The sequence below is a fragment of the Fundulus heteroclitus genome, chromosome 16 (assembly GCF_011125445.2).
Source record: "Fundulus heteroclitus isolate FHET01 chromosome 16, MU-UCD_Fhet_4.1, whole genome shotgun sequence".
In the NCBI taxonomy this organism is placed as follows: Eukaryota; Metazoa; Chordata; class Actinopteri; order Cyprinodontiformes; family Fundulidae; genus Fundulus; species Fundulus heteroclitus.
In genome coordinates, this window is record NC_046376.1 from 6,351,839 (window position 1) to 6,496,017 (window position 144,179).

Below are 144,179 nucleotides of genomic sequence, written 5' to 3' on the forward strand. Positions count from 1 at the left end.
TACATTCCCACCTCCTCAACAGCTTAATTTTGTAGTACAATAATCCAAACGAGCCGTTATATACAGTTTATCCTCAGTTACAATTAATTATTTCTAACTAACCTGAAATATTTTCCGTTCAAGCCATATTAATCTTTCCGTGTATCAAATTATTTTGGGCAAGTAATTTAAAGTTAAATGCCAACTCTATGTTATCATATATCTTTTATTATATATATATTTTCGTCTTTCAAACTTTTAGTTAAACCTTTTCTCTTTATTGGAGGTCTCCAAAATGCATTTATTTTAAGTGCGGCTGTCACCCAAAACAAAATAAATATTTTTGAAACCGTGGTATCTATGATGTTGGAATTAATATGGGGCTGCTCATGCTTATTTCTGAAGGCCCGTCTTACCCCGGTTTAAGATTTGGCAGCAAAGGAGAAACAATTATCAGAGGCAAACATTTAAAATATGCATATTTAATTCATTTGGAATAAGAGACAAAGACTTACAAGCTAGTTTGTTACCCACATCCTTCTCCTAGGCATTGCAGTTTTTATCTAATCAAAGGTTCGCAGAGACATCCTTTTATAACACTAACTAACCCCTCCCGATTAGGTTGGGTGTGTGTGGGCCCAGACACCGTGGCTCCAGGCTCTATCTGCTCGCAAAACAAGGAAGCTCCTCTTCTGAAGGCCTTACATGCAGTACGGCTGATTTAGTACCTAAAAATGTCCTATCAGGGGTCAAGACAAATGACCTCGACAACCATAAAAAAGCTCTCAAACATCCTGTGAGCTGTGTGCTTTCTGCCTCAAGGGGGAGACACAGTTTAGAGGCCAGGAGTACCTTTTATTATTCTCCATACAAATACCTGATTAATATAACAATTAACGATATTTTCCACAACAATTACTTAAACTGAATTACTCCACACAGATGAACAGAGATTTCACACACCAATATCACATACAATAGTCACATACAACGATACAGTTAGACAAACAAAAACACACGCAGGCCTCTTTTTTCCCATTATTTTTACACAGATCTGTGGTCATTCATTTTTTAAACATTCCGACTAAGAACACATAGCTTTGTAATAGCCTATTCGAGAAGGGAGGGTGGTGGTGGTGGTGGTGGGTCTTCATTATTAATGTTTTAGCTCTGGCTCCATAAGGATTCATCTATTTAACTCGCAGACACCCGGACCCTTATTCACTTAACACTTTTACGTTGATTTACACTGTAAAGGTTTTGAACACGAGATTACCGGGCTTTCTCTAAAATGCGTTCTCCATGCAGCTCTGTCTATAATTTCCACTTCCACCTTTTTTTTCCTACGTTTTCATCCTACTGCTTTACACTGGCCAGTTTCTTACACCACCATTTACCTGTACTTTCATCAAGCATCCGTGGATAAGTCTATTTTAAAGCGTCTTTAAGAGACCCTTAAGGAACCATTTAAACCCAATATCCCCCCATTACTTGGGGCCTCCCCATCAAGATCAAACTCTTCCTTTTATCTTTACAGAAAAACTTGGTTTCAATTAAGAATGTTCAAACTTTAACACCAAGTCGACCGCGTGCCTGTTCGTCAGAATGGCAGCTTTAATATTAAACACAGAGGAAGACACATTTTCCTCTGTGCCTAACAAGGGAACTCTAAACCCACATTCTCAAGGCTACAGTATTTCTCGGGAACCTGGCCAGGGTCCCTCGGACTCATCACGGTTGTAACCGCACACAAATTACATTTCTGACGACAGGTTTGCGTGCCTGTTCGTCAGAATGTTTCTTGAAACATTCCTCTTGAAACATTCCTCTGCCCTTAAAAGTTACAAAAATTCTGCTCACTTAGGATCTGACATCACAGCTCCAAGAGATTAAATAAAAAAAGAGGAAATCTCACCTTATTTTCTTTATGTGCAGCTGCTGCTGTGATGCCATCTCTTCTAGAGACTCCAAAATTCAAAACAAACACCACGCAGACCGGGTTTCGGGACCATTTGTTAAACTATAGAGCTGTTCACGGTCTCCCCTGGTTCTTTTATCTGGTAATGTGGTGTTTCTAATGTAGACTTCCTAGTAATAAAAAGACTCTTCAAACCGTAAGTATATTTTACCATATTTAATGTAAAAGACAGAGGGATGTTTACAGTCAGTACTGGGTTCTCAAAACACAATGCAACCGGTACCTCAGAACCCCGTTTTTTTCTTTTATTCCAGACATTAAATACCCAGCATGTGTCCACCCATTCAGGGTCGGGCACAATATGATATCAGCATTCCGTTCACTACATTGGTGGAGAAGCTCATGATCATTCTGTCCAGTTTGTCTAACACATTTTCCCCATAACAGTCATTCTGTGCAGTCTGAGTATGTCAGACACTTTCCTCCAGAGTCCGTTTATCTGTAATTTACAAAATCTCTAATAATAGTGGGGTTTTTTTTTGCATATTCGTTTGTCTTGTTCATTTTTGTTGCTCTGTCAAATCACCGTAACACAGTTGTCAGGAGTTCTTTATTTCAATCAGCTCAGCTTTCATTTTTGTTTCCCAAAAAACACAATCATACACACTCAGTCATGTGGTGAACTACAGCATGCATTGTCATCAGTCCCATTTGGAAGTCTTCCTCTTCATGTATCTCTCTCCTTGGCTGTCTATAGCTTCATAAAGCTGCTGGTCATTTTCTTTCATAGCGTGCAGATAGCCCAGGTAAGCCACACTCAAAGTGATGGCCACCATCCCAAATACCATCACTGGTTTATTCTGCAAAACAACACAGCTCTATATTAAAAGCTTGAAGGGATATCATCACATTGTAACATATCAAAATTTAATCCCAGTGAGCCTGGTACTAATGCACATTTCCTGCTCTGAAGAAAAGATTCTTACATTCAACTGTATTAAGGATTTTAGGGAGTTGGTCATAATTATTCAGAAATTCAATTAAATTGTATTTATACAGTGCTAATTAACACCACATGTTATCTCAAGGCACTTTATAAAGTCAAATTTAATTGTCAAACACAATTTGACAATTAATTAGTCAAATACAAAGTTTCCTAAGAGCCAAGAGTATTTTTATTGTCACCATGTGTTACCATGACGAAATTTCTTTTTGGCTACTCCGGTTCACATTACACACATTACACATAATCAAGGCAAACTGACACAAAGCAGGCAATGAACAATGGATACGTTTTTTGTAGCATTCAGGAGAGTCACAAGATGACAGATAATGAGGTAGTAAGGTGCTTATTGTACAGTGATATTTGAGGCTTCGTGTACAGCAACGTGCATTTACATATTCTGAGATGATAGTGTGCAAGTAGGCAATAACATCATGGCGATTGTAACGTATGAAGGTGTTAGTAACAGTGGGGTGATTTTAAAGCGGTGGACTGCAGTCTCCCATCAGGGGGGTGATTGCCCTCACAGCTCTTAGGAAGAAGCTGTTTCTAAGTTTATTTTGGCCTTGAAGTTTCTGGAGCGTTTACCTGTTGGGAAAGGGGCAAACAGTGGATTGCCTGGGTGGGTGGGATCAGTGGAGATGCGTCTGGCCCTTCTTTGGACTCATTCTGCATAAATTGAGTCTAGATCCTGCACACAGCATCCTACAATCCCCTGGGCTGTTCTCACCACCCGTGCTAAGTCCTCCCTCTCCTGAACAGTGCAGCTCCCATACTGTACAGTTATGCTGAGACATAACACACTCTCTATGGTAGCCCTATAGAAATACTTTAGCAGTTTAGTGGAAAGTTCAGACCTTTTCAGTTTCCTGAGGAAGAAGAGCCATTGTTGGGCCTTCTTCACCAGGTGGGAGGTGCTGGCAGTCCAGGAAAGGTCGGAAGAAATGCGAATGCTCAGGAACCTAATGCTGTCCACGCACTCCACCACCTCCGCCTGTATGTAGAGAGGAGTCTATTATTACTGGTATTCAGGATGAGGTTGTTCCTGGAGCACCACTGTGTGAGATTGCTGACCTCATCCCTGTAGTGGGACTCATCATTGTAGGAGATGAAACCCACTACAGTGGTGTCGTCTGTAAACTTTACCACTGTGTTTGTGGGGTGGACAGCAGAACAATTGTGGGTGAAAGGGGTGAATAGAGCAGGGCTGAGGACACAACCCTGCGGCGTTCCTGTGTTAAGGATAAGTGGAGCAGATATGCGTTTCCCTAATCCTCACCCCCTGGGGTCTGTTGAGAAAGTTACTGATCCAGGAGCAAAGAGGTGTGGATAATCCCATGTTGTGGAGCTTCAGAGCCAGCATGTCTGGGAGCACGGTGTTGAATGCTGAGCTGAAGTCCATAAAGAGCATCCTAACATACGTGTTGGGCTGCTGTAGATGAGTCAGAGCTGAGTGCAGTGCTAACGAGACAGCATCCTCTGTGGAGCGACTGTCCCTGTAGCCAAACTGCAGGCTGTCCAGGCCAGCAGGGATGGTGTCCTTGATGTACTTTAGGAGGATCTTCTAGAAGCACTTCATGATGACAGCAGTCAGAGCAATGGGACAATAATCATTGAGGCAGATGATGATTGGTTTCTTGGGGTCAGGCATGATAATGGATAATTTCAGACAGGCAGGGACTGTGGAGAGCTACGTGGAGATGTTGAAGATGTCCAGAAAGACCCCTGCTAGCTGGTCCACACACGGTTTAAGCGTCCAGGCTGACACCATGTCTGGACCTGCGGCCTTGTTGGTGTTTACCTTTTCCAGGGAAGAGGTCACTCGGTGGAGCTGCAGGACGGTAGGCTGATGGTGCTCCTCTGGCTGGGGAAGATGTTCAGGCTCCCTGCTACTTGGAGAGTCAATGCGAGTGAAGAAGCCGTTTAAGGTGTCAGGGAGAGCCGGGTCATTGCTCAGCTGCTGGTCGTTGCGCTTTTGGTCTGTGACGTTTCTGATACCTCTCCACATGTCGCCCGGATTGTTGCTGCTGAAGTGGTCCTCAATTCCTTGTACGTTTGCTTGGCCTTCTGGATGCTTTTTTAAGTTCGCTTCTAGCCCTGCTTTAGGCCAGTCTATCTCCACATCTGAAACCCATGACCCATTCTATTAACCTAGAACGGGTCATGTGACCTAGAGCAGCGCTGTAGTTCACAAGACCTATTTAGCGACGGGTCCGACCCTCTCATAGCAGAGACGGTTTGTTCATCAGGGCGATTGGGCGACGCACTACCAAAGAGAGAAAGAGAGAGGAGGGAATTTATAAGTTAAACCAATCAATCTGCGTTAAATGTTACGTTGAGTACGTCGCCTCCTTTGTCCCGCCTCTTTTTGGGCGATTTCAACATGGTTGAATATCGCCCTGATCTCTCTCATAGACGTTCAAGTTAAGAACGTTTTTTTCAATACGCAGGCTCTGCAATTCATTCTCTATGGCTTCTGGGAGTGCTTGCACTAACGTATTTACGTTAGTGCAAGCAAGTGCAAGTAATCTGCTGGATTACTGTCAGGTGTGAGAAGAAGAATGTCTGAGTATGAATAAAGTTTGATAGAAAAAAAAGTGTGACAAGAAAACAGTGGAGCACGTTATATTATTTTGCAGTAAATATGATATTGAGAGGAATGAATAGATAGATTACAAATCAATAAATTAAAGTTAAACATAAAATATCTTTTAGACATGGACACCAAATCAGAGGGTTATTCTATATTATTGAGATTTCTTAAAAAGACCAATTTGATAAAAATTATTTCATTTTTTTTTATTTATCAAATTTTGATTTTATTTTTTATTATTATTTTTATTTATAGTAGTAGGATATTAGATTAGGTCATCCCGATCCACACTCCATTTCAGTTGCTGGCGGCACCAAAAGTTGTTTGCCAACCGCCAATAAACAAAAGAAGAAGAAGTGTGAGAAGAAGAGAGAACATTTTCAAAATGTCTATCGGCACTGGTAACGTTACTCAACTAAACTCAATCGTCTCGTTAAGAGATAATCCGTTTAGTTGTCGCACTGTTTAACAAAAAAATGCAACCAAAGAATTAGGACCACCCAGACCAAATTTAAATATCAAATAAATATCTAAAAAGGGAGGGAAATTATACAACCGGGGATTTTCGCGGAGCTGGTACGAGCGGAAAACATGGCTAGCTAGATGCGAAGTAGCTAACGCGCTGTTTTGCTACCCTTGCATTTTTTTCCATCCTGATGGAAGCACTGGAGCAGACAAGGCTTGGACAACGACAGGTGTCACCGATATGCATCATCTTACAGAGAAGGTGAGAAAGCATGAAGCATCCAAGGTTCATATGGACAGTTGTCTTAAATATGCAGCTTTTGGGCGGACAAACATTGCAACACAGTTGGATGAGAGCTATAGGATAGCCATGCGTAGACACAATGACGAGGTCAACAAGAATCTGCATATTCTGGGCCGCCTTATCGATTGTGTGAAGTTTTGTGGAGTGTTTGAGTTAGCTTTGAGAGGCCGAGATGAGAGTGACGGCTCCAGCAACCCTGGTATTTTTCGCGGGCTTGTCGATTTTGTCGCTTCACTTGACGAGGTGTTTGAGGAGCACTTGAAAACTGCCACGGTCTTTAAGGGCACGTCAAAAACTGTGCAAAATGAACTGCTGGATTGCATGCTGTCAGTCATCAGGGAACGTATCATGGACGAGGTGAAGTCATCAAAATTCGTAGCAATACAAGCAGATGAAAGCACGGATGTTGCACCACAAACTCAGCTGGTACTTGTGTTTAGATACATCAACAGGAACCATGACGTGCATGAACGCTTCTTTGAATTCATCCCTATTTCTGATGCAACAGCCGACACGATTGCCACTGCAATTTTGAAGAGACTGGATATTATCTTCACTGATAACAAAGGCACGCTCATCGCGCAAGCATATGACGGGGCCAGTGTTATGAGGGGAGAGAGGGCTGGTGTGCAGCAAAAAGTGCGTGAAGATTACGAAAATGCCCATTATGTGCATTGTTATGTGCATCAGTTGAATCTGATTATGCAACAAGCCACTTCAAGCATCCCAGCAGTGACAGTTTTCTTTGCAGATTTGAGCGGCATTGCCAGTTTTTTTACAAGATCGGCAAAACGCACAAGCATTCTCGACCAAATTGTAAGAAGAAGGCTGCCAAGAGCATCCCCTACCAGATGGAACTTCAACAGCAGAATCATGGACACTGTTTATGAGACCCTTGATGATCTAATGGAGTGTTTTGAATCCATCAGCAAGACCAACTCATTTGATATCACCACAGTGAGAGAGGCAAATGGCTACCTGAAGATGTTGCAGGATGATGAATTTAGATTTTTCCTGAACCTTTTTCATCAAATCATGCCTCATGTTGACATGATGTACCAGCAGCGGCAGAAGAAGGACATTGACCCAGTCTTCATCCAACGTGCCCTCCAGAGATTCACAGGCAGTGTGCAGGCCATAAGGTATGGGTAATATATCATATTTTCTTATTAGGATTATGTTCATACCCTCTTGATTTGTGTAGTTATCATTTGTCTAACAAAGTTAAAAATAAAATATCTAGCCATCCCCAGAAAATCAGAGAAAAAAAAGCCACAAAGAATTAGGAGAGCACTGCAGGATTTTATTCCTACTTTATTTTTTTATTTCTACTTTTAAATAAATTTTGTATTTATGTAATATGTTTTACATTTACAGTATATTTATACTATTATATTTTTAATATGCAGTGGCCTTTTAATTTTTTTTATCTGTGGCTGTATATAATAACTGTTTATCGTTTATGTCTTTCTAAGATGGAAATTGTATGCATGATCAATTACATACTGTTTGTATAATATAACAACCACTGTTGGTATGTCCTTCCTTCAGGGACCAAAGCTCTCAATTGCAACAGTCAGAAGCAACAGGAGCCACAAGATCAAGGAGAGCCTTAGGAGAAGAAGAGAAGCAGAGGCTGTCTAAAGAGGTATCTTCATTTACTGACCAATAGGCCAACTCTGCTTGGGTAGCCTACAATATGTAATTAGTGGTGTGGAGCAGAACCCGGAATTCAGCCAAAACAATGTTTTTCCTTTTGCTGGATTTTATTGAAGGGCAAATGAACAAAAACCGGATCCAAAAAAGGGGGTAAGGTAGACATCCAATACACTTGACAGGAACAGAACTGGGCAGAATAAACAGAAGCAGGTTAACCAAAACAGGATGAAGGTGCTGGGGCTCTTACCGAAAAAGACGAAGAGGAACAGACGCGTGAGCATGAAGTGTGATGAACCGATGGCGAGCAGAGAACTAAGGCAGGTTTAAATAGGCGGATAGACAGGTGAGCGGAGGGAAACTAATCAAGGACAGGTGGGAGTGATTATGGGAGCAGACAGGACACTAGAAAATAAACCTAAGACAAAACCGAACAAACCAAGCACAGAACTAAAAACAGAGCAAAAACAGGGAGCAGATAACTAACACAATAAAGGGGCTAAACTAGAATCCAAAAACGGATATAAACCCAAAGGCGGAAAGAGCTACTTAACCACATAATAAACATAAGCCAGAAACAGAACGTGACACATTAAAGGCATACTATGCAACATTTTTCAGTTAATTAATGTGCTCCATACCGTTTTGGATGATTAAATGAGTCATTTCAGGTTGAACAAAGGTTTTCTCGGCCGCCCTGGTGGTCTGTGGGGGAAATACCACACTTGCAATTGCAGGAGCCCTCGGCCCGCACCCACAGGCTCAGAATCTCGTGCAAGATCGCGAGAGTCGGTCTTGCTTCACGGCGAGAACTGCTACACGCCCCCAGTGAAAGGCATGTTTGTTGCTAGCGCAGTGGCAATATTTGTGCAGTTATCATGGCGGAACCAGCGAGAAAACAGCGAAAGCCCATGTCGGAGCAGGCAAGAAAGAGGAAAAGGGCTCTGGACAGAGAGAGGAGTCGTAGACGGGTGAACATCGGGCAAGCTTTTTCCGAATGGCGAGAGCTAAAAGAAAAAGAAGGCTGCAAGGCTGACGCGGACCTCGCGTTTCTGCTGATGCATTGTAAGTAACATTGTAGGGTTTCCCTCACACTACAGCCTCGCCACATTCCAAAAAACTAATAATAGTTTAAAAAAAACTAACTCGATATGCGCGCAAAGCATGTCTCCCCCCGCTCCGCCGGTCGCGCAAAGCTTGTCTCCCCCCGCTCCGTCGCGCAAACCTCGTCTCCCCCTCGCTTCGCCGGTCGCGCAAAGCTTGTTTCCCCCCCCGCTCCGCCGGTCACGCAAAGCTTGTCTCACCCCTCCGCCAGTCGCGCAAAGCTTGTCTCCCCGTGTTCTGCCGGTCGCGCAAAACTTGTCCCCCCCCCCGCTCCGGCAGTCGCGCAAAGCTTGTTTCCCCCCATTCCGCCGGTCGCGCAAAGCTTGTCCCCCCCCCCGCTCCGCTCCGCCGGTCATCGCCGCAAAGCTTGTCTCTCTCTCCCCCGCTCCGCCGGTCGTCCGGTAAGCAAATACCTAGGGAAAACACTGCATTGGAATGGTTTCTCTCTTTCTCTGTGCATGTTCATACTTTCACTGTGTTAGTCATTGTTTGTACTGCCGTTTTTTCGACTTTTGTATTTGTTGTGTTCGCCTGTCTGCTAAGCTCAAAACAACCATGCCTGGCTTGACGGAGAAACCAGGAGAACAGCTGAGCATATTTACGACAGTGCACTTTTACTTTCGCCCTCTGGGGGGAGCCTCGCAGGAAAATCAACCCCGGTTGCATAGTATACCTTTAAGGGATAGATTCTATTTTTTATTCAGTGTTGTACTATATCCCAATACCAGTGCTTCCATATCTCTGAACATTTTCACAGATCTGTGACACAATCCTGGCCCATGCCAAAGAGAGGTTCTCTTTTACTGACCACCTTGTGAGTGCGACGTTACTACAAGGAGAGCTGTTTAAACAGCATTGCCATACATTCCCAGTAGAGGCTCTGAACACCACTGTCCGGGCATACCCCATGCTTAACCAGGCAAAGCTTAAGACTGAACTGTCTCTTATTTACGAGAGTCCTGATTTCAAGAACTGCTGTGGTGCACTGGCACTGTACCAGGCTCTACAGAGGTACAACCTGCAGGATACCTTTTCTGAAACTGTGGTTTTGCTTAACGTCCTTATAATCTCTCCAATGACAACAGCTGAAGCTGAGAGGTGTTTCTCAACACTGAAAAGAATAAAGACCTTCCTGAGAAATGCAATGGGGCAGGAACGTCTGAATGCACTAGCCATGCTTTCCATGGAGAGGGAGCTAGTCAGGAGCATGTCTACTTTCAATGAAAGGGTGATTGGCAGATTTGCTGCATTGAAAGAAAGGAGAGCAAAATTTCAATATAAATGAGTACCAGTTGTATACTGTTTCAAACAGTACAAAGTGAATTAAATGTTCAAATGTACATTTGTTTACCTGTAATTGCACATAAATGACTAATTATCTCTAATGTTTACTGATTAGCTGCACTTGAAATAAAATGACAACTGAATAAGATGATTTTGAGTATTTTTATTTTATTAATGCTAAAAGAGATGACTTTACATCAAAATGGTTGAAATGTTAATTGTAAGTCCAAACTCACAAAGCACTGACGGTAAACAGGGTTTAAAGGTTCAAAGGATCAACGAACCCCACGCCTAGACAAAGAAAACTGGCCGAGACTACAGAGAGATGTCCCAGGACAAGTGAAACAACAGTGGGCTGTTCCCACAACAAATGATAGGAGTAAACCTGCTGGAAATGCTGGAATTCCTTTACGAAACAGATTCGCTCCGCTCCAAAATGTGACCCAGGAAAATCATGACAACACTCAGAGGTACGTCAACGACTTTCGCTCTAATACATCAGAGAAATGACATGCCACGGGGCCAAGGACCCTGATTTTATGCAGTGTGTCTGTATGTGGGATTAAACATTTCTGTAACAAGAAAAACACAGAGGTGTTAATTTATAACGACTCGAACTATGGCCCGGTGTCTGATTTATTAGACATCCTTCAGACAGACCTTCCAAGGATCTTGAAAGAACGCCCGACCTTGGAAAAACTCATAATACAAGCTGAAGCCCTGGGTGACGTCTCCTGGATAAGAAAATCAGAAGTATTGAAAGAGGATTACATTCGTCTGTTGAACTTAGTTCATGGCAAAAATGTCAAGGTGCTTCTCAGCGGCCCTCTCCCGCCCGTGACCTGTGGAGACGAGATTTTTTCCAGAATTCTGATGCTAAACAAATGGCTGGAAAAAACATGCAAACAAACAACTGTAACCTTCATAGACAACTTTAACATCTTTTGGGAAAGAAGACATCTGTTCAACAGAGATGGTTTCTCTCTAAATAGGTCAGGTGCAAAACGACTGATTTCAAACATCTTCTATTCTGTGAACCATGCTCCATCAGCTTTGTTCCAAAACAAAGTACATCCAGTGCCTAAACAAAAGATAAGCCCAGTGCAGCCCGAACAAGCCAAGATAAAGACGGCCAGAAAGATGACACAGAATGAGGCGTTGTCAGAGCTACAGGACGATTCATCCCAGATCTCAGCAGGACAAAGACAGGACCAAGAACCGCCATCGTCACGAACACCGATCCGGACTACACCCGCCTCGCCTTCCTCTCCACAAAGCCCAGAGGTTCCTTTCCTGGATTTCTCTCATAACATGAACAAAGTCCTTAAGATTGGTCTACAGTTGACATCCTCTCCACATATTAATTCTGAATACCGCAGTTCTGTGACTAAATCAGCATCTTCCAAAGGACGCAGAGGTCCAGATCCTCCTCCTCCTCTACATATTCAATTCAATTCAATTTTATTTATATAGCGCCAAATCATGAAACATGTCATCTCAAGGCACTTTACAAAGTCAAGTTCAATCATATTATACAGATTGGGTCAGATTATACAGATTGGTCAAAAATGTCCTATATAAGGAAACCAGTTGATTGCATCAAAGTCCCGACAAGCAGCATTCACTCCTGGGGAACCATAGAGCCACAGGAAGAGTCATCTGCATTGTACATGGCTTTGCTGCAATCCCTCATACTGAGCAAGCATGAAGCGACAGTGGGAAGAAAAACCACCCATTAACGGGAAGGAAAAACCTCCGGCAGAACCGGGCTCAGTATGAACGGTCATCTGCCTCGACCGACTGGGGTTACAGAAGACAGAGCAGAGACACAACAAGAGAGACAAACAAGCACAGAAGCACACATTGATCCAGTAATCTGTTCTACATTAGATGGTAGTAGCGGGTGAGCCGTCTTCTCTGGATGATGTCACAGTTAACAGAACGCCAGACCAGGTGTACCTACTATGAAGAGAAAAGAGAGAGAACAGAAAGTTAAAGCAGAAATGACAACACATAATGCATAATTGAAGAACAGTAGAACTCAATAGAGTGAGAAAATTAGATCCTGATATACTCCAGTAGCCTAAGCCTATAGCAGTAAAACTATAAAGGTAGCTGAGAGTAACATGAGCCACTAGTTATAATTTTTGTCAAAAAGAAAAGTTTTAAGCCTAGTCTTAAAAGTAGACAGGGTGTCTGCCTCACGGACCAAAACTGGGAGTTGGTTCCACAGGAGAGGAGCCTGATAGCTAAAGGATCTGCCTCCCATTCTACTTTTAGAGACTCTAGGAACCACCAGCAGACCTGCAGTCTGAGAGCGAAGTGCTCTGTTAGGAACATACGGGGTAATCAGAGCTCTGATATATGATGGAGTTTGATTATTAAGGGCTTTATACGTTAGAAGAAGAATTTTAAATTCTATTCTTGATTTAACAGGAAGCCAATGAAGGGAAGCTAAAATTGGATAAATATGATCCCTCTTGTTGATTTTCATCAGAACTCTTGCTGCAGCATTTTGGATCAGCTGAAGGCTTTGAACTGCATTTTGTGGACTTCCTGATAGTAAAGAATTACAATAGTCCAGCCTTGAAGTAACAAATGCATGGACCAGTTTTTCAGCATCACTCCTGGACAGAATGTTTCTAATTTTGGCGATATTCCAGAGGTGAAAAAAGGAAACTCTGGAAACCTGTTTAATATGGGATTTAAATGACATGTCTTGGTCAAAAATAACACCAAGATTTTTTACTTTATTACCAGGGGCCAGGTTAATGCCACCCAGATTAAGTGATTGGTTAAGAAGTTTATTTTTTGAGGACTCTGGCCCAAAGATTACAACTTCGGTCTTGTCAGAATTTAGATGCAGGAAATTTTAAGTCATCCAGCTTTTGATGTCATCAAGACATGACTGCAGTCGAAGTAATTGATTGGATTCATCAGGATTTATGGATAAATATAGCTGAGTATCATCAGCATAACAGTGGAAATTAATCCCATGCTGTCTGATAATTTTGCCTATCGGAAGCATATATATAGTAAAGAGAATTGGTCCAAGGACTGAACCCTGTGGTACTCCACAGGTGACCCTAGAGTTTGAGGAAGATTTATTATTAACATGAACAAATTGGAATCTGTCTGACAGATAAGATTTAAACCAGCCTAATGCTTTCCCCTTAATCCCTACAGTATGTTCAAGTCTTTGTAGGAGAATATTGTGATCAACTGTATCAAACGCAGCACTGAGATCTAACAGGACAAGTATAGACACAAGTCCATTATCTGAGGCCATGAGAATATCATTAGTGACCTTCACCAGAGCTGTTTCAGTGCTATGATGAGCTCTGAAGCCTGACTGAAACTCCTCAAGTAGGTCATTACTTTGTAAATGTTCACAAAGTTGATTAGCAACTACTTTCTCAAGAATTTTAGATAAGAAAAGAAGATTAGATATAGGTCTGTAATTTACTAACTCATCTTGATCAAGAGAAGGTTTCTTAAGTAAAGGTTTAATAACAGCTACTTTCAAAACCTGTGGTACATATCCAATAGTGCCACCGATCAAAGGGAATATGTCCTTAAACAACTTGGTTGGGATTGGGTCTAACATACAGGTAGAAGGTTTAGATGAAGCTAAAATTTTAGATAGCTCAGAAAGCTCTACTGCTTCTAAACAGTTCAAACACTGCGCAGATTCTAAAGATTCCTCCAATGCTGCCTCACTTACTGAGGACGAGGTAATCATGTTTGGGAGGATGCCAATTATTTTATTTTTAATGGCATCAATTTTATTTATGAAGAATCCCATAAAATCATTACTACTAAGAGCTAACGGAATGGATGGATCAACAGAGCTGTGGCTCTGGGTAAGTTTGGCAACTGTACTAAAGAGAAATCTAGGATTATTTTTATTCTCTTCAATTAATGATGAAAAATATGCTGCTCTAACTCTGCGGAGGGTCTTGTTATACAACAATAGTCTGTCCCTCCAGATTAAGTAGGATTCTTCTTGGTGTGTAGAGCGCCATTTTCTTTCCAATTTCCTAACATTGTGCTTCAAGGAACGCAGCTCTGAATTAAACCAAGGAGCCAGCTTCCTGTGAATAATCACCTTCTTTTTCAAGGGAGCTACATTGTCTAATGCAGAACGCAATGAGGAAGTCAGATTGTTAGCAAAGGTATCGATTTGTGAATGGGAAGAAACAGCAATGCTGCCATCTACAGGGCATTTCTGCAATACTGAGGATATTAAAAAGGGGACAGACTCTTTAAGTTTTGATACAGCATTATCCGATAAAAATCTACTATAATGGAACCCTCTTTTGGGGGTGGAGAACTCAGTTAGATTAAACTCAAATGTTATTAAAAAATGATCAGACAGGACAGGGTTGTGAGAGAATACTGTTAATTCTTCACAATCAATGCCATATGTCAGAACAAGGTCTAAAGTATGGAGCCGAGAGTGCGTCGGTTTATGCACATTTTGAGCAAAACCAATTGAATCTAGGATAGTTTTAAAGGCTACACTAAGGTTATCACATTCAGTGTCAACATGGATGTTAAAATCACCCACTATAATAACCTTATCAGTATTTAACACCAAATCAGATAAGAAATCTGACAACTCATCCAAAAACTGAGTGTAAGGGCCTGGTGGACGATACAAAACAACAAACAGAAGAGGTTTTATTGCTTTGCAGTTTGGATGAGGGAAACTGAGAGTTAAATGTTCAAAAGAACTGTAATTATTAGTTGGCCTGGGACTAATTAATAAATCAGACTGAAAGATAGTTGCCACTCCTCCTCCTCTTCCCACAGATCTGGGAATGTGGAAATTTGAATAACTGGAGGGGGTTGACTCATTTATACTAACGTAGTCCTCTTGTAGCCAGGTTTCTGTGAGACAAAACAAATCAATCTGATTATCAGAAATCAATTCATTAACTAACAAAGTCTTTGGAGGGAGAGACCTTATATTTAATAGACCACATTTTATTGTTTTATTTTTAGGTTCAAGGTGAACCGTATTGATTTTTATTAGGTTTTTATGATTTGTTCCTTTTAGATCAGTTTTTGATCTGTTAAGTTTTGGCCGTGGGAAAGACACCGTCTCAATAGGATAATGGGTGGGTAACAGTACAGAAGCTGCAGAGAGGTGTGTTAAACTACGGCTCTGCTTCCTGGTCTGGACCCTGGGTTGTCAGCATTTAGGAGAACTAATAAATCCGGCCAGGTTCCTAGAAAGAAGAGCTGCACCCTCCAAAGTAGGATGGATGCCGTCTCTCCGGATCAGACCAGGTTTTCCCCAGAAAGTTCTCCAGTTATCAATGTAGCCCACGTCGTTTTCTGGACACCACCTAGACAACCAGCGGTTGAATGATGACATGCGGCTAAACATGTCATCACTGGTCAGATCAGGCAGGGGACCAGAGAAAATTACAGAGTCCGACATAGTTTTAGCAAACTCACAAACCGAAGCAACACCAACTTTGGTGACCTCTGATCGGCGTGACCGGGTGTCATTACCGCCAGCGTGAATAACAATTTTGCAGTATTTACGCTTATCCTTAGCCAGTAGTTTTAGGTAGGATTCTATGTCGCCTGTTCTGGCCCCTGGTAGGCATTTAACTATGGTCCCTGGTTTCTTTAGTGCCACATTTCTCATTATGGAGCTGCCAATAATTAAGGTCGGCTCCTCGGCGAGATTGTCGCTCAGAGGGGAAAATTTATTAGAAACGCAGATGGGTTGGTGGTGATCTGGGGTCTGTAATCTAGAGCTATGCTTCCTACGAACTGTCACCCAGCCAGCCTGGTTACCAGGCTGCTCGGGTGCTACTGCTTTAGGTTCGCTACGTGAAGTTACTCTATGCGGCTCCGCGCTAGCAGAAGAGCGGCTATCAGCTGGTTTTTCAACAGCACGGAGCCGGGTCTCCAATTCTGACACCCTCGCCTCCAGAGCTACAAAAACACTACATTTATTACATGTACCATCATCACTAAAGGAGGCAGAGGAATAACTGAACATCTGACACAGAGAGCAGCAGATAGGAGACTTAGTCAGGGACGGAGAAGCCATTATGAGGCTAAGGCTTGGCTAGCGCTAGGCTAACGCTAGGCTAAAGCTAGGCTAACGCCCTATTATCACGCCAAAGAACAAACCGTGTGAAACACGAGGAGTTCCCAAACGTGATGAGCAGCCACAGACAATGTTTTAAAAGTGCTTATGTTTGGAAACAGATGTTACAGCAAAGAGATTTAAAGATAAAAAGCGAGAGAGCCTGGAGCAAAGCTCCGTCGTTCACACAGCAACTACAGGAAGTGACACAATACGCCTTACCGCAAACAGGAAGTCCGCGAGCCAATCAGAGTAAAGATCTACAAGCACAAACTCCAATGAAATTTACTCTTGTGTGATTTTCTCTCATACGCAGCCTCCAAGACATATCACAGAACATGCCTGTCCTGAAGACCTTCGGATAACTTCCTTGTGATATTCAGCGGGCCCTGGCAGTACGTTTATCAGTCAAGACCGCTTCAAGCATAAGCCTGGGCCTCCTGACGGAGAACATGGAATATCTGTTATGGTACGTGGCAGAAATAAGAAAAGCAAAAGGAAAACAGACAGGAATAATCAGTCGTACTTAAAAGTCATAAACTGTCAGATGCAACCTGCCACAGAGACATCATCAACCACCAAATCATATAAACTGGGTTTACTAAATATTAGATCTCTGTCAGGAAAATCCCTTTTAATTAATGACTTCATTATTGACAATAATCTTGATGTTATGTTTTTAACAGAAACATGGTTACATGAATTTAATGAAGCAGCCATTCTGCTGGAGTCGACACCTCCAAACTACAATTTTCTTTGTGAAAGCAGACAGCAAAGGAAAGGTGGAGGAGTAGCAACATTGTTTAATGATTCGCTAAAGTGTAAAAAGGTGTTTTTGGGAAAATTTGACTCTTTTGAACATTTGGCTTACCAGGTAAAGGGCCCGATACGAACTATGTTTCTGAATGTTTACAGGCCTCCTAAGTCCACACCAAACTTTTTTAATGATTTTAGTGACCTGCTGTCTGTGATATGTGTTGATTATGACTTTTTAATTATTGTGGGAGACTTCAACTTTCACGTTGACAACCCTAAAGACAGAAGTGCAAAAGAACTGTGTGACACACTTAGAAACTTTGGTTTAACCCAACATGTTAAACAGCCAACACACAAACAGGGACATATTTTAGACTTGATCACCACTAAAGTTCTAAACATTTCACAGGTCAATGTAACTGATGTTGCCTTATCCGATCACTTCTCCGTTACCTTTGAATGTATCATTTCCAGTGACTCATTTAGCCAAAGGGACATCGTAAGAAAACGCACCTTTAAGGACAATGCCACAAAAAATTTTATTCAAGCTTACTCTGCTACTTCAACCTTGGGCTGCAACTCAGTAGATGAGCTAGTAGATAACTTTCATTCTAAAGTCTCAGACATCATTGAGTGCATTGCTCCAGTTAAAGTGAAAGTTGTTTCCGGGAAGAAAAAATCTCCTTGGAGAAATGCTCCAGCAGCTAGAAGTGAAAAAAGGGAATGCCGGAAAGCTGAACGCAGGTGGAGAAAGAACAGACTCCAGGTTCACTATGACATCTATAAAGAGAGACTTTACAGATATAACTTACAATTGAAAAATGCAAGAGAATCTTTCTTCTCAGAGACCATCAAGAAAAACATTAATAATGCTCGTGTCTTATTTTCCACAGTCGACAGGTTAACAAATCCTCCTGTGTCCGTGGCTTCAGAACTCCACTCCACCAGGGCCTGCAATGAATTTGCTAACTTCTTTACTGAAAAAATCCTAAAAATTAGAGGATCAGTTTGTACATCCACACCAACTCTAGAACCAAAGCCGTATTCAGCTGAAACTTATCCTGACAAAATGTCCCAATTCAGCCAAATAAACCACCAAAGCTTAGAGCAGATCATTCAGCAGCTAAGTTCCTCTTCATGCTGTCTTGATGTTCTACCCATAGTTTTCCTTAAGAAAGTTTTACCTGTCATAGCGTCTGAGTTGATTCAGATAATAAACACATCCCTTCTGTCAGGTGTTTTCCCCCAGTCCCTAAAATCAGCAATTATCAAACCACTGCTGAAAAAGAACAATTTAGACAAACTTGTACTCCAAAACTACAGGCCCATCTCAAACCTCCCCTTTATCAGTAAGATTATTGAAAAAGCTGTATTTCAACAATTAAACACCTTCTTAACAACGACCAGCCGCTTTGACGTTTTCCAGTCTGGCTTCCGTGCTCACCACAGTACAGAGACCGCCCTTATTAAGGTGTTTGATGACATCCATATAAATACAGACTGTGGAAGAACCACCGTGCTGGTTCTATTGGACCTCAGTGCAGCATTTGATACTGTTGATCACTCCATTCTGTTAAAACGCCTGGAGAACTGGGTCAGTCTCTCTGGTACAGCTCTCAACTGGTTTAAATCCTACTTAAAGGACAGGGAATTTTTTGTATCACTAGGTAACGTTACATCAGAGATGACAAAAATCACATGTGGGGTTCCCCAAGGGTCCATCCTGGGTCCCCTACTCTTCAATATCTACATGCTCCCTCTTGCTCAGATAATAAAAAACAACAACATCAGCTACCATAACTATGCAGACAACACACAGCTCTACATCACCATGTCACCAGGTGACTATGAACCAGTTCAGGCACTGAATAAATGCCTAGAAGAAATCAATACGTGGATGTGCCAAAATTTTCTTTATTTGAATAAAAACAAAACAGAAGTAATAACATTTGGACCAATAGAGGAGAGATCAAAAGTTAGCACACAGCTCCAGCTGCTTCAGCTAAAAACCACCAATCAGGCCCGAAATCTGGGAGTAGTGATGGACTCAGACCTGAACCTCCAAAAGCACCTAAAGACAGTTACAAGGTCGGCTTTCTATCACCTGAAGAACATTTCTAGGATTAAAGGACTGATGTCTCAGCAGGATCTGGAAAAACTAATCCATGCGTTTATTTTTAGTCGAATAGATTACTGCAACGGTGTTTTCACAGGTCTGCCTAAAATGTGGGTCAGACAGCTGCAGCTGATCCAGAACGCTGCTGCACGCGTCCTCACCAAGACTAAGAAAGTAGAGCACATAACCCCAGTTCTAAAGTCCTTACACTGGCTCCCTGTATCTCAGAGAATAGACTTTAAAATACTTCTGTTAGTCTATAAATCCCTGAATGGCTTAGCACCTAAATACATCACAGACTTGTTATCGGTGTATCAACCATCCAGACCACTCAGGTCTTCTGGCTCCAGCCTACTCTGCATACCTAGAACCAGAACTAAACAAGGAGAAGCAGCATTTAGTTCCTATGCTCCACTTATCTGGAACAAACTTCCAGAAAATTGTAAAGGTGCGGAAAGCCTGAGTTCCTTTAAATCAAGATTAAAAACACATTTGTTTAGGATTGCCTTCAACTGTTCTAGTTAACTGAATCACCACTTCTTTGTTCTAATTTCTATCTACATTTTATTCCTACTTGCTTTTATTCTGTTTTAATTTGCTATATTTTAATCATGTAAAGCACTTTGCATTGTCCCTGTACTGAATTGTGCTATATAAATAAATTTGCCTTGCCTTGCCTTGCTCCAGTGCCAAAGAAAGCTCACCCATCAGTCCTTTATGACTATAGACCTGTTGCCCTGACATCCCACATCATGGTGGTTCTAGTGAGACTCCTGTTGGCCCACCTGAGTAAGCAAATACGCAACTATCAGGACAGCCTGCACTGTGCTGATCGCTGTGGAGTTTGCGTTGAAGATACAGTCATTCACCTGCTTAAACAAACCCACTGTAATTTAGACAAGTCAGAAAGCACTTTGAGGATGACGTTCTTTGATCTCTTCTGTCAATTTAGCACAATTCAGCTTGATTTTGTTTGTCAGAAACTCCAGAGGTCTCAGGTGGATCAGAGAGTACCTGACAAACATAATAATAATAATCTTTATTATCTTTCCAATGACATTTGTTCTCTGCATTTTAACCCATCCCCTTGGGAAACAGTGGGCTGCCACTGTGCGGCACGGGGGAGCCATCGGCGGTTAAGGGTCTTGCTCAGCGCTTCTAGTGCTGATACCACCGCAGCTGTCTCTTGTTCCGCCCACCAGCCTGTCAACCACGGCTGCCATCTCCACTGCTGCAGCTCCTCCCACTCCTGATTCTGCCGCTACCGTGGCGCCTGTCGCTGATGCGGCTCTCACCGCTGCTGCTACCGTCTCCTCTTCGTCTGCTGTGCCTGCTGATGCAGTCACTCTTCGTCGGCAACAGCAGCCACTCCCTTGCCGCCCGGCTCCTCCCGGCGCAGACGGCGAGCTCGCCAGCATAGGATTTCCGCCACAGCGCTCCCTGAGATCCTGCCTGAGGCAGCTGCCGCAGTCACTCTGACCGGGACCGAAGACACCTCAGTTCCCTTGGTGGTTCGAACGGGTGTGGTTGCGGGGATTGTCGATCAGGAGAGTCCAGCCAAAGCTCCTCGGGTCCACGAGTCTCAGGTGTGGGACTTTTTCTATGGGGACAGGGATGACCTGTTCCTCGGTCTACCCACCGCAGCTGAAGACTGCTCAGCCTGCAGTCAAAGTCTCAGCTCCTGCTCAGTCTGCAGTCAAAGTCTCAGCTCCTGCTCAGTCTGCAATCAAAGTCTCAGCTCCTGCTCAGCCTGCAGTCAAAGTCTCAGCTCCTGTTCAGTCTGCAGTCAAAGTCTCAGCTCCTGTTCAGTCTGCAGTCAAAGTCTCAGCTCCTGCTCAGCCTGCAGTCAAAGTCTCAGCTCCTGCTCAGCCTGCAGCCAAAGTCTCAGTTTCCACTCCGGCGTCCGATGTGGGTGCAGAGTATGCCAGCCAGGCATCCGACGTGGGTGCAGAGCACGCCAGCCCGGCGTCCGACGTGGGTGCAGAGCATCCCAGCCCGGCGTCCGACGTGGGTGCAGAGCACGCCAGCCCGGCGTCCGACGTGGGTGCAGAGCACGCCAGCCTGGCGTCCGACGTGGGTTCAGAGCATGCCAGCCCGGCGTCCAACGTGGGTTCAGAGCACGCAAGCCCGGCGTTCGACGTGGGCCCGCCGCCTACCTGTCACATGGGGACCCAGGAGGAACCCCCATCTGCCCTTGTCACCCGCCACGACACCCGCCTCTGGCTCTGCCACATCGGGGTCGCCCTCCACGACACCCGTTTTTGACTTGGCTGTTCCGCTGTCGGGGTCGCCCACCAAGGGCCTTTCCATCCCATGCCTTCCTTTGCTTGCCCTGTTGGGGTAGATTTGTGTTTTTGTTTTTTTGACTATTGCCCACCATCCAGTGCCTCCCTCCATCCACCCTGGGTGGGTCGTTTTTTGTTTTTTCTAAGAGACTCTTGCCCACCGTCCAGTACCTCCCTCCGCCCACCCTGGGTGGGTCGTTTTTTGATGTGTTGTTTCTTTTGGCCGTCTGGAAGCCGGCCTTAAGGGGGGAGGGTGATGTCATGGTGCAGCTTCGCCTGTTGCACCATGGACATTTCAGGGCACTCTCAGCCTCCCATACTGCTCCAGATCCCATGCTCCCCTCATAATCAACACCTGTCAGCCACTAATCAAGCTAGGACTCTTTCCACCTGTCATCATTACTATTTAAACCTCCCTCAGTTAGCTCTTCTCTGTCGGACCGTACTGTCACCTCTGTTTACTCCTGTTATTCTGCTCACTGCTGCTCACCTCGTCTTGTTCTCGTCCAGCCGGTGTCCTTTTCATCTCCTGCTGTGGTTCTGGTCCTGCTCTAACTCCGGTCCAGCAAGTATTCATCCAGTTGTACTGCTTAATCCTGCTATGGTTCTGGTTCCAAGTCTCCATTCTGCCATGATGTTGGTCTTGTTACCTCCATGCTCTGGCTCCATCCCGCTTGCCAGTTCCTGCCTTCACCATCCTCCTGCTTCAGCTCAGTACAGACTCTTGGTTCTTTCCTGCACTATTCACAATCTACAATAAACTGTTAAACTAAACTCTGTTGTGGTTATGTTCGGGTTCAATAAACAAAGCATGACACTGTGTGCTTTAAGTGTTGCAGCTGAGGAGAAAATGTTGGACCTTATAAGCTTGATGAAACTCATTCACAAATGAGACCAACATGGACAGAATAATGATAATCTGTAGTGTTTTCATTGCCTAGATGTGAATCTGATAATTCATATTGTGCCTTTTATAATCAACTAAAATATTTTCTAATTAAAGTCAGGAAAAAAATATTTCTCTTCCAGGGTCCAGTCAGCAACGCCCCCAGCCACGCCCCGCTCAGCCATGCCCTCCAAAAATTAACATAATCTCACTCTCAACTTTTGATAAAAATTGAGAAGTCTGGATTCAGATTCAGACTATTCATTGCTCCAAGGCACACACACAAAAAAACTAATATATAATAATAAATACACAATGCACAAGGCAAATCTGAAAATTGTGGGTGTTGCATCTATAGACATTATAGACGTAGGCGCCCTTTTGGACGCTGCCGGCCGCTAGGCAGACATGCCTATAAGGGCGGCCATCTTGGGTCAGACCACAGATCAGACAGCTGCTGTCAGAATAAATAGGAGGCAACTCAGATGTCATTTTAATTATATGTTCACAATGCTGGTGACCTTTCAGTTAGATTACACATATTTATTCAGAACCAAAACAATTTAAACTGAAATCAAACTGGATGAGATATATACACGTTTTGTATTTTGTGGTTACAAATCAACATAATAAACATACAAATTATACACACATCTCTCTCTCTCTCTCTCTCTCTCTCATATATATATATATATATATATATATATATATATATATATATATATATATATATATATATATAACAGAAAACAAGCAGTTCAAATAGATCATTCACAGTCCACCTTCCTCACTTGCTCTGCTGGAGTTCCACAGGGATCAATACTCGGACCAATTTTATTCAGCCTTTATGTTAATGATTTACACAATATCTGTAAAACTGTAAACATGGAATTATATGGTGATGACACTGTACTATATGTCCATGCACAAACTAAAAGTGAAGCTGCTGCTGTTCTCTCCAGCGCTATGGTATCAGTGTCTCAATGGCTCCAGGACTCCTGCCTACATCTTAACATTAGAAAAACAGTCTGTATGTTCTTCTCCCGACAGCCAGTAGAGGGTGATGAACCATCTGTGCTAATCAATGGAGAGAGATTGGATGTGGTTGAACACTTTAAATATCTTGGAGTGGTCTTTGATTCCAATTTAAATTTCAAGCAAAATGTAAAGAGAATTTCAAATATAATTAGGTTTAATCTTTCAAACTTTAAACATATAAGACCCTCTCTGACTTCTGAATCAGCAAAAACCTATATGCATGCCATGATATTTAGCCATATAAACTACTGCCATACCACATGGTCTCACACTTCAAAGGCCATTCTGAAACCACTACAGTCTCTCTTCAAGACAACTCTGAAAGTACTTGATAAAAAACCTGTACATTATCATAATTGTAACATTTTAAGTAAGTACAACATCTTAGACTTTGAACGTCATCAGATGTTTCTGGATGCATGCCTTGTTTTTAAAGTTTTAAATGGACTTGCTCCTCCTCCTCTAACAGATTTTATAAGCAAAAAAAAACATTACTAGAATAAACACTAGAGCTTTAACCAGAGGAGACTGTAATGTTCAGCGGCGTAGGACCAAATTTGGTCAAATGGTTGCATCCATCAGAGGAGCAGTTATGGAACACACTGCCAGCTCATGTTAGGGGCCGTGCAACCTACATATGTTTTAAATTCTCCTTGAAACATTGTTTGAAAAGTAACCAGACATGTGTTCACAGGTAAATTGATCTGTTTCCATGGGCCTGTTACCCTAATTTTCTTGTTAACCTAATTTTATTGTGATTTTATGTTATTGGCATCTTATCTGTTTGTGTCCACTCTGTTCTCTCCTGTAGTGTCTTGTTTAATGTTCACTGTTTTTACCTGCCTTAGGACAGCGGATGCAAATTAGCTGCTAATTCTGGCATATTTACATTGATGCTTTATGCTGACATGTTGATGAATGTGCATTGTCCTAATTCAAATAAATAAAATAAATAAAAAATAAATAAATACATACATATATATATATATATATATATATATATATATATATATATATATATATATATATATATATATATATCCTCAGTCGCATCTTTTAGAGGATTCATGAGGCTTATCAATCATAAAATCTTACTTATGGAAGGTAATTCCCCAGGAATTACCTTACCTTTTATTTGCGCACCCATAAGCACAGCAAAAGTCGGGCATCCTGGGAAGTAGCTCTGGAAGTTTGCTAACTGTCAATACAAAACTGAAATTATGTATTAAAGGCATACTATGCAACATTTTTCAGTTAATGTGTTCCATACCGATTTGGATGATTAAATGAGTCATTTCAGGTCGAACAAAGTTTTTCTCGGCCGCCCTGGGGGTCTGTGGGGGAAATACCGCACTTGCAATCGCAAGAGCTCACGGCCCGCACACACAGAAGTCTCGCTTTACGGCGAGAACTCCATGTGTTTTTGCCCTGCCATTCACTATATGCACGCGCGAAAGCAACAACAAAGAACCGCGTGTTAACGTCAAATAAACATGCAAGCATATTGAGTTTTATTATTATTATTATCTTTTTTTTATTTATTTTTTTTTTTTTATGTTGGCGAGACACTACCGCGGCGAGGCGGTGGCGGTAGCGTCTCGCCAAAATAAAAAAAATAAAATAATAATAATAATAATAATAATAATAATAAAACTGGCGAGATAGCGCTGCGGGAAGCTTGATGTTCATACTTTCACTGTGTTAGTCATTGTTTGTACTGCCGTTTTTTCCACTTTTCGTTGCGTTCGCCTGTCTGCTAAGCTCAAAACAACCGCGCCTGGCTTGACGGACAAACAAGAACAGCTGAGCATCTTTACAACAGTGCACTTTTACTTTCGCCCTCTGGGGGGAGCCTCGCTGGAAAATCAACCCCGGTTGCATAGTATACCTTTAAGTTAGACGAGCATTTAATTCAATCAATTGGTCCCATGTAGCCCCTAAAAGGGTGACATTTTCAGTCAGCTAATTTATCTGGAAATTGGGTGAGAATTCACCGGATTCAGAGTGTCTGAACACATAAAGTACCACTTTCCTGAATTGACGTGTATTCTCCCTTACCGCAGCTTGGTCTGACCTAAGATGGCCGCTCTGTTGGCACACCTCTTACAGGAACAGGATATTCAGTTCCAGGGGAGGAACAATTATGCTATGCTATGTATCGACAGATACCGGAAGTAACATTGAAATTAATATTAAAATTGTTCAATAAAATATGGAAAGAAGGTTTAATACCAAATAGCTGGAAAAGGGCAACAATTCTACCATTTAATAAACCAGGGAAAGATCCTATCAGTCCAAATAATTATAGACTAATAGCTTTAACTTCTCATTTAATTAAATGGATGGAGAAAATAATGGTCAGTAGATCAGGGTTTGTTCTTGAACATAAAAAATTAATTTATGGATGTCAGAGTGTATTTAGAACAGGGAGAGCAACAATGGATTTACTGACTAGAGTTAGTAATGATATAGAGAAAGCTTTAAAAATTAAGGAGATAATGATTGTAGTATTTTTTGATTTAGAAAAAGCATATGATTCATTATGGAGAGAAGGGCAACTTAAAAATAAAGCAGATGGAAATAGGTGGGAAGATGTATAATTGGATAGCAAATTTATTTGATGGTTAGAAAAATAAGGGTGAAGATTGGGAATGATTCAATTCAATTCAATTTTATTTATATAGTGCCAATTCATGAAACATGTCATCTCAAGGCACTTTACAAAGTCAAATTCAATCATATTATACAGATTGGGTCAGATTATACAATCAAAATGTCCTATATAAGGGGACCAGTTGATTGCATCAAAGTCACAACAAGCAGCATTCACTCCTGGAGAAGCGTAGAGCTACAGGGAGAGTCGTCTGCATTGTCAATGGCTTAGCAGCAATCCCTCATACTGAGCAAGCATGAAGCGACAGCGGAAAGAAAAACTCCCCTTTAACGGGAAGGAAAAACCTCCAGCAGAACCGGGCTCAGTATGAACGGTCATCGGCCTCGACCGACTGGGGGTTACAGAAGACGGAGCAGAGACACAACAAGACAGACAAAAAGCACAGAAGCACACATTGATCCAGTAATCTGTTCTACATTAGATGGTAATAGCGGGTGATCTGTCTTCCCTGGATGATGTCACAGCTAGCACAACACCAGACCAGGTGTACCTACTATGAAAAAAAAAAGAGAGAGCGCAAAAAGTTAAAAGCTTAAATGACAACAGTCCTTTCAATGTAACGCAATGCAAAACCCCTCCCTGGGCTGCCACCTTACCGTGGTGGAGGGGTTTGAGTGTCCCAATCATCCTGGTAGCTATGCTGTCAGGGGCTTTAAGCCCCTAGTAGGGTCACCCAAGGCAGACAGGTCCTAGGTGAGGGACCAGACAAAGAGCAGCCCGAAAAGCCCCTTATGACGAGCAACATAAATGGATTTCGTGTTCCCTCGCCCGGACACGGGTCACCGGGGCCCAACTCTGGAGCCAGGCCTGGAGGTGGGGCACGTTAGCGAGCGCCTGGTGGCCGGGCTTTTACCCATGGAGTCCGGCCTGGCTCAGCCCGAAGAGGTGACATGGGTCCCTCTTCCGATGGGCTCACCACCTATCGGAGGGGCCAAAGGGGTCGGTGCGTTGTGCAATGGGTGGCAGTAGAGGGCGGGGACCTTGGCGTTCCGATCCTTGGCTGAAGAAGCTGGCTCTTGGGACATGGAATGTCACCTCTCTGGTGGGGAAGGAGCCTGAGCTATTGCACATAGTTGAGAGGTTCCGACTAGAAATAGTCTGGCTCACCTCGACGCATAGCTCAGGCTCTGGAACCAGTCTCCTTGAGAGGGGATGAACATTTTTCCACTCTAGAGTTGCCCCTGGTGAGAGGCGCCGAGCTCGGGTGCGCATACTTGTTGCCCCTTATCTCGGTGCCTGCACGTTGGGGTTCACCCCAGTGAACGAGAGGGTGGCCTCCCTCCGCATTTGTGTGGGGGGATGGGTTCTGACTGTTGTTTGTGCTTATGAACCAAACAGCAGTTCAGATTACCCACCCTTTTTGGAGTCCTTGGAGGGGGTACTGGAGAGTGCCCCTCCTGGGGACTCCCTCGTTTTGCTGGGGGACTACGGTCACGTGGGCAATGACAGTGAGACCTGGAGGGGTGTGGTTGGGAGGAACGGCCCACCTGATCTGAACTCGAGTGGTGTTCTGTTGTTGGACTTCTGTGCTCATTATGGATTGTCCATCACAGGACACCCTAGGCCGTAGTTCAATGATCGACTTTGTTGTCGTTTCATCTGACCTGCGGCCGCATGTCTTGGACACTCGAGTGAAGAGAGGGGTGGAGCTCTACCTGGTGGTGAGTTGGCTCTGATCGTGGGGAAGGAAGCCGGTCAGACCTGGCAGGCCCAAACGTATTGTGAGGGTTTGCTGGGAACGTCTGACAGAGTCCCCCGTGAGACGGAGCTTTAATTCCCACCTTCGGGAGAGCTTTGAACACGTCACGAGGGAGGCGGGGGACATTGAGTCTGAATGGACCATGTTCCGCACCTCTATTATTGAGGCCGTCAAGCTGAAGAAGGAGTCCTACCGGGCTTTTTTGGATTGTAGGACTCTGGAAGCAGCTGATGTGTACCGGCAGTCGAAGTGGCAAGCGGCTTGGCTGGTCGCCGAGGCAAAAACTCGGGCGTGGGAAGAGTTCGGAGAGGCCATGGAGAAAGACTTCTGTACGGCTTCGAAGTGATTCTGGTCCACTATCCAGCGTCTCAGGAGGGGGAAGCAGTACAGTACCAACACTGTTTGTATTGTGGGTGGTGTGCTGCTGACCTCGACTCGGGAATACCTCCTTAATCCCACCAACATGTCTTCCATTGCAGAAGAAGAGCCTGAGGACTCTGGGTTGGGTTCTCCCATCTCTGGTGCTGAGGTTGCCGAGGTTGTTAAAAAGCTCCTCGGTGGCAAGGCTCCGGGGGTGGATGAGATTCACCCGGAGTACCTTAAGGCTCTGGATGTTGTGGTGCTGTGTTGGTTAACGAGGCTGTGCAGCATTGTGTGGACATCGGGGTCAGTTCCCCTCGATTGGCAGATTGGGGTGGTGGTCCCCCTATTTAAAAAGGGGGACCGGAGGGTGTGTTCCAACTACAGAGGAATCACACTCTTAAGCCTCCATGGTAAGGTCTATTCTGGGGTTCTGGAAAGGAGGGTCCGTCGGATAGTCGAATCTCGGATTCAGGAAGAGCAGTGTGGTTATTGTCCTGGCCGTGGAACACTGGATCAGCTCTACACCCTCAGCAAGATCCTGGAGGGGGCATGGGAGCTTGCCCAACCAGTCTACATGTGCTTTGTGGATCTGGAGAAGGCATTCGACAGTGTCCCCCGAGGGATTCTGTGGGGCGTACTACGGGAATATGGAGTACCAGGCCCTTTAATAAGGGCTGTCAGGTCTCTGTATGACCGGTGTCAGAGACTGGTCCGCATTGCCGGCAGTATGTCGGACTCGTTTCCGGTGAGAGTTGGGTAATCAGAGCTCTGATATACGATGGAGTTTGATTATTAAGGCCTTTATACGTCAGGAGAAGAATTTTAAATTCTATTCTTGATTTAACAGGAAGGCAATGAAGGGAAGCTAAAATTGGAGAAATATGATCCCTCTTGTTGATATTCATCAGAACTCTTGCTGCAGAATTTTGGACCGGCTGAAGACCTTGAACTGCATTTTGTTGACTTCCTGATAGTAAAGAATTACAATAGTCCAGCCTTAAAGTAACAAAAGCATGGACTAGTTTTTCAGCATCACCCCTGGACAGAATGTTTCTAATTTTGGCGATATTCCTGAGGTGAAAAAAGGAATCTCTGGAAACCTGTTTAATATGAGATTTTTTACTTTATTCCCAGAGGCCAAATTAATCCCATCCAGATTAAGTGATTGACTAAAAAGTTTATTTTTGAGGACTCTGGTCCAAAGATTACAACTTCTGTCTAGTCAGAAATTAAATGCAGGAAATTTTAAGTCATCCAGCTTTTGATGTCATCAAGACATGACTGCAGTTGAAATAATTGTTTGGATTCATCAGGATTTATGGATAAATATAGCTGAACGTCACCAGTATAACAGTGGTAATTAATCTTATGCTGTCTGATAATTTTGTCAATCAGAAGCATATATATAGTAAAGATAATTGGTCCAAGGACTGAACCCTGTGGTACTCCACAAGTGACCCTAGAGTTTGTAGAAGATTTATTATTAACATGAACAAACTGGAATCTGTCTGACAGATAAGATTTAAACCAGCCTAATGCTTTCCCCTTAATCCCTACAGTATGCTCAAGTCTTTGTAGGAGAATATTGTGATCAACTGTATCAAATGCAGCACTGAGATTTAACAGGACAAGTATAGACACAAGTCCATTATCTGAGGCCATGAGGATATCATTGTTGACCTTCACCAGAGCTGTTTCAGTGCTATGATGAGATGAAGCCTGACTGAAACTCCTCAAGTAGGTCATTACTTTGTAAATTTTCACAAAGTTGATTAGCAACTACTTTCTCAAGAATTTTAGATAAGAAAATAAGATTAGATATAGGTCTGTAATTTACTAACTCATCTTGATCAAGAGATGGTTTCTTAAGTAAAGGTTTAACAACAGCTACTTTAAAAGCCTGTGGTACATATCCATTTACCAAGGATAGATTAATCATGTCTAAAATAGTGCCACTGATCAGAGGGAATATCTCTTTAAACAACTTGGTTGGGATTGGGTCTAACATACAGGTAGAAGGTTTAGATGAAGCTAGAATTTTAGATAGCTCAGAAAGCTCTACTGCGTCTAAACAGTTCAGACACTGCGCAGGTTCTAAAGATTCCTCGAACGCTGCCTCACTTACTGAGGACGTGGTAATCATGTTTGGGAGGATGCCAATTATTTTATTTTTAATGGAATCAATCTTATTTATGAAGAATCCCATAAAATCATTACTGCTAAGAGCTAAGGGAATGGATGGATCAACGGAACTGTGACTCTGAGTATGTTTGGCAACTGTACTGAACAGAAATCTAGTATTATTTTTATTCTCCTCAATTAATGATGAAAGATATGCTGCTCTAACTCTGCGAAGGGTCTTGTTATACAACAATAGACTGTCCCTCCAGATTAGGTAGGATTCCTCTTGGTGTGTAGAGCGCCATTTTCTCTCCAATTTCACAATTTAACATTGTGCTCCAAGGAACACAGCTCTGAATTAAACCAGGGAGCCAGCTTCCTGTGACTAATCACCTTCTCTTTCAAGGGAGCTACATTGTCTAATGCAGAGCACAATGACGAAGTCACACCGTTAGCAAAGACATCTATTTGTGACTGGGAAGAAACAACATTGCTGCTACCTGCAGGGTATTTCTGCAATACTGACAATATTAAAAGGGGGACAGACTCTTTAAAGTTTGATGCAGCATTATCCGATAAAGATCTACTATAATGGAACCCGCTTTTGGGGGTGGAGAACTCAGTTAGATTAAACTCAAATGTTATTAAAAAATGATCAGATAGGACAGGGTTGTGAGGAATTCACAATCAATGCCATATATCAGCACAAGGTCTAAAGTATGGAACCAAGAGTGCATTGGTTTATGCACATTTTGAGCAAAACCAATTGAATCTAGGATAGTTTTAAAGGCTACACTAAGGTTATCACATTCTGTGTCAACATGAATGTTGAAACCCCCCACTATAATAACCTTGTCAGTGTTTATCACCAAATCAGATAAGAAGTCTGACAACTGATTAAAAAACTCAGTGTAAGAGCCTGGTGGACGATACAAAACAACAAACAGAAGAGGTTTTATTGCTTTGCAATTTGGATGAGGGAAACTGAGGGTTAAATGTTCAAAAGAACTGTAGTTATTAGTTGGCCTGGGACTAATTAATAAATCAGACTGAAAGATGGTTGCCACTACTCCTCCTCTTCCCACAGATCTGGGAATGTGGAAATTTTAATAATTGTAGGGAGTTGACTCATTTATACTAACCTCCTCTTGTAGCCAGGTTTCTATGAGACAAAATAAATCATGATTATTCAAAAGAATTTAATGTGGAAAATGGAATACCTCAAGATAGTGTAATTAGCCCAATTCTATGTAATATGATTAATGATATTTTTTCGGATTCTGATAAATGTACAAAATCTGCATTGTTTGCAGATGATTTGGATGAGGGGAAAGAATATAAAATATGTGGTAGGAAATATTAAGAAAGCAATTAGTAAAGTAGAAAAATGGTCTTATGAATGGGGTTTTAAATTATAAACAAGCAAGTCTTGTTTTATGTTTTTTACAAATAAGAGAAATATTGATATAGGAACAATAACATTTTATGGACAGCTGTTGGAAAGGGTAGCAGAATTTACATACCTAGGACTAGGACCTAGGACGACATTAGATAGCTCTTATACATGGAAAACACATATAGATAACTTGGAAACTAAATGTAAGAAAGTTATAAACCTACTAAAGGCTGTGGCTGGGAATTACTGGGGTGCAGATAGACAGTCATTATTGAACATATATAGGGCTCTCATGAGATCAATTATAGATTATGGCAGTTTTATACATGGAGCAGCAGGTAAAACATTACAAAAGGATAGATAGATTACAGAGTAGGGCTTTACGTATATGTACAGGAGCAGTAAAAACGACACTTATTAATGCTCTTTTAATAGAGACTGGAGAAATTCCACTGGAAATGAGAAGAATAAAATTAGCTCTAGTATATTGGATGAAAATGTAACTTCAACAATTCTAAAGAACTGCTGGGAATATTCAAAGTTCCACAGTAAAGGATTTGGATGGACTGTAAGCAAATTGGAGTTTGCATGTTCTCCCTGTGCATATGTGGGTCCTCTCCAGGTCCTCCGGCTTCCTCCCACAGTCCAAAAACATGTCTGTTTGGTTAATTGGCTTCTCTAAATTGTCCTTAGGTGTGAGTGTGTGCGTGAACGGTTGTTTGTCCTGTCTGCCTCTGTGTTGCCCTGCGACAGACTGGTTACCTGTCCAGGTTGTAGCCTGCCTCTTGGCCCTTGAATCCTGGAGATAGGCACCAGCAACCCCCGCGACCCCAAGAGGGATTAAGTAGGTCAGAAAATGGATGGATGGATGTAAGCAAATTGATTAGAGTGTATGGATTAGAGGATAGAAAATAGCTCAGTTCTATCCAATTAGTGTTATTTCTCCATGGCTATTTCCTGAACTAAATCTAGACATGAGACTTCTTAAAATGAAAAAGGATTGGAATTTAAATAAAAATAGGGATAACGACTGATGTATATTTAAAAACTCATATTATAATGACCTTAAAATAAATTCAGATGGTTCTAAGAATTTAAAAGGATATGTGGGAATAGGAATATATATATACCAGAGTTTAAAATATACATTTCTAAAAGAATGTCAGATCAACTATGTGTTTTCACAGCAGAAATGGTGGCAGTTATACTAACCTCACAGTGGGTAGAGGAGGTTAGACCACACAGGGTGGTGGTATGCTTTCGGATGAAAGTATTCAGGGAGAAGGAAATAATAGGAACGATTTAGTATTAGAAATTCAGCACAGTCTATTTAGATTATACAGGGGTGGCATTGATAATTGATTTTGTTGGGTACCAGCACACAAAGGTGTAAAAGGCAATGAAAAGCCTGACAAATTATCAAAAAGGGCTTTAGAGGGGGCAATAACGATTACGGAGAAGCAGCATTTAGTTCCTATGCTCCACTTATCTGGAACAAACTTCCAGAAAACTGTAAAAGTGCTGAAAGCCTGAGTTCCTTTAAATCGAGATTAAAAACACATTTGTTTAAAATTGCCTTTGAATGTTCAAGTTAAAATGTTTTACTGTTTTCAAATGTTCTTTTTTTGTTTCTACACTATTGTTTTATTTTCCTATATTTTAATCATGTAAAGCACTTTGCATTGTCTCTGTAATCAATTGTGCTATATAAATAAATTTGCCTTGCCTTGCCTTGCAATTCCTTTTGGGAAAGGGGAAGGGAAATCACTTATTAAGAGTAAAGAAATGGAAAAATGGAAAAAAAGGTTGAATGAAGATAACAAAGGAATAAGATTATATAGTACAAAATTCTGTATTATATAGAAAAATTAATGAGAGAAACATAAGGGAAGAAATAATAATGATCAGATTAAGAATAGGTCATACCTATTTAAATGACAATTTATATTTAATAGGGAGGAAAAATAATGATAAATGTGAAGGATGTAAAGAGAAAGAAAGAAAATGGTAGAACACATATTGATGAACTGTAAAATATATTAACCTGAAAGGGAGAAATTGAGAAGAATAGTTGAAAGGACAGGCCAAGAATGGAGTGTTAAAGGAATATTGGGAAATTAAGGAAATATAAAGGATATTTACACATTAAGGAAAGCATTATTTATTTATGTGCTATAACCCGGGCAATAATCCTGAAAGAGGTAACTTCTGCTGCTATCAACAAGTGAATATATGTCAATACACACACACACACACACACACACACATACATACACATATATATATATATATATATATACACATACACATACACACACATATATATATATATATATATATATATATATATATATATATATATATATATATATATATATATATATATATATATATATATATATATATTAGGGCTGGGCAACGATTAAAATATTTAATCGCGATTAATCGCATTGTAAAAAGTAGTGTAAAGAGCACTTTTATTTTAATGTTCTGCTGCCATATGAACAAATATGAACAAAAGTGTTGTAACATTTGTAGCACTTATCAGTAACATATTTAGTGTAAAGCTCAACTTAAACATGTAAAACAAAAAATAGCAATAATAATAAATTAAAGCTTATTGCCACTGACAGGGAATTCTCTTTATGGGGAAAAAATCTACCAAAAACAGGCAATTTCTGAGGTAACAGCAGGGAGCAGCATTACCATTTTATGTTCAATACCAAAGTTTAACTTGGCAGTGGTTACAACTAACTTGTTTCTGTCATATTCGATGCTGGAAGAACTTTAAACTGAAATGCTTGCTAACTCGATATGCTTGCGTTGCTTGCGTTTATTTGACGTTAACACGCGGTTTTTTGTTGTTGCTTTCTCGCGTGCATATAGTGAATGGCAGGGGAAAAACAGGCAAAAATACATGGATACTTTGAAACGAGAAGCGACTTCACCGCTCCACTCCGCACAAAACTTGTTCCGGCCGCCAACTCACCGCCTCACCTAAGCAAATTCCTGCGGGAAACACCGCCTTCCGCATGTCGGCTTTGTTTTTGTTTGTTTTTTTCTGGCCAGCACCTTTCTTACTCTGAATCCGAGGTTTGGCTGACAGCGAGGTTATTGGCGCATTATCGCCACCTACTGTTCTGATTCAAACCCCTACACCGCAGCAACAGACCTTCACAAAATAAAAGCATGTGAGCAACATGCGTTAACGCGCGTTAAAGAAAATATCGCTGTTAACTTGCCCAGCCCTAATATATATATATATATATATATATATATATATATATATATAACCGTGAAGGTACATATGACATCATCTACTACTCCGATTTGTTTTGTATTTTTATTCTTATTTTTTTCTCGTTTTCTTTTTGATCCACTGTATATAGGAAGATACACCTTATATAACTGATGCACCTTCTTCTGACTATTGACTGACTATTGAGCTGATGTGAAAAGTGAATTTCTCCAATGTGAGATCAATAAAGACCATCTTATCTTATCTTCAGAAAACAACATTAAAAAATAGAATTTTATAGCTGTAAAGTAATGTTGCTATACACTCATGTACAGTAGGTGGCGGTGTGCAACTTAAAGTTGCTTGCGATTCGCCATAATAGAAAAAAAGAAGAAGAACAACAACAACAACAACACGCCTCTCACCCAACGACGCGGCATGTGGTTGCATACCCCACTGAGACGCCCATGGCTTTAAAATCGTCCCAGTGTTACTAGCCCGCCATAAGTTACAATCACCTTAATGTTACTGGCTACTTGCACACTATCGTTTAAAAATATTTAAATGCACATTGCTGTAAACGAAGCCACAAATCATCATTGTTCAATAAGCACCTTACTGCCTCCTTATCTGTTATCTGTGACTCTCCTGGGGCTCGTTCTTCGTACGTCGCTAACTCAGTTAGCTGGATTTGATTGTTGACGATGTGGCATGATCTTGGATTCTTCGGTTCTTCGACACTCATCCTGGACTTGCTGTCATAGCAACATGTGTGCAAGCTTAAGTCTGCTCGTGAGCAGGCTTATTTCATGTAAACAGGATTAGATCGCAGTTTTATAAGCGGAGGAGATGGGGAAGTCTGTCATAGCCATGTCTTGTCCATTTTTATGACAGCAACCTGTTGCGGAAGGTGCAAGAATAATTTGCAGACCTTTTGGAATTAATCGCGTATTGCGAGATAGACAGGATCCTTTAGCGAAGCGCGACAGTGTAATTGTGGAGATATTTCTTGGTGGCTGTTATAAACACACAAACATAATTTAACAGTGGCTTTTAAAAAGAGGAAAAAGTGGCTTTTTAAAATAAAGTATAATAATTAAAGGCTACCATTTTGTAGAATATTCTTGTATTTCACTTTTACTTGTCCCCATGTTCTAGTGGGTCCCATGGAGGCTCTGATATAAAAGAACAAAGTAAATGTGAGATTATTAAAATGCAAAAATACATACTGTAGAAAGTGATAGAAACATCTACCATGGATAGTATTTACGCATTTAATTTGTCTGCTACTTTTTGCCAGCCCTCTCTCCTGGCTTTAGCAAACTTTGAGGTGTTCCCTGTCGTTTTTTTTTTTAATACTTTATTTTTGTCATTTTAGTAGTTTCAGAAATACACATACATACATTGAACAACTGGACCCCCTCCAACAAAATTTACAGAGCAACTTGTTTGACAAGAGCAGTTGAAAAAAATAATTACATTACTTATACAGTTGGTGTCAAGTTCCGATAAAAGTTAAATTTTTTCTAGTATTTATTGTATTTATAAGTAGCAAGTCTTAATGAAAAAGTCATGCATTGTGTGAATTTCCTCAATTGTGTCTTTCAAGTCCGAACATGATGGTGGTTCCGCATCAAGCTACCTGCGAGTTATAGCTTTCTTTGCACCTGCTATTAATATTAGAAGGAGATATCGATCGGACTTCCTCAGCTCTTGGGGTAAACTACCCAGGAAAACCTTAGTAAAATCACAGCGTAAATTTAAGTCCATTTTAGTATTGATTTCTTTTATCACTCCTAACCAGTAGGATGTGACCTTAGTACATTCCCAGTCCCAGAAGACATGAAAATGTCCCGCAGACACATTCCCACAGTTCCTCCAACATTTTGCCTTCTCAGTGTCGTTACAGTGTTTACTTTTAATGTTAGGTGTAGCAAAAAAACGCATCATGCATGTCCAGTTTTTCTCCCAAGCAGAACAAGAGCTTTTAATGGAAGATTATGCTGAATTTGAGTCATTAATTAAAATGACAAGGGTTTACACAGTAGTCACAAAAAAGTTACAGGAATATTACAAGCAATAGTGAATTAAAAGTCCCATTTACACTACCCTTGTTAAACCGAGCCGAGCCGAGACCAGTCCGAGCTTTGATCAGTTAACCAAGCCGAGACAACCGATCATGCCAAATCGTCAACAATCAAATCCAGCTGAGTTATCGACGTACGAAGAACGAGCCCCCGGAGCTGTGATTAAGAGTTAATAAAGAGTAAACTATCGGACGACGTAATTATTGAAATTGTGGGCAAAGAAGCATGAAACCCAACATGGACGTTTAAATGTTTAGTTTAAAGCTTAATGTAAATTCTTCGCGTCGCGCGCGCGCGTGCGTGTGTGTGTGTGTTTTAAGATCTCACCGGTTTAATGAAGAGTTCAGGATTGACAGCCCGGAACAATGTAGTGGTCTGTGCTCCCCTCAGCCCGGGCGTCCGGAAGCCTTTCTCCTCGGCAGTCGCCTTCCCTTTATCAGCTGTTTTTTCCAGCATGGCCCCTGCAAACTGGAAAACAACTGAAGATGCAAAATCAGAGAAAAAAATAGAGATCTTTGATGGTTATAAGACCGTCATGAACGACACATTTGTTTACTTGGGAAACGTTGCCTTCTGCTCTTCTTCGGGTGTTCTTAATGTTATCTAACTGCATGCTGCCGTCTGCTGGATTTAAATGGTAATCAGTTTAAAGCAAGTACAGTAGAAAAAAGAAGGGGAAAAAAACGCCTGCCTTTTTAACGTTTATTAAAAGCGCTCTCCTCTCTGTTGTTCCATTTGTAGATCACTAAACTATGATTCTTCCTGGTCAAAATGACATTCCTACTAGTCAAAGCTATAATTATAGATTTCCTAAATTACGTTTTTGCCAGCAGAAAATGAATTTCAGGCAAGTGTATTTATATAGCACATTTCAGTAGCAGGACAATTCAGAGTGCTTAACGTGTAAAAAGAAACAAAACAAAAAAAGAAAAATAGGATAACTCAATAAGATGTGAACATTAAACCATAATGTTAATTGAGAACATGAATTAAATATTTTATAGCAGTCTCAAAGCTTTATGAATGTATTATATGTCTGTATTTTATATATATATATATATATATATATATATATATATATATATATATATATATATATACAGTGGTGGGAAGTAACAAAGTACAAGTACTTTGTTACTGTACTTAAGTACAATTTCCGTGTATCTGTACTTTACTTAAGTAGATTTAAAAATGGATACTTTCTACTTTTACTCCACTACATTTAACAGTAAGTATCTGTACTTTCTACTTCACTACATTTCTATACAGCGTTTTGTTACTCGTTACATCCAAGACGCATTTCGGTTTTTTGATTTGTTCGTTAGTTTGAAAGTATCCAATGGCGAGAGCAGAATCAGTCCGCTGAACCAATCCAAAGCGGGAAATAACCATTAGGCCCTCCCTCAAGAAGAGCAGCACAGTACGCAGGACCTGCAGAATCATTAACTCCCAGAATGGAGTCCAAGGATGGTCATCCTCCAGAAGACCTGCCCCACCCATGGCCTTATTTAAAAGATTTCTTTGAAATAACTGGGTCAAAAAACGCTTCCTGGAGATTCCAATGCCGCATTTGCCTTCCCCGAAAGCATGAAATTCTATCTTTCAAAAATTCACCATCAAATTTAAAAAAACATATTGAGGTAAGTTAAGTTGCTAAATGCTATCGATGTTAAATTAATTTGTGTTAGTGAAGTTTTATGTAATCTTAGCAAGCTTTTTGTTAACTCGACTGCTAAATACGATTACTGTATATTGTTATAAGCTAGCATGAACTTGCAAGTAACAGTGATTACTGCGGTCGTGATCACGTCTCCCGCCATAAATGTTACATATAAGTTGACGCTAAACTCCTTCACAGCCTGGTTATTAAATAAATGTTAGCGCCATTAAAATAATCTCCATGTAACAGTTACAGTCATATTCAATAAATTAGAATATGGCAGTGTTTCCCGCAGGAATTTGCTTAGGCGAAGCAAATTCCTGTTTATTTTGAATTAAATAAAACATTTCAAAGGTATAATTTCTCTCATTTTGCCTAATTACATGTAACATGGAATTCTGATGCATAGAATAAAATATCTAAATCTAAACTGTCACAGGGGGTAAACACAATAAAAACATGCTTTATCTGCAGCATTGCTCATTAAAATGGTACATTACTGATTTATTAAAACTAAATACGATAGGTACACTTAATGACATTATATAAGCCGTTAGGTATTATGGTTGGCAAGTACTTTTACTTTTAATACTTAAGTAGTTTTAAAAGCTTGTACTTTCTTACTTTTACTTAAGTAAAATAATAATGTGGTACTTTGACTTTTACTTGAGTAAATTTTTGTCTGTGTATTTGTACTTTTACTTAAGTACATTGTAGGAGTACTTTCTCCACCACTGTATATATATATATATATATATATATATATATATATATATATATATATATATATATATATATATATATATATATATATATATATTAGTACAGACGTCTGTAAATAATCCTGTAATTTAAAGAAGGTCTGGAATAATATAATAGCTTGTAATGGTATTCATAGTCTTTCCAGTTTTTGTCAGATTCCAAACACAAATTTTAACTAGAACTGCAAGCAGTTATTAACGGGTTCCAAGTAGGGTTTAATATTTTTCCCGAAAATGAGATGTATCAAATCCCGGGAAAAGACGACGCATTTCCCGGGAATCCCGGGAAAAACGCATCAAAGAAAAACGCATATGACCAGTTTATTTTTTTGTTCATTGGCAAAACCTCTAAACTGTTGGGAGATTTCAGAAGGATTCTTGGGAAGAATATGTCCATCTCTCTTAAGTGCTGATCTGAGATAGTCGCATTTTGCCATACTATTAAAGGTAAATCCATCAAAATCTGCCATCTCCGCTAGTATTTCACCAAGCGACTTGCTAGCTTTGCTAAAGTAGCCATCTAGCGTTTTCAGACGTAGTAACTGTGAAAAATGTAGTGTAATACATACATGACCACTAGGAAGCGCTGTTACCGTTTGAGAATGTTATTGACCGTAGAAGAAGAGTGAGCGGTAGTAGGAAGAGAGCCGAAAGAGAAAAAGAGCCTGTTGTGGAGCTGTACGGTGTTCGTGTCTGGAAATAAACCTTCTCCTTGTGGAATAAAAGGTCTCCTGTAATTTACCACAGACGTTTTGTTGCTGGGCTTTCTTCAGGAACTTTCCTATGCTGAGATTCTAAATGTCTGCGCAATCCACTTGTCGACCCCCCAGAACACCTGACAATCCGGTCACACAACATGCACTTTGCGTTTTCATTTTCAACCTTTTTAAAATGCTCCCATACAAAGCTGGCAGTAGACATCCTCCTTAGGCGGTACCGCGGTAGGCAACTGAATGCAACGTAAGACAACAATAGACGCACACTGAGCGCGCTCCAATAGGAGCGCACTGGATTATTTTTTTTTTTACTTTCATTTCCCGTTTCCCGTCATAACATATTCCGGGAATCGGGAAATAGTTTTGATCAGATTTCCCGGGAATCCCGTCTCCCGGGATTAAACCGTAGTTCCAAGCCCACCCACACCCCGCCCCTTTGAGCATGCTCCTGGACTTCAGTTCAGCGTTCAACACCATCATCTTTCAGCATCTGGTGGGAAAACTGGAACATCTGGGCTTCAGCACACCTCTTCCAACTGGCTGACTTCCTGAACGTGGAGAAGATGAAGGAGATCATCGTCGACTTCAGGAAGAGCCGGCCTCACCACGCTCCACTGCTCATCAACAGCTCAGCTGTGGAGGTGGTCAGCAGCACCAAATTCCACAGGGTGCACATCATAGACAACCTCACCGGGTCTGTGAACACTGCGTCACTGATGAAGAGGGCACAGAAGTGCTTGTACTTCAAGCGGAGGATTAGGAGAGGCCACCTGTCACCGCCAATCCTCGTGACCTCATCTATGGACTGTTCTCCCTGCTGCCCTCGTTGCCATCAGACTGTTGAACTCTAAACAGCAACAGTACATATTTTGCATATAGCATATTTTTTATTGGTCAAAATATTAATCCTGACCAGATCTCTCAACCTTTATCAAAAATTAAGAGTGAGATTAGGTTTATTTTCGGGGGGCGGGGTTGGGGGAGTGGCTGATTGGACCCTGAAAGAGAAATCTTTGTTTCCTGACTTTGATAAGAAAATATTGTAGTTGATTATAAAAGGTACAATATGAATTAAAGCCGCAAGTGGTGTCGATTGGCCCTCGCAGCCAAGCGCCGCTCTGGCCTATTGGCCACCGCAGGGGTTTGCGCACCGCCGGCCACCAGCCACCGCAAAAGCTGTCACGCATTTTCCCCAGGCGATTCACACGAACGCGTTCGGCAGCGTTCCCCCACGACTCACAAAAAATCTGGTGCAGATCGGTCGATGCAGCGAGGAGATAAAGCCGTTGAATAATGATAATGCATTTGGTCACCGGGCCGGACTAAATCGTTCAGTGGGCCGGATCCGGCCCGCGGGCTGTATGTTTGACACCCCTGGTTTAAACATTAGTAGACCAATTTAATCAAAGGTATTTTACTAGCTGTTAATCCAGCTTCATGTGAAAAGTTAACAAAACCTTTTTAGTTATTTAAAGTTAATTGTTATTTCATGTGTTTAAGGGTTTCATTTCTTGCATTAAGACAGCTTTTATGAAAGTTTGACAGTTAAATTGGTGGATACACACCCAAAAGTAATAATGTAAAAGTAACACTTTAGCAATTGGAATATTGCTAAAATGTTACTTTAGCAATATTCCCCATGTGTATATTGTGTACAAACTTTCGGAATTCTCACTTAAAGCATGGCTTGGGGCTGATCATTTAAAATATTCTAGGGGGCGCTATAGAGAAATTAGGTCACGCCCACCAAAGTTTGTTATGGATTCCTGTCGGGGGGTGGATAAGGATGCATCCAAGTGAGTTTTAAGCAGCTCAGCCAAAAACTGTGGAATTCAGAGCCAAACGTATGGCAGCAACGTTTGAGGTGACTTTACCACCGCCATGCTCCACTTGGGGCTGGAATCCACAACACACCAACATGTTTTCTGTTTCTGGACACCGTTTCATGTTGATTAGCTCAGAGGGGTAACGTAGCGACTGTTTACAGCAAAACATGACTCTTCCAGTTGTCAGGGGGCGTTCCAAGCCTGCAGCGCTGGCGAACCGCTATGCCAGGGGTGGCCATCTCCGGTCCTCGAGAGCCGGTGTCCTGAAACTTTTAGAGGTTTCCCTGGCCCCACACACCTGAATCAAATAGCACAATTAGCTCCTCAGTATGCAGTCAGGTTCTTCAGAGTCCTGCTAATTAACTGATTATTTGACTCAGGCGTGTCAGACCAGGGACACATCTAAAGGTTGCAGGACACCAGCTCTCGAGGACCGGAGTTGGCAACCCCTGCGCTTTGCCGTTCGTCTGCCCTGTGTGCAGAGAACTCTATTGTTTTTCGTGTGTTTCTTCATTATTCTCGCAATAATCTTCTCTGCTAAAACGCGTTGTGCGGCACATGCAGACTTGTAACGAATCCATTGAATCAGGTATCCGTGTACAGAATCTGCACCGCTACTCAAACCCATAAATTCAGACCCCTCAACAACTAGGGGGCGCTGTAACAAAGGACAAAGCGTTTTGGCATATAACCACTAAACTACTGGTCTCACACTGAAAAACTTCATATTACTTATTGGATGATTCTGCATTATAAAGGGAATTGGCACACCTTTCGTTTCCCAGCTACTTTTCGCGCTACATGGCTACAAAGGTTAAACCTTTCTTGTTAAACTCCCCTTAGCAAAAAGTATTATACTTGAAGTAGATTTTATTAAGAATACTTAAGTGTAAGCATACGTTTAGAAAGTATACTCAAACAATATACTTTTTGTGCACTTGAAGTATTACTATCTTAATACTTCTTCTGACTTAAAGGCATACTATGCAACATTTTTCAGTTAATGAATGTTTTCCATACCGTTTTGGATGATTAAATGAGTCATTTCAGGTCGAACAAAGGTTTTCTCGGCCGCCCTGGGGGTCTGTGGGGGAAATACCGCACTTGCAATTGCAAGAGCTCACGGCCCGCACACACAGAAGTCTCGCTTTACGGTGAGAACTCCATGTGTTTTTGCCCTGCCATTCACTATATGCACGCGAGAACAACAAAGAACCGCGTGTTAACATCAAATAAACATGCAAGCATATCGAGTTTTATTATTATTATTATTTTATTTTTTTTAATGTTGGCGAGAAGCTACCGCGGCGGCGGCTGCGGCTTGGCGAGGCGGCGGCTGCGGCGCTACCGACACCGCCTCGCCAACATAAAAAATAAATAAATAATAATAATAATTTAAAAAAAAACTGGCGAGGCGGCCGCGGCTTGGCGAGGCGGCCGCCACGCCAAGATAGCGCTGCGGGAAACCCTGATGTTCATACTTTCACTGTGTTAGTCATTGTTTGTATTGCCGTTTTTTCCACTTTTCATTGCGTTCGCCTGTCTGCTAAGCTCAAAACAACCGCGCCTGGCTTGACGGAAAACCAGAACAGCTGAGCATCTTTACGACAGTGCACTTTTACTTTCGCCCTCTGGGGGGAGCCTCGCTGGAAAATCAACCCCGGTTGCATAGTATACCTTTAATTGGGACATTTTTAAGTTTACAAAAGTATACTGGTCCAAGATCATTTTAAGTTTACTAAATTATACATTAAATGATTAAACAAGTACACTAATCTATATACTAGAAGTTTACAAGGTATACTACGTGGTTCATATTTTAGTTTATTGAAGCATATTTAAAGTATAACATCAGTATAATTTTAATATTCTGCCAATGTACTAGTTATATACAGCTGGTCCATATTTTACACATTCAAGAATTACTAAAACTACAATACTATTTTTGATATTTTAATTTATATATCATACGTATACTTAAGTTCACTCACCATATTGTAGAAGAAGGGAGGCTGGCAGGTGAAATGGATTCTGTCTAATTAAAGCCTAACGGGTGTGACTGATTACTGGAGAAGTGGAGGGTAAACTGAGCAGGAGGATGTTAAACTGAAAACTCACAGGAAACAGGAGCAAGACAAAAACTAAACCCTGACAGATTGTGGCATCAGTAAATATGTTATCGGCCTTATGACCTCAAGAAGAAAGCTGGAAATGTGCATTTACCTGAATTACTTAAGCTTTGTAAACAGAAAAGGCCAGGATGGAATGATCAGACTGTGAAACAGCCCTCTGTATTTTCATTGGCATTAAAACTAATAGTAACTGAATAAATATACCAGACTTTATTTGTAGATAGCAGCAATGCTGTTTCTTCCCATTCAAAAATCGACACCTTTGGTAACAGTGTGACTTCATCATTGCGTTATGCATTAGACAATGTAGCTCCCTTGAAGAAGAAGCTGATAATTCACAGGAAGCTGGCTCCCTGGTTTAATTCAGAGCTGCGTTCCTTGAAGCACAATGTTAGGAAATTAGAGAGAAAATGGCGCTCTACACACCAAGACGAATCCTACCTAATCTGGAGGGACAGTCTATTGTTGTATAACAAGACCTTTCGGCGAGTTAGAGCAGCATATTTTTCATCATTAATTGAGGAGAACAAAAGTAATCCTGGATTTCTCTTCAGTACAGTTGCCAAACTTACACAGAGTCATAGTTCCGTTGATCCATCCATTCCCTTAGCTCTTAGCAGTAATGATTTTATGGGATTCTTCATAAATAAAATTGATGCCATTAAAGATAAAATAATTGGTATCCTCCCAAACATGATTACCTCGTCCTCAGTAAGTGAGGCAGCATTGGAGGAATCCTTAGAACCTGTGCAGTGTTTGAACTGTTTAGAAGCAGTAGAGCTTTCTGAGCTATCTAAAATTCTAGCTTCATCTAAACCTTCTACCTGTATGTTAGACCCAATCCTAACCAAGTTGTTTAAGGAAATATTCCCTCTGATCAGTGGCACTATTTTCAGACAGCATAGGATTAATTTCTGCTGTTATGCTGATGACACTCAGCTATATTTATCCATAAATCCTGATGAATCCAATCAATTACTTCAACTACAGGCATGTCTTGATGACATCAAAAGCTGAATGACTTAAAATTTTCTGCATTTAGATTCTGACAAGACAGAAGTTGTAATCTTTGGTCCAGAGTCCTCAAAAAATAAACTTCTTCATCAATCACTTAATCTGGATGGCATTAACTTGGCCTCTGGTAATAAAGTAAAAAATCTTGGTGTTATTTTTGACCAAGACATGTCACTTAAATCCCATATTAAACAGGTTTCCAGAGTTTCCTTTTTTTCACGTCAGGAATATCGCCAAAATTAGAAGCGATGCTGAAAAACTAGTCCATGCATTTGTTACTTCAAGGCTGGACTATTGTAATTCTTTGCTATTAGGAAGTCCACAAAATGCAGTTCAAAGTCTTCAGCTGATGAAAATCAACAAGCAGGATCATATTTCTCCAATTTTAGCTTCCCTTCATTGGCTTCCTGTTAAATCAAGAATAGAATTCAAAATTCTTCTTCTAACGTATAAAGCCCTTAATAATCAAGCTCCATCATATATCAGAGCTCTGATTACCCCGTATGTTCCTAACAGAGCACTTCGCTCTCAGACTGCAGGTCTGCTGGTGGTTCCTAGAGTCTCTAAAAGTAGAATGGGAGGCAGATCCTTTAGCTATCAGGCTCCTTTCCTGTGGAACCAACTCCCAGATTGGTCTATGACGCAGACACCCCGTCTACGTTTAAGACTAATCTTAAAACTTTCCTTTTTGACAAAGCTTATAACTAGAGTGGCTTATGTTATCCTGACCTACCCATGGGATTGTGCTTCTATGGGCTTAGGCTACTGGAGGACATCAGGATCTATTTTTCTCACTCTATAGGGTTCTACTCTTCTTCAATTATGCATCGCTTGTCATCATTTCTGCTTATAACTTTTTGTTCTCTCTCTTTTATCTTCATAGTAGGTACACCTGGTCTGGCGTTCTGTTAACTGTGACATCATCCAGGGAAGACAGATCACCCATTATTACCATCTAATGCAGAAAAGATTACTGGATCAATGTGTGCTTCTGTGCTTCATGCTTGCTCAGTATGAGGGATTGCTGCAAAGCCATGGACAATGCAGACGACTCTCCCTGTGGCTCTACGCTTCTCCAGCAGTTAATGCTGCTTGTTGGGACTTTGAAGCAATCAACTGGTTTCCCTTATATAGGAAATGTTTGACCAATCTGTATAATCTGACCCAATCTATATAATATGACTGAACTTGACTTTGTAAAGTGCCTTGAGATTACATGTTTCATGAATTGGCGCTATATAAACAAAATTGAATTGAATTGGTATCCAGTTGTGGCTTCGACTCCACATCTTTGTGAGCCCTGGACTGCCTCCCGGTCAAACTTGAGTTGGACAGTGTTTCTCAACCATACACGAGCATCACCAGATCCCCAATGTACAGTGCTGAGCTCGTGGTACGCAGGGACTGTAATATTCTGAGTTCTGTTCTGGTTTATGTTAGTTTTAGTTTTCCTTCTCTCTCCTGTCTTTTATTATCTGGCTGTTTTGAGTTCTGTCTTGTCTGGATTCTTGTTTAGATTCGTGTTTACTGTTTTAGTTTATTCTGTTATTTCTTCAGAAGTTTCTTAGTTTAGGTTTTTTTTTATCTGTTCTTGTTTTGAGCCTCAGCACTGATGTCTGGTCTAATTACTTATTCTGCACACCTGCCTAACTCCACCCCTGCTGCAATCACCTCTCACCAGTTTCACCTGCTTCCACCTCCATATTAACTGTTGAGACCAGACATCAGTGCCAGGTTGTCCTGTTGAGTATGGGTGAGTCTCCTCCTGCAAATTCTGTATGTTGGTTTGCTTTTTGGATTTTGACCCCTGTTTCTCCAGAAACCTGAGCCATTCTGTCCTGTCTGTTCCTGCCTTGTCTGCCCTGCTCGTCTGTTTATTTTTTGTGCCATCTTTTTGTTCGACAGCCTGTTGGGATTTTTCCCGTTTTTTGATTTTGTGATTAAAGAGCTTCCTTTAAAAGAAACCTCTGCTGGTCTGGCTGAATTCTGGGTCCTTTCCCTCTGATCATTACAGAGACTTTAGCTTTCGGCTTGGGACTTTTACATCATAACCTGGCACAAGGGGCACCTGCGATTCACAAAATATTTACTGTAAAATTGCTTAAAATATTTGTTCATTGTAATGAATCACGGCAGCGGACCCAGAATTCAGCCAGACCAGCAGAGGTTCTTAAAAAAGGGATTTATTTAACAAAAAGCAGAGCAATGCAAAAGGACTGAAAAATCAAAAAGACTAATAAAAACATGCAGAACTTCATAGGAACAGAAACTGACTGGTAACATGACAAAATAACTCAGGTTCTCTGGAAGGGAAAAACTTGGTCAAAATTCCAAAAACAAACATCAGATCAGGATTGACTCACCCAAAAACATGACAAGACCAACAAGACGACCTGGCACTGATGTCTGGTCTCAACAGTATATATGGAGGTGGAGGCAGGTGAAACTGGTGAGAGGTGATTGCAGCAGGGGTGGAGTTAGGCAGGTGTGCAGAGTGAGTAATTAGACCAGACATCAGTGCTGAGGCTCAAAACAAGAACAGATCAGAAACCAAACCTAAAAAGCTGAGAGGACAAGTGGACAGAAACAAACTACACCAGACCTTATAAGAAACAAAACAATCCCGAAGTATAAAACTAAAACAGAAGATAAAGCCAAGACTAACACGGATGACCAAAACAGGATAAACTAACTGTAAATAAGCAAAACAGGAACCTGGACAAGACAAAACTCAAAGCAGCCAGAGAACCTAAGGCAGGAGAGTAAACAAACCAAAACAGAACCTAGAATATTACATTCATCTACTGTATCTATTTGACACCGGGAGAAAACTTATCCAGAACAAACTAATCAGGAAGCCATGAAAATCTCAAAAAAATTAAGACAACTCCATTGAACAAACAAAGCAATTAAAGATAGTTTACTGAACATAAGTGGCCTTATCTTCCAAGATTTCAAATGAGTATAGGTGAACCGTGCGGACAGTTAATAAACCGGAAAATTGTATGCCAAACGCTTTCATACATGTGTCAATAACAAACAATCTCCATGCATTTTGAGGTAAATACTATATCATCATGGTTAGGCAAAACTTGAGGAGAAGTGGGTGGAGAAACTGGTGGCTCTGCAGATGGTATGGTTGTTGAACAGGTGGGTACAGCAGTTGATATCTGAACGGTGATTCTTTCAACTACGTCTTTCAGCTGTGTCACTACTGCTCGAAGCCCAAAAAAGAAATGAAAAGAAGGTAACAAAAGGTTGGTGTCATTAGTGTGTTTTGATACCAATTTTAGAAATTTGTCATTTGTGATATGAAGAGTGGGATAAAGGCTGGGGTTGATTAATGGGGCTATCAGAAAGGACGCAGCATGCACAACGCTGTGCTCTGAAACCTATTATTTTCAATAGCATGCACCACACAAGGGCGCAAAAGTGCTGCAGCGAGTAAAGCGAAAGGAAGCTTGCGCACAAGCTGCAGTCAAAGTTAAACAAAGTCAGTAGAGCGAAAGGTGCGAACACCAGAAAGCAAAATACAGAATGTAGTGCTGTGTATTGACAGAAAACTGTCAAACTCTAAGCCTAAGGCCAGCCAGTAACTGCTGTGAAAAGGGACCCTGCTTAAAAGCCTGAACTGCCCGACCTGCTCCATAAACCTGAGGGTTTCCTGCACCCATGGTTTCTTCTTCCTAGCTGCTGTCTTCCTCTGAACTACCAGGGCTAGTGCTAGCGCTAGATTCTTTGCTCAGGAGAGATGCATATTTCACGATATTTCATATATTGTAAGGTGTATGCAACAAAATTTCACTAAAATGTGTCTAAGTCTTAATATTTTCTGCTGTTAACAACACCATCAATCCAGCACACCCAATGCCAAACAGAGATGAGATCTAACTGTGCCGTGCTGCACTGAACCCCACGGTACGTGAAATGCAAAACGCATCCTGTCTGAAAGGCCCTTAAGGAGGAGACTGGATCTGCTATGAAATATAAGTAGAAGACTTAGGGTCCTTTTCCTTATTTAGCTTTAAAAAAAAAATGTCGAGAGGAGCCAGTTGAGGTGGATCGGGCATCTGGTAAGGATGCCTCCTGGACGCCTCCCTGGTGAGGTGCTCCGGGCACGTCCCACCGGGAGGAGACCCAGGGGAAGACCCAGGACACGTTGGAGGGACTATGTCTCTCTGCTGGCCTGGGAACGCCTTGAGATTCCCCCGGAGGAGCTGGGCCAAGTGGCTGGGGAGAGGGACGTCTGGGCCTCCCTACTGAAGCTGCTACCTGTTATAAGAATTATTATTCTGAAGTCACTATGGCCTCACACCACTCGGACAGAGGAGGCCTGGAGACCTGATGTCTGTGTATAAGATCCACTGTTTTCTGAGTGCAAGGCCAAATGCTGCAGCTGCTGAGGGATACTGATTGTTTACGATAGACTGTCTTTGTTTTGTCTCATGGGAAGGCCACGGTGCAGTATTAGGGGAAGCCCGAAAAGTGACACAGACAGAGACAGGGCAGACAGAGACTGCAGCGGAACCGTGGGGTGCGATTACTTTCCAACTATGTGAATCTCTGCTCTGTTTCTCAATAAAAGTGCTGGAACGTTATACCACCGTCTCGTCATTTAGTAAAGATGGGAACTCAGTTACTATTGCTTAGAATTCCACCCAAAACTCCCACAACAATTTTGGCGTAAACGAACAAGATCTCCGACCGACGAGCGAGGGAGTCCGGGGACAGGAGCTGCTTTGGCTGGCCCGGAGAGGTTATCCGGCCTCTGGTACCCCGAATGGATTTTCAAGGGATGTGGAGGAGCTCCTGGTCTCGGAGCGTCTCTGGGCGTCGGCGCGAAGATCCGAACCTTTCTTTCATGAGACGGTAAGGGGATTATTTTCCAGCTCTTTTAAAAACAAACGCAATTGGTCAAAAATGCTTGCAAGCTTTTAAATTTTAAACCCCATTTTAAAGTATACCTCAAGAAATTTTAAAATTAAAAACTGTAAACCTAAAAGGTAGTAAAAGTAAAAGCCGGTAGAAATAATGAATTATATTTAATCCTTAAGGCAAATAAAACAGGGTTCGCAATACCGAACGGTGACTAAGGTTTAAACATTAAACTAAAATTCAAAATTTAATTAGAATACGTTTTCAGCTGAAATACGGACTTTCCCACAAGGGGGAAGGAGGGGCAGAGTGATTTTCACCTGGAGAACAGGTGACCGGCTGAGCAGTTTGCAGCTGGTCCATTAAAGTCCTCTTGTCTTGGGTTTGTGCAAGAGGCTGTCCACTTCTGTTGTGGATGAAAGCGGCAGGGATGCTTAAGTCCTTGACTGTTGCGAAGACGTTTGCAGCTTTGATAAGTGGGGACCCCGACCATTATACCAAAAAGGCGACCATCGGATGTGAGGCCTTTCATTTAGTTGGTCGATCGTGCTAAGGACGTAAAAAAAATAATGAAAAACACAAAAAAAGGATAAAATAAATAAAAACAATCAAAAAAAAAGTCTGGAAGCAGAAGAGTCAGTGTAATGGGTAAAAGGCAGAGTTTCTCAGGGTCCAGCCTTGCCCCAGGGTGAGACGTTCGATTTCATGCTGAAAAACGTAGGGGCCCAGAAGCATGACATGCATAAATGATTTGAAATGATTTGATTAAACATGCAGATTTCTCACATAGGGATTATTATTATTACTATTATTTTATTTTATTGCAGTACTGCTACTAAATAATAAAAATAAAATTAGGAGAAAAAAAAGAAAAGCGATAAAAACAAGGAAACGGAATCGTAGCTAAAACGGCGTTGCACCGGGGAAGCGTTTACGTGGGGACCGATTAGGCACTTCCGTTGTGGATAAAATTGGTCTAAACTGCTAATAGCGACGTATAACTTTCAAAAATGGGTAAGCGTCCAAGTGTCTGCGAGACACAGAGTTGTATCCTTGCGGGACTGAAGCGTAAAACCGCGTGTGGACGAAGCATCGGGGGGTCGTAACCAGCGCACGCTCTCCACCTTTTAAACTAAGCGGGAACTTAACGCGTTGAAAACATCTTTCGGCGTTGACGTTTAAAAATTATGAAAAACATAGAACTATTTAAGATGGTGAAAAAGCAGGCCTGCACGTGTTTGTCTGTCTGAATGTCATCGTTTGTATGTAACTGTACGTATGTATGTATGTAACTAAACGTTCGTCTGTGTGAATTAATTCGGGGTAAAAGTAATGTTCATGGTTTCAGAATGTTCATTTGTTTTGGGAGAACTGCAGCTCCGTAATTCAAATGACATTTTAAGCATGGACTATGTTAACAATAGAGGTACAGTAAAAGAGAGATTTAAATAACAAAGTTTGTTTTTTAACATTAAATATCAGGACCAAATTAAATTGATACACGGTGAGATTAACATGGCTTGAACGAAAATATTTCAGCTTTGTTAAAAAATTGGAACTGGTAATAAGCTTTACATAAAGCTTCTTGGGTTTACTGTATGAAATTAGATCCTATAACTTGTTTTTTTAGCCCTAAAGTAATTTAAAATTACTGAGATCTCATTGCTTGTAATAATAATGATTCATCACAAACCAGTCCAGTTGAAAGAAGTTTAGATATACAAGATTTTTGATTTAAATAGATGAGAAAAACTGTGCTTTGAACAAACCTGTATGGAACTAAATATGAATTGCTTTTCTAAGGGTTTTCTATTCATTTATTTTATTTATTTTTTACTTGGAATTTGAATGCAACTAATGAGAAATTTTTGAAAAGCGTCAAAATATCAGAAGGCCACGTTACACGCGTCATCAGTTACAAAATCATCTGATGTTATTAGTTATGCTGAACTGGGGTGAACCTCAGACGGACAGCATAACTTGAGAAGGACAATAGATATGATAAACAAATCTGACCATGATTTAAACATCTGAATGTTTATGGCGAGGCTGGGTCTGTGTTTTCTGGCCTGGGGCACGAAAACTATGTCAGAGGGAAAAATAAAATAAAGCCAGCTTGTGAAGGGTTAAATTTTAATTCTAATCTTGGGTTGTTTGGGTAGCTTTCTCAATGTGCTTACGGGAAAAATTGTTATCATTTATAGAGAAACACTAGAAGTTCAGTAAACTAAAAGGGAAAAATCATTGTTTTAAAGTTTCACCCTTGACCAATTAAGATTGAAAAGGTATATATGAATAAAAGTATTACTAACAGCAAATACACATGGTCAAAGGACCAGAAGGATATCAAAAAGGTTTGTAATAAGTCAAAAACCTATGTCATATTGGAAAAGACATAATTGTGCTCCTTGGAAAACAATTTTGTTTTAGTTTTTTTTGGTTCATTTCTTTCGTTTTTTGTTTTCTTTCTTTTGGAGGTGTTTTGAACAGAGTTTCAAAGGAAAGGGGAAGAATAGAAACCTTCCCAGGATCAGAAAAAAGGGAAAAACATCACGTTAAAGGGACACTAAGGGGACCAGGGTTTTAACTGCATGCTATTAACACTCTTGTTTTTCTCTGAGTTATTGCTTTCAGATTAAAGGAGTTATAATCAGATTTGGACACTAAATTATACTTAGTTTTAACCAAGTTATGCCAGATCTTCCAGCAGGAAAGGTGGTGTCTTAAAGATGTTTGTTGCTTTCTGCTATTAACAGCTCTATCTTTCTGCTTCTTTTTCTTTGCAAAGAAACCTGGTCAATATGATAGGATTGTGCTAACATACAGATTTAGTCTCATTTTAGACATTCTCAGATGCCAGAGAATACAGAAACAGTGCCGCAGTGCCATGGGGGCTGATCCTTGGGACAAGGACTAAAGGTGATGTCATTGACTTCAGCCTGATCCAGTTTTGAGTTTTATTTTGTCAGAGACAAAGTTTGATTTATTATTTTTTTTTCTATCCTTTTGTTTCTTTTATGTTTGTCATGTTAGAGGGAACACTGTAGTTAAAATGTTTGTGACTGTTTTGCTGTAATTTCTTTTCAACCTATGGATCGTTTTCTTTGGCAAAAAATGCTGGCAGAATTCATTCTGTTTGCAGGCGTGAGGACTGGAGGATGGACTCTTGATGAGAAGGAGAATGTTGGGCTGCTGAATTTAGACATTGGACTGAAAATGGATAATGAAGGACTATGACTGAGGCATCGGACAACCTTCGACAACAAACACAGATGAGTTCTGCAGACACGACTTCATGCATTTCACTTCAGATTTTGTTGTACACAATTAAAACAAAACACACATTACGAAACACATTAAGATTATGTAAAGGTGAAAACTTTTAAAGAAGCACCTTGATGGAATCATGGATCAACTTAATAAATTAAGTGGGTATTATATCAACAGTTAAATAAATAAATGAATGAATTAGTTTTCACTATATAGGTAGAGTAATCTGAACTTTTAAATAGCATTTCATTTAATGAACATCTTAGTGTAAGCTGATTTCTGCTACTCTGGCAGGCATCAATAAAACGCAAAGAAAAGGTTACTGGCTAAAATGGGTAACGTTGCAATAAAATTAGCATAATGACACATCCTACTAACTAACATGGGTAAATTTAGGATTAAAGCATCAGTGTAAAATGGGTACAATATTTATGGAGATTTAATATCTTTCAACTAGAACACAAATAACTCAATAGTCTTTTTAACCAGTTAAACATCCTAAGGGAAAAAACACAACACTGAGTTTAGCAAACCTTTAACCTGACAGCTTTTAGATCAGGATAATTTAATGGTTATCGTCTTACATACAGAAAATAAGTAAGATTAATTTAATTAGATTAAATTATGGGGACATTTTGGATCTGGTCAGGATGGTTGGGGGGCTGTGATGATGAAAGGGTAACAGCTTGAAGATGTATCAATGAATGAAGGTTTTCTCTGAGGAACATCAAAGCAGCAAAGACATCCCACAACATCCTGTTGTGTAAAGAACATCTTGAACGGCACGTAAGGTGAGATCCTTACAATGAGAGACGTTCCACACAGGGGGGTGTGGAGACCCCTGGGGCATGGCACCCAGGACGAGCTGCTGTGGACTTGACACAGCTGGTGGAACCAGAGGGACGACAAGGTGGTCCCACATGTCATCTGACACCTTACACTGACTGTAAAGGGTTCTGGGTTTTCAGGGTTGCTGAAAACAGAAAGCTTCAGAGAACCTTAACACTTCCTGACCAGGTACTCAGAATACATAGTTCATAGATCAGATTGCAGAGGCCTAGACAAATAGGAACGCAGAGACGCGTTCACCCAAGAACTTCTTAATAAAAGTCCTTAATCCTCAGTTTAAGAAAATAAATAATCACATGTATGGTTTACTTTATTTTAGGATTAATTTGGGAACTAATTCTGATTTGCTTAAGTAGCTTTAGTTGTTCTACAATGTTAGAGCGTTTTCAAAAGCTCCTGTTCTCTCTCATTGCTTTGTTTGTAGAACCTTGGTGTCCTTGAACAGTAACAGCATGGTATAAATATTTTGTCTTTTCTGTGCAGAACAGCACCTCGCTTTCTTTAAAAAAAAAAAAAAAAGAGAGAGAAAGAGGGAAAAGGCTTTCACATGGAAAGGCTTTCTTTTTCTCAGTTGGGTTTTCAAAATAATTGGGAAATGACATGAAACGAATATGTTGATGAAATTATGTTGCAGAGAACTTCAACTGTCAGACAACAACAGTTAAGACACACATTAACAGCATTCTGTTAAGAATTATGAATTTACTACAGATACATTTGAACTTAAAGATTACTATTTTAATTAATAATTAAATTGCAGAATTCTGAAAGCTAAATAATTGTGCACAGAAATATCTTGAATGTGAAAGTGCTTGGAGGATGTTTTAATAAATGACACATGAAAGGGGTTTTGATAAGAACACTAATTACACCTTGTTTCTGTTCTCCAGTGGAAACAAGGACTCGTGTCTGCAGACCATCTTCACAAAGTGTTTTATTAGAGAGAAATGCAAAATAAAATGCTCAGTGCCCATCCAGAACTGAACGCTTATTACCATCCAGCTCAATCGTCCAGCCTGCGTGGAGGAACCAGAAGAGGACTGGGGATGAAGAAGCCAGAGAACTCTGATTCCTTATTCTTCAACGGGAGGAGCTGCCTGAAGAGACACTAAGCGCGATTAGATTAATTTCTGCCTTGTGCCTGAATGGCCTGAAGGCTTCCTTAACTTTGCGTGCTTGACGTTTAGGACTCTTCTCATATTGTGTTGCTGTTTGTTTAACTGCTCTGTTCCACTGACTCACATGTTTGATTTTTTTGTGTTATGAGATCTACACTTTAATATTACATCATGTTGATCAATATGGTTTTATGGTAAAAAATGGAAACTGTTTGCTTCAGACACACAAGGATCTATGGTTTATGCACCTTTTGATTTGATATAGGAAGAACCAGGATCGGATTGGCTCTAAAGATCCTTTAATATTAGCTGGTAATGATAACACATAGATTCAATACAGGGTTTTCAGGCTCAGATTGGCCGAGAGCAGATTTCCCTGGGAGGGGGGCTTGCCAGTTTTTACTGCCCCCTAGGGGTAGCGTTTTCTGGCGTTTCCCCTGCCCGCACTGAACCTCTCCTGCCTTTGCTCCTGGTGTTGTAAGTTTGGAGTGGTGGATTATTGTCCATCGTAGGGGTGAGTGGAGAAAGGAGTAGGAGGGTATTCAGGGTGGGTCAGAGTAGACGGATTCGACCTTGGTTACTGAACAGGGTTTAGCTTACCATAGTCTAATGTAATTTTAAAATAATGTGCGCATAGGTACCTAAAACAGGCCTTACCTAATTAGATGAATCCTAAATTGTAGACAAAAGCTAAATCTTTGATCTTGTGTGTTAAAGCTCTATGAAGCATTCATGTTGATCTGTACTAAAAGTTCCAGCACTACCCGGTTCCAACACGGGAACCCTTTGGGTCCCACTTTACGAGTTTACAGAAATGGTTCCTCTGTGCTTTGTTCACATTTTCAAGTGATGGGTCATCTTGTTTTGTCTTGATGCTGACGACACCATCATCAAAAAAAAAAAAAAAAAAAAGAGAGGAATGTTATAAGAATTATTATTCTGAAGTCACTATGGCCTCACACCACTCGGACAGAGGAGGCCTGGAGACCTGGTGTCTGTGTATAAGATCCACTGTTTTCTGAGTGCAAGGCCAAATGCTGCAGCTGCTGAGGGATACTGATTGTTTACGATAGACTGTCTTTGTTTTGTCTCATGGGAAGGCCACGGTGCAGTATTAGGGGAAGCCCGAAAAGTGACACAGACAGAGACAGGGCAGACAGAGACTGCAGCGGAACCGTGGGGTGCGATTACTTTCCAACTATGTGAATCTCTGCTCTGTTTCTCAATAAAAGTGCTGGAACGTTATACCACCGTCTCGTCATTTAGTAAAGATGGGAACTCAGTTACTATTGCTTAGAATTCCACCCAAAACTCCCACAACACTACCCCCGCCACCCGACCCGGGATAAGCGGAAGACGATGGATGGATGGATGGATGGATGGATGGCTTTATAACAAGTGTTAATTTGTTTTGCTTGAACTAAAGTGTAAATAAATACCTCTCATGGCTTCTAGCATCTCTTTCACATGGGTTTCTTTCAGGGTCTTGTTTTCTCTCTGGAGCTTTTTAATTTTCTGCTGTGCCGCACTCCAGTTTCTGGGTAGCTGCTCCTCATCTGATGACACCTCATTTGAGTTATCTAACTAAACCAAAACATATGAAACATACCAGCATTCTACATTTAGTAAAATTCACACCATAGCTATTACATTGGCTTAAAGTACACCAATTAAAATACAGTCAATTATTTTACCTCTGAATTTTTTTTGTTAGCCAACTGGTTCTTCAGCTCCTCAATCATATGATTTGCTGAGTCTTTTTCTGGATCGGTTACTTTCTTCTTTTTCTATGACAATTTTAATTCAGTTTAGTATTGTAATAACAGGTATGTCTAGCATCACTATTAATGAGTTACAGAAGTGACAGAATTAGTTACAGAATCAACTGCAACACTGATGGATCACACCAAGATTTCAAAATGTATTCATAAATTTTAACAATCCAATAGGAATGTTAATTTTGTTCTTAAGTACGATAGACTGGTATAATCAGTGTTATTTATCCAAGCAGCTACCTTTTTTGTTTGAACTTCATTGTCCTCCTCTTCCACATCTTTCCACTTGCTGGATGGTTTGCTCTTCCTCTTGGGTGCTTTTTGTCAGATGTCTTCTCCACTTATAAACTGCTGTCTCTTCTTACAGAGGTCACTATAGTTGTCTGTGTAAGAAACATTGTCCAATAAAAACATATGGATTTTAAAGTGCATTGAGATGGCAGGTGTTGTGAATTAGCTATACAAAAAACAACAACTATTAAAACATGAAAAAAATTATAAAATCATCAGGCTAACCTTGTAGATCAGCCATTACTGAAATTGGGTATAAGTTGCAGTATTAATTGTATTCAGCAAATTTTAATACCTGTTTTGTTAATTTAGTGTATCATTCGTATTATCCTGTGCTTTTAAGTCCCAACTGCTGAAACATGCTATATTTTGTGTTGTGGTGGGCTGATATATATTTTTTATTCTTATGATCTCATCAGAAATGTCTGACCCCCTGTACCAAAAATATGTGCACATAACATTATATATTTAAAACTGGTAAATCTTTTTTGAGTGCAACATGGGTTAAATACCATGTCCGCTTTTAATTTCCCTCAGCAATTTCCCTCAGGGATTATTAAAGTATATCTGATTCTGAATTCAAGTTGATTACAAAATCAAATTAGGACCCTAATAAAAATACATAATGTAATTTTAAATATACTTTTAAATAGTACAGTTCATAGTAGTCCTCATCCAATTATTTCACTGTTAATGTCAATTGTTAATTTAATACTGTTTAACAAAATATTTGAAATTGACTTGTGTTGAGAATTTGATAAGCAGGACAGCATATCCTGAGCTTGACCAAAGTCATTTTCTTGTGGTCTAAAAAGTCCATGACTAAATAAAATAAGGGGAAAAAATACAATTTAGATCAATGATCATATAGCTCCGAATAGAAGTAATGACCCTATGAATAACGAAAACGTGCATGATTCAAAAGTTGAATCATGTACGTTTTGCTAGCTTCTTGATTAGCTTTTTAAAAACCAGCATAACTGGGCTATTGCAAAGCGAAATCATAAACGAATAAAGATAACTATGGGAACTAAAGATTTAACAACTTACCGTCAAACATTAAAACCTTTGCAGGAAAAAAAGTTGGACCGTCTGACTTTTTTCTCCCTTTGGTGTCCCACTTTACCTCTATCCATCCACCTTCATCTTCGAGAATAGGGCACTCAATGATTATTTTTTGGACATTTTTCTTGGTCAACAGGACTTATCCATGAAGATAAGATATTTGTCCTTGAAATAATAAAAGGTAAATGCCATCTCTGTGTCCTGAAAATTATGTTCTGAAAACCGGAGCTATTCTTCTATTTCTTTTTTTTTTTTGGGAGAAAACGGTTAACGCCGCGATGGGCGGGAATTTGCGATCGGGCTTCCTATTGGCTGCCTGGTAGAGAGGCGGAAACCTGCATGGAAAGGCCAAAAGTCAGGTGACGTTGTGAGGGATTGAGAGAAGAAAACCTGTGAATGAGCCCATTAGAGCTAACATGGCGAAACGTTGTTCGCCTTATCAAAGGTATTTGGAGGATTACACAGCAGATATCCCAAGGAGTACCAAGCACAGATGGAAAGTAAAAGTAAGAGATAATGAATTCAGACTACTATGATTTCATGTTCGATGTCAAAGTTCAAAACAGCTAGCTAGCTCTCCTAGCCATGGTGGCTAGCACTCCTTGCTAGCCACCATGGTAAATGCCTGGAAAATTCTCATAGATTTTATATATATATATATATATATATATATATATATATATATATATATATATATATATATATATATATATATATATATATACACACACACAATATGTTATATTTATATTTGTTTAGTTTCTTTGCTTTTTCAGTAGCTACTCATGGACTACATACAGTCTTATTTGTAGGCAAAATACAATGCTAAAAATTCCACTCAGTATACCTGTGGACAATAAAATGCCTTGAGTGGTCATAAACAATTTCAACATTCCACCTTTGCAGGACAGGACAGGACAGAACTACAGGACAACACACAAGAGCATTTGAGTCAGCCTCTTGCTTCATGCAGAGAAGTTACAGATGTAGACAGCAGGAGTTCCTCCACTACAAGGCCTTTGGACATGGCCTTTCAACGGGAAAATATAAAAGGACACAGTTTTAGTCTCAAGTGGAAATATTTTTTTTCTAAATTATAACATTTAATTCTCTAAATATGACAGGATTCTTGCCAGTGTATTTCAGTTTAGCAGGGCACTAGACTCAAAACTGTTGCCACTAAGAACACACTTTGACTGATGTAGCGGAAGAACCCAGCAGCTCCAGCAATGAGGATGAACTAAATAATGAGAACTGTTCCACTACTACCCTGATTGATATGAAAATACAAAAGGTGCACTTCTAATTGCAGTTTTAGCCTTATTGGGATTTTTTGTTTGCTTTTTTGGTGGATAGGGTAATGCACTAGGCCAATCTCATTATCAGAGTAATACTCTTCAGAGGGGTTCTAATTACACCCTCAAGTTTGCTGTAGTAGCTGACCTATCCTTTAGCCTAACCCAGCAAAAAGCAAAAGCTACAGCACACTGGCTTCACAAATCCAAACATCATTATTAAAATATATTTTCAATTATGTTTCTCTTCTTCATATGTAGAATGATAATAAAGATAACAAAATGAACACAGAAGAACAGTGTATGGACACTTCCACTAGTGAAGAGGAAGATGAGGAACTCAGTACTGAGAGCATGACCACATGCGTTTTGGATGTAGACATTTCAGAGGTAAATTCACTGTTGTATGTGGTAGTTTATATATGTGTTCTATATATAAATGCCTGCTCTTTTTAATTAATTACTTAAAGTCATCCATTTTTCATTGTTAACCTGCAGAATATAGAAGCTGTGTCATATTCTGAAGACAACTTGACTGATACTTCTAGTAATAAAGGTGAAAACCATTCTGATGATGAAGACATGATTAAGGGGAATAGTGCTGGAGAAAAGACATCCAAACTTAAAGTGGTATGTAAAAAGTAGTTCAAAAACACAGTGCGAGTAGTAGTAGGTCCATTACAAAAAAATGAAAACCTTTGGACACAATACATAATAATGATAAAAATACCATTGTCACTGGACTTTTACAAACTGTAACAAATATACACATGCACCTTTTTTCTTGCTGCCAGAAGTATGGCCGAATGATTTTGGAAAATGTGATTGCGTGTAAATACAATTATTATTTTTCAGTTTAATTTATCATGTCTTTTTAAACATATACAAACAACAAATCAATCTGTTTCATCGCCGTGCAGATCAGGTGCTAATAGAGCCACTGTGTCTCAACTCGGAGCAGAAATGATCATGTTCTGCTTACCCTTTATATTTCAACCAAAATTGCGATTTTGATTTTGACTTTTCTCTGCATTAACCACATGCAACAAAAATGGCCTCTAGATAAAGATGTTTGTAAACAAAGATTATTTTAAACAAGCACTTTTAATGTTTATATTAATCAGAATATTATTCAAGAGAATAGCTTTCAATTAAGCTGGACATCAATCCTTGTTGAACATAAAGTGCAACCAACACACCAGTCTATGTATTAAACTGGTTGACCTGAACCTAATGCTGTGGTGAGATTCATGAAGGTTTCTGGTAAAACAGTATTATTATATAAACTCTAAAACAAGTAAAATTAGATCATCTCACTGCTGCAACTGTCTTCCCTTCCATGTGGAGGCAAACCCACTTTAAATATATTACTGACACCTAGAGGACACATCTGATTCACTAATTGTTACATAGACAAAAATTGCAGACCTCTGCAATTTGGAAATTGCGTTTTTTTTAATTGCAATTATATTACAAATGCATATAATTGTGCAGCCCTGGCCTGAAGTTAAACATGCCAAACTTTTCTTGTTTTAGGTCATTTTCAACCACAAAAGTGATTTAGTTTTGGTAAATGCCACAATAATAAGAGAGAGTATGTCAGAGTTAATTAATATCTTCAGGATCAGAAGTTTACATGCACTTCCTCAGTCTGATACCAGGTACTAAGGAAGCCTTGTATATGGTAACTTTTGAACTGAATAACATACCATTGTCCATTTGTGCTTGAGCTTTAACTTCCTGGTTGATATCTTTAGATGTTGCGCCAATATTTCCACAACATTTTTTCTGATGCTGCGACTCGGTTACTTACAAGCATCCCCTTTTTTTTCCTCTAGATGTAATGGTGGGCATTGTGGCCCAAAATCTATTTGTTTTTCTCAGATTACATAACATTTCTCCAAAAATAAAGGTCTATGTCCTCCAATTAACTTAACTGTGTCAGTTAACTTGTCAGAAGTCTCCAAAGACATGGTGCCAACATTTGGGCTTTTCCTTGTAGTTTAAAGAGATTATAATAATTCTCTATGTAAACCTTTGATTTTAAACTCGTTAATAAATAGATTAATATATAAAGCAATCCAGCTAATCAGACTTTTTTACATCTTAAAGCCTACCTTATACAGCAGATCGCTTTCCAAATATCCTGTGAGCTTGCCGATTTGCTACTTTATCATGATTTGCTAAATTTTCATAATCAAACTATATTTTTGGTAAATTACAATAGTTTGTGTAACCCTTACAGGAGGACTTTCTAAGCTATGCATCAATTGTTTTAAATTTTGCTATAGGTAAATACTTTATGCTAGATGGAGATGACTGCTCAAGTTTGCTGCTGTTCATTTATACATATTTTCTCTTTTCCTTGTATCTATAGGGCTCTGAAGACCAAGCAGATGGTGACAACCCCCTATATCCTGGTGCATCTATTTCAATGGGAGAAAGTCTACTGATGCTCATGTCTTATGTGCTGCGACACAACTTAACAGGCAAAGTGTCATGGGAGGCTCAGAGACAGGAGGACCCAGAATTCGACCAGACAAAAGAGGTTTGAGATAAAGCAGGATTTAATGAGCAGATATGGGCAAAACAGTGGTCAAAATCAAAATCCAAAAATGATACAAAAATGGCAGTCCAAAATCCAGAGGTAGATATTACAAGCAAAAGGAAAACGTGGAACTTAAACTCACCGGAGGCTTGACAAGGAAAGACACTATATAACAAGACAAGAATTGACGAAACTGGCAGGGAAGTGGCAGAGGAGACAGACTTAAAAAGGCTGGAGAACAAAGGAGAGAGAGTGAGCCAATTAAAACCAGAAACAGGTGGAGGTAATCAGAGGGAGGGAAGAGGCTGCAGGAGGAAATAAGCTGACAGAAAACACGTGGAAAGGAACAGACACTAAATCAACCCTAGAACATAAATAACCATGAAGAACAAACCTAAAACAGAAGATAAAACTAAGACTAAACAGAACACAGAAGGGAGATCAGAACTAATACAAAGACTGGATAAACTAAAACAGTACATGAGCTGAAGAATACAAAACAAGACAGAACAGAAACAAAACCTGAGGTGGAAGAGAGGAACAGCTGATCAAATAATAAACAAACCAAATCAAAACCCAGATTAGGACACAAAGCAGTTACTCACTTATTGGAAATGTTTAACCTAACATTTCAAGGTCTGATTTTACCCTTTTCCACAAAGAATCTAGAGGTTCATCACAATCTGAAGTTAACCTTTATTGTGAGAAAATGCCTTGTATACCTTGGCAATAGTGCACACTGTTACTCTCAGTGTACCCTTTGCAACACAGCATTTGATGTCAGGAGCGAGAGACTGATTCAGGACCCAGTATTCAGCCAGACAAGTGGGTGAAAATAAGAAGGCTTTAATAAAGCTCAAACTGTACAGTCAGGGAATATGCAGGTTCAGTGGTCAAATAACAGTTCCTAGTCGGTACACAGGCGGGCAAAAATCTAAAAACTAGCTGAGACTGGTATGTGGATAAACAGGCAAAAAATCAGGCAGGAAAAACAGGATCAGGATCAGACTGGCACAGAGGTCAAAAACGCAAATTGGGTCAGGTCAACAGGCAAACAAACAGAACAGGGAATGGTGGACTAGACTAACCAAAAAGCTCAAAAGACAACGATCTGGCCAAGTGCAGGAGACAGAGGCAGGTATAAGTAGAGGGGTGAGCAGGTGAACGGGGTGAAACTAATTACCAGAATGGGTGGAGCTGATCAAGGGGGAAAAAGTGGCTGGAAGAAAACTGAAGCTGATTGGATGGTGACTGGTGAAGGGGAGTGACAGGAAGATGAAAGAATACTGGCAGGTGAACTGAATAAAGGCTGGTGACAGAAGTGATCAGAGCAGGCCAGAAGAAACTGATAACATAAAACAAAGTACAAAATCAAACCACATTAAAACCCAAACTATTCCATTAACCAAAACTAGTACAGAACCGATTACATAAAAGAATCACTAAACCAATACAGAACTTAAACTAATCCAGAACCAAAATCACCATAAAGACCAAACAGAACATAAGCAAATAATAAAAACCCAAATCATGACATTTGATGCCAGCAGAAGTTTAAAAAATGGCTTCTACTTCCTGGTAATTACCCTTCATGCACAGATTAAACAACTTCTGCAAGAACATGATGTCAGCCTTACAGAAAAATCTTGCTCCTCTGGTGTTTTAACTGACATACAGTCTGGTGCAGAGTATCAGAAATTGGTGGCCAATGGAGTTCTTGGAAAAGATGATTTGACTCTGATTTGGAATTGTGATGGTGCACCAGTGTTCAAAAGCTCAAAATGCAGCATTTGGCCAATTCAGTCCCAGATAATTGAACTGGAACCTGAAGTAAGAAAAAGGCACGTTTTGATGTCAGCATTATGGTTTGGGCCAGCTAAACCATCAATTATTACTTTGCTGACACTATTTGTTGAAAAAGCTGCAAAATTAGAGGCTGATGGTATTGCCTGATAAGACAGAAAGGGACACAGTCATGTTTCCAAAGTGTTTGTGCTGATTTGTTCCTCCGATTCTGTGGCTTGTCCATTGATTCGCAGCACTAAACAATTCAACGGCTTTTATGGCTGTGATTTTTGCCGGCACAGAGGGGATAAAACGTATCCATATGAACAACCTGAACCCCCACTTAGAAATGAGAGTGTAATATTCCAAGTTTAGTTCTGGTTTATGTTATTAGTTTTAGTTACCTGGCCTTTGTCATTAGCTTTTATTTCAGCTCGTGTCTGTTTTGTCTTGTCTTCTACTTTAGGTTTTTTGTCTATCAGTCACTGTGCTCCTTTTATCACCTCCACCTGTTTTTGTTAATTAGTCCCGCCTTGCTCTCCTGTTCTGTCGCCTATTTAAGCCAGCCTTTGTTTTCTGTTGGTTGCCGGAATATCTCCTCTTGTCCCTGTTCGCAGCCTCTTGGTAAGAACCTTGCAGCCTCAGTTACTTTTTATTTATCACGTCCGTTTGCCAGTCTGTGCCTGAGCCGTTACCTGCCTTTATGTTTCCTGAGTTTGTTTAGTTTCTGTCTGGTTCTGTTGGTCTGCCTGAAGACTGCCTTTTGCCCTTTGGATCCTGTTAATAAAGACTATTTTAGCATCAGCTCCGTGTTTGGCTAACATTAGATTCAACCCTAGCAAATCATTACAGAGAGGGATCATTTCAGTCATGCAATGTCAGGTACAACTGATGAGCCAGTGTGTGGTGTCAAGGGGCCATCTCCTTTAATGCAGCTTCAACATTTCCAAAGGATAAATGGCTTCATTCCTGACTACCAGCACAATGTGTGCCTTGGAATCACTCGGCAGCTCTCTACACTTTGGTTTGATTCATCAAACAAAGATTCACCCTGGTTCATAAGTAAAGAGATTGATGAAGTTGACAGGCGACTTGCAAAAATAAAACCGCCTGTTGAAATAACGAGGACACCAAGGTCACTGTCTGAACGGAAGTTCTGGAAAGCTTCAGAGTGGCGTGCATTCCTCCTTTTCTATTCTCTACCTGTATTGAAAAGCATACTCCCTGCAAGATTTTGGAACCATCTGTTCCTACTTGTGTTTGCCATATATACACTATTGCAGGATACCATAAAGACCGAAAGCATTTTGGTCGCAGAGCTAGCTCTAAAAAAAATTGTGACTGTGTTCCAAAGACTGTATGGGAAAAATAACATGACTTTTAATATCCACTTGCTAACACACACTGCTCAAAGTGTCAAACAATGGGGGCCATTGTGGGCTACATCAACGTTTTTATTTGAATCAAATATGGGCACTCTGAAGAAGTATTTTAATGGAACACAGTATGTCTCCTCACAAATAGTCAGAACATTTCTGTTGTGGAGAGAATTACCAGAAAGGGCCAAGAACACTATCCCTCCAGAAAGATATGATAAGATAAGATAAGATAAGCTTTATTGATCTCACAATGGAGAAATTCACTTGTCCCATCGGCTCAATAGTCAAGGAGAGCCCAGACACACTACGGAGAAAACTCATTTCAGCCGCTTGTATCCGGGATCTCGTTCTTTCGGTCACGACCCAAAGCTCGTGACCATAGATGAGGGTAGGAATGTAGATCGACCAGTAAATCGAGAGCTTCGCCTTTTGGCTTAGATCTCTCTTCACCACAACGGATCGGTACAGCGCCCGCTTCACAGCAGACGCTGCACCAATCCGCCTGTCAATCTCCCGCTACATCTTCCCCTCATTCGTGAACAAAACCCCAAGATACTTGAACTCCTCCACTAGGGGCAGCACATCCTCCCCAACCCGGAGGAGGCACTCTACCCTTTTCCGGTTCAAGACCATGGTCTCGGATTTGGAGGCACTGATTTTCATCCCGGCCGCTTCGCACTCGGCTGCGAACCGCTCCAGTGAGAGCTGTAGATCACGCCCTGATGAAGCCAATAGGGCCACGTCATCCGCGAATAGCAGAGACGCAATCCTAAGGCCACCAAAACGGATCCCCTCAACACCTTGGCTGCGCCTAGAAATTCTGTCCATAAAAGTTATGAACAGAATCGGTGACAAAGGGCAACCTTGGCGGAGTCCAAGTCCCACCGGAAACGAGTCCGACTTACTGCCGGCAATGCGGACCAGACTCTGACACCGGTCGTACAGAGACCTGACAGCCCTTATTAAAGGGCCCAGTACTCCATACTCCCGGAGTACCCCCCACAGGATCCCTCGGGGGACACGGTTGAATGCCTTCTCCAGATCCACAAAGCACATGTAGACTGGTTGGGCAAACTCCCATGCCCCCTCCAGAGTCCTGCTGAGGGTATAGAGCTGGCCCAGTGTTCCATGGCCAGGACGAAAACCACACTGCTCTTCCTGAATCCGAGATTCGACTATCCGACGGACCCTCCTTTCCAGAACCCCTGAATAGACCTTACCAGGGAGGCTTAAGAGTGTGATTCCTCTGTAGTTGTAACACACCCTCCGTTCCCCCTTTTTAAATAGGGGGACCACCACAACATCCAGAGCCTTAAGGTACTCAGGGCGAATCTCATCCACCCCCGGGGCCTTGCCACAGAGGAGCTTTTTAACAAACTCAGCAACCTCAGCACCAGAGATGGGAGAACCCGACCCAGAGTCCTCAGGCTCTGCTTCCGCAACAGAAGACGTGTTGGTGGGATTAAGGAGGTCTTCGAAGTATTCCGCCCACCGAAACACGACGTCCCGAGTCGAGGTCAGCAGCACACCACCCCCACTGTAAACAGTGTTGGTACTGTACTGCTTCCCCCTCCTGAGACGCCAGATAGTGGACCAGAATCGCTTCGAAGCCGTACAGAAGTCTTTCTCCATGGCCTCTCCGAACTCTTCCCACGCCCGAGTTTTTGCCTCGGCGACCAGCCGAGCCGCCTGCCACTTCGACTGTCGTTACACATCAGCTGCTTCCGGAGTCCCATAGGCCAAAAAAGCCCGATAGGACTCCTTCTTCAGCTTGACGGCTTCCCTCACCGCTGGTGTCCACCAGCGGGTTCGAGGGTTGCGGCCACGACATGCACCAACAACCTTGCAGCCACAGCTCCGACTAGCCGCCTCAACAATAGAGGCGTGGAACATGGTCCATTCAGGCTCAATGTCCCACGCCTCCCTCGGGACGTGTTTAAAGTTCTCCCGGAGGTGGGAGTTAAAACTCCGCCTCACAGGGGACTCTGCCAGACGTTCCCAGCAAACCCTCACAGTACGTTTGGGCCTGCCCGATCGGACCGGCTTCCTCCCACGCCATCGGAGCCAACTCACCACCAGGTAGTGGTCGGTGGAGAGCTCCGCCCCTCTCTTCACCCGAGTGTCCAAGACATACGGCCGCAGATCAGATGAAACGACAACAAAGTCGATCATTGAACTGCGACCTAGGGTGTCCTGGTGCCAAGAGCACATATGGACACCCTTATGCTTGAACATGGTGTTTGTGATGGACAATCCATGATGAGCACAGAAGTCCAACAACAAAACACCACTCGAGTTCAGATCAGGTGGGCCATTCCTCCCAACCACGCCCCTCCAGGTCCCACTGTCATTGCCCCCGTGAGCGTTGAAGTCCCCCAGCAAAACGAGGGAGTCCCCAGGAGGGGCACTCTCCAGTACCCCTTCCAAGGACTCCAAAAAGGTGGGTAATCTGAACTGCTGTTTGGCGCATAAGCGCAAACAACAGTCAGAACCTGTCCCCCCACATGAATGCGGAGGGAGGCCACCCTCTCGTTCACCGGGGAAAACCCCAACGTGCAGGCACCGAGATGGGGGGCAACAAGTATGCCAACCCCAGCTCGGCGCCTCTCACCATGGGCAACTCCAGAGTGGAAGAAAGTCCAGCCCCTCTCAAGGAGACTGGTTCCGGAGCCAGAGCGGTGCGTCAAGGTGAGTCCGACTATCTCTAGTCGGAACCTCTCATCCTTGCGCACAAGCTCAGGCTCCTTCCCCACCAGAGAGGTGACATTCCACGTCCCAAGAGTCAGCTTCTGCAGCCGAGGATCGGAACGCCAAGGTCCCCGCCCCCTGCTGCTACCCGTTGCACAATGCACCCGACCCCTTTGGACCTTTAGGTTATTGCACATATGTTATTATACTCTTTATACATGATTATTGCACAGGCTTATTGCACGGGTTACAGCACCTTGTTTAAAGGAGAAGTCCGGTCAAAATCAGAATTCAAACTGCTGAAAGTACTTTAAATATAAAACTACTACATACTGTGCAAAAAATTATACGTTTTTTTAATTATGAATAATTTTCATTTAATCATGTTTATGTGGAAGAATCCATCTTGGTCAAGAATAGTACTGTCACCTCCCGTTTTTTGACGTCACTCGGCGGACCCGCAGTTGAGCAAGTTTCAACGCTCTGTTTGTCACGGCGCACTATTTTCCAACATGGCGACGACTGGTGCTCTGTACGAAGCAGAGAGTGATGAAGTACTTAGTGACAGTGATGAGAGTTCCGTGGAGCTATCATCATCTGATAGCGATATGGATTTTTTTAGAAGAGTTTCTTGACAGAAAACGGACTTTTGACGGAATCCAGCGTACCTATTTCCAGTGCAAACTCAGTCGGGTCCTACAGTATATATGTATACATGCGTGTGTGTGTGTGTGTGTGCGCGCGCTCCGCCGCAGGACGGCTTTGCCGGCGCTGCAGCGGAGCGCACACAACCACACACACACACACACACAGCGGAGGAGAGATCGCTGAAGTGACTTAAGTTATACATTTGCCCTCTAGTAAATAGGGCAGGTGGTCATTATTGTATAAATATTAAAATATAAGAGCGTTCCAGCACATGCTGGGGCGGAGGGATACCACATCACATGTGGTATCCCTCCGCCCCTCTGCTCAGTGACCATCCCCGCAAATTCTAAATAAAAAATTCTAAAATAAAACATAACTTACCGAAAATCCTCGCTCTCATGTCATGTTCAAAACATTCTTCTTCAAAATGGTCGCTGCATATGACGTGTTTTCTCTCTGGCCAGGAGTTAGATGGCAAATCCGCTCTGTTCAAGTTGGCAATCCAGCAACGAGCCCGGTGGCTCATGAATCAGGAAGTTGAAATAAGCAATGTTTTTTCCACTTTTACCAGTTGTGTTGGAACATCCGATGGCCATGCACGTGGGCATTGTTGCTGTAACAATAGCTCTTGGGAATGTCAGCGGTGAAGTCCTCTGGAAATCCGAAAAAATTGTTGATGATCGCAGCTGTGTAGAACGGCTCCTATTGACTTTGCATGGAAAGCGGAGAGAAATGCTGTCGCAGCTTCCGCTTTTCCACGCCCCAGGATGTGATGTCAAACGCCCCTTACTGCCCAAATATGGGCAGTAATGTCAGCCCCCATACACAGTGATTCAGACGACAATTTATGTTTTTATTTTCTTATTGATTAAAGATAAGTTCGTTAAATAACCACAAACGTATTAGTTTTAGTTATAGCTAATGATACCCTGATTTTTCCTTGTTGACCGGACTTCCCCTTTAAATAGCTTATTGCACATAAGTTATTACAGTTATTGTTGCGTCTATGGTGCATGGTTGCATTAATTACTATAATGGTTACAGGTATAAAGCAGCGAAGTATGATCAGGTAGCAGCAGGAATGAATGACCTTTATGTTGACAATATACCACATCACAGTAATGCACATAGTTACTGCAAAACACTTATTACAGTAATTGTAACAGTTATACAGTTATACGTATAATACAGAGATTGAATTCATATGAGTTGCACATTATTGTACGTTAGTTATTGCACGTTACTTATTACGGTTATGGTTACTATTATATTGCAGCGTTATATAATCTGGTAGCAGCAGGAAAGAATGATCTACGGTAGCGCTCCTTCTTACAGACAGGATGTCTGAGTCTGGCACTAAAGGAGCTGCTCAGCTCCTCTACAGTCTGGTGCAGGGGGTGGAAGGTGTTGTCCATGATGGATGTGAACTTGGACAACACCCTCCTCTCAGCCACTTCCTCCACAGAGTCCAGAGGGCAGCCCAGGACAGAAGTGGCCTTCCTCACCAGCTTGTTCAGTCTCTTTCTGTCCCTCTCTGCACTGCCAGGAGCCCAGCAGACAACAGCGTAGAGGAGGGCTGAGGCCACCACAGAGTCATAAAAAGTTTTTAGCAGAGGCCGGCTCACTCCAAAGGACCTCAGCCTCCTCAGGAGGTGGAGCCGGCTCTGGCCCTTCTTATACAGGGCGTCGGTGTTATGTGTCCAGTCCAGCTTATTGTTGACGTGAACACCCAGGTATTTGAAACTCTCCACAGTTTCTATGTCCTGCCCCTGGATGTTCACAGGTGAGTGAGGTGGGGGTCTCACCATCTCCTTGGTCTTACTGGTGTTTAAGCACAGATGGTTCTTCTCACACCAGTCCACAAAGTCCATGATGACCGACCGGTACTCCAGCTCGTTCCCCTCAGACACACAGCCCACAATGGCCGAGTCATCAGAGAACCTCTGATGGTGGCAGCTGTCCGTGTTGTAGGCGAAGTCCGAGGTGTAAAGGGTGAAAAGAAATAGAGACAGAACAGTACCCTGGGGGGCCCTGGTGCTGCAGACTGCCACCTCTGACTGACAGCCGTGCAGCCGCACATGCTGAGGGCGGTCAGTGAGTAGTTGATGGTCCAGTCAGCTAGATGTTTGTTCACCCCAGCTTCCTCCAGCTTCCCCCTCAGCAGCACCGGTCTAATGGTGTTGAAAGCACTGGAGAAGTCAAAGAACATGACTCTCACAGCGCTCCCGATGGTCTCCAGGTGGGTGAGCAGCAGGTAGATGATGGCGTCCTCTACTCCGATGTTGGGCCGGTAGGCAAACTGCAGCGGGTCCAGGGTGGGGCTCACCACGGTGCACAGGTGGGCAAGGATGAGGCGCTCCATGGTCTTCATCAGGTGGGAGGTCAGAGTAACTGGACTGAAGTGGGCCGGTTCCCTGGCGTGCAGTGTTTTGGGAACCTGTACCACACAGGAGGTCTTCCACAGGGTGGGCACCACCCCCAGGCTGAGGCTCAGGTTGTAGATATAGCTGAGGACCTCACAGAGCTCAGTTGCACAGCTCCTCAGCAGCCTGGGGGGATGCCATCCGGACCAGGGGCTTTTCTTTGTTTCATCCTCTTCAGCTGATCTCTCACCTGCATTGGTGAGACTGTGAGGGGGGAGGGAGGCAGGGCCGAGGGTGTGAATGGGTCGGTCGTTGGTGAGGGTGACAGCAGGGGGGAGGGTAGGTCTCTGGATGGCTGGTCGTTGGAGTCGTGTGGAGAGTTTAGAAAATGAAAAGGTTCAATCTTTTTTTGAGGAGGTTTACTTTAATAAAAGAAAAACTGAAAATTGTAAAGTACTAACTGAAAGTTTCAGGGGTTTTGGTAATCCAACATTGCAAAAATCGATTAAAATTTCGTATAGGCTTGCAATTGCAAAGTTGTGTGGAAATCTAAGCAATTGCTTCTGGTCTTTCAACCGTTTTTTGGACAATGGAGTTCTGTATCATAGTCAAAAGTACGACAGATTGAAAAAGAGATATACCAGTGCTGTATGCTTAAAAGATGGAACACTTTGTTTAATTAATGACTTGGTTATTTTTAAACAAAGTTCACATCAAATTTCTGCTTTGTGTTCTTGTGCCAAACTGTGTTGTGTTTTAGTTGAAGTATTTGCTAAATTAGAGAGACCTGTATGTATAGATTCACAGATCAACATACAAAGTACTTTCTTATTTGAGGTTAAAATAACTGAAACTGCTAACGCTGTGTGGCCTGACATGGTTTTAACCAAATGTGTTCTTTTTGAAAGAGATAATGCTTTGTACATAACACCATTGCCAAATGCTTGTGAGAGAGACTAGAACTTGACCAATAAAGTCAGTCAAATGTTTCCCTGTTTCTGTGTATGTTTTAAGTTATACAAAGATAAATCAATTACATACAAATCAATATACTGTAAACTTTACTTACTTTACTTTTAAACAAAAGCACTATATGATCTTGAATTTGAAAGTTTAAAACAGGGTTAATGCCTGAAAGCAAAGTGTAGTAAAAAAAAATACAAGTGTAAGCATGAGTCAAGTACTTCATCTTTCATTCTTTACTGGATCAGGACATGTATTAGTACTTTGTGGCAGAAATAGGGGAAAAAATACATATCATAATACAAGTACAAGATTCAGTATTAAAGTATAGGCACAGTATTGATTTACTTACTCTTAGACTTCTTTTTATACTTCTCAGTATAAGTTAAGTACACTTGACTATACTATTGTTAAGTGTATGAAATATAGTTTAGAATAAGTAAACTTTAAGTGCACTGCCTGATTTTAAGTAGGAAATTAGTGCACTTTTAGTATACTTGAATAAACGACTTTTTGCTAACGGTCCTCCTACATTTCCGTGCAATCTGCGCAAAACTCCATATATAACTGTCATGAGTTGTCTTCATGAACCCAAGCACGACCACACAAACTGAGCACAGTTAAAGAGAGTTTATTTAAGAAGGTGAGTTGTGGAGGGTGAAAACCTGAGACTTTACAGGGCTGGAGCAGATGATGAGTGCTGGAGCTGGAGAGAGAGTCCGTCAAAGCTGGGTGGCGTGGCATAGATCTGAGCTTTCTAAGAGCGGCTAGTCAGGTTAGCTGATCACTTGAGACACCATGGCACAGAGCAGAGCTTCTCCAGAGCAGCTTGTCAGGTTAGCAGTTCACAGGATACACCAGGGCACAGAGCAGAGCTTCTCCAAACCAGCTTGTCAGGTTAGCAGTTCACAGGATACATCTGGACAAAAAGCAAAGCTTCTCCAGGAACGAGCAGCAGAATACAAAGACTTACAGAGGGACTGGCATGGAGAGAGTGTAGAATGATGACGGACCGGCAAAGGAGTGACAGCAGAGTGAGGCTTAAGTAGGGAGGCTGGCAGGTGAAGTGAGTCTGGCTAATTAGTGGCTGGCAGGTGTGACTAACTGCCAGTGTTGTAGTCAAGTCACTATGCCTCGAGTCCGAGTCCAGGTTCGAGTCACCAGTGTTCAAGTCCGAGTCAAGTCCAAGTCATAAAAAAAAAAATCAGAGTCGAGTCCACTACTCATCCGAGTCAAGTCCGAGTCGAGTCACTATTGATCCAAGTTCGTTGTAGGAACATGCCGTGACGTGATGTATGACATGAAGCAGTAACATTCCATTGCACTAATAACTCTTTCGCTGTAGTTACCCTTGGTTTTACTCGGTAAAACGTCTGCTTTTTCCAAGTCTAAGACGTCTCCTAACCATGGTTTTTAAACATTGTTGTTATGGAACGTGCAACAGCGACTCGAGGTACGCTGATAGCCCACATATGAAGGATGTTAAAGCCGCAAGCGGCGTCGATCGGACCTCGCAGCCAAGCGCGCTCCGGCCTATTGGCCACCGCCGCGGTGCCGGCCGGCGGGGTGCGCATCGCCGGCCGCCCGCCACCGCAGATGCTGTCACGCATTTTCCTGACCCGTACACCGGGCGATTCCCCCAAACGCGTTCGGCAGCGTTCCCCCATTACTCACAACAAATCTGGTGCAGATCGGTCGATGCAGCGAGGAGATACAGCCGTTGGATAATGATAATGATAATGCATTTGGCCACCGGCCCGGACTAAATTGTTCGCCGGGCCGGAAAATTTATACTGATTCCTGGAGGGTGACTACAAACAGATAAAAAACGGCCGTTGACGCCATGAACGCCGGGCAGGAGAAAAACACCGACTTACCTTTCTATCAACTCGGCGAAGAACACTACGGGCCGGCGAGCAAGAACAGACTGAGGTGAGTATAAATAAGGGTGGAACCAGGTGGGAGCAGTTGGAGGTTGATTGCAGCCTGACAGGTGGAATCAATCATTCTGCGCTGGGAAGGGAGAGAGGCAGTGAGGCTCAGACTGCAGCCTGCAAGCTGCATCCTGACACTTTGAAGTCATCAACTTCAAATCCAAATCTCTTCTTAAGATTTTCTGCTGTTGGGTAATAACTATTTAAAATTTTAAATTGTACTTCTTTTACTTTTGGTGGAATGGGCCATTTTAAATATGTGAAATATTTTCCTTTCTTGCCTGATTCATTAATTATTCGAATTTTTGAATAATTAATGAATTTTTGAATAATTAATGAATAAACCAATTTTGATATCCCCTCAGATTTCGATAACAAATTACGACCAAAAATGGATAGATCTCTCATTAGCCAGAGATTCAATAGTTTTTTCATTTTTTCTATTTTTTCATTCATATTTTCTTCCTCCCTTATTTTTGTCTCTTTATTAACTTTATGCCTAGATATTTGACTTCCGATCTAACAGGAATGGACATTATTTGTGTATCTGTACATGGATATAGTGGCAGTATTTCGCTTTTCTGTGAATTTATATTTAATCCAGAGGCTTTTGAAAAGACAGAGATAATGTTCAAAACTTTGCAAAAATACTGTTTTATCCTTTAAAAAGAAAACTGTATCATCTGCAAATTGATGCGAAATTCATAACCAAAAATGTTAATACCTTTGAATTCTGAGTTATTTACAACAAAATAAGCCAACATCTGTGTGCATAACATGAAAAGTTTTGGTGATATTGGACAACATTGTCTGATCCCACGGGAATATCTATTCTAGGGGTCATACCTGGGTTTAGAGAAACATAACTGATTATGTCTTTATACAACATATTTATCACTTTACAAAACTTTTCCCCAAATGCAAATTCTTTTAGTGTCTGAGTCAGAAAAGGGTGTTCTATGGAATCGAAAGCCTTGAAAAAGTCAATGAAAAGAATGAGACTTTCAGAATTTATGAGCGACTGATAATCTATCAAATCTAATATTAACCTCACATTATTATGGATATGTCTGCCTTTTATAAAGGCTGATTGAACCTCATCAACTAGTTTTGCCAGTACATTTTTGAGTCGATTTAAATATGCAAGAGCTAACAATTTATAGTCATTGCACAAAAGAGTCATGGGTCTCCAGTTATTTAGGTTCAGTAAGTCCTTATTAGGTTTAGGTAATAAAGTTATAAGCCCAGTTTTCATTGTGGGGGATAAGCATCCTTTATCTATACATTCCAGAAAAGCTTTATACAGCAGATCTTTAATGTCATTCCAAAAGTGTTTATAAAATTCCGATGTAATGCCGTCTGTTCGTGGTGACTTCCCATTTTTCATCTGCTTTAGTGCGGTTTCCATTTCTGATATAGTTAGGTCTTTATCTAATACCTTTTTTTCTTCATTTAGCATTTTTATGCTGTCTTTGATTGTTTCAAACATTATGTCGCAGTCTTCTTTTTGGAAATTGGATTAATACAGGTTGTTATAAAAGTCCCTTATTTCAATGTTTATCTGTTTTTGGTCGTCAATAATGGTATCATTTTTCTTCAGTTTATTTGCCCTCTTTTTGCTCTGCCTCTGTTTTTATAATCTATGGAAGTATGATGTATTTTGTCTCCAAGTTCTAACCATCTTGCTCTTGATCTTATAAACGCTCCATTAGTTTTTTCTTTATACATGTCATCTAGTTTAACTTGAAGAGCATTCAATTCAGCCTTTTCCTCTGTTGTTGTGTCAGTTTTTTCACTTATCTCATTTATTTTAAAAAAGATTTCTTGTTGTTTCTGTTTTCTTGCTTGTGAATTTTTTTTCCCTGTACCAATCGCTAACTGTTTCAGTTCAAATTTGAACCACTCCCATTTGTTCATATGCGACATGTCAAGTCTATTTATGTTCTGAAGGAGAATTTTAACTTGTCTACAGAATTCGTCATTAAGTAGCAAACTATTATTGAGTTTCCAGGTATTTTTTGATGATTTGGGTTGTTGAATTATTTTTAATGATAGTTCAATCATGCAGTGGTCTGTTAGGGGGAAACGGAAATTTCACATTTTAAAACATCTTTAGCTATCATCTGAGAAATTAACCAATAATCTAATCTTGAACGCATATTGTTATCTGCAGAGTTAGTCCAAGTGTATTTTACAGTTGTGGGGTTTGAAATTCTCCAATAATCCACTGTATGTGTTGATGTACATAGATTACTTAAAATATCATCATATTCAGGTTGCTGACCTCTATGAGGTTTATGATCAAGCCATGAATCAGGAGCTATGTTAAAATCACCACCCATTACAACTTTCTCTGTCATAAAAGTAACTTTCCAGTCATTTATGAGCGAACTTAGATTTGCCATCATGACCCTAATAAATGTTTTATTGTTGTAGCCATACACACAAAGTAGAATATATTTTTGATCATGCATCTCTATTACCATAATAAGCCAATGTCCATCTGTGTCACTTTTGTGTCCAATTACCTTTCCTGGAAATTTATTGAAAAGCACCATCACTCCAGCAGAGGGAGACGTTCCATGAGAGAAAAGTATTTCATCTCCCAGTTGCTGTTTCCAAAATTTTTCATTTGTTGTTTCTGGGTGTGTCTCTTGTAGAAAAAAAACAATTTGCCTGTTGTTCCTTACAAAATAAAAAGAAAGCCTTGCGTTTAACAATATTTTTCAAACCTCTAACATTAATAGAAACAAAAGATAAAGACATAACTTTGAAAAACTCCTGAATACGCCTTTTTTAACTTTAACTAGATGCAGGAATGTTTATAAAGTCCTAAATTGGTAATATTTATTAAACCAACCCAAACAACATTTTTTTTAAATCCACTGTTTTAAACAGTTTAACTTTAAGTATATCCTCTTTGAAGGCAATAACATTAACTAACATTTTTTACAGAATTTCACATTAACTTTGAAAATAAGTATTTTCTTCTGAAATTATATGTTTACTGAAAACCAATAATCGACACCTTTTAAAGCATATTCAAAAGTATTTTTCCTTTCATGTTACCTGAGACAAAGGCACTTGCTTTTCTTTTTCTTCTTTTTTTCGTCCATTTATCAGGGCTCTACTCGTTTGCCATCAATGATAGCATATCCCTCTTTCAGGAAAGCCTTTCTCCCGTTTTGTCTGGCCTCTTCCACTTTCGGCCACAGCTTGGCTCTTACCTCTCGATCCTCTTTAGAGAAGTCTTCCCTGAAGTGGATGTTTAGTTCTTTGCAGACTCTTGCATCTTTAGATTTTTTCCATATGTCATTTCTGGCCGTTCGCGTTGCAAACTGAATGATGATAGGCCTTGGCATTTTGTTGTACGCTGCGTCGTTCTTCTTGCCCAGCCGATGCACGGTGTCGACCAGCTCCCGTATTTTGCCCACTGCCACTGGAATCACCCTGGTCAGGATCCTGACTACAGTCTCTTTTACATCCTCGTTGTCTTTCTCCGGGATACCTCGTTGTCTTTCCATCAGAGTGCTGTTTTCTTTCTTCAGAGCAGTTATTTGGTTTTGTAGTCTTCCAATTTTCTCCTTATTTTCTTTTACAGCTTGTGTGTTAGCCTCTATGCGGAGTTCAAAACTCTTGAGATGTTTGTCCTGAGTGTCAAATTTTTGCAGGACTGTTTGAATAGCTTTGTATATGCTCTCGTTGCTAATGTTAGCTTCTTTGTCACTTATTTTTGTTTTTTCTTTAAGTCTTTTGGGGTCAGGGCTAGAGAGCGGTGTGTGCTCATTCAAAGGAGTTACCGTGTTCTCTTCCATGTCTTCCAACACTGGAAAGTCTTCTTCCTCACACGCCTCTTTCAGTGCTCCCAAGTTATAATCATGGTCCTGGATAATAGCTTGCGTCACCGCCAAATTGTATGTGGCAGAAAAGTTATTGTGAACGTGAATCAGAGAAGATGCCTCATTCCTGTGCTGCATGGAAATGTATTCAGGCTGATTTCACTATGTGGGGGACCAGTTGCTGGGGACTTTAGATCAAGGTAGGGTGACCAGACGTCCCCGATTTCCGGGGACTGTCCCCGTTTTGGACCACCTGTCCCCGGCTAAAGCTGTCCCCGGAAATGTCCCCGATTTTACCGAGGGGGAATAAGTGTTGCGGTAACTGGGTGCGCTGCGCGCACCACTAGATGGCGGTAATGATCCTTTTGGATGTCAGATGCCATTAAAACACGAGGAAGAAGAAGAAGAAGAAGAAGAAGAAAAAGAAGAAGAAGAGCGCACCACTTTTAAAACAGAAGAAGAAGAAGTGGAAATTTGTTGTCACAGGGGGAGCTGCCCTGTGTCATGGTAAGTATTTGGATCGGGCTGATCCTGTGATAAATGTTTGGTTTTTGTCCAGGTTAAAAATTATCAATAAAAAGTAAGACAAGACCATGAGTTGCTGCTCACATCAGTAAAAGACACTTGGATAAAATGTAACAGAATAATTGAAAACTCCTTGTAAACCGCTAAACTGGTACGCTGGTTCTCCAGGGATAAACAAGGGTTCTTCTAAAGATGTTTTAGAACTGATTGGTGACCTTTAGTTTATATTTCAGATAGTTCTAAGTAGAGTTATTACTAGATGTTTTGCTGATTTATGAGCATAGACTTCCAGTCTTAGGTTTAGCTTTTCTACTGCTCACTTTGGATATATGAAAGTTCCTTATGAAAAAATAGGAGTCAGTAACAGGAGAACTGAATGAGAAAAGATCTACATGATCTGAGAATGATGGAGGAAGAGATAACCACCTGTTTAATGTCCATTTATTATGTTGTTTTTGCTTGTAGCTCCTAATATTGTGGTAATTAGATTTGTAGTATTTAATTAGATGATATAATAATAAAAATAACAATAATTGGAAGTTTTCATGTTGTACATTCTAATGTTTTTGGAACTGATTTTAATTATATAATTTCTGTTTTAGAATAATGTAAGATTGATACAAGAGGAGAGAGGAAGAGGATAGGAAGTCAGAAAGGAGATTAAAGGCATACTATGCAATATTTTTCAGTTAATTAATATGTTCCATCCGTTTTGGATGATTAAATGAGTCATTTCAGGTTGAACAAAGGTTTTCTCGGCCGCCCTGGGGGTCTGTGGGGGAAATACCGCACTTGCAATTGCAGGAGCAGTCGGCCCGCATTCACAGGCTCAGTAGTCTCGTGTGCATCGCGAGAGTCGGTCTTGCTTTACGGCGAGAACTGCTACATGCCCGCAGTGAAAGGTGTGCTCGTTGGTAGCGCAGTGAAGATATTTGTGCAGTTATCATGGCGGAACCAGCGAGAAAACAGCGAAAGCCCATGTCAGAGCAGGCAAGAAAGAGGAAAAGGGCTCTGGACAGAGAGATGAGTCGTACACGGGTGAACATAGAAGGCTGCAAGGCTGACGTGGACCTGGCGTTTCTGCTGATGCGATTGTAAGTAACATTGTAGAGTTTCCCTCACGCTACCGCCTCGCTGACATTCCAAAAAAATAATAATAAAAAAATAAAACTAACTCAACCGCGCCTGGCTTGACGGACAAACCAGGAGAACAGCTGAGCATCTTTACGACAGTGCACTTTTACTTTCGCCCTCTGGGGGGAGCCTCGCTGGAAAACCAATTCCGGTTGCATAGTATACCTTTAAATGGGTGGAGGAAAATAGGAACACTGATGGAAAGAACACTTGATGAGAAGAGATAAAATTTTACTTGGAGTATTATTAAAGTTCAAGTGATAAAGCGTTGACATGATTTAAGTGATAAAGTAACGTATTGAGTAATGTAGTGTGTGAAGTTTGCTTTGTAAAACAGAGTGACTCAGGTTTCAGTTGAGAAGCCCAATGTCTGAGGATATAAACTCTTTCTGAGTCTCTGCACTGAACATGAGTTCCACTGCACTTTCCTTGCTGTGGCAGAACTAAGAGGCAGATTAGTTGTATTTTTTATTGTGTCTTAAAAATGTCAGTTCTGCACATAATACATTCTCTTCTCCTCTTATTTTATCCAGACCTCTGGATACCGGGGCTGATGGCTCTTCAGACACAGAAGGCCTTGAAGAAACCAGAGATGATCTCATGTTAGCTGACTCACTGACCGGAGTTAACTTACCTTATAGGAGCAAACAATATACTGGCACATCAACTACTACCATACACATAATGTAGTTATACACACTTTGTGTAAGTTTATACATGCTCATGCTGCACACTGATCCAACGGGTCTCCAAGTCTGTGTCTTTGTTTCACCTCACATCACCACAACCCATTTTCTTGTCCCAAACAGGCTCCATGCACAGCTCCACTTCTTCCTGAAGCTCAGCAGCTCCTGATTAATCCAGGTGTGTCTGACTTCAGTAACCAGCCAGACACACCTGGATTAATCAGCTTGTCCAGTAAAGAAAGAAAGGAAACAAAATAGATGCTGAGGTTCAGGAAGTAGTGGAGCTGTGCTTATAGCCCATTATGGAAAGAAATTAATCTGCTTATTTGAGATGCACAGGCCCCTGCTGTGGCCAGGTGACAATAAGAAACATGTATCACCCTTTACCTGCGGGCTTGACCTCTACTTCTTTTTTATGTTAATGCAGAAAACCTATTGCTCATAGGTATGTAGACATGAGCAGAATAAGTATTTGTTGCACTTTTTTAAAAGGTTGAGGAACTCTGTCTTCACAGAGAGCCACAGTCTAAATGTTTGTATTTTCTGGTTTTTCTTTTCCTCATGTCACTCTCCCCTTAGGAGGTGGCAGAGCTCTTTGGGCTACACAAAATTGTAAAAAACCCTGCTAACCACCTTAGACCCCTCCACTCCCACCCCATTATTATTAATCTTAGGATATACTAAAAGTGTGGAGAGGCACATTCCTGGCTTTTACACTTGATTTTTGTTGTTTAAATATTAGTAAATATGTAAAAATAAATGAAACCATTACTGTCCCCGTTTCCTTATTTCGTCTTGATGAGATGTATTGTTTTTTATGTACGAGCAAGAAATGTCCCCAGATTTGATTTCAGAAATCTGGTCACCTTAGATCAAGGAACCCCACACACCTTTCATTAAATTCAATTCCATTCCCTTTTACCTGTCACATAAATATTTTGTTTTGTTATTAAAAAGCACTGTAGTTATGTTAAGCTCAATATTCATTACATGTAGGCAGTGATGGGCAGTAGCGCCGCTACATGTAGCAAAGCTATTAGTTAAACTGTTATGATTCTGGCCTGTCTGCCTGCTCTGCTCTCCCTGTGAGCAATCAAGTCCAGCTGCTGCAGTGCAATCAGCAGCATGCCTCTCAGCTGCTCACAAGCAGTTATAAGTCAGCCTGTGGCAGGCAGACAGGGCCAGATAATTGCAAGCCGACAAGCCAGCAGTATCCAGCACTTCATGTACCTGACCAAGTTTTTGACCACGCCATCGCCTCACGGATTTTCCCTTTTTGCCCAGCCCTCGTCGGATTTCTCTGCCTTTTGGACAACGACCCTGTTTCTGTCCCATGACTTCTGCCTCTTGCCAAGTCCCCTGAATATTAAGCCTGAGTGAGGCTTCCAGGACCTCAAGCCTGCTTCTGTGCTCCACGTCACTATCTGTTAAAGGAGCAGTCTGCTCTGCTAAAACTGCCGACCCCTGCTGAAGGAAGGACGCTGAAAAGGTTAGTGGCTTTTTGACTTCATGCATCTCCTTATTGAACTTCAAGCCACTAACCTACGTCTCCCTTCAGTTATCTCTGGTCCTCGGCGGATGCACTCCTGAAGTCCAGAGTTCAGAATAAACTGATTAAGTCCTACTTCTGTGTTTCTGGCTGAAAATTTTGGGTCTTCTGTCTAGTTCATTACATAAACTACATTTTCCAGTAGCTTGACCGTAGCGTCGCTGCTTTATGAATCAAGTAACTTTCCTGTAGTGACGTTATTTTTTTGATCAAGTAGCGACGTAGCGTCCACAAACGCTACAAAATCCAGGACATAACTAAGAAATGAAACCAGGTTTGCTATTTTGAAACAACATTCAGAGTGAACAATGAATCTGAGTTGTTGGTTGGACACACATGTTCATGCGCGAGCTTCTACTTTGCCTCTCCTGTCTGTATCTATCGAAACATGCGTATGGCAGTGGAACTTATGGCAAGCCGATTAGGCAAATACTCGCCCTTACAATAACGTGCAGTTCCAACCCGTATTTTACGCGAACGCGCGTTTTTTACGTCACTCGCGTAAAATACGTACGTTGGCGTTAATAACGTTTGGTGGCGTTTTTTGCATATTATATTATCAGGAGGTTGTCTTTTATGTGCTCAGCCACTAGATTTAAAGGTGTTTTACCCAATTAGAACACTGCAGCACCAGACACAACCAGGAGGTCCCTGATCGTTGGGGAAAGGCAGAAAGAAGATGCACCTTCCTTTCTGATCCTGTCTAAATCCTGCTTAGTTCAATAATAAAGTCTGATATTACAAAAAAACTCACTCTGCTTGTTCTCCCTGCTTATGCCCTTGGTGCAGAAGATAAATGAAATCTTTAACAGAAATGTTATTATTAATTCTGAAAATATTATCATGTGTATATAAATACAAAGCATACAGAAAATGCAGCTTTGTTAAGTGACCTGGTTTATTTTATTTAGCTTTTTATTTCTTTTCAACATTTAGTTTTACTACTTGGCTTGTGCTTTGGTAGTTTCATGTTTAAAATGACAAATGAAATATGAAATATGAAAAAGCTTATGGTGCATCTTCTTTCTGCCTTTCCCCAACGATCAGGGACCTCCTGGTTGTGTCTGGTGCTGCAGTGTTCTTATTGGGTAAAACACCTTTAAATCTAGTGGCTGAGCACATAAAAGACAACCTCCTGATGATATAATATGCAAAAAACGCCACCAAACGTTATTAACGCCACCGCACATACTAGGCCAATAACCTTTTTGTTTTATTTCTAGCAGTAATTACTTCAGTTTGTATTTTATTATGCTGCTCATAAAGCAATGTCTACACTGTGTTAGGTCATTGGCTGATCTTTAATAAATGTTTTAACCAGTGTATCAGACTCATTTTGAATTGATCTGACATTAGGTTGGTACAACGTTAAGTAGCTTCTGATGTAGTTAAGCTACTTTTAACACATTTGTGTAACTTAGCTTGCTATATTTCTATAGGTGGTAGCTTTTGTGTAGTGAAGCTTAATTTATTGTTGAGTAACTGATAGCTTAGCTCACTACACTGGACAAGTAGCTTGCCCAACACTGCATGTAGGTAACGATTCTGGCTGAGAGTGAAAGGAGTTAAAAAGAGATCAGTTTAGAACAGGCGCTTAGGGCAGCCCTGGGTCCTAAATTTATGTGTTGGAGGACGTGAACTCATTATTAACGAACAGCCATGAGCTGTGTCTCAATTCGCAGGCTCCGTCCTTAGGAGGACCCAGCCATCGGAGGATGCTCCGGAGGATCCTCAACCGTTGGTAAATGGGACGGTCTAGCCTTTGGAGCACTTCCTGGTTGCGACACGACGTCATCGCGTCTACCCCAAGCCCAAGGAAAAACAGCACCAGCGCCGATAAACGACGCAAAAAAAATGGATATTGAAATATTTTTTTTTTTATTTACTTGTTATATAGCCGTCGGTTTAGACGGCTTCGGCGGCAGTAAAGCCGGCGACGAATTTTTCTCAGGCTGGAGGAGCGCAGTGGAGAGGTAACATTTACCTGCTATTATTTTCACCCACAGGGGCCTGCTAATGATCATAATATACCAGTTATTAAACAAACGCTTGTCAGCAGATTGACGAATATGTTTAAATATAAAATGTTATATTTATTTGTAAGACTTGATATAGGCTTATGTTTGTAACTTTAGTAATTTGAATTGAATAGTTAAATGTGTACAAACCCTGTAAATAACTGACTTAAATCACTACTTTCACTATCACTAATGTTGTGTTGAGAAGCCAAACTAATATTGAGAAATAAATCATTATTTGTCTAAATTGTTATCCCCTTACTGCCTGATTTTATTTGTAATTATATAACGAAAAAATAATACAGGAAAAATAAATCTAAATATAAAAACGTAAAAAAAAAAGTTAAATAGTGGATCTAGATGAAGTAAAATAAGTAAAGGCCAGAATTGTTTGGTCACAAATTAGCAACACCAGGCGTTAAGGGGTTAACATTCACTAGAATTATATCAGCTAAAATGACATTGCTATCATCTAATCCTGTTGTTCTTAATCTTCATGTCTCTATCCAGACCATGATTACATTTAGATGGCAAGTATAATCACTTTTTAGCTTTTCTCATGTAAGGGTTATGAAAACAGTTGTAGTAAAGTCATTTTCTGCGTCTTCTTAAACATTTTTAGGAACATGGCAGCGGTCAGTTGGGTCAGCCCTGCAAACCCTGATGGACGATGTGGTGAACAGTGTAGAGAGGCATCCCCCACCCCCCAGATGATGTTCCACTCGCAGTCAGAAGACTCCAAGGTCATCTGTGTGGCATCCCAGTCCAGCAGCACCACCAGGGACTCCTGCTCAGTCAAAATTGTGTGTGTATATATATATATATATATATATATATATATATGTATGTATGTATGTATGTATGTATGTATGTATGTATGTATGTATGTATGTCTGTCTGTATGTATGTCTGTATGTATGTATGTATGTATGTATGTCTGTATGTATGTATGTCGTATGTATATGTCTGTCTCTGTATGTCTATGTATGTCTCTGTCTCTCTATGTCTGTCTATCTATCTCTATATATATATCTCTCTATATGTGTGTGTGTATTTTATTACAATAGACAAACCTGAAAAAAATTTTTCAAGTTGTCCCATTTTTTTTTGGCCTGTTGTGGCTCAACTTTACCCTCCAGGCCCGTTTTTGCAGGATTGTTCTAAACAAGAGAAACGAGAAGAGATAAACACACAAGGATCCCTACTATCACAACTATAACATTAAAAAAAAGTGACATCTGGGCATCATTTGATGTGATCAAAAGATTATATTTGTTCGTTGGTGTTTGAACAGGACTTCTTTGAACTTGTGTGACTTTTACATACAAATGCAACATGTATATGGAATTATGCCTCAACTCTTACCTCCATCCGACTGCGGCAGTGTTTTTGGCCCCGGTAAAGAGGTGGTCATTTTGCCCACAGAGTTTTATCAACTCCTCTGTATGCTCCCTGCTCCCTAGAACAAAATGACATGTAAAGCATATTTCTGTTATGTCAACAGGAAAAATGACTGTTCTGTATAATTACGCTGGTATTGTTCTTCAAGTGAATTATACTTTAAACCTTATTATACTGTACTGTAAATTAACTATACGTTATTGAGTATTCAAACAAAACTTTTGCAGTATTGACAGCCCAGCACAGCTGGACTGATGTTATTTCTTCAGCTGCATTAAGCTTTGACAGTTCTAATCATTTGTAATAAACTGTATTAGAATAAATTGATCGGATTTGTGAGGGATACGGCTATCAGCACAGTTACAATAAGATGTAGGTTAAAATCAAAAATTGTGACATTTTTATAAAAGCTTTTAATGTTAATGAACGTCTCGTATCAACAGATTAGCTCTAAGCTTTAGCTGGTCCTACAAATTCTGGTGGCTCCGTTACCGTCATGTATTTTAATAGATGTTCAGTTAAAAAAATAAAAACTAACTACTTACATTTAAAGCTGTACTCAGCACTACTGCCAGCACTGCTGCTGCTTTCCATTATTGTCTTGAGGAAAATCAGTCTTTTTTATTCTTTCTTCTTCAACTACTAAAAAATAAGCGAGCAAAGCACCTCGGGAAATCTTATGGCAGGCGAGGCGAGCCACTGAGGATGGTAGCGGTACATCCTCAGAATTCGGGGAAAAGGAGGACGCATTCGAAGGCTGCATTTTAAGCATCCTCAGAATTTTTGCCAAATGGGACAGCCTCCGTAACCTGACAAAAGCCAGCTGTATGTTGCTCCGCCTAGCTCCACTCACATACATCTGGGACACCGCCATAGGAATTGCCTTTACTGAAGGCTGGGCCTTATCAAAAATCCTTGCATATGATTGGATAAGCCACTTGTCTGTCATCTTCATCGACGTGCTATTTCAACCACTCACACCGAAGCTAACCCGTGACGCTGATGATAGCGACGCAGGAAAAAAAAAAATAAGTATGTGTTTGCGGCTCTAGAGGCACGCGTTTTATTGACAGTGAGCTGACAGGAAGAGGGGGGAAGACAGGCAGCAAAGCAATGAAGTGGGCAATCTGTGAACGATTCAGAGAGTACCTTTATTATGCACCCTCTTTTGTTGTCTATACAGACAATAACCCCCAACCTACGTTTTAACATCAGCCAAGCTAAACACCACCACACACCGCTGGATAGCCGAATTAGCAGACTTTAACTTCTCCATTAAGTATCGACCGGGGAAAGTTAATGGGGACGCAGACGGGCTGTCTAAGATGCCCCTGGACATGGAGGAGTACATGCGGACATGTGTCCAGGAGATGGAGCCAGAGGTAATTTCGTCTGTCACACAATCAGTCCAACTAACATCTCATGATCAAGGGCCGTGGTTGTGTCCTGCAGTCATAATGGCGGTCTGCGATGATGAAGGACAAGAACACGTAACACCATCAGTGGCCAAAATATCAGCAGGGGAACTCAGAAAAGCACAGGAAGAAGATTCATTGATTGGAAAGGTTCGTGAGTTTGTGATGAGAAAACAGTGGCCCCAGCATGCCAAAAGAAATTGGCGTGATGAAATCTCTGTATTCGCTAGAGAAAGAAACAAACTTTGTGTCGATGAAGATGGCATCCTTTTTAGGAAGTCCTCCACTTGAGTTCAGCTTGTACTGCCTAAGGTTTTCCACCAGCTTATATATATAGAACTGCATGAGGAAACGGGACACCTTGGCGTGGAAAGAACATTGAACTTAATCCGTGACCGATTTTACTGGCCATATATGAAGAGGGATGTGGAACACTATGTGACAAAAGTTTGTAGTTGCCTAAAGCGGAAACATCCAAATAGGATAACAAGAGCACCGCTGGTCAATATTGTTACCCGTTCGAGATGGTCTCCATTGACTTCCTTCATTTGGAGCGTTGTAAAGGAGGATATGAATACATCCTGATTGTCATAGACCACTTTACAAGCTTTGCTCAAGCCTATGCATGCACAAACAAATCGGCGAAAACTGCTGCAGAAAAGATCTTCGGAGACTTTGCCCTAAAGTTTGGATTTCCAGCTAAACTTCACTATGATCAGGGTAAAGAATTCGAAAACAAGCTGTTTGCTAAGCTGGAAAGGCATTGTGGCATCCAAGGCTCCCGTACAACTCCCTACCATGCAGCTGGAAATGGTCAAGCAGAAAGATTTAATCGAACTCTTCTTTCAATGCTCAGAAACCTGACAGAAAAAGAAAAGTCAGATTGGAAGAGCTCCCTGCCCAAAGTGGTGCATGCGTATAATTGTACGCGCAGCGAAGCAACTGGATATGCACCTTACTACCTCCTTTATGGCAGGAGTCCTTGGCTGCCAGTGGACATGATGTTTGGGTTACCTCCAACTGAGCAGAGCACCTCCCACAGTGATTATGCCAGCAAGTGGAGAAAAAGGATGCAAGAAGCTTACAAGTTGGCATCTGAGACAGCACAGGAGCAGAACAGGGCGAAGATGTTGTACGACCGGAGAATTCATGGAGTGGAACTGCAGCCAGGATCTAGGGTCTTGGTACGAAATTTCAAGGAGAAAGGAGGACCTGGAAAACTCAGGTCATACTGGGAGGACAAGGTCTATATAGTCACTGAAAGAAAACACAAGGACAGTCCTGTTATGCGGTACATCCAGAAAAAGGCACGGGAAAGACAAGAATTTTGCACAGAAACTTATTATTGCCGTGTGATTTTCTGACTGCTGAAACAGAGAAAGATGTGAAACACATGATGGGCAAGGAAAGGCAACAACCGGACTTCCTGAGTAAAAACAGAAGGAAACAAGGAGATTGTGTTGACAAGAATGGTGACAGCAGGTCCGATGACGAAGATAACTGGAGGTTCATCACCCATCGAAGAGTGCAACCTGAACAAGTTGAAGGTCAGCTGAGGAAGGATGCTGAGGATACTCAAGTGGCTGCAGAGCCAGAGCAGGAAGGAGAAGTGGACGGAGAGGAAGACGAAATGGCGGCAGAGGAGCACTCGGCATCTGATAAAGCAGATGGACAGGATCCTGCGGAAGCAGTGCCATTTGATGAAGCAGACGAACAAGATTCTGGCAAGGCGGTGTCATCTGATGAAGCAGACGAGAGAGGGCCGGAACCTGCTCCGAGACAGTATCCTTTCAGACAAGGCAATCCACCCAAAACACTCACATACAGCAAGCTAGGCCAACCAACACTTATGGTTAGGCACAAGTAATGTTCAGTTCATATTGGGGTTAGGTTACATTGTTCCATTATATGTTCGGGTTGTGGTACACGAGTTAGGTACCTGTACAGAACAGAGGGGATTAGAACCGTAAGCTGAAAGTATATTGATAGCTGATAAGTGCACATCTGGAGTTTGGCCCGCTATTAGATTGATTTAGACTGATGGGTTAATGGCAGAGTGACCATACAGATATTACCTGGCCAGTAATGTCAATTGTTTCAACATGGCATGAAGAGGGGGATAGACGCCATGTGAAGAACTGTGTCAGACAGAGAGGTGTACCAAGAGACTGTCTTCCAAACCTGCCCCCATACCAGCTGAAGACTCAGTTCCTCGGGAGATGTCATTATGTCGGGACGACATTCATTTTGAGGGGGAGAGTGTGGGGGACCAGTTGCTGGGGACTTTAGATCAAGGACCCCCCCCCCCCCCCCCCCCACCACCTTTCATTAAATTCAATTCCATTCCCTTTTACCTGTCTGATAAATATTTTGTTTTGTTATTAAAAAGCACTGTGGTTATGTTAAGCTCAATATTCATTACATGTAGGTAACGATTCTGGCTGAGAGTGAAATGAGTTAAAAAGAGATTCAATTCAATTCAATTCAATTTTATTTATATAGCGCCAAATCATGAAACATGTCATCTCAAGGCACTTTACAAAATCAAGTTCAATCATATTATACAGATTGGGTCAGATTATACAGATTGGTCAAAAATGTCCTATATAAGGGAACCAGTTGATTGCAACAAAGTCCCGACAAGCAGCATTCACTCCTGGGGAACCGTAGAGCCACAGGGAGAGTCGTCTGCATTGTACATGGCTTTGCTGCAATCCCTCATACTGAGCAAGCATGAAGCGACAGTGGGAAGAAAAACTCCCCATTAACAGGAAGGAAAACCTCCGGCAGAACCGGGCTCAGTATGAACGGTCATCTGCCTCGACCGACTGGGGTTACGGAAGACAGAGCAGAGACACAACAAAAGAGACAAAAAAGCTAAGAAGCACACATTGATCTAGTAATCTGTTCTACATTAGATGGTAGTAGCGGGTGAGCCGTCTTCTCTGGATGATGTCACAGTTAACAGAACGCCAGACAAGGTGTACCTACTATGAAGAAAAAGAGAGAGAGCAAAAAGTTAAAAGCTGAAATGACAACAGTCATTTCAATGTAATACAATGCAAAACTGGAGAACAGTAGACTGAAGAACAGTAGAAATCAGTAGAGTGAGAAAATTAGACCCTGATGTCCTCCAGCAGCCTAGGCCTATCACAGCACAACTATAGAGATAGCTCAGGGTATGAGCCACTCTAACTATAAGCTTTGTCAAAAAGGAAAGTTTTAACATTAGTCTTAAAAATAGATAGGGTGTCTGCCTCACAGACCAAAACTGGGAGTTGGTTCCACAGGAGAGGAGCCTGATAGCTAAAGGATCTGCCTCCCATTCTACTTTTAGAGACTCTAGGAACCACCAGCAGACCTGCAGTCTGAGAGCGAAGTGCTCTGTTAGGAACATACGGGGTAATCAGAGCTCTGATATATGATGGAGCTTGATTATTAAGGGCTTTATACGTTAGAAGGAGAATTTTAAATTCTATTCTTGATTTAACAGGAAGCCAATGAAGGGAAGCTAAAATTGGAGAAAAATGATCCCTCTTGTTGATTTTCATCAGAACTCTTGCCGCAGCATTTTGAATCAGCTGAAGACTTTGAACTGCATTTTGTGGACTTCCTGATAGTAAAGAATTACAATAGTCCAGCCTTGAAGTAACAAATGCATGGACTAGTTTTTCAGCATCACTCCTGGACAGAATGTTTCTCATTTTGGCGATATTCCGGAGGTGAAAAAAGGAAACTCTGGAAACCTGTTTAATATGGGATTTAAATGACATGTCTTGGTCGAAAACAACACCAAGATTTTTAACTTTATTACCAGAGGCCAAGTTAATGCCATCCAGATTAAGTGATTGATTAAGAACTTTATTTTTTTGAAGACTCTGGCCCAAAGATTACAACTTCTGTCTTGTCAGAATTTAAATGCAGGAAATTTAAAGTCATCCAGCTTTTGATGTCATCAAGACATGACTGCAGTCGAAGTAACTGATTGGATTCATCAGGATTTATGGATAAATATAGCTGAGTGTCATCAGCATAACAGTGGAAATTAATCCCATGCTGTCTGATAATTTTGCCAATCGGAAGCATATATATAGGAAATAGAATTGGTCCAAGGACTGAACCCTGTGGTACTCCACAAGTGACCCTAGAGTTTGAGGAAGATTTATTATTAACATGAACAAATTGGAATCTGTCCGACAGATAAGATTTAAACCAGCCTAGTGCTTTTCCCTTAATCCCTACAGTATGCTCAAGTCTTTGTAGGAGAATATTGTGATCAACTGTATCAAATGCAGCACTGAGATCTAACAGGACAAGTATAGACACAAGTCCATTATCTGAGGCCATGAGAATATCATTGGTGACCTTCACCAGAGCTGTTTCAGTGCTATGATGAGCTCTGAAGCCTGACTGAAACTCCTCAAGTAGGTCATTACTTTGTAAATGTTCACATAGTTGATTAGCAACTACTTTCTCAAGAATTTTAGATAAGAAAAGAAGATTAGATATAGGTCTGTAATTTACTAACTCATCTTGATCAAGAGATGGTTTCTTAAGTAGAGGTTTAATAACAGCTACTTTAAAAGCCTGTGGTACATATCCATTTACAAAGGATAGATTAATCATGTCTAAAATAGGACCACTGATCAGAGGGAATACCTCCTTAAACAACTTGGTTGGGATTGGGTCTAACATACAGGTAGAAGGTTTAGATGAAGCTAAAATTTTAGATAGCTCAGAAAGCCCTACTGCTTCTAAACAGTTCAAACACTGCGCAGGTTCTAAAGATTCCTCCAATGCTGCCTCACTTACTGAGGACGAGGTAATCATGTTTGGGAGGATGCCAATTATTTTATTTTTAATGGAATCAATTTTATTTATGAAGAATCCCATAAAATCATTACTGCTAAGAGCTAAGGGAATGGATGGATGAACAGAGCTGTGGCTCTGGGTAAGTTTGGCAACTGTACTGAAGAGAAATCTAGGATTATTCTTATTCTCCTCAATTAATGATGAAAAATATGCTGCTCTAACTCTACGAAGGGTCTTGTTATACAACAATAGACTGTTCTTCCACATTAGGTAGGATTCCTCTTGGTGTGTAGAGTGCCATTTTCTCTCCAATTTCCTAACATTGTGCTTCAAGGAACGCAGCTCTGAATTAAACCAAGGAGCCAGCTTCCTGTGAATAATCACCTTCTTTTTCAAGGGGGCTACATTGTCTAATGCAGAACGCAATGATGAAGTCATACCATTTACAAAGACATCTATTTGTGAATTGGAAGAAACAACATTGCTGCCATCTACAGGGCATTTCTGCAATACGGAGGATATTAAAAAGGGGACAGACTCTTTAAGTTTTGATACACCATTATCCGATAAAGATCTACTATAATAGAACCCTCTTTTGGGGGTGGAGAACTCAGTTAGATTAAACTCAAATGTTATTAAAAAAATGATCAGATAGGACCGGGTTGTGAGGAAATACTGTTAATTCTTCACAATCAATGCTCCCAGATAGATAGATAGATCAGTTTAGAACAGGCGCTTAGGGCAGCCCTGGGTCCTAAGTTTATGTGTTGGAGGATGTGAACTCATTATTAACGAACAGCCATGGTGTGACGCACATCTGATGTGTAAATGTTGTTGGCATTTTCAGGTAAGCCAAAGTAATAGAAAAAGTTACCAAAAGGCACTGTGTTTCTGACATAAAGTTTACGTGTTGGAGGACGTGAACTCATTATTAACGAACAGCCAAGGTGTGACGCACGTCTGATGTGTAAATGTTGTTGGCATTTTCAGAAAAAAACAAAGTAAAGAAACTTTACAACTACTGCATGTCTCGACATCCCTTTGTTCGAGTGTGCAACAACTACTTGTATCTGCCTTCTATAAACTAAGGCTGCACCATGTTGCAAAACCGGACACACTAAAGCTGCAGAGTGGCAACACAGGATATATATATATATATATATATATATATATATATATATATATATTTAATTTATATATATATATGTATATATATATATATGTATATATATATATGTATATATATAGATAGATATATATATAGATAGATAGATAGATATTTGTGTGTGTATGTGTTATGAATATAAGGATCAATTTGTTAAATCTAAACATTGTGGTCTTCATTATTTCATAAAACCGTGTCACATGTGAACCTTTAGGAACAGACTTTTTGGGGGAATAATTAAAGAGGTAAAATTAATAATATGAGGGAAAAAAAAGTCCTAGGTCAATAAAGTAAAAAAAAAAAAAAAACACAAAAGTGATAATGTTATAAGAAAAACGTCATATTATGAGACTTATGAGGGAACATTTCCTTTTTTTTTTATCCCCCAGTGTCCTGTCTAGCAATGTGGCAATAAGAATTGATATCTTAATGCCAAATAGAGCTCAACAGATTTTGCTTTTACAAGTGGAGCAAACAGCTTTCGCCATAATGCTCCGCTTGATTTGTGCGTGTAAATAGCTTTATTGTGATTCCTGCAGGGAGAATTTCAAATTATATGGACACTACAATGGGAAAGTAGGAGAGTAAAAGAAAAACAAGAAGAGAAAAAAAAAAGAAAGAAGAGGTGAAAGAAAGAAGAGATAAAAGGAAGAGAATGATAAAACATCCTCTGTCTGCTCCATCACCTGGAAAGAGACACAAAAAGAACAGCACAACCAACAGACATAAAGCAACAGATACAATCGTGTAACACCTTGATACCATTGCTAAATCATATGTATTATTATTTAAGCTGACATGTGTAATGTGATACCTAAAAAAGAAAGTAAAAGAAAATAAATAAATAAATTATAGCCTTTCTGTATATAAGTGAACATTTAATACCTGGGACCCAGCACCTGTGGGAGTTTGTGAGAGTGCACTAGTTTAGGGAACATTTCCAGAATAGTCACAGTTTGCAGAATTATTTCACTCCTGGAGTAATAGGGCCAGGTTAGATTATTTTAATTATTTTTATTCTTTACGAGAATAAATTCAGGAGAATGAAGCGAAAGGGATACGAAAATAAACTTGTAATATTACAAAAACAAAAATACTACGAATACAAAGTATATTCAGAGATTAAAGTCCGTCTGATACTGTTTAAGTGACTGAGTAACTGCAAATTTTCCACATTTAAGATGGCGGACACTCTGACGCATCGCAGCATAGGCAGAACCCACCCAATGACGCGTCTACGTATATACAGGTCCATCTCAAAATATTAGCATGTTGTGATAAAGTTAATTATTTTCTATAATGTAATGATCAAGCTTGAACATTCATATATTTTAGATTCATTGCACACTAACTGAAATATTTCAGGTCTTTTATTGTCTTAATATGGATGATTTTGGCATACAGCTCATGAAAACCCAAAATTCCTATCTCACAAAATTAGCATATTTCATCCGACCACTAAAAGAAAAGTGTTCTTAATACAAAAAAAAATCAACCTTCAAATAATTATGTACAGTTATGCACTCAATACTTGGCCGGGAATCCTTTTGCAGAAATGACTGCTTCAATGTGGCGTGGCATGGAGGCAATCAGCCTGTAGTACTGCTGAGGTGTTATGGAGGCCCAGGATGCTTCAATAGCGGCCTTTAGCTCATTCAGAGTGTTGGGTCTTGAGTCTCTCAACTTTCTTTTGTTGGCAGGCCAGTTGAGCACAGTGATACCATGGTCCGTAAACCATTTACCAGTGGTTTTGGCACTGTGAGCAGGTCGCAGGTCGTGCTGAAAAATTAAATCTTCATCTCCATAAAGCTTTTCAGCAGATGGAAGCATGAAGTGCTCTGAAATCTCCTGATAGCTAGCTGCATTGACCGTGCCCTTGATAAAACGCAGTGGACCAACACCAGCAGCTGACATGGCACCCCGGACCATCACTGACTGTGGGTACTTGACACTGGACTTCTGGCATTTTCTTCTCCCCAGTCTTCCTCTAGACTCTGGCACTTTGATTTCCAAATGACATGCAAAATTAGTTTTCATCCGAAAAAAGTACTTTGGACCACTGAGTAACAGTCCAGTGCTGCTTCTCTGTAGCCCAGGTCAGGCGTCTCTGCCGCTGTGTCTGGTTCAAAGTGGCTTGACCTGGGGAATGGGGCACCTGTAGCCCATTTCCTGCACACGCCTGTGCACGGTTGCTCTGGATGTTTCTACTCCTGACTCAGTCCACTGCTTCCGCAGGTCCCCCAAGGTCTGGAATCAGCCCTTCTCCACAATCTTCCTGAGGGTCTGGACACCTCTTCTCGTTGTGCAGCATTTCCTGCCACACTTTTTCCTTCCCACAGACTTCCCACTGAGGTGCCTTGATACAGCCCTCTGGGAACAGCCTATTCATTCAGAAATATCTTTCTGTGTCATACCCTCTTGCTTGAGGGTGTCAATGATGGCATTCTGGACAGCAGTCAGGTCGGCAGTCCCCATGATTGGGGTTTTGAGTGATGAACCAGGCTGGGAGTTTTAAAGGCCTCAGGAATCTTTTGCAGGTGTTTAGAGTTAATTTGTTGATTCAGATGATTAGGTTCATAGCTCGTTTAGAGACCCTTTTCATGATATGCTAATTTTGTGAGATTTTCATGATCTGTATGCCAAAATCATCCGTATTAAGACAATAAAAGACCTGGAATATTTCAGTTAGTCTGCAATGAATCTAAAATATATGAATGTTCAAGTTTTATCATTACACTATGGAAAATAATGAACTTTATCACAATATGCTAATATTTTGAGATGGACCTGTAATGTCTATGGCTATACCGGTGTTGTTTTCCCCTGTGAAAATCTGTTTCCCTTGTGTCGGGAGCGCGTTGGTCTGTCCACTGTCACGTGACTTCTGATAGATTTCTCGGTTAAAAAAAAAAAAAAAAAACTCAAGTCAAGGTTTTAAAATTTACTTTAATCGGTAGCTGTTTCCAAAATTGTAAAATAAAATTAATAAAATAAAATTTAAACACATACTGTATTTTCTAAAAAGTAAAAAAAAATCACGTGATGCACATTTGCATTATTGATTGAAGGAATAGCAAGTCCGCTGGGTTAATTCGACACTTCTCATATAAATGGACATTGCAGAATATGAAACACTCTTCAACTACATACCTAGAGGTGAATTAAAATTTTTTTGAGCACTAAAACTGCCAAACTGAAGAGACATTAGTTACTTGCAGGTATAAGGGAACTCTGCTTTGTTCTGCTCATTGTTCTCATAGCTGCTGTAATCACAGAACCTGTTCTAGTCAGAATTGTTATTTCAGTCAGTGTTCAGCCTGACACCAGCGCTCATGTTTATTAGCGTGTAGCTTATGCTGGATTTTTGAGTTAAGACACAGCGCTACAGGTTACCCTATGTCACTGTTAGTTTCCAGTAACCCAAACCAGCATAAAACCTGCCCAACTTAAAAGAAAAAAAACAAGCCCAAATCTCAAACTCTCTCATGTTAAAAGCACAGAACTATTAAACACATAAGAACATGCCATTAGCACACAACTGAGCTGAAGCAAAGAAAAAAACTGTGCATATGGGCTCCAAACAAAATGTACAATCAGACAACCAAATAACACACAAGATCTCTTTAACAATCAGGATATATCACCCAGAAAAAATTTATTATAAATAGCTTCCCAACATGAGTTGTAACCAGAGAGACAGAACCAGGCTGGATCAGCAAGCAGTTAATGGCTGGAGCTGGCAAGCAGGATGAAACCAGAGCACGTAGGCAGCATAACCAGAAGCACAGCAGAACGGAGACTTGGAACCAGGCTAGACCAGTGGCACGACAGAATGGAGACTTGGATGGAGACTTGACAAGCAGCATGACAGAATGGAGACTTGGAAACCAGGCTTGATCAGCAGCACGACTGGATGAATACTTGCACGACTGGAGTGAGAGCAGGACCAGAATCACAGCAGACAGGCGGAGAACTCAGGCTGGACGAGAACCAGATGAAGTGAGCAGCAATGAGCAAAATCAACAAGAGAAAACAGAAACCAACAGAACGAACCGACGAGGGAGGACTAAATACAGGCAGCTTAAATAGAGAGGATGACAGTTGAGATGAGTTCTGGCTTGATTAGAGGCTGACAGGTGTAGATGATTACTGAGGTGGAGAGGAGACTGGGATGTATGTATTGTAGATTACAATAATCAGTCTCTGCTTTGCCTGTTATTGCTCACCAATTAATTATCACAACTCATGAGTTTATAAAAAGGCATTAACTTTTTTTAAGTTTATAAAAACGGTTATATTTTAGCCCAGTGACATGTCCAGGATGGACTCTGTGTCCCCACCTCTTGCTCGTTGACTGCTGGAGAGTCACCAGCTCCTCCATGACCCTGTGTTACGTCAAGCCGCGTTTCCCCATCAGATAGGGCATGCCGTAACACCTGTACGGAAAAGCAGGTATAATCCATGGATGGGAGGTTACATTTTTAAAAAGTTTAGTAAAATTCTTTAAAGTGTATCAGAAAAAAATTTAACTTGCTTTTAAAGATTAACATTTTTCATTAGAAAAATGTTATTAAACTTCTGCGTTAAGTTAAATATTGTTTAAGGTAATTTTGGCTGGTTTAGCTTGTCTGTGTTGCAGGTACACAGGAGGCTTTTTCACGTGTTTCTGGTGCGACTCGCTTCTACAGTGTCGCTTCACATCGCGCTCCACTTCGAGTAAAAATAACTACATAAACTCTCTGAGGATCGCCTTTCTCCAGTCTCACACAGTTAGAACCCGTTCTCCAGTCCATGTTGTAGCTGCAGTTTATTTTTTTCATTAGTGACTTAGTTTCCTTAATAATCTGTATGCATCAAAATCCTTGTGATTTTATTTAACAAGTGTCCTGGTTCAGTTCCTCATGAGGTGGAGCTGCTGCTTATTGACTGACAGCTGCTCTGACTGCAGCTCTACCTTCTTTGCTTCAGAAAAGCGCAGGTGGAATAATATTTATGATTTTATTTTTTTACTTTTTCCAAATCAGACCCAGTCAAACCGGGACATCGTTACACATTCCGACCCTTCTTAAAAAAAAGCACGTCATGCTAAATTAGCTTAGCTAGAGCGTTACTCTTTCAGTTTTAAATAAAACATAACAGTGAATTACGAGGAGATCCCTGGTTGGTCGCTGCGTTTATCAGCTAAATAACTTGAAGCGAGGGAATAAACACTGACAGGCGACATGGCCACAGGTGGAAATAGTTCATTAGTTAACTGAAGGAGCAGATTGACACGCTTACCGAGGGAAGTCGTTGTCAGCTGTTCAATCCACTGAACTTTCTGATCTGCTGGTTCGCATGAATCCAAAGAAACCCTTTGACCACCGATACTCTCATTCATACCATCTGTAGTCAGTTTGAGATGTTCTCCCAAAAGTTAAAATGATGAAACACCGATACCTCAGACTGGCAGATCTCCACTTTGTAAAGACCCGCCCTACTCGCTCTCTGATTGGCTAATGTCCCAGCTCTGCCAAGTGTCATTGGTTGAGTGCAGCTTCTGTTTAAAACCTTGAATAAAAAGTCTACACTGAACATTTTGCGCTTATTTTTCAAATGACGTAATCCATCACAGCGACGGAGAACTTTAACCCCTGAAAATATTACTTATTTAGATCAGAAGGGGGAGGAATGTATCCCCCCAGGGATAAAACATGAATGACCAGAGGGGGAGACATCACAACCAGAGGGGGGGTAAATCCCACCCATCCCCCCCAGCAAATCACACCATATATATATATAATATATACCACAGTTTCATATTAAGGTAGGAAAAAGGATTAGTGATGGAGTTTCAGTGTATACCGGAGAAATGCTAGCTTGGCTTTTAGCAGTCCAATGGATGGAAGAGGTAAGACCATTAAAATCTATCATTTGCTCAGATTCTAGTTCGTCATTAGTCAGTTTGCAAAATAATCAGTCAGACAGTAGACCATATATATTAATTGAAATACAACAAACACTTTACAGAATAAATATGATAGGGCTAGTAGTAAATTTTGTTTGGTTTCCCTCACATAACGAGATTAAAGGAACTGAAATGGCAGGCAGGATGTGTAGCAGTCTAGCCAGACTTTATTCAGATGACACACTCAATGACGAGGACTGATGGACTATGGTGGGGTATTCCAACCCATTTATTAACAGACAGAAAAAGACACCATAGACACACCTTAAGAGCTGTTTGCCTTCCAGCTAGATGCCATATAAAATGTGGATGGGAACCCGTTATGTCCTTTAACAAGCAGCAAACCCGTTAGGTACGGCCGTTGGAACGTAGCGCTTCTTTCCGTTTTACCGAAACCGGAAGTAGAAAAACATGCCTTCAAAATAAAAGCCCCATGAACATTTTTGCCGAAATTCACTATTAATGTAGAATTTATTACTTAAAAACGGAAGAATCAGGAACATTAGGCATAAAAACAAGAGAATATATGAGTGAAAGTATATCTAACAAATATCAGTTGTAACAAATAGTCTGGGTCATTTACAGGATGGCTAAAGAGAGTACCAATAAGGTAAGGGTAGATATTAATGTTAGTTTTAGTAAAACAGTAATAAAAGGTATAATTAAACAAAAAACAAGAGAGAGGTGGCAAAAGTTATTGGAAGAAGAAAAGAAAGGAAGGTGGTTTTTATAAAATCCAAAAAAGAATTGGACAAATGAGAAGAACAGAAAGGAACAGGAGAGAAGAGATTATTATTTCACGACTTAGAATAGGACACACAGGATTGAATAGATCATTATTCTTCATAGGGAAACATCAGACAGTAAAGTGTGACTGTGGGGAAGATGAAACAGTGGAACATGTCATTTTGAATTGTAGGAAATATTTGATTCAGAGAAACAATTTCATTAGGAAACTTAGCAACATGAAAATTAAACTTGACATTGTCGATTTACTGCAAAAGGAATCAGGAAGCAGAGGATATCAGGTTATATTTGAGTTTTTGAAACAGATTAGGTTGTATAATAGGATATTATTATATATATATATTTTTTTTTTTTTTCATGTGGTCCACACTCCATACCAGTTGGTCGTGGTAATGCTAACCTAACATTTTTTTGCCAACTGGCAATAAAATTCAATAATAATAAGAAGAAGACAACGGCTGGCTGCAGCTTTGAAAGTTTGTTCCGCTGCAAGAATCACAGGTGCACAGAAAAGAAAAGCGAAAAAGAGTACAGTCTGAAAGACAGAGCAGAGCAGGAGAGCCAGCTGAGGCGGGGAGCTGGTGGGGGGCACAGCGTGTGTTTGAGGAGGAGACAGAGAGAGGCAGAGAGAGCTATCCCTAGCGATAACAGAGTGCAGGTGGAGTGGCTTAGAATCCCGCAGCCGCCTCTCTATACTGTAGATGTTGACACTGGTGTTTTGCGGGTACTGTTTAATGAAGATGCCAGTTGGGGACCTGTGAGGCGTCTGTTTCTCAAACTAGAGACTCTAATATACTCATCTTCTTGCTCAGTTGTGCAACGCGGCCTCCCACTTCTTTTTCTACTCAGGTTAGAGCCTGTTTGTGCTGTTCTCTGAAGGGAGTAGACACACCGTTGTAGGAAATCTTCAATTTCTTAGCAATTTCTCACATTGGAATAGCCTTTATTTCTAAGAACAAGAATAGACTGTCGAGTTTCAGATGAAAGTTCTCTTTTTCTGGCTAAACTGTTTTCAGATGTGTGAACATGATTGCACAAGGGTTTTCTAATCATCAATTAGCCTTCTGAGCCAATGAGCAAACACATTGTACCATTAGAACACTGGAATGATAGTTGCTGGAAATGGGCCTATATACACCTATGTAGATATTGCACCAAAAACCAGACATTTGCAGCTAGAATAGTCATTTACCACATTAGTAATGTATAGAGTGTATTTCTTTAAAGTTAAGACTAGTTTAAAGTTATCTTCATTGAAAAGTACAGTGCTTTTCCTTAAAAAATAAGGACATTTCAATGTGACCCCAAACTTTTGAACGGTTGTGTCTGTGTATATATATATATATATTAGGGCTGGGCAACGATTAAAATATTTAATCGCGATTAATCGCGATTAATCACATTGTATTTACAAACTCCAAGAATGAATTCAAAAGTAGTGTAAAGAGCACTTTTATTTTAATGTTCTGCTGCCATATTAACAAAAGTGTTGTAACATTTGTAGCACTTATTTTATACTGGATATTTTCAACCCATCTATTGAATTTAGTGCACTAGTTGATCTTTTCTTCATAAGAGAACAGCAAGCACTGCAGCCAAAATATGGCCTTTTTTGACCTGCTGTATATTAGCCAGTCCCTAAGCTTGATGTATCATGAAACTGTTGACCTTTTGGGTTTTGTGGTTTTTATTTTATTATTACAATTAAATAATAATAATAATAATAATAATGTTATGTTCAGTGTTTTTTCGCTAATCCACCTCTTATATATTTCAATCCTTATGTAATTTTATCTGTGTTGTGTGCACCTGCCTGTTGCTTTAATCCTATACATTTCCCCGTCGTGGGATAAAAAAAGGATTAGCTAATGTTATCTTATCTTAAATAACACTTTTTAATATATGTACTGGGTTCTTTCAAGGTCTTAATTACATGTTATGTGTGGGCTCCAGTAACATCCATCCATCCATCCATCCATCCACTGATCTACCTGGATGTTCCCTGGAGGACTGAAATGCCTCAGTCAGAGACGTCTGTGGGTCTGTCGGGGCAATGAGAGAAGTTTCGTCTCCTATCTCCGTTTCTGGGGCTCGACGTTTTCATGTTTTTTCACGTGCTTAGATAAATTTGTTGTGTTTCCACTAAAATGAACCGGCTTTTTACAAAACATACAGCTTGATTTCATTTACGGTATTAAAATAAAGCCAAACGGTGCTACTTCCTCTGTTCATGTTTTTTTGCTGCTGCGGTCTCTCTCAGCTGTTTCTTTGCTAAGTTTGTGTGAGAGCTGAGTGGGCGGGCCAGGCTGAGCCTGCGTGCTGATTGGCTGGCGCCGCTGAGCCATGTACGAGAGGGGAGGGGGAGCGGGAGAGTGCTGCCTGACTGACACTGACTGAAAGCATGTGAGCAACATGCATTAATGCGCGATAAAATAAATATCGCCGTTAATAGTCTAATGAATTAACGCGAAATTAACGCGTTAACTTGCCCAGCCCTAATATATATATATATATATATATATATATATATATATATATATATATATATATATATATATATATATACATGCAGGGGTTGGACAATGAAAATGAAACACCTGGTTTTAGACCACAATCATTTATTAGTATGGTGTAGGGCCTCCTTTTGCGGCCAATACAGCGTCAATTTGTCTTGGGGATGACATATACAAGTCATGCACAGTGGTCAGAGAGATTTTAAGCCATTCTTCTTGCAGGATAGTGGCCAGGTCCCGACGTGATGCTGGGGGAGGAAAATGTTTCCTGACTCACTCTTTCAAAACACCCCAAAGTGGCTCAATAATATTTAGATCTGGTGACTGCAGGCCATGGGAGATGTTCAACTTCACTTTCATGTTCATCAAACCAATCTTTTACCAGTCTTGCTGTGTGTATTTGTTGCACACTTAAATAAAGGAAGGTCCTCAATCGTGTGCTAATGCAAGTTTTCCGATTTATTTTTCTTGTCACAACTCCGGTACACAGTGCTGCCATGTTTTTTTTCCCCTTTCTTCTCCCTCGAATCGGCTACGCAGATGTATATCTTGGCTTATACTGCCATCTACAGGTCAACTACAGTAACAATGGCGTAAATAAGCAACAAAAAGCCACAAACTGATGAAGGGGCAACAAAAAAATAAATAAAAAATAACATGGGGGGAACACTACACTCTCCCCTGCTGAACTAAATGTTGTCCCGACATTTCCCATCTCAGTTCAAGCGGCTTTCAACCGCTTGATCGCTTACAGGTTTGAGTCCCATTTCAAAGACATATCTGATAACAGATTTCACATAACATATATCTCATGTTCAATATCATGTGTCAAACAGTGGAAGTCATTGTGCACTATGACCACCATCCATTTACTCCGCAGTGTCCACGGGCAGGTTGTTTTGTCTGGGATCGGCATGACCTTCGACCTGCAGCACATCATAGAGAATCACACACTTCACTGGTATACAATATACTCAAAATCTCCACACATTTCTTTCTCGTGTAAGAGTCTTTACCCCGTCTGAGTCTTTGTACTCACTTGTGACCACCTTCTCTTACTACTATTATTTCTTCAATCATCTCTCAATGTGATTCTAAGTGAACTGACTTCTTTGCCTCTGCCAACTAAGCGTGGTTTCTTTGAACGATTTCTGTTTAAAACATTCTCAATGCATTATTTTTTCACATTAACCTGAAACCACAAACACCTACACTCCGCCTGAAAATGGAGTGCATGAACATGGTTCTAAGCATTTTAAACCAACTTTAACTAAATGTAGGCTGTCCTAATGTATCATATGTAAATGTTCTAGGTGCCTGTCTAATTCTGGAAGGATACTGCCTTGCAGGTGGGGAGGACAGTGACACCTCTTCATCATCCTCAGGATCAGTGGTCACAGTCTCTAAATTCTCCATGTCAGATGTCGTTAGGAGCGCTTCTTGTTCTTCATCAGCCTCCAATGGGCATAGAGCTTGCCCTGCCATCCCATCATCTCACCTCAGGTGCTGGTGCTTCGGTTGGCTGATGTGGCTGAAATTCCATAGCCTCAGCTCTCAAGTCACTCCTGGGTCGTGCTAAAGAATCTTCTTGAGGCCAGCCAGAGAGGCCTCTCCAGTCATCCTCTTCCAAATCGGATGGTGGCTCTGGTTCTGTGTGGCATGTGGTCTGTGTTCTCTTTTTATAGTCGTGTCCTCTCTTACCTCTTTTCTTTCCAGGTGTCTGTGTCTCAAGTGGCAAAAAGTCACAAGGAAGAAGCAAATTCCAATGAAGCACTCGAGTGCGACCATGACCATCTTCCGGTTGGATTTCATAAACTGGACTTTCCGGATGTTTTCTCTTTACGACTACATGGACTTTCTCTTCCCAGAATGATCTGAGTTTTCCAGGCCCACCCTTTTCTGTGAGGTTTCGGATCAGGACTCTGTTGCCAGGACATAGCTCTGCTCCCTGGATCTTCTTGTCATATAATTCTTTTCCTCTTTTCCCGCTGGCTTGAGCTGTCTTGGTGGCTAACTGGTATGCCTCTTCCATCCTCAGTTTCCACTTTTTTGCATAGTCTTTATGAGAAACCGTCCCCTCACTGAGTGGCATGCCAAACATGATATGAATAGGCAATCTGGGGTTACGACCAAAGAGCAGGTAATACGGTGCATATCCAGTGGACTCATTTCATGTGACATTGTAGGCATGCACTACTTTGTCCATAGAAGTCTTCCAGTCTGCTTTGGCTTCATCATCTAGGTTGCGCAGTATGGCCAGTAGTGTTCGGTTAAAGCGCTCCACTTGCCCATTCCCCTACGGGTGGTAAGGGGTCGTTCGGGAACCCTGGATTCCACAATACTTTTGAAGTTCAGCGAACAGTTTGTTTTCAAATTCCCTCCCCTGATCATGATGTAATTTAGTTGGAAAGCCGAATTTGAGAAAAAGTCTCCAAAGATCTTCTCTGCCGCTGTTCGAGCACTGTTATTTCTACACGCATATGCCTGTGTGAAGCACGTGAAATGGTCCATGACTACAAGAATGTAGTCATATCCTCCTTTTCACTTCTCTAAATGGAGGAAATAAATTGAGACCAGCTCAAAGGGATATGTTGTTACAATACTGGTAAGTGGTGCTCTTACTGCCTTTTGGGGCCTTTTTCGCTTCACACAGCTGCACACCTTGTTGATGTGATGCTCTATGTCACTCTGCATGTGAGGCCAGAAAAAGCGCTCATGGACTAGATGGAGAGTCCGTTCAACACCTAAGTGTCCCATTTCTTCATGCATTTGATCAAGATCAGTGGGCGAAACTTCGGTGGCATCACTAGCTGTGTTTGTGTGGATGTTTGCCACCAGAGAACACCATCAGAGTCACACAACAGTTTGGCTTTCTCCCTAGCAAATACAGACAACTCACTGTAAAGATCCTTGACCCTTGGCCACTGCTGTTGGACAACACACTGCTTCACCTGTCGCAACAGTGTATCTTCTTCTTGAGCAGCCCTCAGATCTTCGGGGGAGAACTGCATGACGGCATCAGTCGGTGGTTCACTGCTCAGATCTGCGATGGCTGTTGCTATAGTCAGTGGACACAGCAGCGGCTCTTCATCCTCCCAGTGTATGGACAACCCTTTCGAGAGACTGGACAAGGTGTCAGGCTGTATCTGTTGGGAACAGGTGAGCATGTACTTCTCTATGTCAAGGGGCATCCTAGATAACCTATCTGCATCTGAATTAGCCTTTCCTGACCTGTACTTGATTGTAAATCTGAAGTCTGCCAGCTCAGCCACCCACCTCATCATTGTTGCATTCAGTTTAGCACTTGTTAGTACATATGTGAGAGGGTTATTATCGGTATAGACTATGAAGGATGGTGCGTAATACAAATAGTCCCTAAACCACTCACATATGGCCCATTTCATTGCTAAAAAATAAAGCTTATCAGAGTGTAGGTGGTAATTCTTCTCTGGAGCAGAGAGAGTGCGAGAACCATAAGCGATGACCCTCAACTTCCCTTCCTGTCTCTGATAAAGCACCGCTCCAAGTCCTTCTTGAGATGCGTCACAGTGCAGTACTAACGGCTCTTCAAAGTTTGGGTAGCTTAGGACAGGGGGGCTAGAGGTGATCAATCAGCCTACAAAGTACTGCACTATGCTCATCTGTCCAGATAATACACTGATGTGAAGGCACCTGGCTTCGCTTTTTCTTTCTTGCCACAGCTTTGCTTTTTGCTTCTGGTTGACTTCTGGGACGTCACTGCTTGACTCTTCAGAGCACAACAGGGCATATAGAGGCTTGGCAATGCGAGAGAAATTGGGGATGTATGCTCTGTAGTACGAGATAATTCCAAGTAATTTCCTCAACTCACCCACTGTAGCTGGTTTTCACTGCTTCATGTCTTGTACTGGGGCAACCTCTGCCTGATCCATGGTGTAGCCTTCTTTTGTTACGATTTCCCCCAGAAATCTAACCTTGTTTTTAAATAGTTCACACTTCTTGGCAGTCAATTTCACCCCATGTTGCTGATAACGTTGGAGAACTTTTCTCACATTCTTCAGGTGGTTTTCAAAGGTCTGGCTGTGTACAAGATTATCATCTAAATACAATTTACAGATTTCATCCCAAAGGCCAACCAGGCACTCCTCCATACTCCGCTGGAATTCAGAGGGGGCAGCAGATAGGCCAAACGGGATTCTTATCTACTCGTACAGTCCCCAGGGCGTGATGAGAGCGGTAAGGGGTCTGCTACTCTCTTCCATAAAGCCTTGATGCTACCACCAAGGGAAGGCCTACGCCTTCCCTTGGTGGTAGCATCTAATACTGAAAACCAGGCACTACCATGTAAGCTGTCAAGTATGTCTTGAATGCGAGGAATAGGATGGCGATCAGGCAGAGACTTCTTATTGAGCTCTCTATAATCACAACGCAGACGTAGGGTCCCATCTTTTTTCCGCAAACAGACAATGGGCGATGAGTAATGTGATCTTGATTTCCTAATCCAGCCCCTGTTTAGCGAATCTTCTAGGTACTGTTTCACATCTCTGTGTAATGGCTTTGGCACAGACACATAAGTACGTCTTACCAGAGTTGGGTCTGTCAGTCTGATATTAAGTTACAGGGAAGTAATGCACCCGACATCTTCATCATCTCGGGCGAACGCTTGGCACTTTTCCCTCAACCCCCGTTTCACTTTTTGTTGCTAAGCAAGGGGAAGATGAGTCAATGTTATAGGTGGGTCCCATCTGTCCCGGTCATTTAACGCCTTTTCTGAAGGTCCACGTTCCTCTCTGTCGACCTCTGGGGGCGCCACAGGAGAAACTGGTGGGGCAACAACTGGATTGACTTCTGCTGGATAAACAGCCTTGACACGCTCGACTTGCCCCAGCACGATGCGTGGGCTTAGTGTGATGTCATGGCAGGTGTCATTGATGACAGGCAATGCTAGGCGAGAATATGTCCCTTTACTCAGGGTTATCATGCTCTCCGTCATACTTAGACCATCTGGCCGGGGGGCTTGTTTGTCGGGCATAAACAGCGCTTCTTGGTTAGATGGCAGAGATGCTGTCCTCACTGAGCACTTCACGATTCTCACCAGGCCCACGGGAATCACTTCCTTCTGCCGCCCCATTCTCACCACACTATCGCTACACTCAGGGTCACTGGCTTTAATCGTTTTCACAAACATTTCCGTCTTCTTACAGTCAAAAGAGAAAGCTGTGCTAATTGCCTGTGTTATTACTACCTCGTGTGGATGATCCACCCCGCTCTTCAACAGCTGTTCGATAACATTGTAGCCAATGATCGGCTCCTCTGCAGCACCTTGCGCATCGGTCACCAGCATGCACTGCATGAAAAGTGTGATTTTCGTCCCCGTAAACGACCGGAGATCTCCCTCATATTCGGCAGTTGACAACAATTTGCAACCCGCGCTTGTCGCCGTTTGTCAGTGCCACAAATTGTCGGAACCGGACAATGACGTATGTGGAGAGCTTTCAGAGTGCTAATGGCCCTAATTAGCATATGAATGCAGCAAAACCGCGGCTGGCCAGGCCTGGCTTGAATATCCTTACTCAGTATTGGATGAAACCACTACTTTCAAACAAGTAAAATCACTCGTGATTGGTTGGCAGATCCCCAATAACAATGTGTGTGTGTATATATATATATATATATATATATATATATATATATATATATATATATATATATATATATATATATATATAAGTCTGCCTTACCATAGGCACAAGCCACCATACCATAGGCACGAAGCACTCAGGAAAAAATGGCACTTATTTTAATATAATGTTAAAATTATTGTGAAATAAAAATAAAAAAAATCTCCCACTTCCAGGCTGGGGGGGGGGGGGTCTCAGTCAGAGACCTCTCCCCAGGAAGAGTGCCTCTTGCTGGGCCAGAGTGCTTGACTTGACCCCCCCCCCCCCTTCTGGAAGTCTGCCTTACCATAGGCACAAGCCACCATACCATAGGCACGAAGCACTCAGGAAAAAATGCCACTTATTTTAATATAATGTTAAAATTATTATTAAACCCGTTTGCAAATATAGCTTCCAGACCCCTAATGTGAAATAAAAAAAAAATTAATCTCCCACTTCCAGGCTGGGGGGGGGGTCTCAGTCAGGGACCTCTCCCCAGGAAGAGTGCCTCTCGCTGGATAAGAGTGCTGGAATGATGCCCCCCCCCTTGCTGGAGCTCTGACATACATTAGGCAACATCTCTAAATGTTTGGTAAAGCAGGTTACAGTTTGTAACCCTATTAGAAAATAACCCCATAAGCACTGGGCGCTCTGGGGCAGTCCAGTGGGGGCTTTACAGATCATCGCACCGGTGTCAAGTTTTTGCAGGGTCTCGACCACAAAACCTGCACGGTTTTGTGAAACTGTAGGGAAAAAAATGAATGATAATGTAAGTTAAGCTCTTACCACTACTCACAGACATTTTGACACATATTTCAAAATGCCGCCACCTCCAGGCTGGGGGGGGGGGTTGGTCAGAGACTTCTCCCCAGGAAGAGTGCCTCTCGCTGGGTAAGAGTGCTGGAATGATGCCCCCCCCCCCTGCTGGAGCTCTGACATACATTAGGCAACATCTCTAAATGTTAGCTGGAGCAGGTTACAGTTTGTAACCCCATTAGAACACATGCTCTAAAGCAGTGGGGGATTGACAGATCATTGCACCGGTGTCAAGTTTTATATGTACGTCAGCTACCTCCATATGTACATTTAGGACCTAAAAAAAAATCCACTTTTTAAAAGATAATGTTGAAATTATTATTAAATCTGTTTCCAAATTTCTCTTCCAGAGTCCTATTAAGAAATTAGAAAAAATATTTCAAAGTCCCAGATGTTTATTTACTTTAATGTTGTAAATGAGAATGTGATGGCTAAGGTGGGATTTGAACCCTGCTCTTCTAGGTGGAAGGCAATGTTATCCACTCTGCTACACCCCTTAGCCCCTATATATAGGGGGCAGATAGCCTGTACAGCCCCCCTCCTTCCGTACACCTTGGCCCCTCCTAAACACGCATAATTAAATAAGCTACGGTCTCAGCCAATAGCAAAGGCTTCCCCACTTTTCCCTTCCTGCCCATAGTTGCGGTCGTGTAGTGCAGTTTCAGACATGCTGGCACTATGCTGGGTGGGCAAATAAGCCATTAACCAATGGAAAACAGGCCCGTACACAATCCCTCCTTCTGTACACTTTGACCCCTCCTAAACGCGCATAATTAAATAAGCCACGCTCTCGGCCAATAGCAAAAGCTTCCCCACTGTTCCCCTCCCCTGGTAGTTGTGATCGTGTAGTGCAGTTTCAGACACAACAGTGGTATATTTGTTAAAGATTGATTTCCAATGAGTCCCAGCATCAGCCCGTAACCTACCGCGATATGTACACTTTATATGTACGTCACCTACCGCGTTATGTACATTTAGGACCTCAAAAAATGCCACTTTTTAAAGATAATGTTCAAATTATTATTAAATCTGTTTCCAAATTTTCCTTCCAGAGTCCTTTTAAGAAATTAGAAAAATATTTCAAACTCCCACATGTTTATTTACTTTAATGTTGTAAATGAGAATGTGATGGCTGAGGTGGAATTCGAACCCTGCTCCTCTAGGTGGATGTTGTTATCCACTCTGCTACACCCCTTAGCCCCTATATATAGGGGGCAGATAGCCGTTTTATACTTCCATGTTTCCTGTACAGCCTCCCTCCTTCCGTACACCTTGACCCCTCCTAAACACGCATAATTAAATAAGCTACGGTCCGTTGTTGTGGTCGTATAGTGCAGTTTCAGACATGTTGGCACTATGCTGGGTGGGCAAATAAGCCATTTACCAATGGAAAACAGGCCTGTACACCATCCCTCCTTCTGTAAGCCTAATTTTTTCCACAGTAAGGTCAAAAAAACAGATACTGCAGGACATAGGAGGGGGCTACCCATTCTAAAGTGGGCTTGTTTTGATCCTCTTAATTTAAACTTTGGTTTGGTACCAAGTTTGTGAGCCTGTGCCGCTGCCATGCCAACCGGTGGCACAAAACACTGCTTTCTAGGAGGCCCTGATTAAGGCCTCATTAAGGTAAAAAACCAGCTGCTGGCAGACAAAAGAAAGAGCTAGATGGGCTCGAGTGGGCTTGTTTCGATCGTCTCCATTTACTCTTTCGTTTGGTACCAAGTTTGTGAGGCTATGATGCTCCTTTGCTAAACAGTGGCACAAAACACTGCTTTCTAGGAGGCCCCATTGAGGCCTCCTCATCAAGGTGAAAAAAAACAGCTGCTGGGAGACAAAAGAAAGAGCTACATGGGCTCAGGTGGGCTTGTTTCGATCGTCTCGATTTACTGTTTCGTTTGGTACAAAGTTTGTGAGGCTGCGCCACCGCCAAGCCAAATGGTGGCAAAAAACACTTCTTTTTAGGAGTCCCTGATTAAGGCCTCATTAAGGTCAAAAACCAGCTGCTGGCAGACAAAAGAAAGAGCTAGATGGGCTCGAGTGGGCTTGTTTCGATCGTCTCAATTTACTCTTTTGTTTGGTACTAAGTTTGTTACCCTTCATTGCTCCTATGCCGAACAGTGGCACAAAACACACTGCTTCTTAGAAGCAGTGTGCATATCTTTTTTATATTATACAAACGGTTGCCATTCTTAGACGCAAGCACCCAGAGGCACAAAAATCACAGACGGCGGTTGAGGGCCCTTAGGAAGTTGGCTGATTTTTTCGGGGCAATCAGCTTTTGTTGTTTTTTTCAAAGGAGGCTTATTTTAACATATTTTGTAGGTTATGAGGAGCAGAACCTGTGATTTTGAACTCCCTGGGTGGTTCCACCTGGACACAGTAGGGGTCAAAAGGTGAAAATGTGCACCCTTTGATGGCACACAGCTCACACACGGTTTGTCTGTTCCAGCTCCATCTCGGCATACAGGAGCCCCTTTGAGGCATCTACCAACAGGGCAAAGCTCATACCTGTATCCCCTTCCTATAGCTACTTCCTTTTAGCAATGAGATAAGAAGATGTGGTTAGTGGCATGTTGTAGAGCACTTCCAGGAAATGAGCATTTATAAGGTTGGTCCAAATCCATGAGCTGCAAAGGCCTCAATTATCACAAATCAAATATTGCTTGGCTGGTGACATAACTCCAGAAACAAAATGGGCCCAGAGTTCCACTCTTGGCCATATGCTGCAGTAACATTTCCCACCACCATTGGTGCTATTGATATTTGGACAGGCCTGTACACCATCCCTCCCTCTGTACACCTTGGCCCCTCCTAAACACGCATAATTAAATAAGCCACGGTCTCGGCCAATAGCAAAAGCTTTCCGACTTTTCCCCTCCCGCCCGTAGTTGCGTTTGTGCAGTGTACTTTCCAAGCCGTTGGTGGCGCTATGCTGGGTGAGCTTATAAGCCATTGTAAAGCAATGGAAACAGGCCCATACAGCATCCCTCCTTCCGTACACCTTGGCCCCTCCTAAACGCACATAATTAAATAAGCCACGGTCTTGGCCAATAGCAAAAGCTTCCCCAGTAGTTGGTTCGTGCAGTGCTCTTTCCGACACGTTGGTGGCGCTATGCTGGGTGGGCTAATAAGCCATTGTAAAGCAATGGAACCAGGTAAACGCACATAATTAAATAAGCCACGGTCGGCCAATAGCAAATGCTTCCCCACTTTTCCCTACCCGTCCGTAGTTGTGTTCGTGCAGTGCACTTTCCGACACGTTGGTGGCGCTATCCTGGGTGGGCTAATAAGCCATTGTAATGTACAGCTTTCCTTCCTTTCGTACACTCCCCCCCCCCCGATTCGCCAAATCTAGAAGAGAGCGCCATCACATGGTGCACGGAAGGCAGCACGCCCGTACGAAATGTCGACTTGAACCGACTTGGACCAAACGGGCGAAATGTAGGAGCTTGTATTGTGCACGTACGTACACTACCGCGTAACGGACACATACAAACTGATTGTATGTGTCAATCTGTACGTACACTATTCAAAAGCATTGCAGCTGTACGGCCGAAGGCAATGTTTCGTACGATTTTCCCTTGCCCGTCTCTCCCTCTCTGTCTGCGTTTACCAAGGCGCAAAGTGGCCAGCTCACGCCGAGGAAACCTAGGCCACCTTAGGAAGAGAATCTCCCTTTTCCTATCATGTCGAGGTTCACCAATTATGTGGAAGATTATTTAACTATTGAACCTTAAAAAAGAAAAAAGACTCGGGGAGAAATCGTTCGTCTGTCTATGCCAACGAGAACTTCCTTTATTACACCTTGCACGTACCACGAGTGCTAGCAACAAGTTCTAAAGTACAATACCGTGAACAGACCTTTATAAGTCACAGATGTGTGTGCGTTATAACAAGAATATGTGTGTCTCCATTGGTGTGTATTGCAAGCTAGTGACATCCAGCTTCTTGGCGGGCTGGACCCACTGCTGGGAAACGCTTAGCTCAAAGTGTACAAAAACAGACCGATTAATTCCACTACTTTAAAATAGTTTGGAACACTACAGTTAAACAAAGTTATCGCTCCACATCCAGATGTTTCCTTTCTTTACTCCCATTTCTGAGAGCCAGGTCAGAATGACCTTAATGATGTTTATCAAACTTCTACATCACCCTCAGCACAGGCTCCCCTCAGGGATGCGTCCTGAGCCCCCTGCTGCTCACCCTGATGACACATGACTGCGTCCCCCGGTTCACCACCAATCACATCATGAAATTTGCTGACGACACAACGGTGGTGGGCCTGATCAGAGATGACAATGACCAGGACTACAGAGAGGAGGTGGAGCAACTGGTGGGCTGGTGCAGAGAACACAGCCTGATCCTGAACGTGGAGAAGATGAAGGAGATCATCGTTGACTTCACAAAGAACCAGCCTCACCACGCTCCACTGCTCATCAACAGTTCAGCTGTGGAGGTGGTCAGCAGCACCAAGTTCCTAGGGGTGCACATCACAGACAACCTCAGCTGGTCTGTGAACACCACATCACTGGTGAAGAGGGCAAAGAAGCACTTGTACTTCCTGCGGAGGATGAGGAGAGCCCACCTGCCCCCGCCCATCCTCACGACCTTCTACAGAAGCACCATAGAGCATTCTGACCAGCTGTCTCTGTGTAGTGTGGAGGCTGCAGTGCCTCCGACTGGAAGAACGTGAGGAGAGTGGGGAGGACAGCAGAAGGGATCATCGGGGGGCTCCTCTTCCCTCCATAAAAGACATTTCATCTCAGTGCTGCATGTCCCGAGCCCGTAACATAATCAGGGACCCCTCACACCCACACCATGGACTGTTCTCCCTGCTGCCCTCTGGGAAGAGGTTCCGCAGCATCAGCTGCAGGTCCACCAGGTTCTGCAAAAGCTTTTCCCTGCTGCCATCAGACTGTTGAACTGCTGCTGAACTGCTGAACTATAACCCATAAACTCTGCACAACATTCGCATATTTGCACATTTTGCATCATTGCATCTCCATCTAGCATTAAAAATGCTGCCGAACTCTTAGTTTTTAAATGCGTTCTTGCACAAATGCCCTTTGCACAATCAAATTCTGTACATAGAAATGTTTTTTTTTTAAATACTCACCTGTACAGTGTGACTTTCTCCTGCATTGTTTACATTTCAATTGCTTTACTTTTAATGTCAGTGCTGCACCTTATACTGTATTTTAAATCTATTGTAAATTACAAGCTACATTCTTGCACAAATGCCCTTGCATAACCAATTCTGCACGTGCAAATAGTTTTTAAAAAATACTCTCCTGTAAACTGTGACTTCTCCTGCATGGTCTACATTTAAATTGTTTACTTTTAAATCACTGCTGCACCTTATACTGTAATTTAATTTTACTGCAATTTACAAGCTGTATGCAACGAAATTTCGTTCTGTACACACTCTGTGCATACAAAATGAGTCTGCCTCACGGACCAAATCTGGAAGTTGGTTCCCCAGGAGAGGAGTCTGATAGCTAAAGGATCTGCCTCCCATTCTACTTTTAGACACTCTAGGAACCACCAGCAGACCTGCAGTCTGAGAGAGATGTGCTCTGTTTGGAACATACGGGGTAATCAGAGCTCTGATATATGATGGAGCTTGATTATTAAGGGCTTTATACGTTAGAAGAAGAATTTTAAACTAGAAAATTTCTGAAGAAATTTAGCAAGGTGCCTGCCTCGTGGTGTGTACTGTACCGTTGAAAATAGCAACAGGAAGTAACACTTCGAATTTCAGCTTCCTACAGTCTTCACAGCCCCCGCAGCGGCCGTTGAAAGGTGCCATGTTAAGTCCATGGACCTCCTAGGAGCCCCTGGCTAGCAGCGTTGTCATGGAGACTCCATCACTGTTGCAGCCCTCTGTCTTAATTATTATTACCTTTATCATGTGAGGTACTGAGGTGAATGTGTGATTTTAGTATCTTTGGAGCATTTCTGCAGCATTTTGCAGAGGCAAATAGGGGACAAAAATGGATGTTTGACACGTCATAAAATAGACATGCTTTATCCGACATGGCCCAGATTTGTTGTGGAGCTTTCCCTCTAAAGGAAGTACAAACTCTGTCAAGCAGAAGTTTGTACGAGCTTCCTAAAGCTACTTCCGATTAGCAACATGCTAACCGTTAGCCGCTAACATAGTTGTGTTTGATATCACCGGGTTAGTGTACTCTGTTAGTTTGGTCCAAATCCTTTACTGGGATGTCCCTCAAATAGGGAGAAAATACGTTGTTTATAACGTTGCCATGGTAACTCAAAATGGTACAAAAACATACTTCATGGGATCAGCACACATGTTTTGATATACACACTGTGGGGATTATAATATAAAACTCTAAGTTTCCCACACTGGGAATTGATCCCACGATCTGTTGCATTCAAAGCCTGCATTTTGTGTCTGAGCTATACTGTAGCCAAATATGGGTATGCATTTCTGGGACAATAAGGGGTTTGGTCCCCCATTGAAAAGCATTGGACGTTTGACACCTCATAGCTTGGAGATGCTTAATGCGACGTAGGCCAAATTTCTTGTGGAGCTTTCTCTCTAAAGGAAGTACAGACTCTGTGAAGCAGAAGTTTGTACGAGCTTCCTAGAGCTACTTTGCACCATGCTAACAGTTAGCTGCTAACAAGGTTGTGTTCAGTATCACCGGGTGATTGTACTCTGTCAGTTTGGTCCAAATCCTGTACTGAAAAGTGCCCCAAAAAGGGGTGCCAATACTTAATGTCACCAAACGTGACCAAAGTTAATGGGTCAGATTGGCCTCCTTTAGCAACTCAGCCTCACCACATCTGGGCCCAGAACTCAACATTTGACCAAAATTGTCAGTAGAGCCATTTCCCACAGGTGGGTGGTGCTGTATTGGCCAATTGGGTCGTGTCTGGTTATCATGCCAGGTCCTGTTGGAAGCAAAGGCCCAATAGGAAAGCATGTGAAATCCCAAATGGGACAGAAAAGTGACACATGGCTGAAAGTCACATGAAAATTTTAAAATGTTAAGAGGAAGTGACTGTGCGAATTTCAGATTTCTACATTAATCACAGCCACTGCAGTGGGTGTCGAAAGTTGCCATTCTATCACAATGGAGCCTCTCCCTCTGGCCAGCAGAGTTCCATCCTCATGGAAACTCACTCACAGCTGCAGCTGGCCATTCAACTGAAGTGCAGACACTTTGCTCAGAATATGTCCCATTGGATTATAATGGAGAACTTTGCCTCGCACAACACTTTATATCTCCTGATCCGTAAATGGTAGAGACATAATTTTTTTCGATGTTTATTTCGTAACGGATAGGAGAACAAGACAAACTATCGGTTTTTGCTAGAGATATTTTAATTTAGGCGTAAAAAATTATGATATAAAGGGGATTTTTATGGAATTTCAGAAATCCTCTAAAAACGGTCCCGAGCAAATCGTTGTAGCTGAAAAAGTATAAGAGATATCAAAATAATTCTTTCACTGTGAGTATCAGCAGGCTTTTGAGGACTACAGAGCTCATTTTTAGGTTTGTACAAAAATCGGTGTAGGCACAGCGACGATGTAAAAAAGTGGATCATGTGGAAGGATGCAGCTCCAAAGCGTTTTCAGGATTTTGCACATTCGCTACTCCCGAACAAATTGTTCCTACAGCAAAACCTAACAGTTATCCACAAAATTCCTTTTTTGTAAGTGCCAGAAGGGTCGGGACATTCATGGGTGAAAGTATCATGCCTGTACATCAAACGGTTTAGGAGTAGGGACAATGCGAAACGTGTGATGTTTTGGATTTTCAGATGTCATTTTTCAAAAGTGCTCCCTAGGAAACGAATGGGGAGCGTTTCGGGATTTTGCCGGTCTGAGGTGATTTGCGAAAAATCTATAAATCCTACACCAATGAGGGTTACATTTCCTAAATAAAGAAATATAGAGAAATATGATCCTTTTGTTGATTTTCACCAGAACTCTTGCTGCAGCATTTTGGATCAGCTGAAGACTGAACTGCATTTTGTGGACTTCCTGATAGCAAAGAATTACAATAGTCCAGCCTTGAAGTAACAAATGCATGGACTAGTTTTTCAGCATCGCTCCTGGACAGAATGTTTCTAATTTTGGCAATATTCCAGAGGTGAAAAAAGGAAATATGGGATTTAAATGACATGTCTTGGTCAAAATGACATGTATTGATCAAAGTATGTGTGTGTGTGTGTGTGTGTGTGTGTGTGTGTGTGTGTGTGTGTGTGTGTGTGTGTGTATATATATGTATGTGTGTGTGTATGTATATATACATACAAAGATACGTCCGTCCGTTTTCTTCCACTTATCCGGGGTCGGGTCGCGGGGGTAGCATTTTCAGTAGGGAGGTCCAGATGTCCTTCTCCCCGGCCACTTGAGCCAGCTCCTCCGGGGGAATCCCAAGACATTCCCAGGCCAGCCAGGAGACATAGTTCCTCCAGCGTGTCCTGGGTCTTCCCCTGGGCTTCCTCCTGGTGGGACGTGCCCAGAACACCTCACCAGGGAGGCGTCCAGGAGGCATCCTGACCAGATGCCCGAGCCACCTCAACTGGCTCCTCTCGACGTGGAGGAGCAGCGGCTCTACTCCGAGTCCTCCCCGGATGACTGAGCTCCTCACCCTATCTCTACGGGAGAGCCCAGACACACTACAGAGAAAACTCATTTCGGCCACTTGTATCCCGGATCTCGTTCTTTCGGTCACGACCCAAAGTTCGTGAACATAGATGAGACCAACTCTCACCGGAAACGAGTCTGACTTACTGCCGGCAATGCGGACCAGACTCAGACACCGGTCATACAGAGACCTGACAGCCCTTTTAAAGGGCCCGGTACTCCATACTCCCGGAGTACCCCCCACAGGATCCCTTGGGGATACGGTTGAATGCCTTCTCCAGATCCACAAAGTACATGTAGACTGGTTGGGCAAACTCCCATGCCCCCTCCAGGATCCAGCTGAGGGTATAGAGCTGGTCCAGTGTTCAACAGCCAGGACGTAAACCACGCTGCTCTTCCTGAATCCGAGATTCGACTATCCGACAGACCCTCCTTTCCAGAACCACTGAATAGACCTTAACAGGGAGGCTTAAGAGTGTGACTCCTCTGTAGTTGGAACACACCCTCCAGTCGCCCTTTTTAAATAGGGGGACCACTACCCCAGCCTGCCAATCCAGGGGAACTGCCCCCGATGTCCACGCAATGCTGCAGAGCCGCATTAACCAACACAGCCCCACAACATCCAGAGCCTTAAGGTACTCAGGGCGAATCTCATCCACCCCCGGAGCCTTGCCACCGAGGAGCTTTTTAACAACCTCGGCAACATCAGCACCAGAGGTGGGAGAACACGACCAAGAGTCCTCAGGTTCTGCTTCCGCAATGGAAGATTATATATATATATATATATATATATATATATATATATATATATATATATATATACATATAAAATATTAAAATAAATTGCCTAATTAATATTTTTGTAGACTATCAAGTAAATTATTCAAAGTGAATTTTATTAATTAAGAATGTTGCATATTGTTTATGGATGTTTGTCTGTTTTGATTAGCATTGTGGTGGTTTATGTTTTCTTCAATGTTATTTGCAATTTGTAATGTTTTGAGAGTTTTGTGTGTACCTCATGGGCTGCCGTAGATAATGGGGGCGGGCTCTATAAAAGCTGGTGCAATCATTGTTCCAATGAATGGCTTGAACTGTCAAAATGTGTAACCAAGAAATCAACATAGTATTCCCCAGTGAAAGCAGCGAGGTATGTTTTTGTTTGTTGTTTGTATTTTGTTGTTTTGTAAGTTTGTTTTGTATTCTAATATTTGTATATGTTTTAGTTTTCACGGTGACTTTGGTGACTGAGAGACTGTGTACCTTTGGTGACTGTGATGGATCTTCATCAAAGAAAATAAAACGCTAAAATCCCCCGTCGAGACCGGCTGAATAATTCAAGTACTGGGGAGCTGCTACAGTGAAAACTCAAGCCTGCCATGTGTCGCCTTCCATTGACGGTGAGACGTTTGGATTGGACATCGGCTGAAGTTTGACGCTGCGTCAGAGTCAACGCCACCATGAGGAGCTGTCTTTGCATTGGATTGCAAGTTGGTAGCAGAAACTGAATCTGACAGATGACCACTGGCACGGTGAGAAATTGACTGATCAAACAACGCAGAAATAATTTGGAAATGACGTCACTTGGTTGATATATACGAAATTACATGAGTTTAAGGCCTATGTTCGGTTAAATTATACACTGAATTACCTATGAGGTGTGTTTAGAAAAAAAATATATATATATTGAAATGTGTTTTTGTAACTAAATGTTAAGTTTGAATGTGGGTTTAATTTCATTGTACGAGTTAAGATGTCTCTGCCATGTAAAAAAGGACTTTCTACTGAAGATGTGTGCACTGAGGAAAAGCCAAAGGAACAAGAGTTGGTTTCAGGTTCTCGCACAAACTAGATGCCTGTACTATATTAACAAATAAGATTTATGATCTTGTGTGTAAGCGTTTAGAAGGGGTATTGTTGAAGAGAAATTTAATCAAGAAGTTGAAAAGAAAGGGTGCGAGAAGTCTTAAATAGAGGTGAATATCAGTCTGTTTTTGGGGAAATCTCTACTGAAAGTTCTTCATGTATAAATGGTTCATCAATTACCAGCTCCAAAGTTTCTCAAGGGCGTGTATTGGCAGAAGCTGATCTGGCGGCCAAAAGGGTTCAAGGTAGATCCATGTTGGAGATTGAAGCTCAACATGCGAAAGTCAGTAAGCTTGAATGTGAATGGAAATGTCAGGAGTCTCAGATTTTGGCAGAAATTAAGCAGAAGGAAGCTGAAGTGCTACGGCGGCTTGATGAGGAGAAGAGCAAGCTAAAGGTAATGCAAACAGATATGGAAGTTAAAATGGCTGCCGCTCGGGTTGATGTTTATAGTAGACTGGAAGATGGTGTTGAAGGGGAAAATCTTGATTGAGGTTAAATCAGGGCAAACTTTAAAATCCCTAAGAAATTCAGCTGTAAAAGCTGCATCAATTCTACCACCTCAAGCTTGCTCTGAGATTTCTGCAGTAAACTTGGCTGAAGCCTTAACAAGCTCATTGAGTTTAAGTCGCCTTCCTGTTCCTGTACCTGCCATATTCTCAGGTGACCCTTTGAAATTTGTGGACTTTAAGATATCATTTACAACTTTAATTGATTCAAAATCAATCTCTGCTGTGGAAAAAATGTTGTATCTTAAAAGTTATCTCTCTGGAGAAGCTAGAAAGGCTGTGGAAGGTTTCTTTTACAGAAGCTCTGAGGAAGCATATGACGGTGCTTGGTAAGTTCTACAGGAGAGATATGAAGCCCGTTTGTAACTCAGAAAGTATTTAGGGATAAACTTATGTTATGGCCAAAGATTACACCAAATGATCCATTGTCTCTCAGAGATTTTGCTGACTTTTTGAAAAGTTGTGAAGAGGCTTTGCCTCAAGTAAAGGGACTGTCCATCTTAAATGATTGTGAAGAAAATCACAAGATGTTGATGAAGTTACCAGACTGGGTTGTACGTAAATGGAGTAGAGTTGTTGTTGAAGTACTTGATGCGTGTGGAGAATATCCATCTTTTGAATGTTTTTCTAGATTTATACAAAAGCAGGCACGCATAGCATGTAATCCTGTTGCTTCTCCATTTTTGTTGAAGTCTAGAACTTCAAATGACTTTTCCAGGAAGGCAAAGGCTTTTATTATCAGTATGGAGTTCAAGAAACAAGAAAAGGTACATCTTCTGAAATCTAAACTGCCTTGCTTAGTTTGTGCAGACATGTCACACAGTGTTTCTAAATGTCCAAAATTTGCAGTTAAATCAATGGATGACAAGAGATCATTTATATATCAGAACCATCTTTGTTTTGGATGCTTAAGGAAAGGCCATTTATTGAAAGATTGTAAAACGCGCCATGTTTGTGGAGAGTGTAAGCAGCATCATCCTACTTGTTTACACAAGGAGAGAGTGAGATCTCAGGATGTTGCTCAGCAGTGTTCTATATCTCCAGAAGAAACACCTCAGGTTTCTCACAGTGTTTTATCTCATGCACTCACCCGAAACATTTCTGCTACATCAAGTATTGTGCCAGTTTTTTTGTCCTCTGTGAAGGATCCTGGGAAGGAAATACTTACTTTTGCACTCCTTGATACTCAGAGTGACTCCTCCTTTGTTTTAGAAGATCTTGTGAAAAACTTGATTGTTGAAACCAAACCAGTACAGTTAAAACTTAGTACCATGGTTTCTGTTGATACTCCTGTTTTAAGTCAAAATGTGTATGACTTGCAGGTTCTGAGTTTTTTCTCTGGTAATTATATACAGTTGCGGCAAGCATACACATGGGAATTCATTCCTGTTGATACATCTTGCATACCAAGTAGAAATACAGCATTACAGTGGCCTCACCTTAAATATCTGGCTGGCAAAATGCCTGCTTTGCAAGACTGTGAAGTAGGTTTACTCATTGGTTTTGACTGTCCTTCTGCTTTGGCTCCATTGGAAGTTGTTGTTGGTGGGGAAAATGAACCTTTTGCTCAGAAGACTGCTCTTGGTTGGAGTATTATTGGGGCAGCCAATCCACATTTAGATCGGCAAGGTAACCAAAGATTTGTACATAGAGTGATGGTGAAAGAAATGCCTGCTCCATTGGCTTTGGATGTTTTAAGAGTTTTGGAGATGGATTTCAATAAAAAGGGTCCAGAAGGGAAATGTGTTTCCCAAGATGACATTCGGTTCATACAACTTCTGAGTGAAAATATTACACAGAGAGATGATGGCCATTTGGAGATGCCCCTTCCATTTAAAACACCTTGCCTCCCTGTGTTGCCAAATAATAAGAAGCTGGCTACTGTTCGTTTACAACATCTGAAGAGGAGGTTAAAGAGAAATTGTCAGTTCTACAATCATTATAAAACATTTATGGAATCTATTATTAGCTGTGGTGATGCTGAAATAGCTCCTGAGGCAAACGCCAATGATGGTTGTGTGTGGTACTTACCTCATCATGGGGTGTATAGTTCAAAGAAACCAGAGAAGTTAAGAGTAGTATTTGACTGCTCAGCTAAATTTCGTGGTACCTCTCTGAATGAAACTTTGTTGAGTGGTCCAGATTTGATTAACTCTTTAATTGGAATCCTCCTGCGTTTCAGAAAAGAAGACGTTGCTATTATTTGTGACATTGAAAGGATGTTCCACCAGTTTTCTGTTGCACCAAAGCATCGTTGGTACCTCAGGTTTCTATGGTGGGAGCAAGGAGATTTGGAGAGCGAGCCTAAAGAATATCAGATGAAAGTTCACCTTCTTGGTGCTGCCTCCTCTCCAGGCTGTTCTAATGTTGGTCTGAAATATTTGGCACAACAGCAGAGATCAAAGTTTCCAGCTGCAGCAGCATTTGTGGAGAATAATTTTTATGTTGATGATGGGTTAATAAGTGTCCCCACAACTAATGATGCCACCATACTAATAACTGAAGCGCAGAAACTGTGCAAAGAAGGTGGTTTGAGACTCCACAAATTTAATTCCAATAAGTCTGAAGTCCTAGACTGTGTGAATCCATCTGAGAGAGCCGCAACTGTGGTTTCTGCTGATCTCAAGCCTGATTTGACACTTACTGAACATACCCTAGGGATGCGATGGCATGTCAAAAGTGACTGTTTGGGTTTTCACATTGATCTGAGGGACAAACCTGATACACGCCGCAGTACTTTGTCAGTAATAGCATCTCTATACGATCCGCTGGGATTTCTTGCGCCATTCATTGTGAATGGGAAATGCATTTTACAAGATCTGTGCCACAGAAGTATTGGATGGGATGACCCTTTGCCTGAAGACTTACTTGTACGGTGGGAGAAGTGGAAGTTCAGCCTTCAGGATGTGAAGGGGTTATTGATCCAAAGATGTTATCATCCCCAAGGATTTGGAAAGATTGTTAAATCAGAACTACATCACTTCTCAGATGCTAGCAGCTAAGCATATGGTGCGTGTTCTTACCTCAGATTTGAGAATGACAAAGGTAAAATTCATTGTGTTTTGCTCATGGCTAAAGCCAGAGTTGCTCCTTTAAAAATTACAACAATTCCTCGTCTTGAGCTTTCAGCTGCAGTGGTTGCAGCTAGGTTGAGTGTTCTGTTAAAAGCAGAACTTGATATGAAGATAGACACAGAGTATTTCTGGACAGATTGACAAGTGGTGTTGTCATATATTAATAACGAAGCACAACGGTTTCATGTATTCGTGGCAAATCGGGTCCAAATAATTACAGAAAACATAAATCCGGATCAATGGAATCATGTTGACACCAGTGAAAATCCAGCAGATCATGCATCAAGAGGGTTATGTGCCTCTGAGATTTTAACAACTAGTTGGCTAACAGGTCCTGAATTCTTGTGGGAAAAAGAGATGAACAGGGAATTTAAGTCTTAACCTGAGCTGTTAGTTGGTGACCTAGAGGTTAAAGCTGTTCAGACATTTGTAACAACAGCGAATGACACTACAGACTTTCTGGAATGTTTCACCAGGTTTTCATCTTGGTCTACACTGATTAAAGTGGTTGCCAGAATTAAAAGACTTGGATGCCAGAAGAAATGTTATTCAAATGTGGTGAGTGTTAAGGAACGTCAGGATGCTGTTAAATCAGTGGTAAAACTTGTACAAGAACAGGCCTTTGGCTCAGAGATGAAGCTGCTAAATAGAGGATAGGTCCTTCCTGTTAGGATATTTTTCTGGGATGAACCCGGACACAGCACGCACACACAGAGTCAGTTCTTATGAGTGAGTTTTATTGAATGGTGTGGAAGATGGATGATGAGACCAGAGTCTTTCAACAGACGGAGGTGTAGGGTGTAGAAGCTGGCCGGCAGGAGGCGTGTGGAGAGACTGACCGGGAGGAACTCTGGAGCCGAACACTGGAGAGCAGAACATCTGAGCCGAGTGCTGGAGAGCAGAACATCTGAGCCGAGCACTGGAGAGCAGAACATCTGAGCCGAGCACTGGAGAGCAGAGCATCAGAGCCAAGCACTGGAGAGCAAAACATCTGAGCAGAGCACTGGAGAGCAGAACGTCTGAACCGTGCAGTGGAGAGCTGAACATCAGAGCCGTGCACTGGAGAGCAGAACGTCTGAGCCGTGCAGTGGAAAGCTGAACATCAGAGCCGTGCACTGGAGAGCAGAGCATCAGAGCCGAGCACTGGAAAGCACAAGGGAAACAGGAATATCTAAAACACCAGGGAACAAGAACGGAGGGTGTACTAACACACAGGGGAACCGAGAAAAGAGGGCGTCCTAACACGCCGGGGAACCACGAATCAGAGGGCGTCCTAACACGCCGGGGAACCGAGAATCAGAGGGCGTCCTAACACGCCGGGAACCTAGAAACCCAAGACAGAAGGTGTTCTAACACGCCAGAGGACCAAGAAGTCTAAACGCCAGGAACTAGAGGGTGTTCTAACACGGCAGGGAACCGAGAACAGAAGGCGTCCTAATACGCCGGGGAACGGAGAACAAAGGGCGTCTAAACACGCCGGGGAACCGAGAACAAGGGGCGTCTAAACCCGCCGGGGAACAGTAAATCTAAACGCCAGGAAACCAAGACCTAAACACCAGGGAACTAGAGGGTGAGCTAGGCAGCAACCGGCCAAGCGCGCCAGAGGGCACAGACAGCGACTTAAGCACCGGAGGGCTCTGGCGGTGACCTGCGTGCGCTGGGCAGCGACAGGTCGGTGCACCAGAGGGCTCAGCCGGCGACATGGGAGCGCCGGAGGGCTCTGGCGGCGCCTAAACAAGGGAACAACAAGAACAAAGAGGGCTAGGGGAACAGAGCAGAGACACTAGGGCAAGACAGAACAAAACAACTACGGAAGGGAACTAAACTAACCTAAACAGGGCAAAAACATACAAAGAAAACAGGAGAAGGGTGTAGGGACCTAGAAAGCGCAGGGACCTTAGAGAGCGCAGGGACCTTAGAGAGCGCAGGGACCTTTAAGAGCGCTGGACTCCATCCAACGCAGGAACCCATGCAGCGCAGGAACCCAGACACATAAATACTAAGGGGGGGGGGGGAATAAAGACAAACAAAACTAAATTAAAAAAACAAATACAGAACAAGACTAGAACTACAGGGCTAGGACAGAAACTACAGGGGCTAGACTGGGACTACAGGTGCTAGACGAAACTACAGGGCTACGAAACTAGAACTAGGACAGGAACTACAGGGTCTAAAACTGAAAAATCAAAACAGGAAGTCTAAGGTAAAAACTGGAACTCAAAAACAAAAACTCAGAAAACTAATCTAAAAAATAGAACCAAACTGGATAAACAAAAGCTAAATAAAACTCAAATACTCAAAAGCAACATAAATCCCAAAAAAATCCTAAGTAAACCAAAAACTAAGGTTGAGCCTAAACAAAAGAACAGAAGGTGGAAATAATTCTTCTAAAACAGTAAAAATATACAAAAAGACTAGAAACTAAAGCAGAACTAGAACACAACAAACCAAACCTAAGAACTCTAAGAAATCAAAGAAAACACTGAAGAACTAAGGAACGTTAGGGAACTCAAAACACAACACCAAAAAATAACTCTAAACAGAAACCAGGACGTGCTGGACAGCAAAGTCTCTGTATGCTGGGCAGCAGCTAAAGTTAACGCTGGGCAGCGACGACGAGGAGCGCCGTCTTTTAATTGCTGCGCAGCGTGGGAGGCGGACCTCGCGAAAGGCGATCCAGGAATCAGAGTCAGAGGCGGGGTGTCGCGGATGCGACCCCGGCAGACAAACCGGAGGCGAGGCAGATCCTACCAGCTTCTACACCAGGCTCTGTGCGTGCTCGGGTTCATCCCTTGGCCGGTCCATAATGTTAGGATATTTTTCTGGGATGAACCCGGACACAGCACGCACACACAGAGTCAGTTCTTATGAGTGAGTTTTATTGAATGGTGTGGAAGATGGAGGATGAGACCAGAGTCTTTCAACAGACGGAGGTGTAGGGTGTAGAAGCTGGCCGGTAGGAGGCGTGTGGAGAGACTGACCGGGAGGAACTCTGGAGCCGAACACTGGAGAGCAGAACATCTGAGCCGAGCACTGGAGAGCAGAGCATCAGAGCCGAGCACTGGAGAGCAGAATGTCTGAACCGTGCAGTGGAAAGCTGAACATCAGAGCCGTGCACTGGAGAGCAGAACGTCTGAGCCGTGCACCGGAGACCTGGACTTCTGAGCCGTGCACCGGAGAGCTGAACGTCTGCGCCGTGTTCTGGAGAAAACAAACTGACGGAAAGTCTATGGGCTGACTGTAACAAAAACCAGGTTGAAAGGAGTCTTCAGGCTGACGGTAACAAAACGGAGCTGACAAGAATACTGGCAGAGAACTGAGCGGGAGTGAACGCTATGGACCGGCGACGGGAACAGAAAGAGGTGAGTCTTATAAAGCGGTGGAAACAGGTGATGGCAGATCAGGGTTAATTGCTGCCTGACAGGTGACGGGGAGTTAAGGCTAATTAGTGTATGGAGCAGAGCGAGGGAGGGCTGAGTGAATTGCACACTAAAGGCAGACAAAACCTAAACCATGACACTTCCACATTCTAGCCCTCTGTTCCATTTAAATCCATTTGTAGAAGATGACCTGCTACGGGTTGGTGGACGATTTAAAACATTCATCTCTTAGTGAAGATTTTAGATATCCACTGATTTTGCCAAAAACAGCCATATCACTCATCTTATTGTGTCCTACTGTCACATTCAAGTGGGTCATCAAGGCAGAGGTCAAACCCAAATGCAGGTCAGGATAAATGGGTTTTGGATACTTGGCTGCAGCAGGTTGGTGGCTCAGATGATTCACAAATGTGTGCAGTGCAGGAAGCTCAGACGACCAGCGGAAGAACAGCCTATGGCTGAGCTTCCAAAGGAACGCTTGGAAGCATCTGCACCATTTACTTATTGTGGAATGGACTGTTTTGGCCCTTTTGTTGTTAAAAGAAATCGTAAGGAACACAAAAGGTATGGGTTGGTGTTCACCTGTCTTTATTCGAGAGCTGTCCATATTGAAATGTTGGATGATTTGTCCACATATTCCTTTATAAATGGCCTGCGTTGTTTCATTAGTTTGAGGGGAGCTGTTCGCCAGATATATTGTGATCAAGGAAGAAATTTTGTAGGGGCCCAAAATGAATTGAAACAATATGATCCAAAACATCTGGAGTCTTTTCTGGCAGAGAACCAGTGTGAGTTTGTCTTTAATGCACCATCAGCAAGTCATGCTGGCGGCGTTTGGGAGCGTCAAATACGCACCATTCGAAACGTGTTGGTCTCTATTCTCTCTCAAAGCTTGGGAAAACTTGATGATGCTTCATTAAGAACTTTCTTTTATGAAGCCATGGCCATAATTAATAGTCGTCCTTTAACACTAAAAGGAATAAATGACCCTGGTTCTCTTGAACCCTTAACTCCTAATCATTTGCTTCAAATGAAATCTGAGTCTGCCCTGCCTCCTGCAGGAACATTTGTGAGGGAGAATATCTATTCCTCAAAACGTTGGCGCCGTGTGCAGTTTTTAGTTGAACAGTTTTGGAGTCGGTGGAAGAGAGAATACCTCCAGAATATTTCTATTAGACAAAAATGGCATGTAATTCGCCGCAATCTAAAGGTAAATGACATTGTCATTGTAAAAGAGGGTTTTCTCCCAAGAAATAGGTGGCAGTTGGGTCGTGTTGTGGAAACAATGGTTGATAGTTGATGGCTTGGTTGGAAAAGTGAAGTTGAGAACAGGAGAACAAAGATCAGGAAGAGATATTATCTCTAAGAGTTCGGTGATAGAAAGACAGGTGCCAAAATTGGTGGTGTTATTAGAAAGTGACTCATAAACTGAATGTACACAGACAAGCATGTTTAAACAATCTGCATGGTTTTAAGGGAACTTTGAAATAATGCATAATTTTGATGATAGTTCATGCATTATTGGTAGGAGTGTAATGGATGGTGAGCTATTTAAAATAAATTGCCTAATTAATATTTTTGTAGATGTAATGAAGAGCTTCATTACTGTTTCTATGACACTTAAAATGCAGTTTTAGAATATTGTATACAAATAACTTGCACTGTGATTTAAAGTATTTTATTTTCAGTTGTGATGGTTTGTGCAGTTCTTCTCAGCTGGCACTGATGACCTGTCAACAAACCAAACCATTGATTACTGTTTAGAATTGTGATTGTTTGTGTAAATGACTTACCTCCTGTCTCTTCCTCTGCAGGGTGTTCAGGCTAAAAGATTCCCCGGGGGCCTGAACACCTTTTAAAGGTTCCGGAAGAGTCCATTATGGATTGAGGGGGGGGGGGGGAAGTAAACTGTATTTTGGCTGGTGTAGTATTTTAGGAATTTAGATAGAAATGTTCTGAGATATTTATAGATAATGATGATTGTTAAATAAAGTATAATGTTTTAGCTATATTATTTGTTAGTGTTTGTATGTTAGAGTGTGAGTGTGTTTCCCCTGTTTAATGGTAGATCTGGTTAATGGGAGGAGTTGGTGATCTATAAAAGGCTTCTTGTAAGACGCTAGTGTGATTGTGGCTGCTCCTGTGACCTGTTTGCCAAGATTGGACAATAAATACCAAGTTGGTGCACCTTTTCTCTGCCTCAAGTCTCCTGCTTCAGCCAGCCTCTAAGGGCCATTCTAACAGTAGACTATCAAGTAAATTATTCAAAGTGAATTTTATGAATTAAGAATGTTGCATATTGTTTATGGATGTTTGTCTGTTTTGATTAGCATTGTGGTGGTTTATGTTTTCTTTAATGTTATTTGCAATTTGTAATGTTTTGAGAGTTTTGTGTGTACCTCACGGGCTGCCGTAGATAATGGGGGCGGGCTCTATAAAAGCTGGTACAATCATTGTTCCAATGAATGGCTTGAACTGTCAAAATGTGTAACCAAGAAATCAATGAGTAATGAGTATTCCCCAGTGAAAGCAGCGAGGTATGTTTTTGTTTGTTGTTTGTATTTTGTTGTTTTGTAAGTTTGTTTTGTATTCTAATATTTGTATATGTTTTAGTTTTCACGGTGACTTTGGTGACTGAGAGACTGTGTACCTTTGGTGACTGTGATGGATCTTCATCAAAGAAAATAAAATGCTAAAATCACCCGTCGAGACCGGCTGAATAATTCAAGTACTGGGGAGCTGCTACTATATATATATATATATATATATATATATATATATATATATATATATATATAGGCTGTCAGTCAATTAGCAGCAGCTCCACCTCAGGAGCAGCTGCTCACCATGACACTCGTTAAATAAAATCACAAGGATTTTGATGCATGCAGATTATTAAGGAAACTACTTCAATAAATAAAAAGAATAAACTGCAGCTACAATATGGACTGGAGAACGGGTTCTAAATGGGTGAGGCCAGAGAAAGGCGATTCTCAGAAAGCTTTTATGAAGTTCTTTTTTATTTTTAAACAGAGTGGAGCGCGATGTGAAGCGACACTGTAGAACCAAGTCACACTAGAACCAGCTGAGAAAGCCTCCTGTGGTTCTATGGACTCATTTTATTCAACCCAAAATCACCTGCCAGAGAGACAAGCTACAGCAGCCAAGATTACCTACAGCAATATTTAACTTTATGCAAAGTTTATGTTAATTAAACTGTTCATCTTAAAAAGCAAGTTATGTTGATAAACTTTGAGCAATTTTATTAAACTTTAAACAACCCATCCATCCACGGATTTTCTATACCCGCTTTTCCGTACACGTGTGACGTCAAGCCCTATCTGATGGGGAAACAGGGTAATGGTGGTGGGGGGAGGGGGCAGGGCGGCAGGTGGCTCTTCCTAGGTGGGGACACAGATCACATCCTGGACAGGTCACCAGTCACAGGGCTAAAATATAACCATTTTATTAGACTTCAAAAAAGTTAAATAATGCCTTTTTTATAATCTCATGAGTTGTGATAATTAATTGCTGTGCAATAATAAGAAAAACAGACTGATTATTGTAATGTGCGATCCGTGTTAAATTAAAATATATGACATCATCATAGTGTTGGTTATGTGTCCTGCATTGTCCATGCTTGTGGTTGGCCTTGTATGATCATAGGATTGGTTTATATTGAATGTGACAGGGAGCCAGTGGAGTTAATGTACAGGAGTGAAGTAGATGATGTAATGACGAATCTGCTGTCTTTGTACTAGCTGCAGTTTATGGAGATTTTCTGGAGGACAGGGAGGGAAGGGAGCTGAAATTGTAAAGTCAAGAGGTGAGTGGACTGTGAACCAGTTAGGCAAAAGTGTGAAAGAGGAACTTGATGCTGCTGAGATGAAAGTTAACCAGGTGATCATGTGGAAAGTGAAGGAGAGGATGGGAGGCTTTCCAGGATGGCGCCAAGGCTCTGAAGCTGAAAGGTGGGAGAGATACAGGAATGGTCAATGGATATTGTAGACCTACCAGATTTGGTTAATGTTCACTTTGTACAATAAGCAAGTGAGGTAACATGATGTCCACGGCCCAGGAATATATGGGCTGACTTGAAATTCTTTTCAGTCAAACTGATTATTTTTGCTTTAACCTATGGTATACATTTTTACTGTTGCTGTTTAGAGTTCAGCAGTCTGATGGCAACGGGGAAAAAGTTGTTGCAGAACCTGGTGGACCTGCAGTGGATGCTGTGGAACCTTTTCCCAATGGGCAGCAGGGAGAACAGTCCATGGTGGGGGTGTGAGGGGTCTCCGATGATGTTATAGACTCGGGACATGCAGCGCTGGGATGAAATGTCCTTAATGGAGGGGAGAGGAGCCCCGATTATCCCTTCTGCTGTCCTCATCACTCTCTTCACGTTCCTCCGGTCAGAGGCAGTGCAGCCTCCACACCACACAGAGGGACAGCTGGTCACAATGCTCTCCATGGTGCTTCTGTAGAAGGTCATGAGAATGGGCGGGGACAGGTGGCCTCTCCTCATCCTCCGCAGGAAGTACAAGCGCTTCTTTGCCCTCTTTACCAGTGACTTGGTGTTCACAAACCAGCTGAGGTTGTCTGTGATGTGCACCCTGAGGAATTTGGTGCTGTTGACCACCTCCACAGCTGAGCTGTTAATGAGCAGTGGAGCGTGGCAATGCCGGTTCTTCCTGAAGTCGAACATGATCTCCTTTTTCTCCACGTTCAGGATCAGGCTGTTATCTCTGCACTGGCCCACTAACTGCTCCACCTCCTCTTTGTAGTCCCGGTCGTTGTCGTCTCTGATCAGGCCCACCACAGTCGTGTTGTCTGCAAACTTCACAATGTGATTGGTGGTGAACCTGGGGACGCAGTCGTGTGTCATCAGAGTGAACAGCAGGGGGCTCAGGACGAAGCCCTGAGGTGAGCCTGTGCTGAGGGTGATGACATCAGAGGTGTTCTGTCTGACCTGGACCGACAGAGGTCTGTTGGTGAGGAAGTTTAACAGCCAGTTGCGAAGGGGTGAGCTGAAGCCCAGATGTTCCAGTTTTTCCACCGGATGCTGTAGGGTGATGGTGTTGAATGCTGAACTGAAGTCCAGGAACATGCTTAAGGGGGTGGGGCGTGGGTGGGTTTGGGACCCGTTAATAACTGCTTGCAGTTTTAGTTATTATTATGATCATTATTAGGCCCGAGCAGCGAAGCGCTGCGAAGGCCTATTGTTTCTGTGTTGTTTCTTATTATTATTATTAGGCCCGAGCAGCGAAGCGCTGCGAAGGCCTATTGTATCTGTGTTGTTTAATTATTATTAATCTGCCACCCCAAAGAGGGGCCTTTTTGGGGGCTTTATCATACTCAAAAACTCACCAAACTTGGCGGATGCAAGAAGACTGTTTAAAAATTTTGTATTTTAAGGTCGTCACAAAAATCAAAACAAAAATGCCTCAACGGCGCCACCTAGCAATTTTCAAAAGACCCTTTGCTATTCACTTACTTCATCGTAGAGACATGAGATTTGGTACAGTGGTAGAGCTCACCAAGACGCTCAGAATTTACAATTAATGTCATAGTGAAAATATCACAGGAAGTCGGCCATTTTAGATTGAAGGTCTGATTTTGACCTCAATTTTGACGTTTACAGCATTGGTACTTGATCGAACTCCTCCTAGGGATTTTGAGCGAGCGGCTTGAAACTCGGTCAGTCTGATCATAAGGCATGGCCAATTAAAAGTTATCAAAACGGTGAGTTTTTGAGCATGTTGAAGGGGCGTTAGCAGGGGTCAAAGTTCACCTACTCGCCACAAAACATAAAACTGTTATATCTCCTACACAGAAACACACAGAGGCACCAAACTTTCTGTGATTGATCATCATCGGGTCTTCTACAATATCCAATGGTCAAATGATGACTATGCTTAGGCCACGCCCCCTGACAACAGGAAGTGTCATGTTTTGCTGTAAACGGTCGCTATGTTACCCCTCTGAACTAATCAATATGAAACTGTGTCCAGAGACAGAAGACATGTTGTTGTGTTGTGGATTCCAGCCCCAAGTGGATTCGATGGAGCAGGGGAGCGTGGCGGCGTGGTGAAGTCACCTCAAACGCCGCTGCCATACGTTTGGCTCTGAATTCCACATTTTTGGGCCGAGCTGCTTAAAACTCACTTGGATGCATCCTTATCTAGCCCCCAACAGGAATCCATAACAAACTTTGGTGGGCGTGATCTAATGCCTCAACGGCGCCACCTAGCAATTTTCAAAGGACCCTTTGCTATTCACTTACTTCATCGTAGAGACACGAGATTTGGTACAGTTGTAGAGCTCACCAAGACGCTCAGAATTTACAATTAATGTCATAGTACAAGTATCACAGGAAGTCGGCCATTTTAGACTGAATGTCTGATTTTGACACCATTTTTGACGTTTACAGCATTGGTATTTGATCTAACTCCTCCTAGGGATTTCGAGCGAGCGGCTTGAAACTCGGTCAGTCTGATCATAAGGCATGGCCAATTAAACGTTATCAAAACGGTGAGTTTTTGAGCATTTTGAAGGGGCGTTAGCAGGGGTCAAAGTTCACCTATTCGCCACAAAAAATAAAACTGTTTTATCTCCTACACAGAAACACACAGAGGCACCAAACTTTCTGTGATTGATCATCATCGGGTCTTCTACAATATCCAATGGTCAAATGATGACATCACTTAGGCCACGCCCCCTGACAATAGGAAAAACTGTTATATCTCCTACACAGAAACACACAGAGGCACCAAACTTTCTGTGATTGATCATCATCGGGTCTTCTACAATATCCAATAGTCAAATGATGACATCACTTAGGCCACGCCCCCTGACAACAGGAAAAACTGCTATATCTCCTACACAGAAACACACAGAGGCACCAAACTTTCTGTGATTGATCATCATCGGGTCTTCTACAGTATCCAATGGTCAAATGATGACATCACTTAGGCCACGCCCCCTGACAACAGGAAAAACTGTTTTATCTCCTACACAGAAACACACAGAGGCACCAAACTTTCTGTGATTGATCATCATCGGGTCTTCTACAATATCCAATAGTCAAATGATGACATCACTTAGGCCACGCCCCCTGACAACAGGAAAAACTGTTATATCTCCTACACAGAAACACACAGAGGCACCAAACTTTCTGTGATTGATCATCATCGGGTCTTCTACAATATCCAATGGACAAATGATGACATCACTTAGGCCACGCCCCCTGACAACAGGAAAAACTGCTATATCTCCTACACAGAAACACACAGAGGCACCAAACTTTCTGTGATTGATCATCATCGGGTCTTCTACATTATCCAATGGTCAAATGATGACATCACTTAGGCCACGCCCCCTGACAACAGGAAGTGTCATGTTTTATTGTCCATGGCTTTTACAGGCAATTCATGTCGTGAATACATTACATAAATAAGATAATAATTCTTAGTCAGAGGAAATCCAAGGCAAAAACAGTTAGAAAAGTTTTGGGTTCATATTTAATCAGAGTGAGACATCACAACTTTGTTAGATCTCTATGTGAATTACGTGAGATAGTGAGTGCTCTCACCTTAAAAAAAGATCTTTGACGTATTTTGCTCCGGTTAAAAGCTGCTTTTCAGCGATGAAGCTAGGGAAACTGCTAATGTTGAAGTTGAATTTGTTCTACACGCTTCTGCCTTGGAAAAATATTCGTCTTTTTACAAAAAGAATGTTTAAAGCCAGATTTGGGAACAAAGGTTATTCAGAGAATGCAAGAAAAGGAAGCTTTTGTGGGGAACTTTTGTCCTAGCTGTCTAGCTGCATATGGCCCCAGGACAGCACAATAGTTTTCTTGAAGTTTAATTTTGGAGAAGTAGAAACAAGTATTAATTTCAAAAGGTAGGTAAAAAAGGAAAAAAGTTTTTACAAAATCTTAAAATGTTGGATAGTTGTTATTTCCATCTTGCTGTGAAAATTGGTGAAATATTATCATTTTTAATGCTTAGATATAAAATCGCAAGGCCATTACTAAAATTGCCTTTTGTTGAAAATGTTTTTTGGCATACCATACTTTATATTTATAGGTAGCCTAGATGTGCATAATAAAAGAGTGGAACTAAAACCTGGTCTAAAATTATTATGGAGCTTTAATTTGCTAAGAGTAATACTGTTAGATGATTATATCTTTAAAATGAGATAACTGTCTCAAAAAATGTGATAGTTTATTTGGTCTGAAGAGATGATGCAATTCAATGTTATTTATATAGCGACAATTCATGAAATATGTCATCTCAAGGCACTTTACAACGTCAAAATCAATCAGATTATACAGATTGGGTCAGATTATACACAAAAATTCCTATATAAGGGAACCAGTTCATTGCATCAAAGTCTTGACAAGTAGCATTCTCTCTTGAAGAAGCGTAGAGCCACAGGGAGAGTCGTCTGCATTGTCCATGGCTTTGCAGCAATCCTACCTACTGAGCAAGCATGAAGCGACAGCAGGAAAAAAAACTCCCCATTTACGGGAAGGAAAAACCTCCAGCAGAACCGGGCTCAGTATGAACGGTCATCTGCCTCGACAGACTGGGGGTTACAGAAGACAGAGCAGAGACACAACAAGAGAGACAAAAAAAGCACAGAAGTTCTACATTAGATGGTAGTAGCGGGTGATCTGTCTTCCCTGGATGAAGCCACAGCTAACAGAACGCCAGACCAGGTGTGCCTACTATGAAGAAAAAAGAAAAATCAAAAAGTTAAAAGCTGAAATTACAACAGTCATTCAAAATTGAAGAACAATAGACCCTGATGTCCTGCAGTAGCCTAAACCTATAGCAGCATAACTATAGAGGTAGCTCAGGGTAACATGAGCCACTCTAACTATAAGCTTTTTAAAAAAGGAAAGTCCAGCTTCTAGTGGAGAAGTTCAAGTATCTTGGGGTCTTGTTCACGAATGAGGGGAAGATGGAGCGGGAGATCGACAGGCGGATTGGTGCGGCGTCTGCTGTGAAGCGGGCGCTATACCGGTCCGTTGAGGTGAATCTGCACCAGATTTTTTGTGAGTCGTGGGGGAGCGCTGCCAAACACGTTCGTGTAAATCGCCCAGTGGACGGGCGGGCAAAATGCGTGACAGCATCTGCGGTGGCGGGCGGCCGGCGGTGCGCAAATCCCAGCGGTGGCCAAGGCCGGAGCGGCGCTTTGCTGCGAGGGCCGCTCATCACCGCTTGCGGTTTTAATTTCTGTGTTGTTTCTTCTTATTATTTTTATTCTGCCCTCCTAAAGAGGGGCCTTTTTGGGGGCTTTATCATACTCAAAAACTCACCAAACTTGGCGGATGCAAGAAGACTGTTTAAAAACTTTGTATTTTAAGGTCGTCACAAAAATCAAAAGAAAAATGCCTCAACGGCGCCACCTAGCAATTTTCAAAGGACCCTTTGCTATTCACTTACTTCATCGTAGAGACATGAGATTTGGTACAGTGGTAGAGCTCACCAAGACGCTCAGAATTTACAATTAACGTCATAGTGCAAATATCACAGGAAGTTGGCCATTTTAGATTGAATGTCTGATTTTGACCCCATTTTTGACGTGTACAGCAGTGGTATTTGATCGAACTCCTCCTAGGGATTTCGAGCGAGCGGCTTGAAACTTGGTCAGTCTGATCATAAGGCATGGCCAATTAAAAGTTATCAAAACGGTGAGTTTTTGAGCATGTTGAAGGGGTGTTAGCAGGGGTCAAAGTTCACCTACTCGCCACAAAAAATAAAACTGTTTTATCTCCTACACAGAAACACACAGAGGCACCAAACTTTCTGTGATTGATCATCATTGGGTCTTCTACAATATCCAATGGTCAAATGATGACATCACTTAGGCCACGCCCCCTGACAACAGGAAGTGCCATGTTTTGCTGTAAACGATCGCTATGTAACCCCTCTGAGCTAATCAACATGAGACTGTGTTTAGAAACAGAAGACATGTTAGTGTGTTGTGGATTCCAGGCCCAACTGGATTCTATGTAGCAGTGCGGCGTGGTGGCGTGGCGAAGTCACCTGAAACGCCGATGCCATATGTCCAGACTTCCATAGGATATTGACAAATTTAATGAAAAGTAACTTAAAATTACCTTAAAAGGACAACATTTTTAAAAGTCAAAAGGCTTATTTAATGCTTTGAGAACATCTCTTCTATTCGGCTACAAAATCAACCAAAACAGGATGATCTTTTAAGCTATAAGACCATTTTTAAGATCTCAATACATAGATTTTAAGCTGGTGAGTCGCCCTTGCCTCCGCTGCATCAACTGATCTGCACCAGTTTAATCTCTCGTCATGGCAAAATTATTTTTTCTCTTCATGTGTGGCCCTAATACTCCATCGTAAGAACACCGCTGTCGTTACCGTGGGTCCTGGGGGGAAAAAAAAAACGCTGCTCCTGGGGGGAAAAAAAAAACGCTGCTCCTGGGGGGAATTTTTGATTATGCTCACGCATAGATGTGTAATACTTCTCATTGCAATTCAGACAGGCGCAGACTGCACCGTGCAGTTCATTTTAAAGAGGCAGTTTTGGCGCATATTCCAATAGAAATGGGCTGCGGGGAGCCTAAGTGTGTTGTCGTGGGCGTGTTTACCCGCTGCTGGTAACCGCTGTGAAACAATCAGAAAGATTTCCCTGATTAATAACATCTTTATGGAGCGCTAGACTTATTGTTACTATGTGCTGCTTTACCAGTTCTCTATCTCTCGCTCGCTCGCTCGCTCGTCATCGGACAAAAATCAAACTGCTTCGTATTTGTATTTCAAATTGTGCGTCAGACTCAGATTTAGAAGTGTTGTTACGACGTTTGAGCTGTAACTGCAACCGTTATATATATATATATATATCTTGTAACTTTACTGAATTTGCAGCTTAAGAAGATTGGGTTTGACAGACAACACCAACTGTCCCCTCAATCCAGTGCCACAATACCACAACAGACCTCATCACGCTCTACAGTACATCAAGAAAACTAAATCAACTAAAACAAGTTCACGAGTGCACTTGAAATGAGGTTAATCCATATTTGTGTGTCAGGGTGTCTAAGCACTCTCCAGAATTTGACATCTCAGCAGAACCTGTAATAATTATAGAAATTAACGTTATAGTTGTTCTGCCATTTGTTAAGACAGCAAGGAATTCATGTCGTGAATACATTATATAAATAAGATATTAATTAATTCTTAGTCAGAGGAAATCCATGGTAAAAACAGTTAGAAACGTTTTGGGTTCATATTTAATCAGAGTGAGACATCACAACTTTGTTAGATCTTTATGTGAATTAATTCAATTCAATTCAATTCAATTGTATTTATATAGCGCCAAATCATGAAACATGTCATCTCAAGGCACTTTACAAAGTCAAGTTCAATCATATTATACAGATTGGGTCAGATTATACAGATTGGTCAAAAATGTCCTATATAAGGAAACCAGTTGATTGCATCAAAGTCCCGACAAGCAGCATTCACTCCTGGGGAACCGTAGAGCCACAGGAAGAGTCATCTGCATTGTACATGGCTTTGCTGCAATCCCTCATACTGAGCAAGCATGAAGCGACAGTGGGAAGAAAAACCACCCATTAACGGGAAAAAAAACCTCCGGCAGAACCGGGCTCAGTATGAACGGTCATCTGCCTCGACCGACTGGGGTTACAGAAGACAGAGCAGAGACACAACAAGAGAAACAAAAAAGCACAGAAGCACACATTGATCTAGTAATCTGTTCTACATTAGATGGTAGTAGCGGGTGAGCCGTCTTCTCTGGATGATGTCACAGTTAACAGAACGCCAGACCAGGTGTACCTACTATGAAGAGAAAAGAGAGAGAACAGAAAGTTAAAGCAGAAATGACAACACATAATGCATAATTGAAGAACAGTAGAACTCAATATAGTGAGAAAATTAGATCCTGATATACTCCAGTAGCCTAAGCCTATAGCAGTAAAACTATAAAGGTAGCTGAGAGTAACATGAGTCACTAGTTATAATTTTTGTCAAAAAGAAAAGTTTTAAGCCTAGTCTTAAAAGTAGACAGGGTGTCTGCCTCACGGACCAAAACTGGGAGTTGGTTCCACAGGAGAGGAGCCTGATAGCTAAAGGATCTGCCTCCCATTCTACTTTTAGAGACTCTAGGAACCACCAGCAGACCTGCGGTCTGAGAGCGAAGTGCTCTGTTAGGAACATACGGGGTAATCAGAGCTCTGATATATGATGGAGTTTGATTATGAAGGGCTTTATACGTTAGAAGAAGAATTTTAAATTCTATTCTTGATTTAACAGGAAGCCAATGAAGGGAAGCTAAAATTGGAGAAATATGATCCCTCTTGTTGATTTTCATCAGAACTCTTGCTGCAGCATTTTGGATCAGCTGAAGGCTTTGAACTGCATTTTGTGGACTTCCTGATAGTAAAGAATTACAATAGTCCAGCCTTGAAGTAACAAATGCATGGACCAGTTTTTCAGCATCACTCCTGGACAGAATGTTTCTAATTTTGGCGATATTCCGGAGGTGAAAAAAGGAAACTCTGGAAACCTGTTTAATATGGGATTTAAATGACATGTCTTGGTCAAAAATAACACCAAGATTTTTTACTTTATTACCAGAGGCCAAGTTAATGCCACCCAGATTAAGTGATTGGTTAAGAAGTTTATTTTTTGAGGACTCTGGCCCAAAGATTACAACTTCTGTCTTGTCAGAATTTAGATGCAGGAAATTTAAAGTCATCCAGCTTTTGATGTCATCAAGACATGACTGCAGTCGAAGTAATTGATTGGATTCATCAGGATTTATGGATAAATATAGCTGAGTATCATCAGCATAACAGTGGAAATTAATCCCATGCTGTCTGATAATTTTGCCTATCGGAAGCATATATATAGTAAAGAGAATTGGTCCAAGGAATTACGTGAGATAGTGAGTGCTCTCACCTTAAAAAAAGATCTTTGACGTATTTTGCTTCGGTTAAAAGCTGCTTTTCAGTTATGAAGCTAGGGAACAGGGCCGGCGATTGCTACAGGCGAGCTAGGCAATTGCCTAGGGCGACAAATGTGTTGGGGGCGCCCTCTAGCGTCGCCCTTAAGCTTACTTCCCATTAATCATAGAATTTGAAAAAAAGCGAATTAAACCGGTTATGAAGCGTACATCAGTTTGACTTAACCTTACGTATATATATATAGCAAAAATTGAACAAATAAAAATACCACCGAATTTTTTTCTTTTCTTTTTCACATTTAACAGAAAATCGGAAAAGATTCTGATCACTTTTCAAGCGCCCCCCAACCCGGAAGTTGTGACGTCAGAACGGGAGCGTTCATCTCAACATGGCGGATTACTGCACTACATGCGATAGCCAAAACGAGAAATCTGAAAGCAAAATTTCGACTTCAACCGAGCGATTCCTACCAGAAGACCATTTTGATGTATCGGAGGAAGAATATTTGTGTCTGGAGCCTCACATGTTCGACCCAGACGTTTCAGATGAAGAGAAGGCAGCAGACGAACAACAGCGAGTCGGACAAGGAGTGGAGATTGGACGTCGGGAGATGAATGGTAGGACACGTTTTTTCTTTTAACTTCACAGTTCAAATATTTTTTCGTATGTTGACATCATTTTCTTTTAGGCACCATAGATATGTAATGACTAAAATGTCGGTGTTGTGCGAAATTCAGTTCCCCTGTGAAAATCTCCCCCCCCCCCCCCCCCTTTTGTCGGGAGCGCGCATTGCAGCCGTTTTCACGGCGCTTTTAATTGATTTTCCGGTAAGACAACGCATATAATTATATCAAGGTTGTAACATTAGTTTAATCGGCAGCTGTCTACAAAATTATAAAATAAAAATATATAAGCGAGGTCTTCTTGCGCTGTTTTGTGTTATTTTAAACGCCAAGATAATCGATCTTTTGTCACTTTTATTGAGCCGAAGTGACACGTGAATTTCTCCACTGTGAGATCAATAAAGTCTGTCTTATCTTAAATAAAGAGATGAGGACAAAATGTATCACTAAAATGAATGAGCATTTATGCACAACTAAAAATGAATTTATGCCATGGCCTAGTTAGGCCCAATGATGAGGTGCTACTTATCATAAAGAATCACTTGACAACATTTTAAAAACAGTATCTCTACATTAATATTTAGCCTACCTACATACTAGCATAACAAAAGTCAAAAATAATATATCAAAAATATACACTGAGTAATATTGAGGCCTAAATATTTCCTGAAATGTAAATCAATTTCCAACTTACCATAAATGCATTAATAGTGAATTTAGTAAATCAGTTATGGTGTGTAATTCATATACAAATATACATTAATCAATCTTATTTTTTAGGTGTTCCTGTTTTCACTGCCAATAATGGATTCTGTGAGAGAGTGCATCTGTTGCCAGGAAATGGGCTTGGTTGTTGCTCAGATGGAAGAAGCCAGAGAGGAGATGGATGGAGAAATCCCTGCCTGTATCACAGACCATCCTGGCATGGAAGCGGTGTGTCTAAATGTTTGGACATTGCAGGTTGCTTGGTCCCAATACAAGCAACAGCATAGGCATATAGCCTATAGACAATTTGTGAGATGGTGTTGGGACTATTTAGGCAAAGATACCAGGGCTGTGATACCCTCATGTGCAGTTAGCTGCACTTCCCACCCCCAGGACATGAAGATGACTTTACCTTTAGAGGTCACCTGTTGGCAGTTAAAAAAAATACCCAAGCTGACAGAACAAAATCTAAAACATGCATGTAAACAAAATTGTTGTGGTTATTATGTAATATAAGCAATTACTAATAAAATTATTTCATGGTCTTTTTGAAAATCGACTGAATGAGAGATTGATGGCATCATATTTTGTTGGTCTCACAAATGAACTTGTCAGTGATGGGGGCTCTTATGCTGCATCAACCTGCTTAGTTTTTATTTTCTCCAGCTCTGCTAGCAGCATCTAAAAAAAAAAGCAGCAGTGGGTAAAATTTCTCATAACAATTTTTTTTGATTGCTGGGGTGCATTTACACACACGTGAATAAACAGATACAGGAAAGTAAAAGACAACACATGTAGACATAGATACATGAAAATAAAAAGACAAAGAGTGAAGCAACTAGTATAGCAGTGGTGATTCCTGACAAAGATTATTTCAAAAAGGACATCTAATTATCTCAGTAAATATGCAGCAGAATTATGTGCTATATTATTAGCTTGAGAATGGGTGGAGGATACTAATATAAATAAAATATTTTGTAGTGATTATCTGCATTGAGTATTCAAAATGGATGTACAAATAATCATCAAAATCCAGTTTATTAGTTATACTTTACCTAAGTGTCCTTACAGATGGTTGAGTGTTTTTGCACAGTCCTAACTTTGAGTGTGTAATAAATTATTTAAAATAAAAAAGAAAAGGTTCTGAAACCTATTCTGGTATTTGTTGTCTATGCATCACTCCATGCTAAGTTACAGTTTTTTCTGAATGCTTAAACACAACCCTTGATTCTTATAGCACAATTTCTAAAACTATTAATACTTATAGCAAATCCACTCACTGAGTTCACAAAACTAAAAGAACAAACACTGCTTTGCACTCAATTTGCAATTTTGTAACACACACTTTGCACAACTGTAGGCACAATTCACCGCACAGCACTCTTTGTGGAACTGTAAACACAACTCAATGAAGCACTAAACAGATGATGAAAACAGAACTGGTATTTCGCACGGCAAAAGTGGGGGGGTGGGGGGGGGGGGGGGGGGGGGGGGGCGCGGAGCAAAACTCAATCTCGCCTAGGGCAACCAAAGGGCTAGAACCGGCCCTGCTAGGGAAACTGCTAATGTTGAAGTTGAATTTGTTCTACACGCTTCTGCCTTGGAAAAATATTTGTCTTTTTACAAAAAGAATGTTTAAAGCCAGATTTAGGAACAAAGGTTATTCAGACAACGCAAGAAAAGGAAGCTTTGTGTGGGGAACTTTTGTCCTAGCTGTCTAGCTGCATATGGCCCCAGGACAGCACAATAGTTTTCTTGAAGTATAATTTTGGAGATGTAGAAACAAGTATTAATTTCAAAAGGTAGGTAAAAAAGGAAAAAAGTTTTTACAAAATCTTAAAATGTTGGATAGTTATTTCCATCTTGCTGTGAAAATTGGTGAAATATTATAATTTTTAATGCTTAGATATAAAATTGCAAGGCAATTACTAAAATTGCCTTTTGTTGAAAATGTTTTTTGGCATGCCATACTTTATATTTATAGGTAGCCTAGATGTGCATTATAAAAGAGTGGAACTAAAAGCTGGTCTAAAATCTTTATGGAGCTTTAACTTGCTAAGAGTAATAACGTTAGATGATTATATCTTTAAAATGAGATTACTGTCTCATAAAATGTGATAGTTTACTTGGTCTAAAGAGATGATTCAATTCAATGTTATTTACATAGCGCCAATTCATGAAACATGTCATCTCAAGGCACTTTACAAAGTCAAAATCAATCAGATTATACAGATTGGGTCAGATTATACACATTGGTCAAAAAAATTCCTATATAAGGGAACCAGTTCATTGCATCAAAGTCTTGACAAGTAGCATTCTCTCTTGAAGATGCGTAGAGCCACAGGGAGAGTCGTCTGCATTGTCCATGGCTTTGCAGCAATCCTACCTACTGAGCAAGCATGAAGCAACAGCGGGAAAAAAAACTCCCCATTAACGGGAAGGAAAAACCTCCAGCAGAACTGGGCTCAGTATGAACGGTCATCTGCCTCGACCCACTGGGGTTACAGAAGACAGAGCAGAGACACAACAAGAGAGACAAAAAAGCACAGAAGTTCTACATTAGATGGTAGTAGCGGGTGATCTGTCTTCCCTGGATGATGCCACAGCTGACAGAACGCCAGACCAGGTGTACCTACTATGAAGAAAAAAGAAAAATCAAAAAGTTAAAAGCTGAAATGACAACAGTCATTCAAATTTAAAGAACAATAGACCCTGATGTCCTGCAGTAGCCTAAACGTATAGCAGCATAACTATAGAGGTAGCTCAGGGTAACATGAGCCACTCTAACTATAAGATTTTTAAAAAAGGAAAGTCCAAAGAGCCAGCTTCTAGTGGAGAAGTTCAAGTATTTTGGGGTCTTGTTCACGAATGAGGGGAAGATGGAGCGGGAGATCGACAGGCGGATTGGTGCGGCGTCTGCTGTGAAGCGGGCGCTGTACCGATCTGTTGTGGTGAAGAGAGAGCTGAGCCAAAAGGCCAAGCTCTCGATTTACCGGTTGATCTACGTTCCTACCCTCATCTATGGTCATGAGCTTTGGGTCGTGACCGAAAGAACGAGATCCCGGATACAAGCGGCCGAAATTAGTTTTCTCCATAGTGTGTGTGAGCTCTCCCTTAGAGATAAGGTGAGGAACTCAGTCATCCGGGGAGGACTCAGAGTAGAGCCACTGCTCCTTCACGTCGAGAGGAGCCAGTTGAGGTGGCTTGTGCATCTGGTTAGGATGCCTCCTGGACGCCTCCCCGGTGAGGTGTTCTGGGCACGTCCCACCGGGAGGAGGCCCAGGGGAAGACCCAGGACACGCTGGAGGGACTATGTCTCTCGGCTGGCCTGCGAACGCCTTGGGATTCCCCCAGAGAAGCTGGCCCAAGTGGCTGGGGAGAGGGACGTCTGGACCTCCTTTATAAAGCTGCTACCCCCGCGATATTGCTAAAGTGTTCCTTTAGCAATAGTCCAATTGCTAAAGTGTTACTTTTACATTACTTTTGGGTGTGTATCCACCAATTTAGATGTTAAACTTTCATAAAAGCTGTCTTAATGCAAGAAACAAAACCCTTAAACACATGAAATAGCAAGTAACTTTAAAAAACTAAAATGGTTTTGTTAACCTTTCACATTAAGCTGGATTAACAGCCAGTAAGATACCTTTGATTAAATTGGTATACTAATGTTTAAACCAGGGGTGTCAAAGCTACGGCCCGCGGGCCGAATTCGGCCCGCCGAACGATTTAGTCCGGTCCGGTGGCCAAATGCATTATCATTATTCAACGGCTGTATCTCCTCGGTGCATCGAGCGATCTGCACCAGATTTTTTGTGAATCGTGGGGGAGCGCTGCCGAACACGTTCGTGTGAATCGCCCAGTGGATGGGCGGGCAAAATGCGTGACAGCATCTGCGGTGGCGGGCGGCCGGCGGTGCGCAAATCCCAGCAGTGGCCAATAAGGCCAGAGCGGCGCTTTGCTGCGAGGGCCGATCATAACCGCTTGCGGTTTTAATTATTATTATTATTATTATATAAAGTGATTCCCTGCCTTCTCACATGTATTCAAGTCAGAATTGTAATTCATTAATAATCTTTTGTGATAAAAAAAATCAGCTCCATTCGCCAGCAACTACATATGACCCCCTTGCCTCCCTCTTCCCCTCTTTCCCTCCTCCATAGCCAGTCATTTTCCTGCTTCCTACTG

The 144,179-nt window shown here is 41.6% G+C and overlaps 1 protein-coding gene and 2 long non-coding RNA genes across 4 annotated transcripts in view; all 3 read right to left on the minus strand.

The window, feature by feature from the left end:
• Positions 1 to 2,098: 2,098 nt before the first annotated feature.
• On the minus strand, positions 2,099 to 37,720 carry smim8 (small integral membrane protein 8). Of its 2 annotated transcripts, XM_036148786.1 has the most exons (4): positions 37,634 to 37,720; positions 37,405 to 37,545; positions 3,758 to 3,894; positions 2,627 to 2,757 (listed from the first exon to the last, which is right to left on the minus strand). In XM_036148786.1, the coding sequence occupies exons 1-4, from the start codon at positions 37,688 to 37,690 to the stop codon at positions 2,745 to 2,747; spliced, it is 348 nt and encodes a 115-aa protein (XP_036004679.1). In that variant the 5' UTR covers positions 37,691 to 37,720; the 3' UTR covers positions 2,627 to 2,744. The 2 variants fall into 2 exon arrangements, with proteins under 2 accessions (XP_036004678.1, XP_036004679.1); XM_036148785.1 differs by lacking the exon at positions 3,758 to 3,894 and having other exon boundaries at positions 2,099 to 2,757; positions 37,634 to 37,715.
• A 19,023-nt stretch (positions 37,721 to 56,743) lies between these two features.
• Positions 56,744 to 57,441, minus strand: LOC110367860. The gene is made up of 3 exons (XR_002427758.2): positions 57,314 to 57,441; positions 56,993 to 57,085; positions 56,744 to 56,882 (listed from the first exon to the last, which is right to left on the minus strand). It is a non-coding gene; the product is annotated as an uncharacterized LOC110367860 (long non-coding RNA).
• Positions 57,442 to 144,026: 86,585 nt separating this feature from the next.
• LOC110368389 overlaps positions 144,027 to 144,179 on the minus strand; it is a 5,532-nt gene continuing 5,379 nt past the window's right edge. Inside the window, exon 3 of the long non-coding RNA XR_002428048.2 lies at positions 144,027 to 144,179. This exon is cut by the window's right edge and continues 816 nt beyond it. This is a non-coding gene — a long non-coding RNA (uncharacterized LOC110368389).

Bases quoted from the DNA above. Each gene is read 5' to 3' on its own strand.
- smim8 (XM_036148785.1), bottom strand. From the start codon at position 37,690: ATGCAGTTAGATAACATTAAGAACACCCGAAGAAGAGCAGAAGGCAAC. The intron at 37,546-37,633 runs GTAAACAAATGT...GTTGTTTTCCAG, and splicing joins CAGAAGGCAACGTTTCCCAA to TTTGCAGGGGCCATGCTGGA. The intron at 2,758-37,404 runs GTGAGATCTTAA...GTTGTTTTGCAG, and splicing joins CTGAACTCTTCATTAAACCG to AATAAACCAGTGATGGTATT.